The 144179-nt window shown below is 39.7% G+C and overlaps 3 protein-coding genes, 1 non-coding gene and 1 pseudogene across 7 annotated transcripts; 3 read left to right on the top strand and 2 right to left on the bottom strand.

The window, feature by feature from the left end:
* The first annotated feature begins 29878 nt into the window (after positions 1-29878).
* On the top strand, positions 29879-30498 carry LOC100409209 (succinate dehydrogenase [ubiquinone] cytochrome b small subunit, mitochondrial pseudogene; annotated as a pseudogene).
* Positions 30499-38512: 8014 nt separating this feature from the next.
* GZMA (granzyme A) lies at positions 38513-45359 on the top strand. The gene is made up of 5 exons (XM_002744979.6): positions 38513-38616; positions 41002-41146; positions 42911-43052; positions 43242-43511; positions 45131-45359. Exons 1-5 carry the CDS (start codon positions 38550-38552, stop codon positions 45287-45289), a joined length of 783 nt encoding a protein of 260 aa, XP_002745025.1. The 5' UTR covers positions 38513-38549; the 3' UTR covers positions 45290-45359.
* Positions 45360-48377: 3018 nt separating this feature from the next.
* On the bottom strand, positions 48378-120336 carry CDC20B (cell division cycle 20B). 3 transcript variants are annotated; one of them, XM_078365504.1, is made up of 12 exons: positions 119640-120336; positions 115675-115737; positions 84332-84560; positions 81380-81510; positions 77784-77877; positions 74121-74237; positions 66544-66740; positions 65386-65480; positions 62969-63194; positions 58206-58331; positions 57567-57684; positions 48378-49649 (listed from the first exon to the last, which is right to left on the bottom strand). In XM_078365504.1, the coding sequence occupies exons 2-12, from the start codon at positions 115726-115728 to the stop codon at positions 49549-49551; spliced, it is 1488 nt and encodes a 495-aa protein (XP_078221630.1). In that variant the 5' UTR covers positions 115729-115737; positions 119640-120336; the 3' UTR covers positions 48378-49548. The 3 variants fall into 3 exon arrangements, with proteins under 3 accessions (XP_078221630.1, XP_078221629.1, XP_078221631.1); XM_078365503.1 differs by lacking the exon at positions 119640-120336 and adding an exon at positions 116016-119575; XM_078365505.1 differs by lacking the exons at positions 48378-49649; positions 57567-57684; positions 58206-58331; positions 119640-120336 and adding exons at positions 60721-62001; positions 116016-119575.
* On the bottom strand, positions 68622-69454 carry LOC144581667 (18S ribosomal RNA). Its single transcript, XR_013532730.1, has one exon. It is a non-coding gene; the product is annotated as an 18S ribosomal RNA (ribosomal RNA).
* Positions 103111-107757, top strand: GPX8 (glutathione peroxidase 8 (putative)). Of its 2 annotated transcripts, XM_002744975.6 has the most exons (3): positions 103111-103340; positions 103932-104193; positions 106733-107757. In XM_002744975.6, exons 1-3 carry the CDS (start codon positions 103137-103139, stop codon positions 106894-106896), a joined length of 630 nt encoding a protein of 209 aa, XP_002745021.1. In that variant the 5' UTR covers positions 103111-103136; the 3' UTR covers positions 106897-107757. The 2 variants fall into 2 exon arrangements, with proteins under 2 accessions (XP_002745021.1, XP_017825405.1); XM_017969916.4 differs by lacking the exon at positions 103932-104193.
* Positions 120337-144179: the final 23843 nt, after the last annotated feature.

Raw genomic sequence — 144179 nt, 5'->3', positions numbered from 1 at the left:
AATAAGCTCCAAAGATCTGTTGTACAACATGTACCTATAATCAACAATAATATGCTTAACTTAAGACAGTACATCTCAACTTAAGTGTTTTTACCACAATAGGATTTTTAAAATAAAAAAAATTACTCTCCTTATCCAGCCCAAAGCACATTTCAGTCAACAGTTTGTCAGTTCCAGGTTCCCCTAGGCATTGCCACACACATATCCCAAAAAAGAAAGAACTGCTGCATTTCTCTCAACAAATTAGTGGTCCATTTGGGTCTGTCAGCAATTCAAAGTTCCAGAAACAGTTTGCCATTATGTTTATTTATGCTTCTGCTGCTCTGAAAATGAACAAGAAAAAAAGTGAGAAAGTAAGAAGATAAAGATAATAAGGCTGGCAGAAATGCCTTACGCTAAAGCTGCGTACTAAATCTTATCACAAATGGGAGGCCCACATATGAAGGATGTAGGTCTGAAATTGATGGGCTTTGGCCAGAACAGCATGTTCCTCTGACAGGCCACAGAAGCAATAGCTATAATTGTAGGGAAGATTTGGCCCTCCAAAGTCAACCAACATTGCTTTTGGGAATTCTCTTGGACTGGCTGTCCTCCTATTGTGGACAGTTTGAGGACCCTTTGACCCTAAGCAGGACCATAAACTCAGCTCCTATTTGATTTGCTTTACTGCCCATGCTTTAGGGGAGGTAGAAGAGGAAATAACAACAGGACCTAGAGAAAGTTTTCCCAGTGCTATAGGCTATACCTCTAACTTATGATGATAGTCATGTAATATCTGTTGAGTGTCCAAGTCATTTAGAAGATTCAAAAGAAAGAAAAAATCTAGTGTACTTATGCATATTTTGTCTTGGTATGTTCTTTCTTTCTGCTTCATGTTCCAAGATTGCTTCTTTTATCATTTTCTTTCTGTTTAGAGAACCACCTTTAGCCATTCTTTTAGGGTCGGTCTGCTGACAACAAACTCTCTTAGTCCTCCTTCATCTGAAAACGTCTTGATTTCCTCTTTATTCTTGAAAGATAGATTTGCTGGATATAGGATTCTGAGCTGACAGTTTTTTCTTTCAGCACTTGAAAAATATTGCACACTTCCATCTGGCCTCCATGATTTCTGGTGAAAATCATCTGTAATTTGAATTATCTCTCCTCTAAAATTAAAGTGTTATTTCCCTCATATGGCTTTCAAGCTATCCCTTTGCCTTGATTTTAGAAGTTTGACTATGAGGTATCTTAGTGTGCGTTCCTCTGGGTTTATCCTGTTTGGGAATTTCTCAACTTCTTGAATTTGTAGGTTTACATCTCTTGCCAAATTTGGGGAGTTTTCAGCTATTATTTCTTTGAGTACTTCTTCAGCCCACACTCCTCCTTCACTCCTTTTGAAATTCTAATGATATAAATATTAGGTATTTTGGTTTCTGAGGCTCTGTTCATATTTTCCCATCTATTTATCGCTGTTGTTCAGATCATAAAATTTCTGTTCTATTTTCCAGTTCACTCATTCTTCCTCTGTTTCCTCCCTTCTTCTAGTAAGCCCATCTATTGAGATATTTATTTATTTTATTTTCCAGTTTAAATTTTTTCATTTTGGTTTTCTTTATATCATCTATTTATTTGCCAAGACTTTCTACTTATTAATTTGTCTCAAGCATTTTGTAAGTGCTCGAAGAATTTTATGATGGCTGCTTTAAAACTTTTTTCAGATAATTCTAATACCCATCATCTCAGTTTTGACATTTTTGTCTTTTTTCATTCAGTTTGAGCTCTTCCTAGTTTTGGTATAATTCGTTATTTTGGATTGAAACCTGGATATTTTGGGTACAAGTGGTATTTTAGTCCACTCTCATACTGCTATGGAGAAATACCCAAGACTGGGTAATTTATAAAGAAAAAGAGATTTAATGGTCTCAGTTTCATCTGGCTGGGAAGCCTCACAATCATGGTGGAAGGCAAAGGAGGAGCAAAAACATGTCATGCATGGTGGCAGGCAAGAGAGCATGTGCAGCAAAACTATCATTTATTAAACCATCAGATCTTGTGAGACTTATTCACTATCATAAGAACAGTACAGGAAAAACCCATCCCTATGATTCAATTACTTCCCATTGGGTCCCTCCTATGACACATGGGGATAATGGGAACTACAATTCAGGATGAGATTCAGGTGGGGACATAGCCAAACTATATCAGGTGAATATCTCAAGATTTCATTTGGTTCCCACTCATAATTGAGACATGAATACAGGACATATTTCATAATCCTTTTAATTCAACTATAAGGAAAATAACAGTATAAGCACCATAATAGATGGTAAGTAGAGATCTCATTATGGAGGGACAACAGGGAGTGGTGGGGACTGTGGCAACCTGGAAGGTAATTGCTCTGTTTAAAGGTGGCAGCTGCTACTTACTTCCTCCTGGTTGTTGATGAAGGAGATTATAAGTCTAATGTTGTCAGATATTCTCACCTTTTAGGAAAAGGAAGACATCCAGATTTTTATATGCAATTTCTGTATTTTAAAATGGTGAAAACTAATTTAAATTATTTAAAACAACGTATTTGTACATGCCGTGAAGACCAAACTAAACACAATAGTGATCAGAATATACTCTGTGGGTAGCCAGTCAACAACCTCTGCTTTAGAAATATTTTCCTAAGCAAAGATTTAGAGCTTGAAATTCATTTTCTGTTTTGGAGAAAGATACATGGTCTCATGTATCTTTCCTGTGGTTGCTCACAGGAAACCACAAGTCAAGATATGAATCCTCATTATAGCTGGAACTGGAACTGGACCAATCTAGAGAAAGCTTAGTACTTTTGTTTTACTTGTGGAATTATTTAAGAATAAATTATCTAGCTTTGGCAAAATGAATTGATGAAGGGCTCATAAACTAATAGGAGTGCTCTTTGGGGGCCTAAAGGTAAGGCCACCCACAATGGGTAAGGGATGGGGGTTTCCCTGAAAGGAGTTTACATTCCCACTGTCAGCCATCCTGGGAATGAAAGAGCCCATAAAAACAAATGAGACATCGGAGAATGAACCCTAGTTGGAGAATAGGGAAATGTTGCAAACTGACCTAAGCCAATGTGTGCATTTCACATACATCAGGTCCTAATTGGTAAAAATCTGCAGCAGCTAGTTTCGAGATGAGTGCGAGTTGCATGTCTTCTTCCCTAGAACTTCCTACGAGACACAATCCTGCCACATCTTTTTCAGTAAGAAGGAACAAAAATATTCCATGTGTCTGGGAGGCTCAGAAAATCTCTACCTATCGTTTAGAAATTCAAGCAAGCCCACTGCATGAAATATTCCCTCTTAGGCAAACACAATGAAATTTTTGACAGCAGTATTAGGACAAACTCCTGCCATTAAGTAATACAGTGTAAGACCACACAGTTTTAGCCCTGCAGTTCTTTCCTGAAGGTATTAGACTCTCCTGATTCTGATATGCCATTCATTCAAGGGTTACTTAACCTTTCTAACCAGTCATATTACAATCATATGCCACACAGACAATGTTGTCATTAACACCAGACTGCATATAAAACAGTAGTACCATACTTTTACAGTACTTCTCTATGTTTAGATACACAAATACTTATTGCGTTACAATTACCTACAGTAACATGCTGTACAGGTTTGTTGTCTAAAAGCAACAGGATATACAATGTAGCTTTGGGGTGTAGTAGAACATATCATCTTAGTTTGTGTAAGTACACCTGTGATAGTCATACGATAAAATTGCCTAATAATGCATTTCTCAGAATGTATCTTCATGGTTAAGCAATGCATGACTATTTTGACATGACTCATTTTATCAATGAAAATGTATTCCCATTATCCTTTCTGCTACCTAACTAGTGCATAGGCACAGATTTACTTAATGATCTTGAAGCAGCTCTGAGTGGTGAAAACTCTTCATTAGAGTCCTTCAAAATCTAACTCCCTCTTGAGTGTGAATGATCCATAACCAGGATGTGGATGAATGTTAACACAAACATGCATACACACATACATATGCACATGTACACACACATATTCACACACATAAATATACAATATTACACACATACATACATGTACATACATGCATGCATGCACTCACACACACAAAAAAAATACACTCATGCATCACACGGCTTCTAGAGCCTACTTTTGAATCCAGATGCACCCTTTAGTCAATGTTTGGCCTTAAATCAGTTACCTACCCTTTCTGTATTCCAGTTTCATCCTCTGTAAAATTGGTATGATAACAGTACCTATCTCACAGGATTGTTATAAGGCTTAAATGAGTTAATATATGTAATGCTTTATATAGTAAATTCTATAGAAGTATAAACTGTGGTTATTATTAATGTTAATATTATTAGTGATCGATTTTAAAGTAATGAATGATAATATAACAGTAGAGAATTCCTTCCTCTCTGTTGAGGTTGAGTGGGTGGCACAGGTTGCAGAGAACCTGATACTGAGGAGTAGAAATAAGTTTGTTGGGAGGGAGCCATTGGCTCTTCTCCAGAACAGTAGGCTGGGTCTGAGAAGGGGTCAAGGTAGAGGCTCCTGGGCCTGTGGGCCTCAAGGGCAACCACATCCAGTAGCCAGTTGATAGTCACTCTTCATAATATAATTCCCTTTGTTTACCCTTAATTATTCAAAGATACTACACAGGTGAACAGTTCTATAGGTAATTTAGGAGAAAGTATACGTATACTTTCTCCTCTAGTGTATACTCACACTAGAGAAATGAAAGGGGCAGCATTAGCTGAGGAGCTGGCAAGTGGGGAGGGAAAGAAGGGGCATCCAGAGCTGTAGACACAGTGGCCTGTGGCTGAGCAGAGAGAGGCAGTCCACATCTAAGTGACTGCAAAGGCACAGACGCAGTGCGAACTGACGAGGCAACATCTACCAGACCATCCCCAGAACAGCTGGATAGGGGAGAACCTTGAAAAGAGGGAGTGTGGTCCTGCTCTCAATGAGTGGGAACATTCACACAACAGCAGATTTTGAGTTTACCTGCTACTGTAATCCCCTTTATATACTCAAACAAGTGAGACTTAAGGGCTCTTTGGTTCACATCCATTACACAGGCAAGTAATCTCAGCCCATAGGTGATAATAGTAATAACAACCAGTAAACAACAGAGCTGGCATTTGCACCAAGTTGGACTCACCTCAGAATCTATGTTGTATTTACTAAGAGAGAGGGGAGGTTCTGGAAAAAAAATGCATGGGGCCAGGCATGGTGGCTCACACCTGTAATAACAGCACATTGGGAGGTTAAGGCAGACAGATCACCTGAGGTCAAGAATTTGAGTCCAGCCTGACCAACATGGAGAAATCCCAACTCTACTGAAAATACAAAATTAGTCAGGTGTGGTGGCGCATGCCTGCAATCCCAGCTACTTGGGAGGCTGAGGCAAGACAATCATTTGACCCCGGGAAGCAGAGGTTGTGGTGAGCCCAGTTTGCACCATTGCACTCCAACCTGGGCAACAAAAGTGAAACTACGCACACACACACACAAAAATCCATGGTTGACTAGGCAGATTTAGTTAGACTCTGAACAGTATGAGAGGAAACTTTAGAAAGTGGACACTAATGATACTACCTAAAAAGAAAACACTAGAAGCCAGCAATTGGAGACCAGGAAGATTAGGAGAGACAGAAAGACAGAAATGCAGAAATGTTTCTAGCCAGGGAGTGAATGGCCAACCAATCCAGACAGAGCTAAGTCCTATTATCACAGAATGAGGCCATATATGTTGTTTCAAAAACGATGATAGTCTATTAGGCATCATCCATTGAAGGCAGGCAGAGTTTATGAAGTCAGAGGAAAAACAGAGAAAATGAAAAGTACACTGTACAGATTCTGCCAGTGGAGGGTGTCCAGGTTCTTGGCATTTTGAACAAATAATTGGAAAAAACTCACAAAACAATGAAAGAAAAGCACAGATTTCTTGAAATGAAATTATGCTCCACAGAGTTGGAGTGGGCTTCAGTAAGTGGCTCACAAGCACTGGTTACAGAATTTTCTGGGGTTTAAATACCCTCTAAAGGTTACTTGATGTATACCCTATATAAATGAAGTAGTGGCCCACAATCAGTCTGATTGGTTGCAAAAAGTGACCAATCAGAGGCTGAAGCAAAATTACAAAGTTATACTCCTATGCAAATGAAGACTTGACAGTGACCAGCCTGATTGGTTGCAAGAAGGGACCAATCAGAGGTACTTTCAATGTTTCATCTGCACACAGAAAAGGGGCTTCGGGGTTGCGAACGGAGTAGCCTCTGGTCCTTTTGTTACTTGGGCATTGAAAGCTGAGGTTTTCTTTTTTTATATGTACTTTAAGTTCTGGGGTACACGTGCAGAATGTGCAGGTTACATAGATATGCACGTGCCTTGGTGGTTTTCTGCACCCATCACCCCGTCATCTACATTAGGTATTTCTCTAATGTTATCCCTCCCCTAATTACCCACGCCCCCAACAGGCCCTGGTGTGTGATGTTCCTCTTCCTGTGTCCATGTGTTCTCACTGTTCAACTTCCACTTATGAGTGAGAACATGCAGTGTTTGGTTTTCTGTTCTTGTGTTAGTTCCCAGCTTCATCCATGTCCCTGCAAAGGACATGAACTCATCCTTTATTATGGCTGCATAGTATTCCGTGATGTACATGTGCCACATTTTCTTTATCCAGTCTATCATTGATGGACATTTGGGTTGGTTCCAAGTCTTTGCTATTGTAAATAGTGCTGCAATGTTTAGACTGCCAATAACACTAAAAACTCAAAAATCCACATAAATCCACACTGAAGAGATGCAGAGTGTACAACTTATGGTGAGTCCTGTTCTCACATAAACAGAAGTAACTTGAATAGGAGTATTAAACTATCTTCCTTCCAGACTCTAATGAAAGTAACATTTGGGAATAGGAAACTCAAAAGAATGGTCTATCACAAGAAAACTAAAAACATTGCCTGGTCTGAGGGCATAGATTTGATTGGGTGAGATTTCCTGAAATTTTGCAAATGAGATCTATTGGCAGAAAAAGGAAAAGGAAGTAAATATTTGTCTACATTTGTAAAGCTAAAAGAGTAGAAATTCAAACCCTATTTACCTTTTAAAATTAAGCATAGCTGTAAATAATAGTATACCCAGGAGCAAGCAGGAAGCCATCTTTCCACAGTAAGGTGCTGTATGAACCAGAAACATTCCGTGTAATTTGAACCTTCTGGGAAGGACATGGGTTGTACTCTAAGGATAACAGAGACATTATATTTTCAAATGTTGTATATAGCACAATGATCAAAGCCTTGAAATGATCAAGGAAACTTTTTGAAATAGCATCTAGAGCCTGCCAAAATAGCAGTTGCCATTCTAGGGCTCCCTGATGTTCTTGCCATCCTTACTCTAAATTCATTCACACCCAGTCTTCCTCATGCTAGAATAAAGCCAGCATTCAATCCCAAAATACAACAGTTTGACCTGAGCTCTTCCTCCAAGATACAGTTCACTTGCAGTTGTGTGTTTCCAGTGTTGGTGAAGAGGAGCCAGGAGCTTTCAATCTCCAGAAAGAGTTGGCAGCACGGGTTGGCCAGTGGTGTCTGTGATGAGAGCTGGTTCACTTGACCTCTTCAGAATGATTGTCAAAATCTGTTCAGGAAGCCCTCAAGGAAGGCAGATTTCAGCTGATCTATTGCCCACCCCTTCTCCGCCCCAGAGTATGTTAGTTCAGCGTCTTTCTCAGAATAGGAACTCAGTAAATATTTCACGAATGAATGAATAAATAATTAAACCAGTGAATAAGTGAAATTCTACAAGAAAAGCAAGCCTGGAAAAAGCTGTGTCACCATTAGTTAATCAAATACCCCTTCAGAAGCCAGTGATGCTCTGGCCACCCATCACTGAAGGAAATAGATGCTGCACTGGGAGGATATGTCATCATAATCAAACCCTTGACCAGTGAAACACCAGGCAGGCAATAAGCCCCATAGAGCCCTCTCTTTCTGCACTCCCTTCCCTGTGCCTCACAGTGCTTTCCAACATGGGAGCCAGAGGATAGACCACAAACTTCCCAGCTATTCCCTGGAGCTCTATCGTCCAAGAAGAAGGAGCTATGAGGAGGAGGCTGGGATGGCAAGGCTTGGGAGCCCCACACATATGCACACTGAATCAGATCAGCTCTGACTTTCACCTATTTAATATTTTAGTTTTCCACAGAATATTCAAAGAGAGGGGCAAGTTTCCCCTCTAAAAGAAAAGATATGTGAAAAACACTGGCCTAGCCACATGTTACATGACTATAATCTCCCAGAGGGCAAGAGACTGGAAATGTACCACCATCCCCTAATACCTGGTATAATGCCATGAACTTGATTGGGAAGTGTCTTGGGGTATCAGGCAAGAAGTGTCAATTACCTGGGTCCTAGTCCCAGCTCTAACATAAACCAGTTGGGCAAGCTACACGGTAATGTTGTTCCATCTTTACTCTTTAAAATAGTGCTGCTCTGGAGATTTTTCTACGCTAACATCTCCTCATGAACTACCTCACTCATGATTTTATCAGCTTAGTTGAAATGTTTTATTTTAGCTGAAGACATCTGAATTGAGCCTTCACTTCCGCATTTGGTCAGCATTTTGCACACGTGCACCTGTACACACTCTCACCCTCTCCATTCCTCAACACCGCACCTCACATCCCACCGCACCCCACATCCCACCACACCTCACATCCCACCATACCCCACATTTGCCGCACCCCACATCCTATCCTGCTGCCCAGGGCACCCTGGGACTCCACTGCATTCCCTCTCTAGATGCCAATTAAAAAAATAAAGATTTCTCATTATACGTTTACCCTTAAATACTTTCCTTGAAAAGTACTTACATCTTATTTAATAAAGTAGACTGGTGGACAAAGCAAAAACTATAACCCAAATTGCCAAGTACCCCCAGAAATCCCAATAATTAGCTCTATTCTATTCTCCCACAATATAAGATACGGTTTTTATCCTCTGAATATTTATTTATTGTAGTAAGATGTGGCGTATCTAACTCAAACAGCTAGGGAGCCCACTCTGCCCAACAGCTGTGCTTTCAAGTGACTCAGTACATAACCACAAACACTGTGGCTGTATTGCTCTCTGTGAACAACATAAAAAGTCAAATATGGCTATGCTTTTCCGAGTTCACTCGGACCCAAAAAAAATCACCTTTCCCACAGACTATCAATAAAATAGCCCCAAATAGTCCAAATAAATACATAATAAACATTTTAAATACTCTGGGCTGAATTTCTTTTTAAATTGTAATTCACTGTAATTAGTAAAATCCTGTTAGAATATAAATATGGGATATCTGGTGAACTGGTCAAGTTTAATAATCTCTCTACATATGAACGGCAAGAACATATTAATATCTTATAAGGTCACTCTCCTGTCAAAGGTATAATTAATATAGACAGCACAGGTAAGTCACCAAGGACTCAGTTTTTTAACATCCAAAAGTATAGAGAATAATGTAGAAACCTTTCCATATCTATCAGCCCCATCACCAGTTAATTATCAAATTTTGCCAATTCAACTTTTGAAAGTTCAATTTAGAACTGTCTTATAATCTTTTGTATGTGTGTTCACAAAAATCAAACAGGCACGTGGTTGTTTGAGGGCAGAGAAATTAGAAGAGAGTACTATTCCCTCTGATGGAGCAGGGACTGCCTGAAATGTTGCCTTAGGCTAAAGCCCCAGGTCTCCAGGTGCTGAGATAAGCCAGAAGGAAAGATGACAAAGTCTGAATCCCCTGTAATTCCTGAGAAATGAGAGAGGCCCCTATAATACCTGGAAAATGAGACAGGCAGGATAGCTCATCCAGGCTCTGACTCACTTGGAGACCTTCTCCCCATCTCAATCATAACAAAGAAGAAATCAGAGGCCAGGCATGGTGGCTCAAGCCTGTAATCCCAGCACTTTGGGAGGCCGAGGTGTGTGGATCACGAAGTCAAGAGATCGAGACCATCCTAGTCAACATGGTGAAAGCCCGTCTCTACTAAAAATACAAAAAATTAGCTGGGCATGGTGGTGTGTGCCTGTAATCCCAGCTACTCGGGAGGCTGAGGCAGGAGAATTGCCCTAACCCAGGAGGCAGAGGTTGCACTGAGCTGAGATCGCACCATTGCACTCCAGCCTGGGTAATAAGAGTGAAAACTCCATCTCAAAAAAAAAAGAAGAAATCAGCTTTGCCCTCAGAGATGCATCTGGCAACTATTCTGATTTGGGGGTGAGTCCAGGTTGAGTTATGGTATAGGAGGTGGACTGACATTTGCTGAGTGCCAACTATGTGCCAGTCAATACTTTACATTAGTACTTCTCTACCCTGACAACCAGTTCATAATCACCTGGAAAACAGGAAGGAAACCTGGGAAGGCCTGGGACCACTCCAGACCAAGTATTTCACAGTCAGAACCATTACTTTACTGTAATCCTCTCAACAGCCTCAAAAAACTAGGTACTGCTGTGTTCAGATATGACATGGACATTAAATGACAGGGCCAGAATTTTACCCTTTCCCCTGGCCCCAGCGCTAGAGACTAGCTACTCTGGTCTCCATTTAGACCATAAAATCAATTCAGAAAGTAACTCCCAGTTCCAGCCCATTAGTAGGTACTTCATGGGTATTTTAAATGGAATAAATAAACATGTCATGTTCTAGAACTTTAGTTAGGAAGGTAAGTTTGTCCGAATAGTTCAGATTAATGAAACAAAGACTCAGACTGCAAATGTAGGCCTAGGCTAACAAAAAAGAGTACAAAGCCTTTTATTCCTTCACTAGGGATAAAATGCTCACTCTATTCATCATCTCATCAAATAAGCTTCTGTTTCCTTGCCTGTTTTCTAATTGGGATTCTAATTACATGACTATTAATTTGATATTGTCCCATCGCTCATGGATAGTCTGTTCTGGGTTTATTTTTGCTTGTTTTGTCTTGGTTTTCACTTTGTTTTCCTTTGTGTTTCAGTTGGGGCAATTTCTACTGACTTGTCTTCAAATACCCTAGTTCTTCAGCAGAGTCACATCTAGTACTAATAATAACAAAATTATTAGTTTTCACTGTGTTTTTCATCTCCATTATTTCCATTTGATCCCTTTTTATGATCTCCATCTCTGTACCAATACCCTTAATATGTTCATGCATGCTAGCCCCCTTTTCCACTGGATACTTTAACATATTAATCATTACTACTTAAATTTTCTTTCTGATAATTCTAACATCAGAGTCATATCTGAGCCTGATTTTGTTGATGGCTTTGTCTCTTGACTGTATTCTGTTCTTCTGTGTCTCTCTGTGGTCTTATAATTTGCAAGTTAATAGTCACTGAGGTACATAGTTTCATGTCTGGATATGCAAACAACCTTTTCTAGACCTCTACTGTGAGCAGTTCTGTGGAATGATGAAGTGAAGTCCTGATTGACTAAATGTAAGGGAGAACTAGAATAGAGGGATTGGAGTCAGTGAGCACAGACAGCTCTTTTGAAGTATTTTGCTATTTAGTGCACAGACATGGGGAAGTAACTGGAAAGAAAAGGGAGACTAAGGGAGGCTATTTTTAAGGTGAAAGGAATAATAGCATATTTGATGCTAATGATACTGATTATGTAGAAAGGGAAATTTGACTGAGGTATGTTTTAAAAAAGGAAGAATTGCTGGTATAATGTTCTTAAGTAAGTGAGGGGGATGGGTCCTGTGCAAAGTGGAGGAGCAGGTCCTGGATGGGAGTACAGAGAGTCTGTCTACAGTTATAGATGGGAAGTGGAGTTTGCAAGCCCAGACATGGTAGGTGGGTGGATGTGGTGGAGGGAGTCTGAAAAACTCCCATTCTGATTACTTCAATTTCCTCAGTGCATAGGGAGCAAGGTCATCAGCCCAAAGTAAGAATGTGGAGTAGGTATTGCAGGTTTGCAGAGAGATAAGAAAGTATGAAATAGTCATTTAGGAGAACAGGGAAAATGAAAGAACTAAGAAAATGTAATATTGATTGTCAAGAAGCATTCAAGGCCCATTTGAGGTTTGTGGTCATTAATTAAGGCCAATGAGTTGTGTGATTTTTCTTAGGTGCCTATGATGAATTACAGGTGAAGAGTTTGTTTTAACTAGGGTGGCAGTTTTGCCATGCAAACACAACCAAGTGATAAAAGGACACTGGAGTTGAAAGTGTACACACAGCAGTGATTGAAAATAAGTGATTATGTACAAAAATTAGCCAGGCATGGAGGCTGGAGGCAGGTGCCTGTAATCACAGCTACGTGGCTGTGGCAGAAGAGTCACTTGAACACAGGAGGTGGTGGTTGCCGTGAGCCAAGATCATGCCACTGCACTGCAGCCTGGGCAACAGAGCAAGACTTCATCTCAAAATAGATAAATAAGAAAATAAGTGATTATGGAATTCAAGCTTGGTGAGTGGGGGGAAGTTAAAACATGAAAAGATCAAGGAAGTGTGAAAAGGTGGTAGGGTCAAAAACTGGAGTTCCTGTAGAGTTGAAGGATTTGTATTTCAGGGTACTGGAGAGATGGTTGAAATGGAGAGTACGAAGGAGATGCACTTAATGCTCATGACAGGCCTAGGGAATGACCACGCCAGGTGGAGGCAAGTAGGAGGTGAGTTAAGTAGTGTGAAGGACAAACTATTGAGGTGAAAGAAAAGTTTAAGGAATCGAAAGACCAGGATGCTGCAAGGATATTGAAATCACCAATTATTAAGACAAAAATAGTGATAGGAAAAGTAACAATAAGCTAGGGTTTAAATTATCAAGAAATGAGAGGGTTTCTCAAAAAGCTAAGCATAGAATTACCATTATGACCCAGCAATTACACTCTTAGGAACACACCCAAGGAAACCTAAAGCCAGGACTAGAACAGACTCTTGTACAGCATTATTCTCAATAGCCAAAAGGTGGAAACAACCCAAATGCCCATCAACAGATGAGTAGATAAACAATGGAATATTACCCAGTCATAGGAAAGAATGAAGTTTTTATCCATGCAACAATGTGAATAAATTGAAGACATTGTGCTAAGTGAAATAAGCCAGATCGAAGGGCAAATATTGTATGATTCCAGTTACATAAAATACCTAGAATAGGCAAATCCATGGAAACAGAAAGTAGATTAGAAGTTACCAGGGGCTAGAGAGAGAGGGAATAGGGAGTTGTTGCTTAATGATTACAGAGTTTCTGTTTAAGGTGATGAAAAAGTTTTAGAAATACACAGTAGTGATTGTTACACAACACTATGAATATGATTGATGTCACTGAATTATACAATTAAAAATGGTTAAAATGGCAAAGTTGGCCAGGCGCGGTGCCTCACACCTGTAATCCCAGCACTTTGGGAGGCCAAGGAGGGTGGATCACGAGGTCAAGAGATTGAGACCATCCTGGTCAACATGGTGAAACCCCGTCTCTACTAAAAGTGCAAAAAATTAGCTGGGCATGGTGGCGCGTGCCTGTAATCCCAGCTACTCGGGAGGCTGAGGCAGGAGAATTGCCTGAACCCAGGAGGCGGAGGTTGCAGTGGGCCAAGATCACGCCATTGCACTCCAGCCTGGGTAACAAGAGCGAAAACTCCGTCTCAATAAAAAAAAAAGGCAAAATTTGCTATATATATGTACTGCAATTTTTCAAATTAATAAAGTAATATACCCCAAATCATTGAACTATACATTTAAAATGGTAAATTCTATGATATGGAAATTATATCTCAATAAAGTGGTTAATAAAAAAGCAATGAAATGAGGGGACTGTGCAAGTGATCACAAGAGGCACAGAACAGTGAGAGGCAGTGAGTGGCCTAGTGCGGTGACATGAGATGCAGACCTTCCATCAGGCTGGGGAGCAGGGGTGGGCAGGATGGTCTAGCAGTTTCATTACCCAGAAAACTCACCACATAGAAATGTCTGGCCCCTAGACCACATCTAACTAACCAAATTGCAACCAGAAAGATTTGGTGGGAACCCCATACAAGTCTGTTCTCATGACAAAGTTCACTCTAAGTCCACAGGTCAGAAAATACCTTTCTCCCACCAGCCCCACTTCAGGGAAATCCTGTTCCTACATTTTTCCTTCACCAGATGCAGTGGGTAGGGCTACCCCTATCCTGCACCATGAGGCAAGAGAAGTGGAGAAGCCCATTGCCAGCCCCACACTCTAATCCAACCCACTCTTCCCCAGCCCCGCCCCAAAATTCCTCGTCTCTTTGTGGAAACTCATTATCACTGAACAAACTAATTTTAACCCCTCTTATCTGTTCCTTCCCTTCCATCCCCACAGCCTCTGTTAATTCAGACCTGTGCTATAATTTCCTAACTAATCATCCTGCTCTAGCCTCACTTCCTCCTCCATCTCCATCACTAGAAGCTTTCAGCCTCCCCCATTAATATGAGTTTCTGTCATCTCCTCCCATTAAACACTCCCATCCTTAGTAAGCATTCACTCTAGGTTAAAATTGGGTATTGCTATGAAAACACTGCTCCAAGATAATCTCCAAATTACCCCCTTCCAACAGATTGCTGCTCCTTAAACCTCTTAGATACAGACATTCCAGAGCTGCCACTGCCTCCACATTGGTGCCAGAGTGATCTCTCTAATGAATACAGAATCCTGTGCCTGCTTAAAACTCTTCACTGGTTCCCCATTGTCCTGTGAGAGTTTATCTACGTTATTCACCATGGTGCTGAAAGTTCTCCATAATGCTCCTCTCTCTCTAACCTCATCTCTTATTTCTTCCACACTTAGGTTCCTGAAACACTGAGCTAGGTATAGTTCAAAGGTCCTATATATAATCCAGGGCCTGAGGCCTAGATTTATCTATTCATCCAGCATGGTACCAGCACATAGGAAGCACCTGAGCAAACACACGCTGAGTGAATACTTATTGAAATCATATTCTATATCAATCACATATGTTAAGAAAATTATTCTACATCAGCTTTAAGTGCCCAAGAAGTGGCATATTTATCTTATCATTCTGATAAGGCAACATCGAATTTTCATGCCTTTTGCAGTTTCTGGAACACAACAGACCATCATTAAAGCCTGAGTGAGTGGCTAAATGAATGGATAGATGGATGGACAAATGTATAAATAGATGGATAGATGGATGGATGAATGGATGGTTGGATGGATGGATGGATGGATGGATGGATGGATGGATGGATGGATGGATGGGTGGATGCATGGGTGGATGGATGGATAGAGAACTGTGAGAGAAGGTAAGTAACATTAGAATTCCCCCTCTCAATGGTGAGTTCTTTAGTACAGAGAACATGTCTTAGTTCTTTGCATTTTCAATGCTCAAAACACAGTCTAACACAAAAAGTTTTTAACAAATATGGGAAGAATAAATGAATGTGCAATTACATGAATTATATACATATTATTTCTATTGTAAACCTTGGTTTAACAGATACAGTGTTTGATTAACTATCTTATGTGAAATCATGTTTCAGATACAAAAAGTCCAAATATAGAAATTTCTACTAATTAGAAAAGAGTTTTCAGTAAAAGAAATCTTCACATCTGAAACAACATGTAAAAATTGAAACTGCTAATGTCACCTATCTTTAGGGGTACCAATATTTTAAAAATGACAAAATAAAGTATATTGTAGATCATATGTAGGAAAAAATTTCATCATTAACATTTCTTAAAAACAAAGTTCTATTATTTTATTAATAACATTTTTCCTTTAACGTACATTCATTGTAAAATGTTAAAGCTATAGAACTATAATTAAATAAAAGGAAGAAAATAATCACCCATAATCACCAACCAGAGATAACTCTTGTTAACATTTAGTATTGGGCTGGGCACAGTGGCTCACGCCTGTAATCCCAGCACTTTGGGAGGCTGAGGCGGGTGGATCATGAGGTTAAGATATAGAGACTATCCTGGTCAACATGGTGAAACCCCGTCTCTACTGAAAATACAAAAAATTAGCTGGGCACGGTGGCGCGTGCCTGTAATCCCAGCTACTCAGGAGGCTGAGACAAGAGAATTGCCTGAACCCAGGAGGCAGAGGTTGTGGTGAGCCAAGATCACGCCATTTTACTCCAGCCTGGGTAACAAGAGGGAAACTCCGTCTCAAAAAAACAAAACAAAACAAACAAACAAACAAAATTTAGTATTACAATATGTCCTAGCATGGACACAGGGAAGGGAAAAAAAATACACAGGGACCTGTCAGAGGGGGCAAGTGGAGAAAGAGCATCAGGATAAATAGCTAATGCATACTGGGCTTAATACTTAGGTGATGGGTTGATAGGTGCAGCAAACCACTATGTCATACATTTACCTAGGTAACAAACCTGCACCTCCTACACATTGCACATGTATCCTGTAACTTAAAATAATTTTTTAAAAGAAAATAAATATGTTCTAGTATTCTTCTTCTTCCTGTGTGTTTACATGTGCATGTATATAATACAAAGAAAATGAGAATACTGTATAACCTGCTTTTTATTTAGCAATTGTTTCTGAAAAGCAGAGCCTGAAGAAGGGCAAAGGAGGAGAGAGGCAGGGAAGAAGTCTCTAGAGGGTGCACTGCCATGATGGCTGCCTCTGGTGTGAGGTGCAGCAGATCCCTGAACTCATGGAATCACCCTCTGAATTGAACTGCCATGTCTGAGTCTAGTCCACCCAGGCAGGCAAAGGAGAATGTTTACACTAGCTTCTGCGTCTCAATGGCCTGCAGGGCATTTACTGTCTGGTCTCCATTTCTGGATTATGTATAGGCATTAGGAAGACCTTTGGCATCTGACGCTCCAGTGGCCATGAGGAAGCGAAGAGGTGGAATATAAGAGATATATTGTGAGGGCATAAGCTAAGGCAACATTGGGTGGTGTCTGTGTGAAGTTGGTTGTAGCCCATGCCGCCCAGCTGGCTGCTGCAGTAACAGCTGGCAAGGATTACGTGGCCTAAGAACAGAGGAGGCAGAGGTCATCTGATGTATACTTAAAGATGCTGGATAAAGATTCATAAGTGCTCTCCCATTACAACTGGCCTCTATAGTAAATTAGACATTTCCACTTTCATGAGAATAGACCTGTCCTCACTTCTTCCCCATAGAGATTAGGTTGGGGGTGGAGTCAGCATCCCCTCCAGGTTGGTGGCCAGTCGCAATTTCTAAAAGAGCTTCAGACAAGAGAGTTGATGAAAAAAAGCTATAGTTTCTTCTGCCACAGCCATTCTCACATTGAAATGTGTCATCTCCCTTCTCTGCCACCCATTCCAGAATTTTCTCAACTTTGGCCAGCGATTTGACTGTACTTGGTTTCTCTCCTGGTATAGTCACCTACACCTTCATCCCCGGGAAGCCCAAGCCCTTCATTGCCTTGCCTTTGTCAGGCCATGATTGCTGCAACTGCTCATTTACCCTTGTCCTTGGGCACAGAAAGTCCAGGCAATACCCAGTGAATCCCCTGGGTTCCATATACACTCCTCCCTGTTCACTTTGTGTGGCAACACCCCTAGCTCTCTCCTGCTTTCCTCTTGGTAAACAGGGTCAATTGTAATCACGCCATCCCAGTCTGTTCTTTGCTTTCTGGTCCACTGACATGAGGAACCTAAATTGGTCATGTTATTCCCATCTTCCATTTGGATGGAGCTCTTACTGTCTTATTTGTCCTGGGGAGAAGCAGTTCCTCACCCTCCCCCATCCTGAACCAAGACCTCTGTACCCATAAGAACCGAATATTACAGAAATGGAAAGGACAAATTGTACAAAAGGGTCACAGGGATCTTTGTAACAGAGGGACCATTCCTGCTCCTTCACCCCAGCAGATTCACATATTCTGGTTTTGGGAGACACAGCACCATATGTTGGCCATTGCTTCAACATCTCAAACCACCAGAAGTTTTTTCTCAACTGTCACCTTTCCTGAGCCTCTGTTAGGTTATTCTGCCCTTCCATTAGGCTGGCTATTTTCGAATAATGGATTACATGGGACTCAACGGTCACTACCCCTGGTTTCACTTCCTCTGGGATAAAATATGTCCCTTGGTCTAAAGCTATGTTGTGCTAATATCATGTCAATGGGTCAATCAATGTATTGCTAGATGCACGGCTAGCAAGGAAGGTAAACCCACATCTGGAGTGAAAATCAATTATAAGAAATGAGGCCTGGTGTGGTGGCTCACACCTGTAATCCTAGCCCTTTGGGAGGCCAAGGCAGGAGGATCACTGTGGCCAGGAGTTGGAGACCAGACAGGGCAATATAGCAAGGCTCCACCTCTACAAAAAATAAAATATTTAAAAATTAGCTGGGCATAGTGACATGTGCCTGTAGTACAGGCTTACTCGGGAGGCTGAGGTGGGGGGATCACTGGAGCCCAGGAGTTGGAGGCTGCAGTGAGCTATGATCACATCACTGGAGCCCAACCTGAGTTACAGAGCAAGACCCCTTCTCTCTCTCTCTCTCTCTCTCTCTCTCTCTCTATATATATATATATATATATATATATACATACATATATATATATATATACATATATATATATATATACATATACACACACAAAATTTTTAATTTTAGAAAAAAATAATTGTTGCCCTGTTAAGGTGTAATTGAAATGGTGCCATACTAAGAGCTGAGCATGAGTCTCTGCTGCTGGCAAGGGGGCACTCAGCAGTGGTGGTAGCTGGATTGCTTTGGTGACAAGGAGCCCATACCACTAGTCCCCTTGGTCTGAGGTCAGGTTGTATAAATAGCATTTTAACATATCAATCCCTCTCTCGAAGCCTCCAGCCCTGCTACATGGCCACTTTGGTCATGGTTCATTGCATCAGCAAGGAGAGCCTGATTGATACCCACACCGTGAGTTTCTCTGTCCATACATTGGGCAGTGGAGTTTTAAGTTGTGTAAATAGAGAAGAGAGTGAGAAAGAGTGAAAGGGAGGTATGAACAATGCTTTGGAAGTCCTGGTGGGATCAAAGGATCAGTAGTTGAGGGTGCTAAAGAGAGTGAGCTGGAAATAGGGACAGTAACAGAAGGATCCATGAAATTGAGATGAGGGAGGGGGTGCAAATGCTGGAGCTATCAAGGTCTGGGGTATGACCATAGGAGTGAGTGGCTGAGGGAGGCTGGAGCACCTTGGTCTCCAAAGCTAGCACCCTCATGATGGAACTGCACATGTATTCTCTCAGTTTGGGCTGGTACAAACCCGACAGGTCCTGTGATTCCTCTGGCATATAAACTACTTTCCTGCAGAGCAAAAACCATAGTTCTCCGCTCAGGTTATGCTGAGATTTGACTCCAGTTGTCAGTCTGGAGTCAATAAGGGTGGCAAGGGCAGAGACTTTCAAAAAGAAAACTCCTCCTGTGGGGTGGCTTCTGTAGATGTGTTCACTGCATCGTCTCCAAGCCAAGGAATGTGTGCAGCCTCTGGGAGCTGGAAAGGACAAGGAAATGGATTCTCCCCAGAGCTCCAGGAAGGAACACAGCCTTGCCACGACTTTCATTTTAGCCCAGTGACACCCATGTCAGGTTCCTGACCCACTGAACTGCAAAATCATAAATGTGTGTTGTTTTAAGCCACTAAGTTTGTGGCGATTAACAACCACAGCCATAGAAAACTAACACACCTAATTCCTTGTTTGGGGCTTTTTGATTATTTTCAACTTTTTTCTCATTATGAACAACAATACAATGAAACTTCTTATAGCTTAATTCTTTCACATGTTCACAATTTTTCTTAGTTCATAGATATAACTTGTTGGGTCAAAAGCTGTGCAAAATTTTATAGCCCTTTACATGTATGGCCTTCCAGAAAGAGAAGAGCAGTCTGAAATACCATCAGCACATGAAAATTTCCAACAACAGAAAGTATTCTTTTGTTTTCTTTAAAGTTTTAGTAATTTGACAGGCAAAAATAGTACCTAAGTGTTTTAAATTGCATCTTCATTACTGATAAGCCTGTACTATGTGTTTAAGCATTCTTCCATAGAGCAGGAACATAGAAGCCATTTAAATTTCTTCTTTTGCAAATTATTTCAAATCCTCTGTTCATTTTCTCTTCAGGTGTTCATCTTACATAAATGTGACATAAAGATCCATTTATGTCACACATATTGAAAATAGTTGCAATTTGATTTTAATGTTTGATATTTTCAGAAGTTTTAACTTTTTATAATCAAATTTATCAATCCTTTCCTTTATAATTTCTGCTTTTAATATCACATTTCAAAGTACCTTTCTCATTTCTACATTCTTATATTTATCTGTATCTTTATTTATTGCTTTTATGGATGAACGTTGTGACCTAAGAATCTGACTTCAGTTTTTCCTTGATGCTTACAAGTCTCCATAAAGAATGCATCAAATGTCTGCCTTTCGCCACTATAATAGATTTGAAGATATTTCAAAACAAATTGATACAGACTTGAATCCTCAGCTTTTAAATAAATTCCTACTTGAAAGTGAAAAAGTTGTCAAAGAAGAGCAATTTTTTTTAATGTTTTAGATTATCAGTCTCACAACTTCACATTTACCTTGATGTAGCAGACATTCAACCCCTCAGGAAATGATCTCACTTGTGAAACAAGTAACCACACTGTAAACAAAATACGGTCATATTTTCCAGTAATAAAACACCCAAATTTTCAGTAGCACAGCAGAGAAAGAAAAATCCCACATCATTTATGTTTCATTATATATAACTAAGGTCAATACTTGAAACTAAACGGTCTCCAAATGTGGATCACAGAAGCCAGGAAAATTCCTTTACCCTCTTTCCCTACTACCATCCTTCTCCTTCTAATTCGTGGAGATAAGACATGTTTTCATCTGCTCTGCAGTCTTGCTGATGAGAACAGAGTTCTATATTGGCTTAAATAATGTTTTGCATCATGTAAAAAGGATAAAGTAATCATAACTTAATTTCCAATCATTTTTAATGTTACTATTCAACTTTCTAAAAGGAACACTGGCTTTTTAAAAAGAAAATGTGCCCTATGTGTCTACAGCAAAAATAGGAAAGCATCAACTATACCTGGTAGCTCTCATAAATTTAGGCCAGATGTGCAGAGCAAAACCTTTAAGTGAAAAACTGACAAAACCATTAAACCAGGATGGATAAATTACTCACTAACTGGATCTTCCAGTTATACAAATCCAAATGAATGGTCATGGTCCTCTATAAATCTTTAAATTTTTGGTTTCATGGCTGGGCGCAGTGGCTCACGCTTGTAATTCCAGTACTTTGGGAGGCCCTGGAGGGTGGATCACTTGAAGTCAGTAGTTCAAGACCAGAATGGCCAACATGGTAAAACCCCATCTCTACTAAAAATACAAAAATTAGCTGGGCATGGTGGCACACACCTGTAATCCCATCTACTTGGAGGCTGATGCAGGAGAATCACTTGAACCCAGGAGGCGGAGGTTGCAGTGAGACGAGATCACACTACTGCATTCCAGCCTGGGTGACAGAGACTCTGTCTCAAAAAAAAAAAAAAAAAAAACTTTTGGTTTCAGAATTTGTTTTTGTCTGTTTCCACTGGTGGAGATGATAAAGAAAATAACACCAATGTAAAATAATTTAATGAACTATATACCTATGTATATTTGCCAAGACTTAATAAAATTTTAAAATAGAAGTATTGTAAGTATTTCATGGATATTAATTCATTTAATCTTCTTAAGTATCATTGTTATCAGCCCCATTTTACACGTGAGGAAACTAAGACACAGAGAAGTTAAGTAAATTTAACATGGTTTATCAGCCAGTAAGTAGCAGGATTGGGATTTGAGCCCAGAGCTCATATTCTTAACCACACACTGTGATATAATTCAATGATCCCTTCAGAGCTAGGGTTCTTCACATGAGATCCACAAGCTAATTCAAGGCCATGGGTGGGCATCAGGAAGTCTACGAATCTCCCAAAACTGTATGTAAATATCTACATGCATATGTATATCTATACTTTATCAGATTCTCAAATGACTCTGTAATTTTTCAAAAAAGAAAAAGGTAAAGTGCCAGTACTTTAGGAGTCAGTGCTCCATGATAGAAACAGTATGGGTTTGCCCGATATGAAACTGGTTACAACACCACTTGGCCATTTATTAGCTCTGCAAACTTGAACAAGTTAATTGCCCTGTCTAAACTTCATCTTCCTTATCTCTACGTGGAAATAATAACTACCTTGCCTTGTAATAAATATTAGAGCCAGTATCTGACACTAACAGGTGTCTGGTAAAGTCATAGATGCTTTCATTAGTGTTGTTCCTGTAGTCGTTGATTTTTTTCCTTTGATTTTAATATAGCTTACTAAACTATCATCCCACATAGTAGTCTTGCCATGAAATATTATGATTTTTTTTTTGACAGATCTCACTCTGTCACCCAGGCTGGAGTGTAGTGGCACAATCTCAGCTCACTTTAACCTCTGCCTCCTGGTTTCAAGCAATTCTCCTGCCTCAGCCTCCCAAGTAGCTGGGATTACAGGTGCCCACCACCATGCCCTGTCTCTACTGAAAATACAAATATTATGAGATTTTTAAGGTCCATAACCTAGTGTCCAACCGAGACTGAATCAATCCAGTCTAAAGTAGGAAGTGAATGGCAAGGAGTTAAAAGGAGGGGTCTCCACACCCTGCCCTGACTGTGATGGGGGGTCTCTAATCTTTTGCTTTCTTGAGCTTTAAGAAATTTCCTGACATTCCCTCTTTCCCAAGGATAAGAAGGAGATATATATTATGTTAAAGGTGTTTGAACTCTTAGAGAAGAGAAGTACTTTAAATTCAAGACACTATTATCCAGAGAAATCATGGAAAATTGTAGAAACTAGAATAAACTTAACCTGAAAAAATAAAGAATGACAGCATGTCAAGTTGGAACTTGAGAAAATCACTTTGCTCACAGTTAAACTGGCTGTAAAATATATGTCAAGTCTGTACTTCGAAAGCATTTAAACATAATGAATCATTAAACTCAATTTTATATTCCTCTGTGGGTGATTCATTTCATTCTCATCGTCCTTGGCCGTGTTGCCTTTTACTTATACCTAAACTTGAAATCTCCTCTAGCCCCACGTGATGAAATCTTACACACCCTTCAATCTCCTCTAGGAAAAAAGGAAATGCCTTTCTCATGAGACTTTATGACCTGCCAGCAGCATTTTCTCGTGTCTCTGAATTCCTGCAGTTCCCTATTTATACCTCTCAAGGCGCTTAGCACACTGTTGACTATTGTCATCATTTGTGTAACTGCCCACAGCTTCATTCTTTCTATCTTTCTACTGCTAAAGCTCTTCGACAGCACAGACAATGTTTCATCCATCTGTGCATCCCTCTTAGCAGTAGTTACTCAAAAATAGTTGTGAGATAAGTGCATGGAAAAAATTGAATGAACATGTAAGTTTTTTAGGAAAGAGATTCTATAGTAATTTCAGCCTGGGATTAGAAGTGTAAGCAAAAGTGCAGTTAATGAATTTGCTAATTCATTAACATTTGTTCTTTAGCTACAAATGTTAGGGACATTCATCAACATTTGTTCTTTAGCTACAACATATACTTTATAGTCTCACCCTTTTTTACTTTGCCTCACTTTCTGCATAAGTAATTACAAAAAAGGAAACAAGATAGAAATAATTAAAAGCCATTAAATACCTACAACTTTAAGGTATTTGGTGCATATCCAGATAGCTAAGGGAGTTAGACTCGTGGGGTTCATAAAATCAAGACAATGGGTTGGTTTCTTTATAGACTGATTGCCCCAAAGGACTCTTACTCTTTTTCAGATGTTAAGATGCAAAGGTGCCTTTACTTACACAGTACATGTTTTACTAATGGGGCATTTTTTTCACCTGTGACCCAGTCCAAGCAGACTCTCAATGTCCTGTCCTCTGAATCAGAGAGTAGAGAATTTGTCCCAATGCAAAGTGAAGAGCAAAAGGGTTACATTTGGGGATAAGAACCAAGTCATGCATATCCTGCCAAGAATGCTGCAGCCCCCACCCACCTCATTTCACTGCAGCCCTCGAACCTTTCATCACTTTGTCCTCCTGGCTACCTGTCCATACCACCAAATAACTTACCCCTTGTTTGTAATATCTGCACAAAGGAGCCAAAATAGGACAAATCACTGCTTTCCTAGACTTGGTCACGGTCTTACAAATCCCACTGACATTCTAGGGACCACCTGTATAAGAATCACCTGGGGTGCTTATTTCAAATGCAGGTCTCCAGGCTCTGAACCAGACCCTCTGGAGAGGGGTCTAGGGAATCCACATTTTAAGTAAGCACTCTGGGTTATCATTATGACACTAACATTTAAGAACCATTGCTCAAAAAAATGAGCATTTCTACATATTTACTATTGTTTACCATAAAAATTTCAAAGAGAGAGTGGAGAAATTCATTTAGACATGTGGCCAAAAAAAAAAAAAAATCACTCAAAAGTCTAACATAATAGTAATGTTTGCTTAAAACAAAACTTACCCAAAAACTGAGTACTAAACTTATCACGAGAAAACACTGTCAAGCATGTAAGTGTTTTGGGGAACATAATCGTAGATGAGAATGCTGCAGGAGGCACAAACCCTGCACCATCTGGACTGCTTCCAGCTACTCTCCCTTGCACAGATCGCATGCCTATGAACTCATGCTGACTCTTTTCATCATAGCCAAACTTTCTCAGGGTAAAGCGGGACTAGGTAAGACAGGATTTCACTCTGTATCACTCTTAGTTTTTCCAGAATCTCGTGGAGGAAATGAAGTAATACCTCATGCAAGATGCTACAGGCCTCTAATCAAAGGGCTGGAAATCTGTGCAAGGGGATTTGATGAAAGATAATGGGTGTTAATGGCTGCTCACTGTGACCTGTAAGTCATTCTCAGCTCCTCTTATTCTCAAGTTTATTTCAGGGAGGTAAATGACTATTAAGTCCAAAACCAAAATTAGGTAGGCATGGAAAAGAAAGCAAAAAAAGCACATTCCAGGCTATGTTCTATTATACTCACCATATAGATCCTATAGTGTAAGAGTAAAATGCGTGACCATTTTCTCATATAATTTAAAAATCTTTTTCACTATAAATAGCAACATTGTTGACATTTTTAAGAACAGGAAAAGTTAAAAAAAAAAAACACCCATAATCTCATCAACCCCACACAATCACTGACTTCTTTCATCAGCTTATTTTACAGAGTCCATCATTTGAGCATCGTCTGTGATTACCACTGCTTCACTTATTATTTTGTCATCAGTATTATTACATGTTATTGCATATTCAGTTGATCCATAGGAAATTACTACTACTTAACTATTTAACTTTTAAAAATAGCAATCTCTTATGGTTCAAACTAGTGGTTTTCCTAATTATTATCTGAAAGGCAGAATAATGTCTATCACACGGATATGCTGCTGTTTTCTTAATCAGTACCTATTATTAGTAACCAGAACCTATCATTCCCCTATTCACGTTAGCACAGATTGCATGAACAAAACAACAGGCTTAAAAACTAGCTTCTCACAAATACTTGAACATATTTACATTATACTTTTATATGAAGTAAGAATTTGTCAAATAGGAACTTCAGCACAATTCGCAGTGAAAATAAAGCTAGCCACCGGGATGCTTAATTAATGGAAGAGCTCAATGCCATCTGCCCAACAAATCAGAAAATATTCTGCTCTCCTCTCCTGGAATAGCTATTATAAGGTGTATAAACTAGATTCAGGGTTAGCCCTAGTTTGTTTGTTTGCACATACGAGAGAGAGAGAGAGAGAGAGAGAGAGAGAGAGAGAGAGAGAGAGAGAGAGAGAACCGGCTTTAAGATTACACTATAAAACCAAGATTTATTTCTTCATTCCAACTTTTAAAAGCTTGACTCTGGTCAACTTTTCTCATCTTTGGAGACTTCGGCAAGGCACACTGCTTCCCAGAAGCATGGGCAAGTAAACATGCTACTTCTCTAGCTCTCTGGTTTGGTCTTTTCCATTAGGTGTCAACAACCGAGAAGGCCACCAGGGGACGAGCTTCACTCCACAAACCCAAAGCAGGAGGAAACTGGCAGCTCCTTTTCCGCCGCTGAATGTCAGAGCCCAGCTCCCTCTACCCAGGCAGCCCCGCTACCACCTGCCCAAGAAAAGCCCCAATCCCAGGTCCCAAGCAGACTTCTCCAGGCCTTTACAAGTCAGTGCTCTTGCCTCTGCCAAAACATCTGGGACGCCCTTTCTGTTGCTTCTTCCTTGAAAAGATGTGGTTAAGTTGAAGCAATGTATCATAACATACATCTTGGGAATTTTTGATAACAGGCCCTAAAACACCTGAAGGAAAAAAGCTCCCTAAGTTCCTCCTGTCTTGCTGTGCTTGTTTATAAGTCAGAAGCCATTTGAAAACACTGTCCAGACTTGAGTAAATCAAGCCAATGGTTTCATTTCATCCATTCTCTTACATAAGTAGGTGGTGTTTTTTCAGGAGGGGCAAACTTCAAATTATTCTTGGGTCCACTCTACATCCCATAAAAAGAAACTTGACCAGATAGTTTCCATTAAAAAGGCGATTTTCAATCCATGCTATGATCCACAGCCATTCGAATGGGATCTTTAACTCCTTCAGGTAACTATGTGGGGGTTTTCTGATAACTATTTTGAAAGAGTAAAAGGTCAGTGCAACCTGAAACTTTTCCTATGTAATTTTTGTCTATATCTAAGTGACCCTGCAGAAGCAGCAAGTTGGCTTTCCCATGCTCCTGAAAAACAGTGTGCCTTGCTGAAGTCTCCAAAGATGAGAAAAGTTGATCAGGGTCAAGCTTTAAAAAGCCTGTAATCTCAGCACTTTGGAGACAGGGTTTCACCAATGAAGAAATGAACCTTGGTTTTATAGTGTAATCTTAAATCGGTTATACATACACACACACACGCATTTGTGCTAATGCACAGAGAGGGCTAATGCCTGAAGTCTGGGGGTAGGAAGTATAGCCAGGTCCAGCACTGCTGTCACAGATACCCCTTCCTTCTCATGAATTCAGTTCATCAATAGCTGTTCATGGAAGTCCCACTTGGCAATCCACAGTGGTGATGCCCATAAATCCAAGACCACTGGGAACTCACCTGAAGTCAAACAAATTTATGCTCGTTGATTCTGGCTTAGCAAGGGAGACTGTCCACTATGTGAAACCATGGGCTAGTTCAGAAAGAGGGTGTTAGATGGGGCTTTTCATAAGCTTTGAGCTTGTGTCAGGCAATTTGGGGCAGGATTCAAGGAAGTATGAGTTTTCTGTGAACCGGGTGTTGTCAGCAAGTGGAATAATTCTATGATTTTCAGTCCCTTAATAAACCTTAATTATCTAGGAGACAGAAGGAATGGAAAGACTCAGACACAATGGCAGAGAGGACTTGGTTTTTTCCCCCCACTTTATTAGAATCACCTGGTCTGACACTGATGCTCCATGAAAGTGTTAATGAGCAGACAGAAAAATTGAGAACCAGCTCCGATTGCTTAGCTGTTAGAGCAAGCCTGCCAGAAATCAAACAAATCTCCAGCTCTGATCTGATGGTATTTTGTGTATCAGTGACAGAAATAACTAAGAAGAGGGCTCTATCTTGAGTACATGAGGAAGCTTCCTGGAGAAGGACAGAGTCAGCCAGGAGGAAGGGAGGGAGGGTCCTTGCCAGCAGGAAGAAGAGAGTATACTAGAAGTGTGTTTCTGGACAACAAATTTGGAGGAAGAGGGGAGAAAAGGGAGTTAGCACGAGTTTTGAGAAAAAAAGGTAGGCAGGACACAGACCACTAAGCCATGCCTTGCAAACCTTGGTAAGAAGCTTGAACTCGAGACCATCCTGGTCAACAGCTGAAACCCCGTCTCTACTAAAAATACAAAAATTAGCTGGGCATGGTGGCACACGCCTGTAATCCCAGCTACTCGGGAGGCTGAGGCAGGAGAATTGCTTGAACCCAGGAGGCGGAGGCTGCAGTGAGCCAAGATCACGCCATTGCACTCCAGCCTGGACAACAAGAGCGAAACTCGGTCTCAAAAAAAAAAAAGCTTGAACTTTATGGGGAAGGAAATCAGAAAGTGTTTTGAGCAGGATTGCCACAGGATCAGTCTTGTTAAATGATCATTCTGGCTGCCGTGCAGAAGGTGGAATAGGGAACAGCACATCTGGCAGAAAGAATGTAAACAGTTCACACTAGCTCTAAAGGGCTGATGTTGATGGTCACCAGCAGGAATTAGGAGGAAGCCTGGCATCCAGGCATGGTGGCTCATGGCTGTCATCCCAGCACTTTGAGAGGCCAAGGCAGGAGGATCCCTTGAGCCTACGAGTTCAGACCAGCCTGAGCAACATAGCGAGATTCCCATCTCTACAAAAAAATTTAAAAATCAGCCAGGCATGGTGGTGCATGCCTGTAGTCCCAGCTTCTCATGAGGCTGAGGTCGGAGGATTGCTGGAGTCCAGAAATTGGAGGCTGCAGTGAGCTGTGATGGTTCCACTGCACTGCACCTTGATGAGCTCTGATCACACCACAACTCTTCAGCCTAGATGACAGAGTGAGACCCTGATTCTAAAAAAGAGAGAGAGAGAAAGCCCAGGGCTTGGCCCACTCCCATCTTTGGGAGTAAAGAGAGGGCTCTGTGCACTTCTAGCAAAACCTCCATGTTCCTTGCCCCTGCCACTTACACCCTGATCCCACAAGCTAGGAGAATCCCAGGCAGGGCCTCTCCCTCAGGGCACCCTTCCTCCCCATACTGCAATTCCAACAAGGCATCCTGGACCCTGAAGGACACTCTCCTCCATGCCCCTTGGAGGACACTCCCCAGCCTACTCCTCTGCTGCATTTTTCTTCATGGCATCGAATACATCCTGGAATACTTTAGATGGTATGTGCCTGCCTGCCTTCCTCACTGGAACCTAAGCTCCACATGAGAAATATTTTTGTCTACTTACTTCTATGACCTCCAATGCTTAGAATAGCATGTGAAACAGAATTAGGCCTTTGATAAATATTTCTTGAATAATTTTGAATAAGAAATGGAATTAAGCCAGACAGTGGCAAATGTAATCAAAAGCAGAGAGGGGATTCTAGACTCAGGTTTCAAGCAAGTGGAAGAAGTCACATCTCCTTCAGCACCTAAAAATCTTACATTTAGAAGGAAACGGGGTGGGTAAGGGAGGTGAGGGGCACATGCTGTTAGAGCTGGGAAACTCCCTCCCACCTTTGACACTGTGGCCAATAGTGTGACGCTGCAAGAGAATCCACAAAGAGGGTATCAAGACTTCAACAGGGGCAGTTAACCCTCCAAGGCTAAAATTTAATTGTGTGGTCATGGTGGTCCTATGTGGTTGGCCATAAGAGAACTCAGATGGTCTGCTCCTTACAAACATGTTTCCCAGACTCTGATACATTCATTAAGCCCCAAAGTCCCTTTTGAGGTCTCCCTCCTCATTGTCCAACCACCCAGATAGGAAGAATGCAGGCTATGGGGAAGCATGAGTGGGTGAGAAGTTAGAAAGTTGCCTAGATACATATTTCGATCAGGGCTATGGTGTTGTTTTTGTTACTGTCACTCCTGGCTAAAACTCCATTTCCTGTCTGTTTTCTAGCTGGAAGGTAAAGCTATAGGAAACTTCAGCTACCAAAAACAGGACAGGATGTGAAACTTCACACCAAGTGTCATGTGGCAGGATGGGGAAGCATGAAAAGAGACTCATGAAAAGTTCTGAATACACCTTAAGAGAAGTGAACAAACGTCGCTATGATACACCGAAAAATAAGCAATGACACAGAACACTGTAATTCCAAGCTGATTCTTGAAAACTGCACGATCTGTCTGGTGGTAGAAAGGTGAAGATGGGGGTTGGTGGATGATCTTGAGCCCTCAGGAACAAGATGGTGGTTCTCTGGAGACTGAGTGCCCTTTGCGGGGCCCAAGGAGGCCGAGTTCTGTGGCTGTGAACACCAGTGGTCAGACCTGCTCATATCTCAGCTTATCTTCAGGACAAATCTACCCCAGAAGGTGACAAGTGAATGTGCTGCACACCACTTGTCACCGAGCCACTATTCTGGTTCCAAGGCTGTGTCTCTCCACTGGACTAGTGAGAGGGTAGTCAGTGAAAACACTCCTGGGTCTGTTTCCGGCTGCTTACTTGAATCCTTGCTCTGCAATGGACTGTAACCCTCACTCTTCATAGTCACTGGGGCCGTGGACAAGTTGTTACTATGTTCATTGGGGATGCCTCTCAGAAAGCTGCCAAGGCAGGGCTCTTGGCACTTTCAGCTTTAACTTTGCTGGGCTTTGCTATTTCAACTACCACAATGCGAGCTTCTGCAAAGCTGTTGCCTTGCTGTGGAAGCTCTGACCTTTCTGACTTCATACTCTGAAGAGCTGATGTATGCCTCTTTGCCTCTGCTTTGTCATGCCATTCAACTCACAATAAGGAAGAAATAACAGATAAGTCCATTGGCGGACAGCCTTCTTCTCTTAATCACAAGATTATTTTCAGAATTTAATTTTTTTTTTGAGGAGTCTCCCTCTGTCGCCAGGCTGGAGTGCAGTGGCAAGACCTTGACTCACTGAACCTCCGGTTCTCTGGTTCAAACGATTCTCCTGCCCCAGAATTTAATCTTTGAGAAATAGGTTTGAGAGGAATTATGTCTAAGAAACTGAGACTGAGTTCTGTATTCTGGTAAGTTAATGGGGTTGCCTCCCAGCTTCTCATAGGACTCACGGTATAACTAAACATGATATATGATCTTTTGCCTTTTAATTTATCAATCTCTAAAGAGAATCCAGCTTTATTACTATTAATATAGGACCAAACTTCTGCATATGCCCTGGGAATAAATGGACAAAGGGAAATATAGTTAATTCATGATTAAAACCTTCACGGAAAATTAGACAGTGTTTAGTTTTTGAAAACTTCCCTCTCTATTCAGTAGATACCACCTGCTGATGCTTACATATACTGGGGAATTTTAAAATTGGGAAATGCTGATATCTCACATTATGAATTTCTAAATCCTAGGAGGAAAAGCTTGGAGTGCTTCTGAATGTACAGAAGTTCCATTTAAGGGCAAGTTTCCCCTTGTAGACATATCGAGATAATACAAATTCTAAACTGAGACTTAATTTTCAAAGGTATTCTACTTGCTCTAAAACAATCTGTTCACAAATATAAAACTATAAATAATAAAATGTTATTTTTGCACTATAGGAATCTCTAATGTGAAAATGTATTCTATGAAAATAATTTTTTTAATAAATAAAATGTATAATTTTAAGAAGGTGAAGGTGATTCATGGGAATAAGTAAATTAACATATTTTTCTTTTATAATTGAGATTTTATTGGTCAAGGATCAGTACAAACATTTCAATTTGTACACAATTCTTAACGTACATACCAGAAATCTAAAAGGCCATGTATTGTAATTCTTTTTTAAAGTTATTCCAGTGACTTTCCAGCTTAAAATTTGGAAGCAACTTTTTCTTAAGAGGCTATCAAGTACCAGTATCTCCACATGTTGATAAGCTGTTATGTACATCCCACCAATTCACAACTGAATAGCTTATACACTGCATATTCAAGCGTGTGGCACCTCCCCACCACATCGCTCCTGCTCTCACTGTGTGATGTGCCTGCTCCCAATTCACCGTCCACCATGAGTAAAAGCTCCCTGCGGCCTCCCCAGAAGCCTAGCTGATGCTGATGCCATGCTTGTACATCCTGCAGAACTATGTACAATTTCTTTTGTACATAGTTCAAAATTTAGAATTTCTTTGTAAATTTCCCAGTCTCAGGTATCTCTTTATAGCAATGCAAGAATGACCTAATACAGGCTGAAATTGCTTGGTCGTATGGAAACCCTATGCTTAAGCTTCGGAGGAAGTGCACTGTTGTCCACAGTGATTACACCACTTTACATCTCCACCAGCAGTGTATGAGAGTTTAGTTTCTCCACATCCTCTCCAACACTCATTATTGTCTGGTTTTTGATGATAGCCATCCTAGGACGTGTGAAGTGGGAGGATGGAAAATTCTTGACTTCAAATTCTGGGACCATTTCATCTTGGACCCTATGTGCTACTATTCTCAGTTAACAGGTGTGAAAATTGAGGCACAGACTAATTCTCTGCTGGAGATCTTAAACGTTTTAGTGATGGAGCCAGTGTCTGTCTTGTAGACCAATGATCTTTCTACCAGGCTGTTGTGAAGTCTGTGGCCATTCTAATCAGAAATCCAGAATTTGAATAAGTCCGTCTAAATATAGGGCTGATCTCAGGGGCTAATTGTGGTGGCCACTGGAAGTGTGAAATATTATCTATCTTTTCTCCAATTACCTTCTTAATGTGGTATACCCTTATTCTGCTACCTGTTATCAGAATCTGAAGTAGGTGTCTTTTTATCTGTGGTGTTCTTCTCGTCTTCTGCTAGACTTCAAACACGTCAAGGGCAGCAATCATGCCCTGGTTCCCTCAGTATTTATAGTGCTGTGCATGCTGCCTGGCACATGGTGTGCCCTCAGTAATATTTGATGAATTAAATTGGACAAATCAGTCAGACGCACTAGAGAGTGACTTTATTATAATTCAGCTCTTCAGAGAAAAAGATGAGATATAAATGGTAGATGGCAAAAGAAGCCATTTTTCTTTGCTATATATCACAATTTATTAACAATAACAGAACTAAGTTAAGTGCTTGGATGCATAAATTGGCTAGCTAAGGTAAAATTCACATAAACATGCTGGCTGAACTGAGGCTGCTGGCATATGATACTTAAGTCCACTTATAATTAATAAATGATGCAATTGTCCTGAACTGTTCCTAGCCTCGAACTTCAAATTTTCCAAATATCTGAAATACACACTAAATCTTTCTCATTATGTTTATTATTGAATTTTTTGTGAAAAATTAAAATATATAGAAGTATATGGTGAGAAGTAAAAATCCCCCTTCACCTCTCTCCATATTCCTACACTGAATGGAACATTGAGCTCTAAATTCTAAGGGCCACAGATATTTTGGAATTCTGTTTGGCAGAGTAAAGGATATTCTGGCCTTTCCTGGATTGACCTTCTTTTAACAGGAAACACAGAAGTAGCCATCCTCAAATTCTGAACAAAGCAAAGGGTCAGTGAACCAAGAAATTTTTTCTCAAGGGACATCTTTGGCCACGAGTAGATAATAAGTTTTTGATTCAGTCTCAGCTAATCATGTAAGAGTGGAAGCTCTCATTGGTGATTTCTTTTCAGGCAGGCTACCATTTGTACACAAGGTACAAAACCACACACTTGTAAATAACAAGCACACAAACATGCTTTTCTCTTCTCACCTAAAAAGCACTTCTCTCTCCAGGCATTTCCCCATTTCCCTGCTTTTCTTTACATCAGAACTCCTCAGATGAGATGACTTCATTCAGATTTCTCCTGTTCTCTTCAACTCTAATATGGCTTTTGCCCCATGCTCTAGGAAATGACTAAAGACCTCCACCTTGGTACCTTGTTAGCCTTGTGAAATCCAATGGTGCATTCTCGTCCCTTTGCACTTACCTTCTCAGTGGCATGTGACACCAGTGGGCTCTCTTTTTCTCGACAGCACTGGCTTCACTGATTTCCAAAACACAACAGTCTCCTGGCTCTGCTTCCACCTCATAGGTCTCTTCTCCTCAGTGGCCATTGTTGGTTGCGCCTCTTCTCCTCCACTCTCTAGCTGGGGTGGCCCTCCAATAGGTCCTGGGAAACTCTTCTCCATCCACACTCACTCCCTTCCCAGTGGGGGCTAGGCTCTCTGACTCTATAGACAGTGCGCCATCTACATGCTAATAATTCCCAATCCATGTTTGCAGCTAAGGCATTTCCCTAACTCCAGCCAGCCTACCTCACTCTACAGTGCTGTTGGCAGGTCTAGCAGACATCTCAGACACAACCATTCAAGCAGCCCTCTCGATCTTCCCCTCCACACCTGCTTCAGCTCTAGACGTCCCCATTTTACTTTATGGCAACTCCACCTTCCCAGTAGCTCAGAACAAAAATTCTGAAGTCTTCTTTGACTCCTCTCTTGAACACTGCACACCCAATCAACAGGAGATTTCTACCTGCCTTAACTTCAAAACAGATCAGAATTCACCCACTTCGCACTGCCCCGTAGGTCCAAGCTGCCATCCTCTCCAGCCTGAATCACTGCAATTTCCTCCTAATCTTTCGACTTCCACCCTGGCTCCTGTTCATTCTGTTCCCCACACAGTCGCCAAAGTGATCCTATTCAGGCACATCAGATCATGTCACTCCTCCTCTCATGATAAGGAGGCCTAGATGGCTCCTTATCTCACTCAAGGTAAGGGGCAGAGTCCATACAGTGACCCATAGCCCCTCAAAGTTTTGTCCTCCACTATTTTTCTGACCTCATTTCCTTCTGTGCTTCCCTCACTCACTTCTCTCCAGCTACACTGGCCTTCCAGCCTTCTCCAAATATCTTCATGGCTAACACCCTGACCCTCCTTCAAGTCTTTGCTTGAAGTGCCACCTTCTCACAATGCACACATACCCAATTCACACTCCCTACCTCCAACCATCAACTTTTTTATATCATTTTCTAATATATTACATATCTTATTTATTAAAGCTGTAATTATTACTTAAATCTGTCTCCTCTAACTAGAATGTAAGTTCCATAAGGGCAGAGATTTTTGTCTGTTTTGCTCACTGATTTATTCCCAGTATCTAGGTGTTTAATATATATATTTTTAAATGAATGAATAAATTGTAACCTCCATAACTCTACCAGCCCTGAGAGTCTGTGCCTTAAGCAGGCAGTTTCCCTCCCCCTTGCACACATCTTATTTTTCAATGAATTATCACAGTGAACACACCTCCTTAACTACCATCATGTCAAGAAATAGATAGCTACCAGAGTAGTGAGTGATACCCTTTGCTTCTTATCTTTGGCATCTAGCATTACATCAGACATCTAATAGGCATTCAATAAATGTTTGTGTAATTAATTCATAAGATTCTAGCCATTTTTCTCAATAGCTGATTCATTACTCTGCTGCCTTGGAAAGAGCCCAGCAAATTCAAAAACAAATGCACGTAACAGCACACATTGCCCTTTTAGAAACCATGAATTCACTGAATTAGGCAGATTTTCCAAATGTTGACACATTTCATTACATGATATTTTTAAAGTCATATTTATTAATACTATCACCATCAGGAAAATCTTTAAGTATTGGAAAAAGAGCAAGCTTGTGATAGCAGACACGTTTTCCAAAAATTCTTTCACTTGAAAGCTCTAATTGGCCAGGCGCAGTGGCTCATGCCTGTAATCCCAGCACTTTGGGAGGCTGAGGTGGGCGGATCATGAGGTCAAGAGATCAAGACCATCCTGGCCAACATGGTGAAAACCTGTCTCTACTAAAAATACAAAAATTAGCCGGGCATGGTGGCACGTGATTCTGGTCCCAGCTAATAAGGAGGCTGAGGCAGAAGAATCGCTTGAACCAAGGAGGAGGAGGTTGCAGTGAACCGAGATTGCACCACTGCACTCCAGCCTGGTGACAGAGCAAGACTCCATCTCAAAAAAAAAAAAATAGTTTTGACCTCACAACTTAGCTCAGGACACCCTAGGAGTCCAAAGACCATACTTTGAGAACTACTGATTTTTGACATTGCAACGGTTCATTCACATTAGAATAAATTAAAAATTTTCCCAAGAATGTAAAGAAATCACTGCATATATAATTTTTAACATTCTTATTTCACAGCTAAAGCAGTCTTGAAAAAGATTATTAGAACCGATCAAAGTTAGTGGACTCAAACCTTTTTGAAACTTTTCCATTTCAAAAGTTTCTACAAAGCTTCAGTAATCAAGACAGTGTGGTACTGGCATAGACATATTGCATATATATTATAGAACTGAGAGGCCAGAAATAAACTCTAATATTTAATTTTCAACAAAGGGGCCAAGGCAATTCCACAAGGAAAGAATTGTCTTTTCAAAAAAGAATGCTGGACAGCTGAATATTCACATGCAAAAGAATGAAGTTGGACCCTATGTCAGCCATACACAAAAATTAACTCAAACTACATGAAAAATTTAACTAAAACAAGGGGCCTAATGTAGAAAAAAAATAGAACTACAACAATCTTAGAAGAAAATGCAGGAGTAAATCTTTATGATCTTGGGTTAGTTAGTAATTTCTTAGACAAGACACCAAAGGCAAAAGGGATTAAAAAAATTGATAAGTTGTACTTCCTTAAAATTAGAAACTTTTGTGCTTCAAAATAGACAACAAGGAAAAAAAGACAACCCACAGACTTGGAGAAAATATTTCCAAATCATATGTCTTATAACAAATTCATATCCAGAATAAATAAAGAACACTTACACCTCATTAATAAAAAGATAAATAAACCAATTTCAAAATTAGCAAATAATTTGAATATACATTTTGCCAAAGAAGATATATGAATGACAAGTAAACACATGAAAAGAAACTCAATGTCATTTATCATTAGTGTAATGCAAATCAAAACCACAATGAGATATTATTTCACACCCACTAAAATAGTTATTTTTAAAAAATATATTGAAATGATGTAGAGAAATTAGAACCTTTGTACATTGTTGGTGGAAATATAAATTGATATAGTCACTTTGGAAAATAGTTCAGAATTTTCTCAAAATGTTAAATACAGAGTTACCATATGATCGAGCAATTCCACTCTTAGGTATAGACCCAATTGAAATAAGAACATATGTACACATAAAGATTCGTACATAAATGTTCATAGAAACATTATTCATAATAGCTAAAAAGGACAAACAACCCAAATGTCCACCAACCAATGAATGGATAAATAAAATGTGCTATACCCATATGATTATTTGGCAATAAAAAGGAATAAAGTATTGATACATGTTTCAGTGTATCATGTAGATGAAATTCAAAAGCATTGTGCAAAGAGAACGAAGTCAGTCATGAAAGACCACATAATGTATGGTTTTATTAATAAGAAATGTCCAGAATAGGAAAATCCATAGAGACAGAAAGTAGATTACAGGTTGCCTAAAGAGAGTGAATGCTAATGGATACACGGCTTCCTCAGGGATGATGAAATGTTCCAGAATTAGATTATGGAGTTGGCTGCACAACTCTGCAAATATTCTAAAATCCATTGACTCGTACACTCTAAATGGGTGACCTTCATAATGTGTAAATTAGATCTCATAAAGTTGTTAGAAATCAAAATAAATGGAAGAACCATTCCCATAAAAACAAAACTATCAATGTTTCCTTTAAGAATGTTTCAGTAGGTGTAGTTAATTACGATTTGACTTTTTTAAGTTTGCACTAAAATTACTCACCAAAACCAGTAGCAGGGTACCTCACTGCTCTTATTGAAAATGATTAACCTTTAATACACTTGTAATATCTGAGAAAAAGAAACCCAGGGGTCTCAGCAGGACTCCCTTCTAAGGTCATATGATTTCTAAAGAAGTAACCACTAGGTTTGAGGTCATCAGGGTGTTAACTATACTGACAGCACATCTGACCATATGTATTATAATGGAGACCACATCCTCAGCTCAAAAAAAGAGCTGAACTCATTTCTAATAGAAAGCACACTGCATACTGTTCCTCCAGGAACTGAGGTTGATTCTTTTTAGAGTGAGACATAACCCAACATTAGAACAAAAATGATTCCCATTTCTTTTCTCAGCTAAACCTGTTCAGAAGAAAGTAAGGAAGAAAGGCAGGAAGGGAGAGAGACAGGGAAACTCAGAGACACTTTCAGTAAAGTTGTCAAACTAGATAATCAGGAACACACTCTCGGAGGGCTGGAAAGGGCCAAAAGCCCCCACCCCCGCAGCCCATGTCCCCACACCTGCCACAGACCAGGCAGGAGCACAATAAACACTCCCCACAAAGTGGAGAAGAAACATCCAGGCCAGAGCCTCTATGTAAATAAATCTCCCTCCTGTCCTCAGCTTGCACTCAGCCTACTAAGGAGACTAGAAAGAAATTTGACCACATTGCCATGTATGCACCCATGCAACAATCCTACATGTTCTTTACATGTACCCCAGAACCTAAAATACAACAAAATATATATTTTATTGCAAAAAAAAAAAGAAAGAAATTTGATTGGTGACCAGTTTTAAGGACAAAAGCTCTAATTTAAGTCTAAAAGAGTTTCCAGTCATGGATACTGCAGATAATATTGCAGATGATGAAAGCATCATCAAAATCTTAACTAAGACATTTTACAGTCTCCCCTGGTGTCCTGTGATGGCAACAAGGCCCTTACCCTTCTCCCACCCTGTATAATTCCAGTGTCCCATCACCAGTCCTAGCAAAGGAGCGCGTGCCTGTTGGCAGTGAGCTGTCATCCACTGTTCTTACTTGTGTTTGGTTTCCTAATGCTAAACTTTGAAATTTGGGAAAAAAAAAAGAAAGAAAGAAAGGAAACCACATCCTTTTTACACTCAATATAAGGATAGAGGCAGTTAAGAAGTGAAAACAGATTTTCAGGTCGATTGATGTGGGACAGCAGCCACAATGAGGAACTCCTACAGACTTCTGGCATCCTCTCTCTCAGTTGTTTTTCTCCTGCTAATTCCTGGAGGTAAGACTGATTCTTCTCACTTCTCTTATGACTATGAAGCAAAATGGAACAGACTTTCAATGAACTTTTGGTAATATTACCTTCTTATACTGAAAGATGTTTTCCTTAAAATGTTTAGCCAGGCACAGTGGCACATGCCTGTAGTCCCAGCTACTAGAAAGGCTGAGGTAGAAGGATCACTTGAACGCAGGAGTTTGAGTCCCAGGCTGGGCAAGATAGAAAGACCCTGACTCTATTTAAAAACAAAAAAATAGCATTCTTTCTTGTATTTTAAATATTTCTTTATTTTAGAAGAAAAAAATTTTCTTCTTATAATTTTTTGCAAAAGATAGTCGAAGCACCAATGTTTATTGCTGCCAATTTATAACTTGAAAGTTGACAAAAAGGACAATGTAAAAATAAGCAAACAAAACTCTCTTGAGTTAGTAAAACAAATAGTACCTTCCAGGAGAGGAATACTGGCACCTTAGTCAGCTCAGCCTTTTCTGCTGTAGAAAATGCATAGTTTAAAGACAATTAAGACAAAGCCGACCCAGACACCAAAAGTGAATCAGGAATTATTAGAATTTTTACACTTACTTCTCTGGTCTAGAGACTCTTTGGGAATACATTAAGACATCGGGCCAGTTCCCTCGTTAACCCTTTGGGAATGCTATAGTATTTTTTATTAAGCTAATTCCTTTGTCTACCAAATGGGAACCAGTATTTCTGCTTTTGTGTGAGTTGCACATGCATGGGTTAAAATGTTGTACAATTCATGGTATTACCACTGAAAGGGTGATAGCTCTTGGGAAGCTCTAGATTTCCCTTGAAGACCCTACTAGGAAGTGAGGACTACTCTGGAGCTGTGGCAATACAGAGCCAGCCATGGTTTTTCCCAGGATTCATCAGCTTCTGGAGGCAGGGACTTATATAATAACCTGCCTTGCCAGGAATTCCCAAAGAACTCTGATTTATTGTGTACCTAAAAATGAGAAGAAATTTGAAAATAACAAGGCTGCAGGACAAAGGTTGCCTATGTTATAACTATATTCAGGCATGTTAAATCCTCCGTAACAGAGAAAACAGGGCAGATGAATCCAGCCATACCTTTTCTTCAAAGGAAACAACAAAAGCAGCCTGCCATGCTCCTCTCTGTTCCTGTGTTCAGAGAGAGCAGTGTGGGCCCATATGGGGAACAGACACAGCACAGCAAGGCACAGTTGAAATCTATCTGTTCATGAATCACCCTAGGAAAACTGGGATTGGGTGAAGTTCTCTTGTTTCTGAAAGCGCTTTACCCTCTTATTTCTACAGCCCAGAATTTCCTCCTCCCAGCTCCCTTTTTAAAAGCAGAGACGTCTGCTTTTTCAAATCACACTAGCCACCTTTCATGTGGTCACTCTCCTCCTTGCTCTCACCCTCATCAAATCTTACGAAAGGTTTCTATAGCTGTCATTAATACTTATGACATTATGTATGTGAATTTGGCAATGACTTGGTCCCAATTATGGAACAAGAGGCATGGTGCCCTATTCAAGAAACCGTGAGTCTCAGCAAAAGTATTTTGGGAGAATCCAAGAACATCTGGAGCAGGAGGTGGAGAGCTCAGAGTGTATCACTAAGACATAAGGTTCTCTTGATCAGCATATATGGTTTGCCTTGTGTTCAGTTCTCACTGTTCCCTAACAATGGGTCTCTACTTCTAGACCATCATCAAGGCAATGTCACTTAGGCAGAATTCTCTGCATATAGTATCTTCTCTCCTCTCTTCCCTACCTCACTGGGAAAGACCTTAGATTAAACCACATGGTTTTGTCTAGAGACTGAAGGGGAGGTGCAACTGATGTTATTTTCTTAACTTATGAGTGAGAACAGTGCAGTTTAATAACCAGAATTCTCATAGTGAGGGTCACAGCTGAATGATGCTAATATCAGTTCAAAGCTGTGTTTTTGCAATGGCTTAGGGTTAAAAGGGAAGGTATGAGTCTTCTAAAAGTCTTATCTGCTTCCCCCAAATTAACACTTAGCCAAAAGGGGTGGGAGCACCCGAGGTTCTCACTACCACTGGCATCTCCTGCAGCAACTGTTGATGGTAAAGACCAAGGCAGAGCTTTCTGCCCTGGGCCTGAGGTTGCTGGTTTGTGACATCCAGCCTAATGATCCTGGAACAGTCAATGGCCTGGCTTCTGTGGGTGGAAGAGCTCTTCCAGGACCCCAGAGTCCCACAGGCATAGGATTTGCACCAGATGTCTACGGGTCTACATAGAGCAAAAACTGGGGGAAATGCTCTCATCCAGACTTCGTCTCTGAGTGCAAAAAGCATGGCTGGTCTTAGAAACGTGGCTTTGTGTAGAGCTCTTTGAGGGTGGGCACCAATCTCATTTGTCTTTTCCCATTAAACAGATGTCTGTGAAAAAATTGTTGGAGGAAAGGAAGTAACTCCTCATTCAAGACCCTACATGGTCCTACTTCAACTTAACAAAAACAACATCTGTGGTGGGGCTCTGATTGAAAAAGACTGGGTGTTGACTGCAGCTCACTGTAACTTGTAAGTGCCTGAGTTTTTAAAAAAATGTTTGTGAAGATACTCTAATTTGGGGAAGCATTAATAAAAAGAGTAGGCTGGGCGCATTGGCTCACACCTGTAATTCCAACACTTTGGGAGGCCAAGGCAGGTAGATCACACGAGGTCAGGAGTTCAAGACTAGCCTGGCCAACATGGTGAAACCCTGTCTGTACTATATAAAATGAGCTGGGCATGGTGGCACATGCCTATAATCTCAGCTACTTTGGAGGCTGAGGCAGGAGAATTTTTTGAACCTGGGAGGCAGAGATTGCAGTGAGCCAAGTTTGTATCACTGCACTTCAGCCTGGGCAACAAGACTGAGACTCCATCTCAAAATAAAATAAGAGTAGAACCCATTAAAGCCAATGGAGATTCACATGTATTTTCACATCATTTAAGTCTTTGAGCACTTGCTTTAGCCTGAAAGGAAGTTAAGCCCAGACTTGCCACAAAGAATCAGGCTATGAGGTAGCAGCAACCACAAGTTCTTTCTGTGGTCTAGGTCTCCACTGAGCCACTGGGTACAGGTGCTGCAGAGCTTTGCTTCTGTCATGACTGTGACCAGGTAGAATTAGCTTCAGCGTGGAAGGGTGAAACTTTCAGTGCCCCCTCAGAGGGTGCAACCATCAAGTAGAGGAAGCTTGTGTCCAACGCCTTCCTGTATTCCTCTGTGAATTCCTCTCACATCTTCGGTCATCTCTATGCTCCTGTCAACCACGACATTCAAACCTCTTCCCAGCTCTGGTCTTTTCCCACTCTCTAAGACTCTAAACCTGGGCCATTCAATATGATAGCCTCCAGCTACATGTAGCTATGTAAATTCAAATCAATTAAAGTTAAATAAAATCTTAAATTTAGTTCCTCAATCACACTAGTCACATTTCAAGTCCTCAGTAGCCACATGTGGCTAGTGCAGATTCATAGAACATTTAATCATCAAAATATGCTCTACTGGAAAGCACTGTTCTAAGGTCTTTTTCTTTCTTTTATAATTATTTACTTTGTATTGACATATAATAGTTGCACATATGTTGGGGGTACATGTGATAGTTTAAGTGAGACTAATCACAGCTGATGAGGAAAGAAAAGAGGCAGTGTGCACAATCTGGTTAGTGTAGTTTATGTTAGGTTGTGAATGATGATAGCCTTAATCATCAGTACATCAGAAAGCATTTTGATTTTTATAATCAAAATGAACCTTTAAGAGTAAAAAAAAGACTCCTGGACCCTTCTTCCTTCAGACCACCATCCCTTCAACACACTCAACGCCATGCAAATAGGTTCCTCCATGGGACAATCTGTTTTCCTGTTTGAGTTTGTTGTTTTCTTTAAACGATTCCTTCAATGCCTTACTTTACAACCATTGGCTACTTTTTGCTTCTGTCTCTGGACTACTGAGGTCTTTGCTTTCCAGTGATTCTCCATCACAGCTAAATAAGACAGGGGTAGAGGGGCAGACAAGCCCAAGACCTGGCTTTGCTGCCATGGAATTCTCTTATTTGTTTTCCAATGAACCTAGTTTAGCTTTTTATAAATAAGCTGGTGATGATGATGAAGATGAATTCATAAACATTCTTTTATTCATAAACATGATTTTATTCTTTAAAGCATACATTTTCTTTCTAAGCCAGAAAGAGGTCTCCTCACCTCCATATTTACAAATGGGATAGTGAAACTGGTCAGCACATATGCTCAACTGCTAATACAAAGAATAAATCCAGTAAATAATGTTGTATCTGTTTTCAGGAGCAAAAGGTCCCAGGTCATCCTTGGGGCTCACTCAATAGCCAAGAAAGAGCCAGAAAAACAGATAATGCTTGTTAAAAAAGCGGTTTCCTATCCATGCTATGATTCAACCACACATAAAGCTGATCTTCAACTAGTACAGGTATGTACCTTTGACTGTCTTCTCAAAAGTTATAGAACCTCCTACAACCTGGCCACCGATCTGAAAACCTTTTCTTATACCCCTTTTGTAAAAACTTACATAAAGGGATCCTGAAAATTTGGACTAGAATTTAAGTTAAAACATAAATATTTATCTTATCCTATTCACACTTTGTTTTTCTTACAACAGCTGATGAAAAAAGCAACAATTAATAAATATGTGACTACCCTTCATCTGCCTAAAAAGGGGGATGACGTGAAACCAGGAACCATGTGCCAAGTCGCAGGGTGGGGGAAGATCAACGGTATGTCATCTCGGTCCGATACTCTGAGAGAAGTCAATATCACCATCATAGACAGAAAAATCTGCAATGATCCAAAGCACTATAATTCTAACCCTGTAATTGGAAAAAATATGGTTTGTGCCGGAAGCCACCGTGGTGGGAAAGACACATGCCATGTAAGTAAAATAAGATCCCACATTTTAGCTATTGAAGTATAGAAAATGTAATGTCATGCTTTGTCTTGTCATGGCACTGGCTTCTACAGGATCCTAGTGCTTTTTGAAATAAGTTTAATGAAACCCCAGTCAAGTAAATAAATGTGCTCCGCTCAAGTGAGTCATTAATCAAAATTAAGAAGTTCACTGCTAGTGCATGGATTGACCAACTATGTATTTTGGATTTTATACAAAAATTACCAAGAAGCAATGTTTTGTCTAATTCTTCATATTAACATATGTAGATCTAATGTTGAAGATATGCAACACTTAGAAGAGCTGAAGTTAAGGTTTCTCAAGGGCATTCAGTGTTCTTTCCCCATTTCAGTACATTCCCTCTCCTTCCCCACCACATTCCTCTGCCATTTAACTTAGGCACGTCTGACATGTCTGTCATTTATGACCCTGGCTGAAGACCTCGAGCCAGACCCCATAGCTTCCTAGAGCTTAGTTTAATCCCCAGCAAGCAACTTCAAAGCATAACTCACACCAGAGAATGTGTAAGCTTCCATCCTAGAACCCCCCGAGAAGGGGTGGGACAGGGCCATGCTTAAAGACAAGGATAGAAGAAACATTTTACAGATTTTTAAACTGAGTACTAACTTGCACTTCTCATTTGTCCCAAAGACCCTATAGAGTCTTACCTGAACAGGGGTGTGCCGTATGCATGGTTTGGGAGGTACCAGAGATTGAGAAATACAAAGGTCTCTCCTTCCCTAGATCTATGTCTTGCCTTCAGAACCAAAGCTAGCCAAATCCCAGGAAAAGACAACATCTGTCTTTAGTACCTGTCTACTTTCTCTTCTCTGCCCTAGTTCACCCATTCCCTCCCCTGTCCACCACCCTGGCTCCCAGGAACCCAGAACCTTCATGCTTTTGGAACCCACATGCAGCATCCTAAGCCACGGCAGCATCCCAAGACACTAGTCCCCATCTCACCAGCCACCCGCCACCACTAAAGCTTGGCAATCCTTCCCTGTCCTCTCAAAACCCTTGAATTTTGCTATTGATGAATTAAACCTAAAGGACCAGTTCTGCAAATGCCAGTTACTGTAACAGGCAGGGGAAATATTCCTGTTCAGGGAATTTAGTAGAGAGTTATCAGCCCACAGACACTTCTTTATTTTATATATTCATAAGGCCAACTTTTACCTGAAAGGGACTGATTTGGTTTTGTTTCTTTGAGAAGGCAATTATCTACTGGAAGAACCAGAAAACATGGTTTTTATTCTTTGCCTCAATGTACCATCTGCATTTGACTATTTTGCCCCTTGAGTTATTAAGCGTTTTAAGAAAATGACAAATAAACAGGAGACTTTCCTTTCCAAAACCAGAACAGTCTCAAAAATTAGCTGGTAACATATACAAGCTTCATTTCCATTTTCACTGGCTCATAAATAAACCAGGGAGCCAATTCAAAAGCATTCAAATATTTCCAAACATTTTAATTTTTAAGCACTATCTTCAGTTAAGTCAAGGTTAGTCTTACCTCCACATTAAATACTGCAGAATTTCTTCCATTTCACTAGTGGTAATGCTCAACACTGACCCCACTCCCCACCCCTCTTGTTTTCCTCCAGGGAGATTCTGGAAGCCCTTTGTTGTGCGGGGGTGTTTTCCGAGGTGTCACTTCCTTTGGCCCTATGAAATGTGGAGACCCTCAAAGGCCTGGTGTCTATATTCTTCTCTCACAGAAATACCTCAACTGGATAATTAGAACTATCAAGGGGGCAGTTTAAATGACTGTTTCATTTCATTTACTGTGGCTTCTTAATCTTTTCACAAATAAAATCAATTTGCATGACCGTAACTTTCTCTCCTGTGACCTTAGTCGGCAGATCTGCACCAGCAAAGTGAAGCAGAGTTACATGGCAACCTTGTAGATAATGCAAGGGGGAGGGATTAGGTGATCAATGTCACCAGAGTCATTTGTGCGTCAAGTGACATGGGAATGCTTCCTGAATTATTCATCTCACTATCTCAGTGGAATCCTGCAAGAATGACCCTAAGATCAGGTCTAATAACAAATGTAGTAAAGGGCAACAGAAACAGCCAGTCTGGAACATTTGTGTTAAAGGAAATACAGGGCATTGTTCCACATTGGCACCTGCGTTTCATGTTATACACAAGAACCTGAGTCTATGGGACAAACAGCAACAAGCAATGCCTTACAGTATTTTCTAAATTCTAGGGCATACAAATAAAGTGCTTGGGCAGCAAAGAAAATTATGCGATAGAATGTCAGCCTTCTTTCTCAGTGCCTGCGTTTAAGCCTTGGATTACCTAGGTGATTTCTCAGTTCTCTTTCTTCTTGAGACTGGGTAGATCCAATCAACATGGTGGTTACAGTGGCTGCCATCCCATAGTAGAGAGTAAATGTTGACTTGTGTCCGAAAGTTTTCTTTGGAAAAAGCCCTCATAATATCTTTTCAACATAGTGAATTTGGTAGATAGTTATCAGCCTGCAATCACTTCAAGATGTGATAATGTGAATAAATTCCTTCAATTTCTATAGTCCCTTTAGTAATATAAATTTTATATATGTATATTATTTATTATGTAATACAAATTTCAATATATACATATATTACATATGTATATATATGCATGCACGCACACACATATATATATATACACACATATACACACACATATATACATGCATAATACATATTCAAACCAATAACATACAGCAACACTAAGAGACAGGTTCTTAAAACAAAGTAAGGAGCATAGCTTAAAGACTGGCTAAAATAATAGTACATGGGTTTTCAACCATGCTAGTTCATTAGGCTCACCAAGCTCTTTAAAATTATCAATGCCCAGGTCCCACCTCTAGAGATCCTGATCTAATTGGCATTTGGTGGGACCCAAGTTGTAGTATTCATGAGTTCCCCCAGTGATTTAATATGCAGCCAGGGATAAGAACCCTTATTCTAGAAAAGGAGACCTGGTGCAACTACATAAAAAGAGGCTCTGAGAGAGTAACTACCATGATATTTTAAATCCCTCATTGTTAGTTAAGATTTTAACTGCAAAAAGGATGGACTATTCCCTACCGTCAATATGTATTACAGATTTTCAACTCTGTTTAAAAAGTGGTTGTATGGAACCCTCACTGATTGCTGGTAGAAGTGTAAACTAGTACAACTTCAGGGGAAAACTGGCAGTGTCTACTAAAACTCAACATGTATATCAACCTATGACCCAGCAATTCCACTCCTGGGTAGATCCCAAACAGATACGAGCACTTTTATCCGTCAAAGATGTGTTCGGAAATGTACATAGCAGTTTCATTTTTGGAAGTCAAAACTAGAAATAACTCAAATATCCACACACAATAAAATGGATGAACAACTGTTATGTAGTCATACAATAAAATATTACACAGCATTGAAAAAAGAACAACTTCAGTTACATGTGACACAAATTTAATGTTGAGGAAAAATGAGATAAAAAAGAATATACATGACGTGATTCCATTTATCTGAAAGTTAGCATATGGAAAAACTAATCCATGGAGATAGCAGTCAGAGAAATGTAGATCTGAGCAGGGCACGGTGGCTCACGCCTGTAATCCCAGCACTTTGGGAGGCTGAGGCAGGTGGATCACGAGGTCAGGAGTTTGAGACCAGCCTAACCAATAAGGTGAAACCCTATCTCTACTAAAACTACAAAAATTAGCTGGGCATGGTGGCATGCCTGTAATCCCAGCTACTCAGGAGGCTGAGGCAGGAGAATTAGGATAATTCCTTGAACCTGGGAGGCAGAGGTTGCAGTGAGCCGAGATCATGCCACTGCACTTTAGCCTGGGTGATAAAGCAAGACTCCGTCTCAAAAAAAAACAACAACAAAAAAGAAAAATGTAGGCCTGCTAAGTAGAAGTAGGCACAAGGAATCCCTTTAGGGTACTAGAGATGTTCATATCTTGATCTAGATGATGGTTATACAGTTATTTATTCATAAATTTAAAACTCATCAAGCTATAAACTTAAGACTATTGCTTTACTATATGTGAATTATTACACCACAAAAAATTTTTAATTACAAAATTTAAAAATAGGTTGTAGCCCAGGATTTTGTTTTGTATGTTATCTGAAAGCTTACCATTTTCTTTATGAAAACCATATTCCAAACTTTCCAACAAATCTAATCGTAGTAACAGATATATTAATATTTTTCTTAAATGAGAGCCTCTTGTTCACGTGCCAGTATTGATTGAGAGAAGCAGCCTTTGGTCATGACACAGTGTCATGAGAGTATTAAAACAGAAGTATCCAGAACAGAATGACATGGGACACTGGAAATGGTCTAATCATTTCGCTCATTTTCTTCTAAATATTTTCTTATAGTTTATGCCTGGCTTATTAAGAAGATCAAATTAAAACCATTAAAGAAGAGTGTGCATTGAAGAAAAGTATCACATCTGTGGCTTTCAGTGGCCTAAAATTTTCTTTGGCAAGAATTACTAACATCACCAAACAGATCTAAAGGTTAAAAACAGGGAAAATTTAAAAATACATTGACAAAATAACACCAATTTAACAGAAGAGTCCTAAACTGCCCTAGTACATACTAGTCTATGTTTGAATTCTCAAAATTTTTGTTTCGTTGTATCAATTTTGGGGGCATAGGGAGTGGGTATGTATTAATTGAAAAAAAATCATGTCAAAGCACAAAAAATAATCAACCAATATTTGTTACCCGGCATATGCAGAATATTCTAGAGAGCACCAAAAAGTACAAACATGCTCCCTCAAGTCCTCAATTTTAACTCCTCAGGATGTTAAAACCAAAATAACCAAAGATTCAAATAGTAATAAAAGATGTTTTTAAACAACTATAATAGTTTAATAATACTAAATAGATGACATAGACAAATGCCAAGAACTCAAACCCAGGTAACATCATTTTGAAACACTTCCCGGAGAGATTAGGACTTGTGCAGGTGTGTAAAGGAAAAGGAGAGAGAAGCAAGGATTCAGATGAGAAGAAAAGCTCCAATGAGGCAAGAAATCACAAGACTGAGCCAAAGTCTTCATAAAGTGATCAGTTCGAAGGAACCTTAGCAGTGATCAGATCCAAATTCCTATCCTTGCAGATGTTGCAACACATCTAAGGTTACAGGGTGTATTTATGGCAGAGCCAAGGCAAGAACAGATCTCCTAACTTCAGGTCCTGGGCTCCAGACTCCAGAAGCCAAAGGTGTTTGGTAACAGGGTGTCATTGAGAGCTTATGAGCAGGGGACTAAGAGGATCAGCGCAGGACTTTAAGATGTTTAATCTAGCAGTGGTGTGAAATCAGGAGGAGACTCAAGAGCATCAGTTCTAAGCAGACTGGCTGTTAGGCACTCAGGATGTGACTAAGTGAAGCAAAAGAAGAAAGAGCAAAGGGTGAACCGAGGAAGCACAGAGCAGAATAATCAGGAGGATCCCTGAGTGGGGGACCAGGACAAGGGTGAGACCATAAGGAGGGGAAAGGAATTCCTACAGAACTGATTTTTAGAGAAAGTAATATGCATGCTTAACATACCACCTAACATACAGTGAGATTTTAATAAATGTTTTCTTAAGGGAACAAGTTGTGTTTTCAATGTGTTGAGATTAAGCTAAAGAGAGAAAAGAATCTCAAAAGGGAACTATCTCGAGGCAATCAGAAATATGAGGTTTGGAGCTGGGAAGAAAAGTTAGATGGGAAAGAAGTAGAAATCGTTGCTGTAGATGTTATTTTCAATAAAGCAGTGACAATGAATCTCTAGAAAGGAGTAAGAAGGGGAGGAAGGGGGCAGAAAGAGGAAAGCAGAGAAGAAAAGAAGTCAATCTCTGCAAAGCAGAGTGAATAAAGCAATCTAAGAAAGAATAACAGGAGAATAGGCATTTACATCAAGAAGAGTATTTCAACTTGTTTGATACTCATAAAAACCCCATGGAGAAGGCATGGCCAACATCATCATCTTCATTTAGAAATGAGGAAACTGAAATCTAGAGGGGCTGGGTGCTAGTAGCAACTCCATATGGAGGCCGTCCCATCAGCTGCAGCAGAAAACACCTGGGTCTGGTCTGGACTCAAAGCCAGGTGCAGCACTCTGCCCCTGTGGCCTGGGGGAAAAAGGAAAGACAGTTCATACTCCATGTTACATGGGCTGCTGCTCAGGACTTTAGGCAATGTAAGGTGGGACCATGAGTCCCATTTCAGGCTAAAGGACTTTCCTATACCCATCAGGTTCAGAGCTGGCACCAACTGAGCCGTGCTGGGAGACAGCAGTCAGGGCTGACTGGGACAGTTTTCTCCCTCAGTGCTCTTGCCCCTGTATCAGTGTCCTGTGACTGCCATAACAAGTTACCACCAATGGGATGGCTTAAAACAACAGAAATTGATTCTCACAATTCTGGAGATGGGAATTCTAAAACCATGGGGTCAGAGTGGCTGTGCTCCCTAGGGATGCTCTCTGGGGGATTCTGTGCCTTGCAGCTATTGGCAGTCCTTGATTTGTGGCCACATCACTCCAGACTCTGTCTCTGTGGCCATGTCACCTCCTCTTCTGTGTGTCTCTTCTCCTCTGTGTGTCTCTCACAAGGATACTTGTCATTGGATTTAGGGCCACTGGATAATCCAGGATGATTTTATGACAAGATACTTAATGACATCTCCAAATGCAATTTTTCCAAAGAGGTCCCATTCTGAGGTTCCAGAGAGTTAGCATGGATGTTCTTTAGGAGACCACTTATCAACCTACCACACCCTTTGTACTCTATACTGTTGTTAGTTCTGTCTTCTCTAATCCACCCATTCCTAAGAATGCCAGTACTATGCTCCTGCCACATACCCCAGCCCTACCCCAAAAGTACCCCATTGGGGCCCAGGTTACAATAAACGAATCAGACAAACCGAAGTAGCTTAATGAAAAAGGACCCAAAAAGCTCTCCCACAGAGCATGCATGAGTCGCACTTAGGAAATTCTGGAGACAATGCACCTTCTTCTGTTAAATGATTATTTACCAAAGAACATTCTATGGCACAGTAGTCCTGTAGGAAGTTGGGAGGTTAATAAGCATTAAAAATGAAAAGACTGTTTTAATGTTCATACTAATTTGGAAGCTTCAAGTTGAGAAAGTTTAACATTTCCTTATTTCAGGATTTATTTATTTTAGGACTACTATAAGCATTATAAATGTTCTGGAAATGATGCTGTAATAGGCAGCACTTCTCAGACTTATCTGACCACGGAGTTCTTTTAATCTGAGCATCTCAAGGGACTAGTGCCCCTTAGAAAATGCTTTGCAAAATCTGGCCCAATCCAACAGTGATTTTAACGATCAAAACTTTAGGCCAAAATAGGTGAAGCTGACTCTATGAAAGGAGCCTGGGGCTAGGAAAATGAGGGAGAGAAGGAGGTCAGATATGGTCTTCAGTGGGTAGGTATTTGAGGGTGCAACTGAAATAAAACTAGATGGGTGGTCACTGTTCAAAGGACCAGTGCTACCTACAACTCAATTGAGAGCTGGAATTTCAGAGATGATTATGTATTCTGATACAAGCAGAAAGGAGTGTAAAAATACTATTCCACTCCCAAAAGAGACATATTTGACATTTATTTCAACTACACACATCACTTCCAACACTCTCCTATGTGCCTGTGCATGTGCATGCCTGCGTGCACGCACATGTGTGCACATACACACATGCACATACCAGTAAGGGGTGTCACTAAGGGAACATGGGATTGGCCTTAGATGTGTTGGGACATAAAGAAGTTTTGATTTATAAAGACAATGCAAGCCCCTTGTTTTATAGGTGAAGGAAAATATATGGGGATACCAAATGCGTTGCCCAAGCTCACACAGCTAATTAATGACAGAACCAAAAGTAGGATCCAATTCAATGCTCTGACAATTCAGACCACACTCCAAACCCTGACTAAGGAATCTCTTTTTGGCCGGGTGTGGTGGCTCAAGCCTGTAATCCCAGCACTTTGGGAGGCCGAGGCGGGTGGATCACGAGGTCAATTGATCGAGACCATCCTAGTCAACATGGTGAAACCCTGTCTCTACTAAAAATACAAAAAATTAGCTGGGCATGGTGGTGCGTGCCTGTAATCCCAGCTATTCAGGAGGCTGAGGCAGGAGAATTGCCTGAACCCAGGAGGCAGAGGTTGCGGTGAGCCGAGATCGCGCCATTGCACTCCAGCCTGGGTAACAAGAGCGAAACTCCATCTCAAAAAAAAAAAAAAAAAGAGAATCTCTTTTTTTTATGGAAGACCATTGTCTATTATTTAAAAAATAATAATAATAAAACCATATAAATGAAAAGCAACTTGATTTAGTTGTTTTAAAATGATCAATATAGGAGATGGACTTGGTGGCACATGCCTGCAGTCCCAGCTACTCAGGAGGGTCGCTTAAAGCAAGGTGTTAAGGCTGCAGTGCACTATGATCAAGCCTGTGAATAGCCACTGCACTCCCGCCTGGGAAACATAGCAAGATCCAGCCTCTTAAAAATAAGAGCATAAATACATAATAGAATCCTAATACTTTTTAAAATTTATTTATTTTGAGACAGGGTCTCATTCTGTCACCCAGACTGGAGTGCAGTGGTGCAAACACAGCTCATTGAAGCCTCAACCTTCTGGATTCAAGTGATCCTCCCACCTCAGCCTCTCAAATAGCTGGGACTACAGGAGTGTGACACCACGTCTGGCTGATTTTTGTATTTTTTATAGAAATGGATTCTCACTATGTTGCCCAGGCTGCACTAATGCATTTAAATTAATAAGAAATAAAATCTATTCAATAAATATAATAGGTAATAAATATGCCTTCATTATTTTGTATTATGATGAAGAAGAAAAAAAGGGAAAGGAATGACAGAAGGGGGGGAAATCCCAACTCTTTTCCAAGGCATGTACTGAAACTATCTTGACTTAAAAATTAGAAAGCAACTTCTCAAATTTGTTAGAAAAATGGCATTTGGATGGGATGCAAAGGTATTCTTGAAGCTTTTTCTCTCACATCAATGACAATCTTAATTTACCAGATAGTGGGAAATGCCACCTTTACATCTGACAAAAGTCCTTTTTAGGGTTTATTTTCCCAAATTCTAAGAATACAGACTCTGAACGCATGAAAATGTTGTCTTCTTTCTGCAGCTGTAGTCATGAGACCACAGATTGATACATGGAATGATGAAACCAAGCCAAAGGCCAGAGCTCACCCTACAAGCTATAAAAACTGCCTCCTCCTATTTTAAAGCTTAAACATTACAACACTTTAGTAGGTGGGAATAATTATAGGTTATCTTTCTTCTGTGGTCAGGTGGGTGAGGCCTCTTTAACTAAAATATGCCCCCCCAAAAAAATCATGACTATGGTTAACAGGATGAGGCTTAGCAAAGGTGTGACCAGAATCTAGAATAGTTTTGTCCCAAACTTTGTGACCACAACCCACAGCTAAAACTACATTTTATGTAGCAACCCCATACATAGGCACATATAGGTACTACATAACTACAACAAAAGTTTCACAAAATACTACCTAGTTTTCCATTTTCCCATCCTATACTATTCTAGTTCACTTTTTATTGCTGATTTTGACTCACTATGTTCATATTCCAATGATCACAACTCCCAGTTTGAAGAGCCTAATCCAGATCTCAATCACCAGGTTTATGTTGAGAGCACTGTCCTTGACCCACAATGGAAAGATAGTCTCACAACAAAAGCCATAACTATTAAATACCTAAACAGTGGCAGGGGACACAGCAGTGCTCCCTGAGTGTGTTCATGGAACAAGTACTTCAAGATGCCCCTGACAACAGATTTCCCAAATGTGTTTGGGAAACAATGAACGCTATCACCTTCTCTTGGTGATGCACAATACACTAATCTATCTAAGCCTTTGGAAGGTCCTTAAGAAACAAAACACTGGCTGAGCCCAGTGGCTCATGCCTGTAATCCCCGCACTTTGGGAGGCCGAGGTGGGTGGATCACCTAAGGTCAGGAGTTCAAGACCAGCCTGGCCAACATGCGGAAACCATGTCTCTACTAAAAATACACAAAAATTAGCTGGGAATCATGGTTGGTGCCTGTAGTCCTAGCTCCTAGGGAGGCTGAGGCAGGAGAATTGCTTGAACCTGGGAGACAGAGGTTGCAGTGAGCCAAGATTGTGCCACTGAACTTCAGCCTGGGCGACAGAGTGAGACTCTGTTTCAAAAAAGAAAGAAAGAAAGAGAAAAAGAAAAAAAAAACAGTTCTAGTTTAACCCCAAATTTTCAAACTTACTGACCGACATGTTTTTGTATGACAACTTTTTGTATACATGTTTTTTATAACTGTTAAACATTTTTGAGATATACTGTATGTAGAAGAAACTACTGAGTTAGAGATGAAAGTAAGTGTCTAAGAGCTCAAAGGTAACTTCATCTCCAACTATATTTTAAAAGAAAAGGTTAAATGCACTCTTTGAAATTCTGTCTAATATTAATGAAAAAAAATCACAAGGAGTTAAAAGTAAAGTACTTAGAGCTCGTAAAGCCAGAAAAACAAGGAAATACACCTGATAAGTACTTTCTTTATTCCAAGCATCAGCAAATTGATTTGAATATCCTATCACAAGCCCCAACCTAACTGAAGCCCCAATCTGCTGGAATTAACTTTGTAAAGAACCAGGTTTTAAGGCTTGATTTAAAATACTTCTGTAATCTGAAAAGGTCCAGGGAATTGCATGTCTTTTGATTAAAAATATGAGAATTGATTCATGCTCTTCCTACACTTGTATCTGAACCAAAATGGCTCTGTTAAGAGTTGCCTGTATTCTGATTTACCAGGCCACAGAGTGTGACAGCTGACTAGGTTATTCTGAGGCTGAGCAAAGGTCCAGTCAGGCTCACCATCAGAGACAGGAAGTCTATCTGATAAGGTTGTTTCACTGTTGCCAATTAACATTCTCAGAATCTCCAGAGTCATGTATTATCACCACCTAACATTGCATATATTTGTTTTCTGTTTGTCTCCTCTCACAGAAGTGTAGGTTCCCTGAGGGCAAGGACATTGTCTCTCTTGTTCATCTGTATATCCCCAGCACCCCAAAAAAGTGCCAGCACATAATAGACGCTTCATAAATAAATAATAAATAAGTAAATCCCAGAGATTGACCAGGAGGCCAGGTTGAGTGGAGAGAGGAAAAAGACAGGATATATAATCAAAGTTCTACAAGAGATTGGATGCCAGTGCCCTGTTCTTGCATTAACCATGAGTTTTGTCTACCTGTTTCCCTGGGCTGGGTAGAGGAGAGATTCTACTCACCCTTGAGCACCCTTGAACATTCTAGATTGCATAAAAGAAGATTTAAGGCCCAGAGGACAGGGCTTGGTTCTTGCTCCTTGTCATGGGTACTCTCAGGAAGTACCCAGTAAAATTCTGTAGAACTAAGCTGAGAAGAACAGCGGTCCACCTTGAAAGGGCAGATGTTCACAGAGGAAGCCTCATGGTCATTAGTGGACTCCTGACACATAATAATGTCTTGCCCCAAACTGGAAGCATTCCCTTTGAAATCTGGCACTAGACAAGGATGCCCTCTTTCACCACTCCTATTCAATATAGTTCTGGAAGTTCTAGCCAGAGCAATCAGGCAAGAAAAAGAAATAAAGGGTATTCAAATAGGAAAGGTGGAAGCCAAATTGTCTCTATTTGCAGACGACATGATAGTATACCTAGAAGACCCCATCACCTCAGCCCAAAAACTCCTGAAACTGATAAGCAACTTCAGCAAAGTCTCAGGATATAAAATCAATGTGCAAAAATCACAAGCATTCGTCTACACCAATAACAGACTTAAAGAAAGCCAAATCAAGAACAAACTACCATTCACAATTGCTACAAAAAGAATAAAATACCTTGGAATACAACTCACAAGGAACGTAAGAGACCTCTTCAAGGAGAACTACAAACCACTGCTCAACGAAATCAGAGAGGACACAAACAGATGGAGAAACATTCCATGTTCATGGTTAGGAAGAATTAACATCATGAAAATAGCTATACTGCCCAAAGTAATTTACAGAATCAACGCTATCCCCATCAAGCTACCATTGACTTTCTTCACAGAACTGGAAAAAACCACCATGAACTTCATATGGAACCAAAAGAGAGCCCGCATAGCCAAGTCAATTCTAAGCAAAAAGAACACAGCGGGGGGCATCACACTACCAGATTTCAAACTATACTACAAGGCTACAGTAATCAAAATAGCATGGTACTGGTACCAAAACAGAGATATAGACCAATGGAACAAAACAGAGGCACCGGAGGCAACACAACATATCTACAACTATACAATCTTTGATAAACCTGACAAAAACAAGCAAGGGGGAAAGGATTCCCTGTTTAACAAATGGTGTTGGGAAAACTGGCTAGCCATGTGCAGAAAGCAGAAACTGGACCCCTTCCTGACACCTTACACTAAAATTAACTCCAGATGGATTAAAGACTTAAACATAAGACCTGGCACCATAAAAACCCTAGAAGGAAATCTAGGCAAAACTATCCAGGACATAGGAATAGGCAAGGACTTTATGAACAAAACACCAAAAGCATTGGCAACAAAAGCCAAAATAGACAAATGGGACCTAATGAAACTCCACAGCTTCTGCACGGCAAAAGAAACAGTCACTAGAGTGGATCGGCAACCAACAGAATGGGAAAAAATTTTTGCAGTTTACCCATCTGACAAAGGGCTGATATCCAGAATTTACAAAGAACTCAAACGGATTTACAGGAAAAAAACAAACAAGCCCATTCAAAAGTGGGCAAAGGATATGAACAGACACTTTATGAAAGAAGACATATATGAGGCCAACAATCATATGAAAAAATGCTCATCGTCACTGGTCATCAGAGAGATGCAAATCAAAACCACATTGAGATACCATCTCACGCCAGTTAGAATGGCGATCATTAAAAAATCTGGAGACAACAGATGCTGGAGAGGATGTGGAGAAAAAGGAACACTTTTACACTGTTGGTGGGAGTGTAAATTAGTTCAACCATTGTGGAAGACAGTGTGGCGATTCCTCAAGGCCTTAGAAATAGAAATTCCATTTGACCCAGCAATCCCATTACTGGGTATATATCCAAAAGACTATAAATCGTTCTACTATAAGGACACATGTACACGAATGTTCATTGCAGCACTGTTTACAATAGCAAAGACCTGGAATCAACCCAAATGCCCATTGATAATAGACTGGATTGGAAAAATGTGGCACATATACACCATGGAATATTATGCAGCAATCAGAAATGATGAGTTTGTGTCGTTTGTAGGGACATGGATGAATCTGGAGAACGTCATCCTCAGCAAACTGACACAAGAACAGAAAATGAAACACCACATATTCTCACTCATAGGTGGGTGATGAAAAATGAGAACACATGGACACAGAAAGGGGAGTACTAAACACTGGGGTCTATTGGGGGGGAAAAGGGGAGGGCCAGTGGGAGGGGGAGGTGGGGAGAGATAGCCTGGGGAGAAATGCCAAATGTGGGTGAAGGGGAGAAGGAAAGAAAAGCACACTGCCATGTGTGTTCCTATGCAACTGTCTTACATGCTCTGCTCATGTACCCCAAAACCTAAAATCCAATAAAAAATTTAAAAAATAATAATAATAATGTCTTGCCCTTTCAGATTGCCTTGTCTTCCACCCATTCTAGCACCGCTGGTTTTTCTTCAAAATAAGATAATTTGTGATGCTAACTCAAATTCAAAAACTGCCCAAGATCACCACTGCATCATTCATATACATATGACTTAATTTAAACATGTACATACGACTTCAAGTGATGAACAATCTTAGTTAAATTCAGAAACACTCAACTAGCTCTCTGAGGTTGGGTAGGTGTAGGACTTTTCCCTCTGATGAAGTATGTGCTTAGAAAAACCAAAAGAAACTCTTTCATTTGGGGCTTTTTCCCCCAACAGCTCACTTTGCTATAGTGGCATTTTACTCACCCATTTGCTTACCAAAAAACCCACCTGACCTGGACAGAGTGGGACAGGTCCATACAGTTACATCATTCTTGGGAGCACCTTGGCCAGTTGTAATCTCCTTTGTCTTAGGTAGCCAGATTAAGGAACAAATCTGTAATAATGATCACAAATAGAGAATTCTTGCAATTTCTGATTCCTTATGAATATACTTAAACTGATTAGTCAGTATGAACTGACCATGACCCAACCTCCAGTACAGCTGGGGTAGGTGCTACAGAAATTTCATCCGTTCTAGGAAAGATTATTCCAAGGCAACAAAGGACCAAGTATACAAACAGGCTTAGGTGCAATAAATTGAAGAATTTAAGTGAATCGTTATCATTGGCCAGGAAGAGCCAGACTACTCTCAAAGTTCATGGTCAAAGCAGTGATGAGGAAGAAAGGAAATGTGGGGAAAAACACACACACACACACACAAATTAAATTAACTTTGAACTCACAAATGAAGAGGAGAGGTTTTTAGAAAAAAAGAAAAAGAAACTTGAGAATTCAAATTCCTTAGGGTCTCAATAGAGAAAAAGAGCTTGTTAGGGGCCTAGGCTCTGTCATAAATTATTTTCACAAGATTCCAAAAGATCAAAAATGAAGATGAAGCCCAGAGGAGACATTAACCTGTGAGTTTGTGCTTGGAGTCTGGATGCTCTTCCCAGCATTTATATCCAAGATGTGTAAGCGTCCATCCTTCATTCCTCCTCCAATGGCAAGGACCCCAGACTGCCAGGGACACCAATCCATGGCCTTTAAAGTTTCACATAATAGCACAGACAGGTCAGCTTCAAAAAAGGTGCACTCATGAATGTGATGCACTCAGGTAAGCATCAAGTCCCCCAGGTCTGCACCTGTCTCAGCTCGCCTGGGCCTGCTATCCAAAGGCAGGAGAAACTGCACCCTTCAGAGATGACTCTCGGGGACTAGCAGTCACTTCTGGAAGGGAAGATATCTAATAGGACTCAAGTTATGATAACAATTGTAGATTTTTTAACATAGACTATGCAATAACAGTTGAAAAACCATATGCAATACATTCTATGGGGCAAAAATCTGCCGCTGGAGTAGTTCATGTGTGCCTTTGGAAATTGGCTCTGAAATGCAGCCTTTCTCTAATTTGTCTACCTGTGTCCAACCTGTGTCCTTACATTCAAGGTAAGAGAAGAGAGAACTATATGTGATTGCTCACAACTCAAAAGTCTCGAGCATTTCAAATCTTAAGGCAGTTCAGAAAATAAAATTGCCTTTTATTTATTTATAATTATAGTTCATGCTAAAAAGTAGCATGAACTATATATGATTTAGTATCACGAATTTATACTGATAATTAAAATTACTAAAAACAATCATTTTAGAGGACATTTTAACAAATACTTCAGTTACATGTATCTGTGTATCCTTATCAATCATCTTGGTAACTATTTTCATTTTTGTATATTCTCCTATGCATGTAAAAGTATCTTACAAAGTAGCAAAGGTAGTGTTTATACTATTTGATTTTTCTGTTGTTTTCATCTATCATATTAACAGTTTTCCACATTTTAATATACTTTTCGCAATTATATTTTTAACAATTCCATAATATTCCATGATGTTGTATCCCAATTGATTTTTGTTCCACTAATGCTGGACCTGTGTTGGTTTTCGTTGTATTGTGGTTTGGTTTGCATTGGGTTGGGTTGAGTTTTTGGAAAGGAGTGGATTTGGAAAGTGGTGGAATTTTTTGTTTTAGTGTGTGTGTTTTATTTGTTGCTTGCTTTCATAAAGCACACTGTAATGAATAGATCCTACACGTCTTTTGTTTCTGACAAATTTTTTAAGTAAATTCCAAGGTTGAGAAGAGTTGACATAAAGTTTTCCAAACAGTTATAACTTTTTACAGCACCAGCATTCAATGAGTATACTAATTTCACCCTGGCTAAAGGTTACATGAAGCTAAAAATGTTATTTTACATCTAGTGAAATCGTAATTATAAAACAGATTATAAGGGTAATTTATTTTCTTATTAGCAAGAACAAACTTTTTTCTGTGTATTTATGCTCCTCAAGCACTTCCCACCATGGAAAGTTTTTTGCCATTAAGCACCAACATCTTAATGCTTTTTTTACAGGTTTGAGTCCATTTTTTAAAAAGACACTTCTGAATGTACAATAGTTGCTTTCATTCTTCATTTAACCAACTTGCTAAATTTATCAAAGTTCACTCCTTCTGTAAAACATATTACTCCTACCCATAGCATGCTAGTCTTCTGTTCTCTAGAATGCTCCACACTTCTGTTCCCACTAAATAAGATGGAGTTTTATAGAGGTCACTGTGTTTTACCAAACCTGTTTATGACAAGTAACTTGTTATTATAACTGTGATTTCATTAAATTACATGTAAATACTTAATTAAATCACCTACTTTATTTGGACTGAAGATGTGTGTTACTTCCATGAACTAAGTTAAACAATTTGGAAGCTTTTTTTTTTTTTTTTTAGTTTATTGAGACACAGTCTCACTCATCTGCCCAGGCTGAAGTGCAATGTTACCTACCACAAGGGGTCACTGAAGCCTCGACCTCCCTGAAACTCAAGTGATCCACCTGCCTCAGTCTCCCAAAGTGCTGGGATTACAGGCATGAGTCACTGCACCTGGCCTCACTCTATTTTAAAGATTCTGTGGCAGACTGTATTTTCCAAAGATAGCTACAACACTATCTTTTATCCAACAAGTCCTTCTAAACCTTGCCCATTCTCTCCATCGATAGGTACAATCTAATTCCTCTATCTTTGAATTTGGGAGGACTTGAGACTAACCTGGAACCAATAAATGTGACAAAAGTGACACTGCATGACTTGTGAAATTGGGCTGTATTAATAAAAAGTGTTACTGCTTTCACCTGCTCTTTGAAGCACTGGACCTATTGCCCTGAAGCACAAACTCTAATTGGCTTGAGGCAACCAAGTTGTGAGAAAGCCCAGAGCAGCCCACACAACAGGACGCTCTGGAATTACAAGAAGGAGCATGCCCAGCCAGCCGGTAAACAACTGGTCCAGTCCCCAGCACTTTTAGCTTCCATTGCTGTCTGACTGCAACCTCATAGGCGATCCTGAGCCAGAACTACTCAGATGATATTTTCCCAGAATCCTGTCCAGAGAAACCATAAAAGATAATGAAATGATTATAGTTTTAAGCCACTAAGTTTTGGAGTAATTTGCTGAACAGCAATAGATAACCAAACAGAAACTGTAAGTAGAAACCTTGAACAGTGAAACATGATTATGGTTCATACAAGAAAGACAATGAGGAATTCTCATCAGCCTACCTACACTCAAAGTAAAGGCCTTGGTCTCATATGGTGAATGAATGTACAGTTTTGTTGTTGTTGTTGTTTGCTTTCGTTTTTTGTTTTTTGTTTTTTGTTTTTTTTTTTTTGAGACAGAGTCTCATTCTGTCACCAGGCTGGAGTGCAGTGGCACAATCTCAGCTCACTACAACCTCCACCTCCTGGGTTCAAGTGATTCCCTTGCCTCAGCCTCCCGAGTAGCTGGAACTACAGGCACATGCCATCACACCCAGCTAATTTTTTTTGTTTGTATTTTAGTAGAGATAGGGTTTCACCATGTTGGCCAGGACAGTCTCAATCTCCTGACCTCATGATCCGCCTGCCTCAGCCTCCCAAAGTGCTGGGATTACAGGCGTGAGCCACCACGACTGGGTGAACTGTACAGTTTAATAAATCTGGTGAATATGTTTTCAGTCAATAAATACTCAATAAAATATCTACAATATATATCATCCTTAAAAGTTACTTGTTTTAATTTTTTTTTCAAATAACCATTCACCACCTCTGATTAGGCTGGAGAAGAGGGCTATTTCACAGAACACAAAATTTTGCAATTGCAAGAGGCTCAGAAATTCCCCTGAACCCATGAACTCCAGTTTTACCATATGATGAATAATAATAAGGTTTTTTATGTTTATTAATAATCATTTTCTTAAATACCCTACACTTCCAAACAGCTTTTAAATAAATATTTTGGCAAAACTAGAAGCTATACCATGAGGGGAATTACGCAGACGTCAACATACAAAGTCGACTCCTGCTCCACCAGTTGTTAGCTGGTGACTGTGAAGAGACATGACTGGTGACTGTTGCAGTGACTCCCAGGTGCTGGCTGCCAGGAAACTTGGCTTGCTCCAGTTTCCAGAGACTCTCTCTTAGTGAAGAGGACTCTTATTTAGCAGTTCAATGCATCAGATTTTTTACAAGGCATTTAAAAAGGTAACTTGTCTTGCTTGCTTGGCTTGGGTTTTCAACTATTTTGTTTTATTTTTACATGTTGTTTTCAGGCAGAATGTTTTACATACATTTTGCTTACTTCTTTTCAAGTCATGCATAGTGGGAATTTGGACCGATCATCATTCTCAATATCCTGTAGACATGAAAAACCATAAGCCAGGAATATTGGGCCAGCACAATGTAGTATAGTAGTAGCAGTCACTACATATTTCATCCTATATTCAGAAGCCCTGCAGTAACTTTTAAATCCTCATGTGATAAATGTTTTATCGTTAATAAGGTAGAACAGTTTCTTTGCTTTGTGAGTGACACGTATTCCAGGACTATGTTGAGGTCAAGACCTACATCTGTGACACCAAGTCCTCAAGAAGGTAAGTATGGATTTTTTTTACTAGGAATAAGAATTTAAAAGTCAGAGAAATAAGAAAACGTTATGCAGAACATGGTGAAGCACTGATCTAACTCCGCAGCACCTTGCCTTCTTCTGACAGTAGTCTCCTTTCTTAAGTGTGAGCTTATGACCCAGACCCATCACTCTGCCCATCTCTCTGGCCACAATTATGAATTGAGAGATGAAAATGTGACCAAAGGCAGACTATAGTCCTCCCTGGCACATTTCCACCAGAGTTATAAGGAAAGATGGCTTCTTATCCAGCACCCATCTGAAAGAATCTGAATCTGAAGCTGCCAAGAGCCATCTTGCCCACAAAGTGAAGTCTGAAGGAAGAATGAAACCAGAAGCAAGCAGAGCCTAGAGCTAAAAAGATGGGCCCAAATGACATTAGTCAAAGCCTTAGATCCAGCTAATATTTAAAACCAGCTGTAGGTACCCAGGACTCCACAGTTACATGAAAAAGATAGACTTACTTTTTTGCTTAAGCCTAAGTTTGACTTTGGTTTCCGTCACCTACAACCAAAATATCTGACCGTGGGAAGAATAAATAGGGTTATCTTTCAGGAGACTGATGACAAACTCCAAAGCAAATTCTAAAGAAATAAAAATCTCAAAAATATAGGCTTAATGGTTTTCTTTTTATATGTGAAGGATAACCCGTGGCCTCGGAGTAACAGGAAACCTAGAAAGCTATTGGGTTTCTTACCTTGACAGCTGTAGATTGAGTTATGACTTTCAGCGGTTGGCCATGTGCACTGGCACCTGGATCATGGGGCCATATTGTCAGCAGTCCATCACTGCAGCCACTGGAAAGCAGCCTGCCATCCGGTGACCACTTCAGAGCACACACAGCTTGCTTGTGGTGAAGTGTTCCAACATGATGCTGGGCCACCCGAACATCATGATGATAGACATGCCCCAGTCTTGACCCACTGCAAGTTTACGTAACAAAAAAATTAAGCCCTGTTGCTGCATAAACATTTGAAAATATGAGGGAAGGATAGTTCAAAGTAAAACTTCTGAAGGACCCCTAGGACAGATTCAAAACACAGGTGGAGATTCCTTGGGTTAATAAGGATGGCGTGTTCTGCCTAGAGGATTCTTTTCACAAGTGAAATCAATTTGGCTGGCAGAATTTGAAGTCTGGAATTAAAAAGTATCCTTTGGTAGATGTTTCTAATTACTTTAATCTGATGTAGGCAGCCATGGAAAAATAAGCTGAGATTACTAGATTTTCCCAAGTAGTAGTTTATATACTGGACCTAGGAAATATTAATAATACTTTTCTGCAACTTTGACTATTTCAGATTATCTTGATGAAATGGTTTCAGTATATATTTATAGTAAAATGTTAGACACAGAAAAGGAAATAAATTTCTAATAGGTAGATTCCTATTAACCTATAGATCCACTCTTAGTTTTGCTAGAGGTACTAATACGTGAAAGACATTTAAAACCAACGGAATAGCCATGCACGGTGACTCACACCTGTAATCCCAGTACTGTGGGAGGCCGAGGTGGGCAGACCATGAGGTCAGGAAATAGAGACTATCCTGGCCAACATGGTGAAACCCCATCTCTACTAAAATACGAAAAGTTATCTGATCGTGGTGATGTGTGCCTGTAATCCCAGCTACTCAGGAGGCTGAGGAAGGGGAATCACTTGAACCTGGGAGGCAGAGGTTGCAGTAAGCCAAGAGCACACCACTGCACTCCAGCCTGGGGACAGAGCAAGACTCCGTCTCAAAAAAAAAAAATAGAATGTCACAGCAAACTGCAATATGATTCCTAATCAGTGGATAATGTCTCTATCCACACTCACTGAATTTGAATCTAAACAACAAAGGATCACATCACTTTTTCAAAGATAATGAACTCTTTCTGGACTATTTTAATTTTCTCTAAGGAATAAGTAAATGACGTTCCACAATTATATTAGATATTTCTCAAAGTCCAGTGTCACACTGTTTAAAACTATGCAGGCTCAATGCTGAACAGCATTCCAATTAACAATATGGACTGGAGCCAGACCAGCTGGGTTATTCCAACTCTTTCCCTTACTAACCATGTGACTTCAGGCTAGTGTCTCAGTTTACTCATTTGAAAAAATAAAATTGAGGATAAGAGATCACCTTATCACATTACTGCAGTGATTAAAATGAAATTACACACATAAAAAGTATAGCACAGTTCATGGCACGGAGTAGTTTGAAAATGTCAGCTGCTATTATAAGAAAGGATCTCTTCATTGTCCTCGTGGATAATAAAACTAACCTTTAACAATGCAGACTGGAAAAGGAACTTGAGTACATAATTAGCTGCAACAACTAAGTTGTTTTAACTCTGGCCAAAATTGCAAGGTATTCAAATCTCAGGTTTACATCAGATTACTTAAATACATTGTAAAATTCTTTGGGATTTATCTACCTTAAGTCTACCTTAAAGAACTACAATACGAAAATGAATAAAAATTTATTCATTCATTAAAAATTCATTTTTAATGAATATGATTAAAAGCAATATATACTTAGACCAAGTATGTAGGCTCATAGGAACATGTCAATTTTTCTGGTTAAAAAGAAGCAGTTAAACTAAATCATTAGTTCTCAAAGTGATGCATCGTCAGCAACACTTCGGAAATGAGAAATGCAAATTATCAGCCCCTTGAGACCTAATGAATCTGAAGTCCTTCAAGTGAAGCCAGCAGTCTGCATTTTAAGGAGCCCTCCCGGTGATTCTCATGCATGTTCAAGTTTGAGAACTACTGAACAGGATGATCTACGAGGTTCCTTCCGCTCTAATTTCTGTGGGTCTGTGTATTGGAAATGTGCTCCAGAGAGCTTAACATATTCCATAGTATAGATACTGACAGCAATAAATACTTGATTTCAGAAAAAATCCATTTAGTACATATTACTTGGTGCAAAAAAAAAAAAACGTTTTACTTGAAGGGAGTTTTACATTTTATCTGAGCAATTTAGTGAATCCCATGCAGAAGGTACACATTGTGCATGTGGCCACTAAGACACTTACATCACCAACAGATCTAAACACCTGAGGGGTGGGATCATGACTGATACTAAGTTTAATGGCCTATTTTGTCTCCAACAAGATACGTCTTACCTGCTAAGGATAAAGTGATTCCAGCTCAGACTCCCAACTACTGACAAATGACCAAGCATATTTCTCAGCTGCTTTTTAGTTACCGCATCCCATAACTGAAAAAATAAACAAGGAGTTATGTAGCATCGGCGTTTTCACAGCCCTCTGTCTTCACAAAAGCCTGAGAGCCAATCACTGTGGATATTGTTAGTTTTTGTACTAAGTGATAAACCCAGCACCTCTAGCCAGCAGTTCTCAATTCTGACTGTGTATTAGGATCAGCTGGGGAGTCTGTAACACACTACGAATGCTGATTTAGTTGGTGGAGTAGAGCCTCGAGATATGGCAGATATTTTAAAGCTCCCCAGGTGAATTCAGTGTGCAGCCAATTACCACATTTCTAGCACCTTCTAAATTGTGAGAATTTCAAATCTGGAAATCTATCTACAGTTACCAATAAATGTATTAATAAAATGTGGGTGCCTGGACACTTCCTAGAATCAGAAAGTCCACTTACTGCTAAGAGACTCCTTTCCTGCCAGCTACAGATAATAGTCTGATCCACATGGGAAATGACAACTTTGGTGTAAGAAGAAATCATGACAGAGACTTCACAGGACTCATCATCATTGGAGAGATGAGAAAGCAGTGAGAGAGCCACCTATGGCCCTCCTAAATCATCTAGCACATGAGTGATATTGTTTATTCTACTGGTAATAAAAATAATAATAATGATACATGAGAAATTAGATAAATCAATGGAAACTTGGTAAATCCTCATCTCAAAGAGTCTATCAGAAAAAAAAAATCAAACATTTTCTATAACTGTACTCTGAATCATGGCTTCAGGTGAAAAGGGAGAACTGAAAAGTATCTTCCTCTCTCCAAAGCTCCAAAACTGGAGATTCTACAAGCCCAACTTTAGTTTCAGAGAAAATATATTTTTAAAAGAAGGAAATATGACAGAAAGATTGTGATAGAAACTAACCAGAGTATCCTTAAGTCTTCATTAAAAACCATTCAGAAAAAAAAAAAAGCAGAATGTCATCTCCTCTTACTCCCCATTGCTCAAGTGCCACACTTAGTTTCTCTATTTTACATTAAATTGGTATTAAAAGTCAATTATAGTCTAGTAATACACAGAGAACATGATGAGAGAAAAAAAAAACTGGCCAGTACTTGTACTTCTCCCTCACTGGTGCCAACTGCCAGGCAAGTTCCATCTTTTATCCAGGACACAGAAGAGATATAGTTACAAGTGAGACTTAAGTCTATGTTTTCAATCACATTGCGGTTCTCCCCATTCCAGATGTATACAGCAGATCCCAGGGCTATGGCAACAAGATTCTGATAATTCCAGTCTAGGAGATTCAGGTCTATAAGAAAAGCATTTCAAGTTAGGATAATTATACAGCCAAATGAAAATACATTCAAATAAACAACTTTATAGGTAGGGAGAAAAGACTAATACCATCCCCACGGTTAGCTGGAAAACAGAAACATGGAACAAAGAAAATCCTTAAAAGTTCAAAAATGAAAACTGGAATATAATCTGGTGTCAACACTCACAGTCTAACAAGCAATAATGCTTATTATTTACACTGAAATATACTTATTTAGAGGCATTTAAAGAACTTGGCAGATTACCATTATTAGTACATGTAGACTTCATTTAACAGATCACTAAAAATTAAAAGCATATAATTCTCATGGAGACCCTTGGACCTAGGATGTCTATAAGAGATGCCACTATCATTTCTAACCAAAAACACCACCCAGCTAGAAGTGGTGGTGGTTCATGTATGATACCTAGTCATTCTCAACAGTATTCTATAGCTTATACTAATAAGAACCCTTTGACTGCTAAGAGAAAACGTGTTTGTATGACCATTTATTAAAATATACCCTATCTTATTTCTTATCAGAAACTCCTGACTGACACGTATCAATATAAAACTATACAGCACACCAGTTTCACTACAGTAGTTTAAACACCTACAATACATTCCGTCCCCCTGATAAATATAAACTCTGAATGAAATATAAAAAACAAACACCTGGAGACCCTGGAAAGTAAGAAAAAGGAGTAAACTAAGTAAGGGAGTCAAGAAGCAACCTGCCAGAGGTCAGTTTCCTACTTTTCTTCTTTCACACCTTTGCCCTAAGGAGAGGCCCCAGACATGGAGCAGCCCCTCCAGCTAAGACTCTGTTGGAAAAGCCACCATCTTTCTGATCAGAGAAACCAGGGAAAGGAGCATGAGGCATAGAACTGATGTCAGTATGAGGGGAAGGTCCTAGACACAAGAAGGCCAAAAGAAAGAAACCCTCAGATTGTGAGCATATTAATTCACACACATCTCAGCCTTACCCTTAAATCATTTACATGCAGAAAAGACTCAAATTAGATTAGCAAAGGCTTTAAGAAATGAACTGAGATTTGAAACACCCATACAAGTCTCAGCCTAGGCTCTGATCCACATATATGAGATACAGATCCAAACCAGCATAGTCATTTTAAGAAAGTGATCTAAGATTTGAAACACCACCCCCAAATGGCAAGACAAAACTTAAAATGTGAACCTAACTAGAACAAAAACAATATTCTCCTCAGGACCCAGTGACGATAACATAACATCTACAATATCCAGACACAGTTCAAAATTACTGGGTAAATATAAAGGTAAAACATAATCAATAGATGAAAACTCCAAGGTGACCTAGGTACAGAAATAATGACATGAAGACTTTAAAGCAGCCAATATATTCTCCACGAAGTGAAGAAAAACACACATGAAGTGAATGAAAATTCATATGAAGCTTTAGCAGATAAATAGAAAAATCGAAAGTATTTTCTAAATAAATAGAAACCATAAAATGAAACTATAAAATGGAAATCAAATACACAAAAACCACAAAACATAAACTTTAAAATTGAAAAAAATATATGAAAAATTCCTTGGATAAGTTCAATAGCAGGATAGCAGTGACAGAGGAAAGAGTAAACTTGAATATAAATTTTTAAAATTAATCAATCTGAAGAATATGGAGAAAAAAATGTTAAAGAATGAAGTCTCAGGGACTCGTGGAATAATATGCAAAAATCTAACACATGTGTAAGTAGAATCAGGTCTTAGAGGCAGGATAACAAGATTTCCGATGACCATGGGGTTCCCACAGACACCATGGAGGCCAGAGTCAGATTTAAAAGATGTTTAAAATCCGGTGTAAGCTGGATGCTTTAGTTTAAGCTACACTTTGATTCGTCCAAGTGCACTTTCCAGTATGCTTACCATGTTATGACTTATCCCCTCTATATCAGCGTGTAGTGGCTTATTGTTAATGTACTTTTATGTGATGTTTGAGGAGGGTGACGGGCGGTGTGTGCATGCTTAATGGCCTTGTTTCAATCAAGCTCTCTATTCTTGATTTACTGCTAAATCCACCTTAGACCCTTAGATTTCATAAAGGCTATTTTGTAGTTTTTCTAACTTAGAAAATGTAGCCCATATCTTCCCACTTCATTGGCTGCACCTTGACCTAACGTTTTTATGATGATACTTCTGCTTACTTTACGATCTTAAAGGAGTTTGCTGAAGATGGTAGTATACAGGCTGAGGGCAAGAGGTGGTAAGGTTGATCGGGGTATATCAATTATAGAACAGGCTCCTCTAGACGGATGTAAAGCACTGCCAGGTCCTTTGAGTTTCAAGCTATAGCTTGTAGTGTTCTGGCGAATAATTTTGTTGATTAAGTTATTGAGGTTTAGGGCTAAGCATAGTGGGGTATCTAATCCCAGATTGTACCTTAGCTATAGTGTATTCAGGGTACTAAAGCCACTTTCGTAGGATATTTTACCATAACTGGGGTTTTCTACGACTTAGTTATATGTTAGCTTTATTGGGAATAAAATCTTAAACACTCTTTATGCTGGGCTCTATTAACTCAAGTCAATCGTATGGCTGCAGTGGCTGGCACGAAATTGACCAACTCTAATGGTCAGTGTAACTTAAACTTTCATTCATTGCTAAAAGTTTGTCACTGCTGTTTCCTGTGGAGGCATGGCTAAGCAAAGTGTTTTGAGCTGCAGGTGCATGTGCTTGATACTCGCTCCTCATGTTCTGATAATCTAGAGGGCATTTTCACAGGGCTGTGGATGCTTGCATGTGTAATCTCACTGAGAGCTAATAAAAAGGCTAGGACCAAACCTATATGTTTATGGGGTGATGATTACCCATCTAGACATATTCAGGTGTCTTGCTTTAAATATTAAGCTACATTAACTTGATAAATACTTAAATAAATATATAGTGGTGGGCTCATGTAGGTTTAAAATCTAACTTACTACTATATTAGTATAAGTATGTTTCCTAAAGGGCATGGTTTGAGGTATGTGGGGAGTAACCACACGCAGTATTATCTATTGGTATATAGGGTAATTGTAGGGCGTATATGTTTTCCAGGTAGTAGGACTTGTATTAGTAAATAATGTTAGTAGTGAGATGCCTCTTTATGGTATCTGCCTCAGAAAATACGGATTGTGCTTAAGGTTTTGGGTATATATATATATATATATATATATATATATTTGGTTGTTGTGGTGGTGTTGGGTTTAATTGGGTACAAATACTAGTTAATTATTTAATATGTCCTGTAACCATTGACTGAATAACACCTTAGTGGTCGGGATGGGGGCCAAAACATTCAATATAGATGCGATTATAGCATAAAGTCTGGCAAAGCACATTCAGGTACCACAGGAAGGTGGTTGGGATACTTCCAGAGCCTCCCAGCAATGCTGATGATTACACCTCCTTAAACTACCAAAGGCCCATCGTGCACCCATGATTGAGTTAAGAGGGTGATAGCACCACACCATCGTGATGTCTTATTTAAGTGGAACATATGTGCGATCTTAATGGGATGATGGCCCTGAGGTAGCAACCAAATGCCAGATAGAGTTTCAGTATAACCAAGCCCTGTCTATATGGGCCCGGAGCGAGAAGAGCGGCACATGTGGGTGGGTTGCTGGTTTCACGGAGGATGGTAGATTAAGAGACCAAATATAATGATGGATATCCATGGTTAGAAGGACTGTCGAAGCATGATGTGCTATATCCAGTTAATGACTTAATGTACGGATGTACAGTCAATGATATTATGTACTAGATAATATCTGTGTGCTTTCTATACTTTTATGTGCTTCCTGGATTCGAATGTACTATGGTCCAATGTAGAATTATAGTTCTTGCTTATAAGCAAGCCTTGTGATGTTTTAATGCACGTTTTGGTCTGATGTACTATGTATAGTTAAGCATTTGTAGTACTAAGTGTTATTTATTGGGGCAAGCAATAATGTACTAATTACATAATAAGAGTGATGATATTATATTATATGTACTTACAAAGTACTTCATGGCTAAGCCTTCAATGATATAAAAATTAATCAGTTATTCAGGGAATAGTTTAAGATTAGAATTTCAGCTTTGGGTGTTGATGACAGAATTAGATATTCTTTCCCTGATTGTCCTGGGGAGTAGATGCTCTCCATTTCTGGTTTATAAGACCGGGGTATTAAATTATACTACAAGGACGTTTATCATTTAAGTAGTTTGTTTTCAATTAAAGCGGAGAGGGGAATTAGGGTAATGATAATAAGGAAGTAAATAATGGATGCAGTTTGGCCAATAGTTACAAAGGGGTATTCGATTGGTTGACCCCTGATTCATGTGAGTGTAAGTAGTTTGGCTACTAGGGTTCAGAACAGGATTTGTGTGATTGGTCGGAATGCTATGCTTTGTTGTTTGGATAAATGTGTTACAGGGATAATTATTAGAATTAGGATAGAGAGTATCCTTTAAAAGATGTAAAACATCTTTTAAATGCTGGGGCTAGAGGGTAGTGGTGGATCTTTCAACCTAGAATTTAATATCCAGCAAAAATCTCATAAACTGGAAGATGGAAAATCTAACAGAAGTCTGTGCCAACAGACCTGATCTGCAAGAAATGCTTAAGGAAGCTCTTCAGGCTAAAGGGACATTACATGAAAGAAACTTGGATCTTCAGATATGAAGGAGAACACTGAAATTGGTAAATAGTTGGGTAAACATAAGGAGCCATTTTTCCCTCTTAAGCTATTTAAATACTTTTTAAATTTTAAAACATTTACACCTGGACAGTTTTCAGTATATGTAAATATAAAATGCATGATAGGCCAGACGCAGTGGCTCACACCTGTAATCCCAGTACTTTGGGAGTCCAAGGCGGGAGGATCGCTTGAGCCCAAGGAGTTCAAGATCAGCCTGGGCAACAAAGTAAGACCAAAAAAATCAAAAGATTGCCTGGGCATGATGGTATGTGCCTGTGGTCCCAGCAACTTGGGAGGCTAAGGTAGAAGGATCACTTGAGCCCAGGAAGTAGAGGCTGCAGTAAGCCTCTGCAGCCTCCAGTCTGAACCAGTACACTCCAGGCTGGGTGACAGAGTAAGAAGACCTTGCCTCAAAGAACAATAACAAGCAAACAAACACATGACAACTACAGTAATCTAAAAAGCAGTTTGGGAGTTGGAGAGACCTATGTGATTGCAAGGTTTTTATATATTGTGTTAAGTGTACAATAGTAACTCTATGTAGACAAAGAAAGTTTAAATTACATTGTAATTCCTAGAGCAATGATGACAAAATACAATACAAATAGATATAGCCAAAAAACTAAGAGATCAATTAAAATAGAACAGAAGAAAAAAAAGAAAAGATGTCCAAAGAATAAGCCTTGGGTCCTCCAACATTTAGAGGTCAGGGAAATGGAAGAGAAACACAAATCAGCAAAAAAGGATGAGAAAGAGTGAACAAAAAGACACTCTTGGACAAATCCCTAAAGATTGGGAAAGCAAGAAGGAGGGATTGATCAGCTGTCTCAAATATAGTTGATAGGGTTCAGTATGAGGTCTAAGAAGTAACTGTTGGATTTATCAATGAGGAGTTCTTTGGTAATGTTTGGAAAAGTAGTTTCAATTGAATGATGAGACTTAAAACTTGACTATCGTGGAGTTGAGACAATGTGAGGAGAGAAATAGAAAATTATGAGTATAAAGATATTTTGAAAGTTTTACTGTCAAAGAGAGGAAAGAAAGAGGGCTGTGCAGCCAGGTGTGGTGGTTCACGCCTATAATCCAAGCACTTTGGGAGGCCAAGACAGAAGGATCACTTGAGGTCAGGAGTTTGAGACCAGCCTGGCCAACATGGTGAAACCCTGTCTCTATTAAAAATACAAAAATTAGCGGGGCATGGTGGCGCACGCCTGTAGCTACATGCCCAGCTACTTGAGATGCTAAAGCACAAGAATCACTTGAACCCAGGAGACAGAGGCTGCAGTGAGCTACTGCATTCCAGCCTGGATGACAGAGCAAGACCCTGTTTCAAAAAAAAAGAAAAGAAAAGAAGGAAGGAAGGAAGGAAAGAAGAAGGCTGTGGCTTAAAGGAAAAATGGGAATGAAAGTGGTTTCTTTTTAATATGAGTGCAATGGTTTTTTAGTATATGTTTAAAATGCATTTCCCTTAGTTGGTCATGACAATAAATTCTCTTGGAGAATGAGCTGAAGTAATAGGAATTTGCCTTTTCCAGATCATGCCTCTTTATAGATATTCCACAGAGCCCAGGCCTCTTCCCTCTGCTCCTCTCTCCCTCACCTAGGGAGCTCACACTGGCTCCTGGCTTCAATCATCACTAGTCCAACCTCTTTTCAACTACCAGCATCATTTCAAATATTCTGCCAAGCTTCTTCTATGTCTTATTGACTCCTTTAATGTAATATTCAAGCATAGTCTTTCCTCTCCAAATCACCTCCTTTGCCGATCTGTCTTCTCAGTGACACCACCCTTCTCCTGCTTCAAAAACTTGGAATAATCATAAATTCATTTCTTATCGCATTTCTTTTCTACATGGAAGAAAAATAAGCCTTTACTCTTTGGCAGCTCTTTCCTACTAAGTGCATTCTGCATACTCTGTCATGAATTTTCCTTTGATGTTTCTCTTAGTAAACAACTCCCAAAACAAATCTAAATTTCTAAATTTGAATTTTTCTCCATAACCTGTACCCACCAGTACCTACTTATTCACCAGTCCCCAATGTGTCTTCTTCATTGCAATTAAATATCATTGATTACCAACATCCTACCTTCATCATGCTGTTAACAATACCAAAAATGGTCCTTCTCCTCTATACCCTTCTGAGTCTAACAACCTTTCAAGACCCAGCTTAAGTATAAATATCTCCACAAAGCCCTTCTGAACACCAAAGCTCACTGAGCTCCTCGAGTCTTTATAGCTCCTTATATCCCATAATTTATTATTTATAATCTACATTGGCATACTGGTATCAGTTCATGTCAGTTAGTCCTGTCCTCCAAACTAGATTACAAACTAGGCACATAACAAGCAGACCCAGTGCAGTTGTTTGCCTAATTCAATTTACCCATATTTAAAATACATACATAAGAATAGATCATTAGTACAGGTCTTTCTAATACAGTAACATAAAATGCATATTTCCCACACCATGCCATCATTAACAATACCCGCTCCTGAATATGAAAGTTGCACTAGGAAAAGTCTAGTATATTAGCCATAGTTGGATGTTACACTATTTGGGTATGAGTCATAAAGACCATCTGGTTTAATTAAATTTCAACTTTATGCCAGAGCACAGGATGCATTTTGTCATTTCAACTTTTCAATTCCCAATCTAAATGATAACTTACAGTAGTCATTTCGGAGACCAGTAAGATGAATCTTTACCTCTGGTTGGAGTATGGAATAGTTTATATCACTGGACCTTTTAAGATGAAAGGATTCATCTCTGACTCCATCTTTGCAGCCTATAAGAAACAAACACTTCTGCATAGCTCTATGATCCTGCAAATATAATATTTATTCTCATGGGTATTAAGAAACATCATTAAGTGGAAAAGGTTAATTAAGTGGAAAATAAGTAGTCATCATGATAAAACTACAGGACAAAGAGCCAGGGAAGGAAGGAAATGAAGAGCACGTCAGTATTAATTTAAACAAGAATATTAAAATTTCTTCCAGTGACACTTTCTAATAAAAAGCACATGCATACAGACCTGAATATAGATTGCAGATCTTGCAGGGAGTACACAGAGATACTACATCATGCTTTGAATACTTATTCTGTTATTTGGTATTTTAAAACCAAATTGAATTTTGCTTGTCCACATGACTATGACACCAAGACTTACCTGATATACCAAAGCCCTACTCTGAGACTTTATCAATAAATATTTATTGATTCATTGATTTTAATTTAGCTCTTTCTCTCAGTATTTCAGTACCAGAGCATATGGGGTTACTACTTTCGGTTAATTTTACTCATGACTATCTGAGGTCTATCGTTTGTTCAGTTCTCATCAAAAGACCATACTAAATTCAAACCACAGGGCACTGCCTTTTCATCTCCAACCACTCAGCTTGTGATCAAACTGAGAATGATAAAATCAGAAGAAACCAAGACCACTCAGGTGACTTGTAGTGTCTGACCAGATGGCTTCTAATAAAAGCATGAGAACTTCACAATGCTATACCAAGAAACCAAATTGTTACTCATAAATTCCTGCTTCTGTGTTAGCTATGAAAACCTGCAGTTGAGGGCGGAACTGCAAGGTTACTAAAAACACTTAGGCTTGCTGATAAAGTATCACTAAGGTTAAAAAAAAAATCAATATCCAAAGAATGAACAAAAATCTCCTGGGGCTGGGCACAGTGGCTCACACCTGTAATCCCAGCACTTTGGGAGGGTGAGGCAGGCAGATTGCCTGAGCCCAGGAGTTTCGAGACCCACCTGGGCAACATGGTGAAATCCTGTCTCTACAAAAAATACAGAAATTGGCCGGGTGCAGTGGCTCATGCCTGTAATCCCAGCACTTTCAGAGGCCGAGGTGGGCGGATCAAAAGGTCAGGAGTTCGAGACCAGCCTGGCCAATATGGTGACGTCTCTACTAAAAAAATACAAAAATTAGCTGGACATGGTGGCAGATGCCTGTAGTCCCAGCTACTTGGGAGGCTTAGGTGGGAGGACTGCTTGAGCCAGGAGCTCAATGTTACCATAGTTGCACCACTGCACACCAGCCTGGATGACAGAGTGAGGCTCTGTCTCTTAAAAAATAATAAAAATAAATAAAGAAACCTTAAATGTATATCACTAAGTGAAAGAAGACAATCTGAAAAAAACTATATACTGTATGATTCCAACTATACAACATTCTGTAAAAGGAAAAACTATAGATACAGTAAAAAAGTTTCTATAGGAAGGAGAGAGATAGATGAGTAAAAAAAGCAGTGAAGATTTTTAGGGAAATGAAACTCTTCTGTATATTATCATAGTGATACATGTCATTATACATTAGTCAAACCCATTGAATATATAACATCAAGAATTAACTGTCATGTAAACTAAGGACTTTGAGTGATAATGATGTGTCAATGTAAGTTCATTGATTGTAACAAATGTACCACTCTGGTGCGAGATGTTAACAGAGGCTGTACGTGTGTGGCGACAGGCGATAAAAGGGAACTCTGTACCTTCTGCCTAATTTTGCTGTGAACGTAAAACAACTCTAAAAAATAAAGCGTGGGCTGGATGCGATGGCTCACACCTGTAATCCCAGCACTTTGGGAGGCCAAGGCAGGTAGATCACCTGAGGTCACGAGTTCGGGACCAGCCTGGACAACATAGTGAAACCCTGTCTCTACGAAAAATACAGAAATTAGCTGGATGTGGTGGTGGGCACCTGTAATCCCTGCTACTCATGAGGCTGAGGCAGGAGAATCACTTGAACCTGGGAGGCGGAGGTTGTGGTAAGCTGAGATCACACCAGTGCACTTCAGCCTGGGTAACAAAGCGAGACTCCATCTCAAAAATAAAATAAAATAAATAAAGAGTGTGTGTGTGTGTGTGTGTGTGTGTGTATACATATATGTGTGCATATACATATATGTGTGTGTGTGTATATAATATAGAGAGAGAGAGTCTCCTAGGATATCAGAATAATGTAGGTACATTATCTCTGGCTTCATAGAAGATATATTTTTTAATCTAAGTCAAATATTTAGCACCTTACAGAAACAAAAACTTGTTGCTTACAAGATGAGAGAGCTGAGGAAACACATATCCCAATATATTTTATTTTGCTTTTAAGAAAATATTCTAAGGTTCATGCCCTCATCCCCACCATACATTCCCAACCCCTCAAAAGAACATTTAGAAGGCCTAAAATTTTGTGCCTATTTTTATGCATCTAACTCAATTTTTTCCCCCTTTTTACTGCTGGGAAACAGATGCTTGAGGAATAAACATGCACAAAGTTCTAGATAGAAGTTTGTCCAACCTGAAGCCTGCGGGGCACATGTAGCCCAAGAGGGCTTTGAATGCAGCCCAACAAAAATCCATAAACTTTCTTCAAACATTATGAGATTTTATTGTGATTTTTTTTTATAGCTCATCATCTATTGTTAGTGTATTCTATGTGTGGCCCAAGACAGTCCTTCTTCCTCCAATGTGGCTCACAGAAGCCAAAAGATTAGAAACCCCTATATCTAGAACTTAAAAGTGTGTATCTATGTATTGTCTACATAATTTTTAAAAGAAATTTTCCAAAAACATTTTAAATAAAAAATTAGGACACGCTGTGAACAGTGACTCATACCTGTAATCCCAACACTTTGGGAGACCAAGTCAAGTGGATCACTTGTGGTCAGAGTTCGAGACCAGCTTGGGCAACATGGTGAAACCCTGTCTCTACTAAAAGTACAAAAATTAGACAGGCATGGTGGCACAGGTCTATAATTCTTACTACTTGGGAGGCTGAGACCGGAGAATTGCTTGAACCCAGAAGGTGGAGGTTGCCGTGAGCCATGATCACAGCACTGCACTCCAGCCTGGGTGACAGAGCAAGACTTCATCTCAAAAAAAGAAAAATAAGACAAGCTGAGGCATGACAATCCTTTGTACCCAGGAGGAAAAGGCTGCAATGAGCCAAGATCACACCACTGCACTGCAGCCTGAGCAATATAAAAAAAAAAAAAGTAAACTGCTAATATTGGTAAACTGCTATTTCTTGCCGTCAAGTCTAAAATCACAAGAAATAGCAGTTTACCAATATTATTTGGAAAATAGATATAAATACCCCGGGGGACAGCTGGAAGAGCTAAAGGTAGTCATCCCTAGAGAATGGGAACTTGGGGGCTGGGGGTAGTTAGAACGGAGGATTATGAGAATTATCCAAATTTTACAATTATGTTGATTTAGTCTAGTAAATATTTAAAATAGTGTATTTTAAAATTAGGAAGAAATGAGGGAGGCAGAGAGAAGGGTAGAAAAGAAGGGCAATGTCTTGAGCCTGTACCTTTCCAAACACACTGGGATTGCTCACAGAGCTGCATTTTTCCATTAGCCTGCTGAACCACCTTCTGGGTTACAAAAAGTTGTTTTAAGCATTTCTGAAAATAAACATACATAAGGAGAATACTTCTTTAGAAACCTATATGTACAACTTAGATGTGATGTATAATATAGATTTACAACTGATAATTCACTAGGAGTTCAAAGATTCCACATTGTCAAAGGCAACACCACAATAATCACTATTATTTATTAACTAAACACTATCTAACGAACAGTGCTGAGCATTTTACATATATTATTTCTAATCTCCTCAACAACTCCAAAAAGCAGATAGTTTTCAGCTAGAATAAAATCTTTTTTTATTCTTCTAGCCTAAAAATCCATTTAGCCTATACAGCATAGGTCAGTGACATCACCAAAGCCTGCCACAACTGAACTGCCATGACATTTCTAGTACTCTCTGAAATTAAAAGGCCTCCATGAAATAATAAAGTTGAGCATTCATAAGATAACATTTTGCAAAAAGGGTTTGTTTGAGGGAATGGCTGTCAGTACGCAATCCAAAGACCTTCCCACAGCTTGTTACTGAGATTGTCTCTGGGCCTCAATTTTTCTCACCTGTAATGTTTGAATTGAACTCATCATCTTAAAAGTCTTTTTCTGCTAACACCTTCACAGAGATTTTAGTAAGTTTACTAAGATTCCACGTGCACAAAAATCTGGGTGCTATCTCTTTGGGCCAATATATAAAGAGCACTCCTGACAACCTTACATCCAACTTCAATCAAAAACATCTAGGAAAATTAGTAATAAGTGGAAAGAAAAATGCTTGTTAAAAAAACAGTAATGAATGGTTAAAGCAGAGAAGATTCTGTTTTACTTCTTCACAACAAAATATGTGCATGTATGACAAACCCTGTGTCAGGTTCATGACTACGCCAAAGGTCATGTTGAGGTCTGGAGGGAGTGGGTGGATGAGCAGAAAGAACACTTGGGGGCCATAGGCAGGTGAATGATTTTATTCAGCAGCAGCTCTCATCAACAGCTTTCTTACACTAACTCTCTTCACTTTTCACCTTTAGCTCGGCTGCTTAGTTCGGCAGCCCCCACACACAGCCGCTAGGCTAACTCTCCCTTGCCTTCAGGGAGCTTAACACTCTCTCTCTGGGCAGAAGCGAGCCCAGCTGTGTCCTGGCTCCCCCAATTCATCTGTAAAGACGGACAGCTCTGGCTTTCTCTCTTTTTCTCCAGGTGCCAGCTCCTGCAGTGTCAACAGGGCAATTACACCTTTTGCAGACAATGAGGGCTTAGAGCCAAGTGATGGCCTTCCCTATGTTATGCGGTGGTGATGAGCTTCTCTATGTTATGTCTGCATGGCTATGACAACAAGTGGAGTTATGCACCTGTGCTCTAGACTCACTGAGTCATGCAGAATGTAAACATCCTACCTCGGCCTATCCTTGACCAAAGCACAGCCATGTTCCTTACACACTGTGTCCCCACAGTTCAGAGAGAAGTCTCTCTGACAGACTACATTTTGGTATTTTTTTTTCTTCCTTGATGTTATGTCACATAATAGGCAATGCTGTCAATGAATCATGGTTTTTAATTATTCAAGGTAGAACAACTAACTATAAAGCAGGGTTTCCCAATCTTGGCTCTATGGGCATTTGGCAGCAGATAATTCATTGCTGTGGGAGCTGTTCTGTGCATTGTAGGATGTTTAGCAGTAACCTAGGCCTTCACCCACAAGATGGTCTTCCCCAGAGTTGTGACAATCAAATGTCTTTCAGATATTGCCAAATGCCCCTTGATGAGCAAAATCACCCAGAGTTGAGAACCATTAGTAGAAAATAACATTCCTAAAATGGCCTGCTCATCAGTAGTTCAATGAACTCTTCACACACTCACTTCTTCAGAATCCCACAGTCACCACAAAGCTGATTACAGCAAGGTTTAGCATGCACTTCTGCTCTGTGGGTGCAGGGGTGCTCTTTCCTAGATGAGATCTCCTTCTACTTTAATCAGCAACTTAATATGGAGCTCCTGGAAGATGAATTCTGAAAGTCTCCACGGCTATGCAGGCCTCGTGGTGGAAACACCCTCCAGATGATCAGTGAGGACCACATGAAGATATACATTTACTCTGCAGGAGAAAGACCTCGCTTTGTGTCTTCACCACTCTTGATGCTATCTGACTGCTAACTAATCATGACCAAAAAAAACTGCTCAGCTTAAGATCATAGAACAGCTTCTATTATCCCCTGACCAGGTTCTTCAGTGATGCTGGGGTGACATTCTAACTGGTATAACAATTGCCAAGGAGTATCTTGCCAACGCCATCATGAGCCCACAGACAGAGCCACCAACCTTGCTGCCACCAATTACCTGAAAGGAGAAGGGGAAGGAAAAGGGAAGTACTAAGGGATAAAGAATCAAAAACTCTAATCAGCAGTAAAACATGGAGAAGACAGGAGTGTTAAGAATCTGGCCCAGGTTTGAGACCACCAGTGCCCCCTAATTATCTCAGTAGGACTTCCTGGCCACTCCCTATCCCCCAAACCCATACCCACCTATGAAGCATGGATCTTCTTAAACATAAGAACTCACACCATGAAAACCCTAGAAGAAAACCTAGGCAAAACCATTCAGGACATAGGCACAGGCAAGGACTTCATGACTAAAATACCAAAAGCATTGGCAACAAAAGCCAAAATAATCAAATGGGATTCAATTAAACTTAAGAGCTTCTGCAAAAAAAAAAAAAAAGAAGAAGAAGAAGCATGGATCAAAATACCTGCTCTAAAACATTCATTTCCAATTGCATGTGAGTTCAGGTAACTAAAATTTATATTTACAATATTTTATTATTCTTCTAGCAAAATAGTCAAGCACGGTAAGAGGTATACACTGAATAAGTAATTTTGCCTAAATTGAGAATTTATGACTTTTCTAGTTCAAAGCTTTTGAACTGAAACATTGGTTCCTTCAAAGACTCCCCATTGGATTTGATAAACTCAAAAACATGCTATTGATATTTAATGTGCCCAAATGATTTATATCAGCTTCCTAAGATCTTAAAACTATAATAAGCAAGAGATACCTAAATGTAATAAATGTACTTAACCAAGAAAAAACAAACAACAAGAAAGGCTTAAGGGAAATATTTAAAAGACCATCATATAGAGCAGTAATTTAACTTTTCCTAAAAGACCCCAAAGGACAGATCACATCATCAAATAGTTGGAAATGATGACAGCAAGAGCTCCTTGAGCTAACGGGAAGCATACCATCATAAGTATAATGTCATAATATTTTTAATCTTTACCTGTTTGTAAAGATAAAATGGTTATTCTCATTTTCACTTTTTTAATTGATCCCAACTCAGCATTTTCTCACGTATTTGGGGGATATCATCTTTCTTTTACAACATGGTTTTATTCATATTCTTCAATCATTCTTTTTTTTTTTTAATCAGGAATGCATCATTTTCTTGTTGATTGGTAAGAGCAGCTAAGGAACTCTTTCCTTACATTTGCGACTCAGTCGTCTGAGCTTCTCCAGATGTGGAATCTTCAGTTTTTTCTCTTTACCTACCTGCCCTTTTGGGGCAACGTTTTCCTTCCAGTGTCTGTCCATTGCATGAGGTGCCTTGCAAAAATGGAGGGCAGAGTTATTTGTTTCAGAACTTCCTTTGATGGGGGTCTTTGGTGGTTCTTTGCCGGATCCTACAAAAAAGACATTTAGCTCTGAATTTGGTTTTTAAAACAAAATAATCACTTTAATTTTAGGTCTGGCTGTGGCATCTTTCCCAATAGGACAGAGTGGGAAAGCCCAGGCTCTCGTCTCTCCAAAGTCCATTACAAGGAGTGGGACAGAATCTTATCCAGACTGCTGACTTCATAAGGTTGTCACTCAATGGGAAAGCTGCCTCAGTGGCCTCTAGAGTGGGGAAGAGGTGCCAAGATTAAAGACCTGACTTTATCTGCAGTAGCAGCAGTGTAAGTGCTTCATCTCTGTAGGGAAAAAACCAGATTTGCACATTTGAAAAACCAATAGAAACAGTTCCATAGTTTTAAATGATAGTGTAGAGTATCTGGTTTGCCCAAACTACGGCCATCCTGCCAGGAAAGCATTATGGGATGCTTGCTTTGACAGCATTGACATTCACCACACAATCATGAGCCAATTATTTTGCCTCTTTCCCCCTTTCTACTACAGAAAGATGTTTTAAACACAGGTCAACATGGCATCAATGAAATGCTTTCTAAGTTAAAGAAATAGAAGAGTAAATGTTGTTTGCATCAATATTATTCCTATCTAGTTTCTTCTCAACATTGAGAAAGCCCTTTACTAGACTTTCAACTGTGCCAGAAACCTGTCAAGGTTTCTAAAGCGAAATATCTGCGATATCACTTGTTCATCAGAGAAGCCAAGGGAACACTGGAAAACCTTGGCCTTTTGCCATGTGACAATCTCTTCTTCATTCAGACAACCATGGGCTTGAAAAGTTGTCACTGATGTCCCAAGAGCCTGGTACCTCAAGTACTGGGACATTCAAATTTTAAGTGACGTATATTACATTTAGGGAGAAGAAGGATGAAAATATGAAATGTTTCTCAAAGTTTTAGATCTTGCTCTTTGACCTGAGAAATTATGCATGCTTGCTTCCTTGTGCTATTTGTAGAAGAGTACAGGGGAGAAAAAGCCAGCTCTCAGAACTTCAAATGAGGAAGAAAAAGTTGCAGTCAGAGGCTGCTACTGACAATCATTCCCAGTTATAAACAAAGAGGTCAGGTCCACCAGCCTAAGAAAGAAGGGACCTCGCAAAGCATGACTGAAAATGAACCTCTCTGTAAATGTCCCTTTGGAATGCAAGAATCTTCACTAACTGCTCTTCTAAAACAAAAAGAAAGAAACCCCACTAGCAAAACCAATAGATCTGATTAATGCCTCGTGTTAAGTAGAAAATAAAATGGCCTTTCTTGTAAAATTATTTTGGCTAATATCTGTCTCTTGGATTTCTGAATGTCACACAATGTCATACATTTTTTTAAAAATCAATAAATTAAGTTCCTAGAAAGAAAAAGGGAGCCCCTAATTTTACCCAGAAAATCTTCCAAAAACAATCAGCATCAAAACTGTCCCTCAATTACAATGAGACACAAAAGATTTCTTTCAGAAGATAGTCATAACAATGACCTTTTTTACAATCCTTTATCTCCTACTGCTTCCTTTCTCAGTTACTAAATACTTTCAGTATTAACACCTGTCCTTACATGGGGATTTCATTGGTTTGATAAAATCTGGGCTCCCTTTCAATCTGCAGAACTGCAATGTATCATCGTGTCTAATGTCATTGAAAAGAGTTGCACTTCTATTAATATTTGTCTTAATAAATATACTGATAGTCAAATAATTATGTTGCCTAGGATTCTCAAAGGAAAGAATGGGAATTGCATCCACAGATGATAGGTGACAAATTTTGCTTCTGAAGGATGGGAATGAAAATGGCTGTGCCCAAATGAGAATTACATATTTCAGAAAGAGAGTTGTGTTCAGGCCCTGACAGGTTGATCGTGGATCCTGCCCATTACACTGGTGGTTTGGAGCCTACTCCCCCATCGCTGCCCCATCATAGCCATCAGACTGTCTCTCACTCTCCTTTCCTTCCCTTTTCTTCTCTTTCCCTTCTACTCTTGGTGGTTCTTCTTTCTTCCTCCTCTTCCTCCTCCTACTCTTCTGTCTCCTTCTCCTCTCTTCTCTCTTTCTCTCTTTGCCTCTCCCCCTCCATTGGTCCTCCCTGCCTCTCTCTTGCTTCCTTTCTCTTCCTCTCATCCTCTCCTGATTCTTTTTCTTCAATTTCACATCTGACTACTCCATTATTGACGTATAATTTTTTTCTGACTCTGTATACCAGGAACCTTACCAGTCATTAAAATTCTATACTTTGCAAACAAAAATGCATATATGTGTGTGTATACATATACATATATACATATACTTTACATACAATCTTTACAAAAGTAATTAACCAATGCAAGTCTCAAAAACATTAAAATTCAACTAAATGTGGCCTGAGAACTGCAACCTAACTTGGGATGTAAACTAACTGAAAGTCTAACTTCTCTTCCAATCACAGAAGGTGAGCTTCATTCAATCACAGGCAGTAAACTGATCAGACCACGTGCAAATAAGGCTAACTGAGCTGTAGCAAATCAGGCCAGCTCCTACCGCACTTCCGATCCTGGTCCATCAATGCTTCCCACCCCAACATGGCAGTGTGGTTATCTGGTTGCCTATTGGCCAATGGTTCCTTGCACAATTAACTCTTAAATTTAATTTGTGTAAACTTTTTTTTTTGTTTAACACATACAGTACTTTCTTTCGTTTTTGTGTCATTTCTCCCCACCTTGGAAATTTCTTACTCAAAGGTAGAAAAAGAAGATTTGACTAGATGTGGCACTCCTTAGTTCTACAAGACAAAGGTTCTCTCAGGAATATATCCTTTATTCACATTGTAAAACTGGGCTGTGGCATTTTATTCACCTGGAGTCAAGGTATCTTTCTCAGGCGTTGTCTTCAGCACTGATCCAGAAGCTTCTGGGAGGTAGGTGATTGACTCCTCTTCCCCAAAGGAATCAGCGGACAGAGCCCTAGTTTGACTTTGCCGCCACCTTGTGGTAATGGGACTACTCGCAACAGGAACCTCCGCGGAGAGCCTCTTCGCAAAGTTGCTCTTAAAGTCAAAATATGTAGCACTAACTGAATCAAATACCTGTTTAACAATAAAAACAGCTGTAACTCCAGTGCCCTCAGTGATGCAAGGGTAAAAATTCCTTAGAAGAGAATTACAAATAACTCATCTAGTACACCACCAATAAAATATACATAATGAGATTTTTTAATTTTTGTAACCTCGATGTTATTTTTTATATTTATATATTTTTGTATATAGTTATACATAAATATATTTTATAGTTATATATTATTTAAACATAAAAAGTTATATTTTATATATTTACATTTATATATAAAACATGTTTTTATGTTCATAAAACATTATATTTTATATGTATTTATAAAATGTTACATTTTTATATATTTATGTGTAAAATGTTACATTTTTCTACATTTATGTGCAAAATATGTTGTATTTTTATGTGAAATATATTATTTTATATGTAAAATAAATATATATTTTTTTCTATCTAAAAAACACTAAAATGCCACTACATACTTAAAGCCTCTGCTCAAGGGTCAATAGGTATACCAAAGTAGTTTAGGAAGTAATTATATTTAGAAATATTACCATTACATATCAGTATAAAATATGATATATGAAATAACACTATGTACTGAACATGCAAGATGTTTGTATGAAATTATAAAATTTCAAATCTGGATATAAACAGCAATTTTCTAGTCCAACCCCTTTATTTCATAGTTGGGGAAGCTGAGGCCTAAAGAAAGTAAATGATTTGTTCAATAGCTGTTCATCCCCTCTAAGAAACGCCAGGAGTTTGATATTTATAGAGCCTGTAGTAGTGAACCATGCCATGTAGCCAAGTGAAATTAACAAACTGGAAATGAATTATCTTTTCACAAAATGACAGATAAGTTAGGTTAAAATCCTAGACATAAAGAGCTCTTATAGAAATTGACAAGTTTACCAACCCAATAGAAAAACTAGGGCATAGAACATAATAAGGCAATTCATAAGAGAGATATATAAATGTCCAAAAGATATTTAACCTCACTTGCAATCAAAGAAATGCATATTCAAAACAGCAATGAGATGTTAGCAATAATTTTTTATGACAATCCCAGGCGTTGAAGGTGCCAAAAATAAACACTGGTATACACTCCTTGTGGGGGTTAAATTACTATCTGGAAAGAACTTTTGGACAATGTGCATCAAAAGCCTTCAAATATGTGCATAACTTCTACTGACCCAGCATTGTCACCTCTAAGAACTTAAAAAAGAAATCAGCCAGCCGTGGTGGCTCATGCCTGTATTCATAGCTCTTTGGGAGGCTGAGGCAGGCAGATTGCTTGAGCCCAGGTGTTCCAGACCAGCCTGGGCAATAAGGCGAAACCCTGTCTCTACAAAAAATATAAGAATGCACGTGGTGGTGTGCAACTGTAGTCCCAGCTACTTGATGGGGCTGAGGCAGGTGGATTGCTTGCTGCAGTAAGCCACGTTGGCTCCACTGTACTTCAGCCTGGGTGACAAAGTCAGACCAAAAAAAAAAAAAAAAGGAAGGAAGGAAGGGAGGGAGGGAGAGATCTAAGATATGAGCCAAGATGGAGAAAACACCTGGCATTTACTGAGTGTGTACTATATATGAGCCCATATGTAAAGGGCTTTACACATGTTCGTATTTAATACTAAGAAACATCTGTGAAGCAGATGTTATTTATGCCCATTTTATCAATGAAGAAACTGAGGCTTAGAGATCAAGTGAATTGCCCAAGACTACACAGTAAGTGAAGATACCACACCCAAGGCTCACCTGTCTGACCCGAGTCCAGGCTCTTAACTGAGAACATAAAGGTGCATACTACATTTCACATGTTTGTAAGGACAAAAACATGTGAGACAGAGACTAAATGTTTACCAATGGAGAACTGACTAGGCAAACTAACTGGACATCTCTAAGAGGCACTGCTCTGCTGCCATCAGAAATGACATACATTAGGGAAATGTAAACTAAACCACACCAAAGCACCACTTCACCCCCAAAGGATGGCTAGATTTTTTAAATGGAAACTATAAAGTACTGGTAAGGATGCAAAGAAACTGGAAGCTCTGTACATTGCAAGTGTAGAGAATGTGAAAAGATGCAGTCACTGTGGAAGATTAGTTTGGCGCTCCCTCAAAAAGGTAAATCTATAACCCAGCAAGTCCATTCGTAGGTATATGTACTCAAACTCAAATTCATGTGCACATACGTTCATGGTAGTACTACTCACAATAAGAAGGTGCAGACAGCCCAAATGCCCATCAACTGATAAATGGTAAACAAATTGTGGAACGGATGTACATATGTAAGGGAATGTCACTCCCAAGAGGAATGAGTTGCTGATACACGTCATAATGTGCATAAACCTTGAAAGCATTATGCTAAGTGAAAGAAGCCAGACAGGCAAGGTCACGTATTATATGATTCCATCTATATGAAATAGCCACAGGAAATTCCATAGAGAGAGAACACAGATTGGTCATTGTCAGGGATTAGGGGAGGAGGAAATGAGGAGCAATTACTTAATGGCTATGGAGTTTTCCTTTGAGGTGAAAATATTTTGTAACAAGAGAGAAGTGGTAGTTCTGTAACAATGGGAATGCTCTAAAGACTACTAAATTGGCGACTTCAAAGGTTATTTTTAATATATGAATTTCACTTCAATAAATCTTTTTTAAAATGGTAACATAGGATAATAGTGAATAAAACATGCAAATGCTTACAATATATTGCCAGCTGTAAAACAGTGACTATAAAACCGTATTCCAATACAGTCCCACCTCCTAGATATAAATGAAAAATAGGAAGGGAATATGCTATCATGTTGAAGCAGTAAGCATTGGTTCAGTTTGGGTTTCTTACTAAGCATGTGCGAGGGTGCTGGCCCATCCTGTCTGCAGCCCTCAGGGGGCAAGGCCAGCTCTCCCTCCACTGCTGCTCTGTGCTCTCCCCACCCACTGACCAAAGAGAACGTCTTTCCCAGGAGACAAGAGTCAAGAGGTTGAGGCCACAGCTGTTGTAAAGAGTGCTGTTGGGGGTCAGTTTCTCTGCCTTGTAGTTGTTCTTGGTTTTTTAGTAGGAATGGGAAAGACTAAAAGAGCCTGCCCATGTCGATTGGGCATCTCAATCTCAGAAGCCTATACTAGGGGACAGCAGGTAAGGTGATGAGTGATGCCAGCAGGGATGAGAAGTGTGGCCCACTCCAGCCTTCTTTTTTGTTTTGCTTTGTTATTTTTTTTTTTTTTAATTTTTTATTGGATTATAGGTTTTGGGGTACATGAGCAGAGCATGCAAGACAGTTGCGTAGGTACACACATGGCAGTGTGCTTTGCTTTTCTTCTCCCCTTCACCTACATTTGGCATTTCTCCCCAGGCTATCCCTCCCCACCACCCCTCCCACTGGCCCTCCCCTTTTCCCCCCAATAGACCCCAGTGTTTAGTACTCCCCTTTCTGTGTCCATGTGTTCTCATTTTTCATCACCCACCTATGAGTGAGAATATGAGGTGTTTCATTTTCTGTTCTTGTGTCAGTTTGCTGAGGATGATGTTCTCCAGATTCATCCATGTCCCTACAAACGACACGAACTCATCATTTCTGATTGCTGCATAATATTCCATGGTGTATATGTGCCACATTTTTCCAATCCAGTCTATTATCAATGGGCATTTGGGTTGATTCCAGGTCTTTGCTATTGTAAACAGTGCTGCAATGAACATTCGTGTACATGTGTCCTTATAGTAGAACGATTTATAGTCTTTTGGATATATACCCAGTAATGGGATTGCTGGGTCAAATGGAATTTCTATTTCTAAGGCCTTGAGGAATCGCCACACTGTCTTCCACAATGGTTGAACTAATTTACACTCCCACCAACAGTGTAAAAGTGTTCCTTTTTCTCCACATCCTCTCCAGCATCTGTTGTCTCCAGATTTTTTAATGATCGCCATTCTAACTGGCGTGAGATGGTATCTCAATGTGGTTTTGATTTGCATCTCTCTGATGACCAGTGACGATGAGCATTTTTTCATGATTGTTGGCCTCATATATTCTTCTTTCGTAAAGTATCTGTTCATATCCTTTGCCCACTTTTGAATGGGCTTGTTTGTTTTTTTCCTGTAAATCTGCTTGAGTTGTTTGTAAATTCTGGATATCAGCCCTTTGTCAGATGGGTAGACTGCGAAAATTTTTTCCCATTCTGTTGGTTGCCGATCCACTCTAGTGACTGTTTCTTTTGCCGTGCAGAAGCTGTGGAGTTTCATTAGGTCCCATTTGTCTATTTTGGCTTTTGTTGCCAATGCTCTTGGTGTTTTGTTCATGAAGTCCTTGCCTACTCCTATGTCCTGGATAGTTTTGCCTAGATTTCCTTCTAGGGTTTTTATGGTGCCAGGTCTTATGTTTAAGTCTTTAATCCATCTGGAGTTAATTTTAGTGTAAGGTGTCAGGAAGGGGTCCAGTTTCTGCTTTCTGCACATGGCTAGCCAGTTTTCCCAACACCATTTGTTAAACATGGAATCCTTGCCCCATTGCTTGTTTTTGTCAGGTTTATCAAAGATTGTATAGTTGTATGTATGTTGTGGTGCCTCCGGTGCCTCCGTTTTGTTCCATTGGTCTATATCTCTGTTTTGGTACCAGTACCATGCTGTTTTGATTACTGTAGCCTTGTAGTATAGTTTGAAATCTGGTAGTGTGATGCCCCCCGCTGTGTTCTTTTTGCTTAGAATTGACTTGGCTATGCGGGCTCTCTTTTGGTTCCATATGAAGTTCATGGTGGTTTTTTCCAGTTCTGTGAAGAAAGTCAGTGGTAGCTTGATGGGGATAGCGTTGATTCTGTAAATTACTTTGGGCAGTATAGCCATTTTCACGATATTAATTCTTCCTAACCATGAACATGGAATGTTTCTCCATCTGTTTGTGTCCTCTCTGATTTCGTTGAGCAGTGGTTTGTAGTTCTCCTTGAAGAGGTCCCTTACGTTCCTTGTGAGTTGTATTCCAAGGTATTTTATTCTTTTTGTAGCAATTGCGAATGGCAGTTCGCTCTTGATTTGGCTTTCTTTAAGTCTGTTATTGGTGTAGACGAATGCTTGTGATTTTTGCACATTGATTTTATATCCTGAGACTTTGCTGAAGTTGTTTATCAGTTTCAGGAGTTTTTGGGCTGAGGCGATGGGGTCTTCTAGGTATACTATCATGTCGTCTGCAAATAGAGACAATTTGGCTTCCACCTTTCCTATTTGAATACCCTTTATTTCTTTTTCTTGCCTGATTGCTCTGGCTAGAACTTCCAGTACTATATTGAATAGGAGTGGTGAGAGAGGGCATCCTTGTCTAGTACCAGATTTCAAAGGGAATGCTTCCAGTTTTTGCCCATTCAGTATGATATTGGCTGTTGGTTTGTCATAAATAGCTTTTATTACTTTGAGATACGTTCCATCGATACCGAGTTTATTGAGGGTTTTTAGCATAAAGGGCTGTTGAATTTTGTCAAATGCCTTCTCTGCGTCAATTGAGATAATCATGTGGTTTTTGTTTTTGGTTCTGTTTATGTGGTGAATTACGTTGATAGACTTGCGTATGTTGAATCAGCCTTGCATCCCTGGGATGAATCCTACTTGATCATGATGAATAAGTTTTTTGATTTGCTGTTGCAATCGGCTTGCCAATATTTTATTGAAGATTTTTGCATCTATGTTCATCATGGATATTGGCCTGAAGTTTTCTTTTCTCGTTGGGTCTCTGCCGGGTTTTGGTATCAGGATGATGTTGGTCTCATAAAATGATTTGGGAAGGATTCCCTCTTTTTGGATTGTTTGAAATAGTTTTAGAAGGAATGGTACCAGCTCCTCCTTGTGTGTCTGGTAGAATTCGGCTGTGAACCCATCTGGACCTGGGCTTTTTTTGTGAGGTAGGCTCTTAATTGCTGCCTCAACTTCAGACCTTGTTATTGGTCTATTCATAGTTTCAGCTTCCTCCTGGTTTAGGCTTGGGAGGACACAGGAGTCCAGGAATTTATCCATTTCTTCCAGGTTTACTAGTTTATGTGCATAGAGTTGTTTGTAATATTCTCTAATGATGGTTTGAATTTCTGTGGAATCTGTGGTGATTTCCCCTTTATCATTTTTTATTGCATCTATTTGGTTGTTCTCTCTTTTATTTTTAATCAATCTGGCTAGTGGTCTATTTTGTTGATCTTTTCAAAAAACCAGCTCTTGGATTTATTGATTTTTTGAAGGGTTTTTCGTGTCTCAATCTCCTTCAGCTCAGCTCTGATCTTGGTAATTTCTTGTCTTCTGCTGGGTTTTGAGTTTTTTTGATCTTGCTCCTCTAGCTCTTTCAATTTTGACGATAGGGTGTCAATTTTGGATCTCTCCATTCTCCTCATATGGGCACTTATTGCTATATACTTTCCTCTAGAGACTGCTTTAAATGTGTCCCAGAGGTTCTGGCACGTTGTGTCTTCATTCTCATTGGTTTCGAAGAACTTCTTTATTTCTGCCTTCATTTCGTTGTTTACCCAGTCAACATTCAAGAGCCAGTTGTTCAGTTTCCATGAAGCTGTGCGGTTCTGGGTCGGTTTCTGAATTCTGAGTTCTAACTTGATTGCACTATGGTCTGAGAGGCTGTTTGTTATGATTTCAGTTGTTTTGCATTTGTTGAGCAGTGCTTTACTTCCAATTATGTGGTCAATTTTAGAGTAGGTGTGATGTGGTGCTGAGAAGAATGTGTATTCTGTGGATTTGGGGTGGAGAGTTCTGTAAATGTCCACCAGGTTTGCTTGCTCCAGGTCTGAGTTCAAGCCCTGGGTATCCTTGTTGATTTTCTGTCTGGTTGATCTGTCTAGTATTGACAGTGGAGTGTTAAAGTCTCCCACTATTATTGTGTGGGAGTCTAAGTCCTTCTGTAAGTCATTAAGAACTTGCCTTATGTATCTGGGTGCTCCTGTGTTGGGTCCATATATGTTTAGGATCGTTAGCTCTTCTTGTTGTATCGATCCTTTTACCATTATGTAATGGCCTTCTTTGTCTCTTTTGATCTTTGTTGCTTTAAAGTCTATTTTATCAGAGATGAGAATTGCAACTCCTGCTTTTTTTTGCTTTCCATTAGCTTGGTAAATCTTCCTCCATCCCTTTATTTTAAGCCTTTGTGTATCCTTGCATGTGAGATGGGTTTCCTGGATACAGCACACTGATGGGTTTTGGATTTTTATCCAATTTGCCAGTCTGTGTCTTTTGATTGGTGCATTTAGTCCATTTACATTTAGGGTTAATATTGTTATGTGTGAATTTGATACTGCCATTTTGATTCTAAGTGGCTGTTTTGCCTGTTAGTTGTTGTAGATTCTTCATTATGTTGAAGCTGTTTAGCATTCAGTGTGATTTTGGAATGGCTGGTACTGATTGATCCTTTCTATGTGTAGTGCCTCTTTTAGGAGCTCTTGTAAAGCAGGCCTGGTGGTGACAAAATCTCTGAGTACTTGCTTGTTCGCAAAGGATTTTATTCTTCCTTCACTTCTGAAGCTCAGTTTGGCTGGATATGAAATTCTGGGTTGAAAGTTCTTTTCTTTAAGAATGTTGAATATTGGCCCCCACTCTCTTCTGGCTTGTAGTGTTTCTGCCGAGAGATCTGCTGTGAGTCTGATGGGCTTCCCTTTGTGGGTGACCCGACCTTTCTCTCTGGCTGCCCTTAGTATTCTCTCCTTTATTTCAACCCTGTTGAATCTGACGATTATGTGCCTTGGGGTTGCTCTTCTTGCGGAATATCTTTGTGGTGTTTCTCTGTATTTCCTGCAATTGAGTGTTGGCCTGTCCTGCTAGGTGGGGGAAATTTTCCTGGATGATGTCCTGAAGAGTATTTTCCAGCTTGGATTCATTCTCTTCGTCCCCTTCTGGTACACCTATCAAACGTAGGTTAGGTCTTTTCACATAGTCCCACATTTCTTGGAGACTTTGTTCATTCCTTTTTGCGCTTTTTTCTCTGATCTTGGTTTCTCGTTTTATTTCATTGAGTTGGTCTTCGACTTCAGATATTCTTTCTTCTGCTTGGTCAATTCGGCTATTGAAACTTGCGTTTGCTTCGCGAAGTTCTCGTATTGTGTTTTTCAGCTCCTTTAATTCATTCATATTCCTCTCTAAGGTATCCATTCTTGTTATCATTTCCTCGAATCTTTTTTCAAATCTTTTTTCAAGGTTCTTAGTTTCTTTGCATTGATTTAATACATGATCTTTTAGCTCACAAAAGTTTCTCATTATCCATCTTCTGAAGTCTAATTCCGTCATTTTGTCACAGTCATTCTCCATCCAGCTTTGTTCCCTTGCTGGTGAGGAGTCTTGGTCCTTTCTAGGAGGCGATGTGTTCTGGTTTCGGGTGTTTTCCTCCTTTTTGCGCTGGTTTCTTCCCATCTTTGTGGATTTGTCCGCTGGTCGTCTGCGTAGTTGCTGACTTTTCGTTTGGGTCTCTGAGTGGACACCCAGAATGTTGATGATGAAGTATTTCTGTTGCTTGGTTTTCCTTCTACCAGTCTAGCCCCTTCGCTGTACGACTGTTGAGGTCCGCTCCAGACCCTGCTTGTCTGGGGTGCACCTCTAGTAGCCGTGGCACAGCGAGGGATGCTACCAGTTTCTTTTTCTGCTCTCTTTGTCCCAGGATGATGCCTGCCTAATGACAGTCTTTTGGATATAGAGGGGTCAGGGAGCTGCTTGAGGAGACAGTTTGTACTTTATAGGGGTTTAATTGCTGCGCTGTGCACTCTGTTGTTCATTCAGGGCTGTTAGGCTGCTATGTTTGATTCTGCTGCAACACAGCTCATTAAACAACCCTTTTTTTTTTCTCAAATGCTCTGTGTTGAGGGGTTTGGGCTTTATTTTTGGATGTCCGATCAGGTGTCCTGCCCAGCTCAAAGGCAGACTAGCCACTGTTTGGCTGCCGAGGCTCCGCCCTGCTGTTGTGTGATTCGCGCTGTTCCTGCCTGCTCTGCTGTGGTCTCCGCCACGCCCTGCGGCGGAGTCTCTTCGTTGTAGCGTGTTGCCTCAGCAACGGCAGGCTGCGTCAGCAGTGGGCGTGTATCTCAGTTGGGGCGGGTTGCCTCGGCAACAGCTGGCTGCCTCAGCAGTGGGCGTGTATATCAGTTGGGGCAGGTTGCCTCCGTAGTGGTGGACGCCCCTCCCCCACAGAGCGTCTCGGACCGTCTGCCCGGGATAGTTTGAAATCGCGGTTTTGTTCGTCCCACTGGGTATCCCAAACGATCTGTCCCTGCAATCCCCTGGGCTGGGCTACTGTGCAAGTCTCGTTCAGTCTCAAGTCCAGCCCTCTCAAGTCTCAGGTTGCCGGTTCAACAAGGCACCCGGACAAGCGCGCCCTGTGGGGATTGCTGGGTAGGGCCGGCCGCCGCCGCCCCGGCTGCCGGCTTCGCTAGGCAGACCTACTGCCTGGCGTCCCGTGTCTTTTTATACTTGGGAGTTTCCCCGTTCTGTGGGCAACAAAGATCAGTCTGGAAATGCAGCACTGACTCACTGTTTGCGAATTCAACGCGGGCTCCAATCCTGGGTTGTTCTCACAGCGCCATCTTGAGTCCCCTTCCAAATCCTGCTTTGTTATTTTAAGACTGTCTCATTCTGTCACCCAGGCTGGAGTTCAGTGGCACGATCATGGCTCACCGCAGCCTCGACCTCCCAGAGCTCAAGCAATTCTCCTACCTCAGGCTCGTCACTAGCTGGGACTACAGGTATGCACCACCATGACTGGCTAATTTTTGTATTTTTTCGAGAGGCAGGGTTTCACCATGTTGCCTAGGCTGGTCTTTAACTCCTGGGCTCAAGTAATCCTCCTACCTAACCCCCTCAAAGTGCTGGGATTCCAAGCATGAGACTCCTCACAGGGCCACTCAGACTTTCATTTCCCCACTTTGTTTATTTCTCTCTGCTAAGAAAAAAACCACAGTACCAACTCAGAGGCTATGGGGTCTTGGCCCCAGAAACTGAGGGAATCTCTCAAACTTTAATGCTTGTATTTTAGCCCCAGCAAGAACACATTGACACACATTGTCTCATTCCATAAAAGATGTTAGAAACTTTGACTTGTCATGAATTTTCCCACTTTTTAAAGTGTTTAACTGATTCTAAGTTTAAAAAAAATACTGTAGGACTGAACAGAGCATGTCTGTGGGCCACATTCAGGTGGGCTACATTTGCAACCACTGCAGTATGTCAGTTACCCCTTACCTCACAGGCACCAAGAAACGCAGAAGACACCGTATTGGAAGATAGACTCAGTTTGCAAAAACCATGGCAGAGGACAGAGACACTTGCTCGAAGGTTTCCTTGGAGCAAAATTCCAAGGAAATTCTAAAATTTAAATATACATTTTTAAAAATCTGTGTTTAAAAGAAATTAAAGAATAATAATTTGATGCTATGTCAGCTAAAACAATTGAGAAATTGCACATTGACAGTATCCTACTGCCTTAGCAGGTCTGAGTTTCTGTGGCTTGTCTACTGTCACTCTGGCTACCCTGAATGTTTCCCACTTGGGTTGCTCATCCCCAGTTCTCTGCCAGGGTAACTCCCAACCGCCTTCACTTCTGGGTTCAGCCATCAACTCCTTCAGGAAGGTGTCACTGACATTCCCTTCCTCCTGATTCCAGACTAGGTTAGGCAGCCTATGGTAGCTAAATAATGGTTCCAGAGATATCCAGATCCTAATCCCTGGAACCTGTAAATGTTACTTCATATGGCAAAGGGCTATGTAGATGTTAAGTTCAGGATGAAGTTAAGTTGAGGTGGGGAGACTATTGTGAATTTTCCAGATGCGCCCTAAATGCAGTCATATACATCCTTGCAAAAGGAAGGCAGAGGGAGATGTGACTGCACACAGAAGAGGAGAAGCAATGTGACCACAGAGGCAGAGATAGGAGTAATAGGGCAACAAGCCAAGAAATCCTGGCAGTCACCAGAAACCAGAAGGGGCAAGGAATGGATTCTCCCCTAGAGCCTTTGGAGGAGGCCAGGTCCTGCTGACACCCTGGCATCTCCCCAGTGAAACTGAGTTTGGGCCTCTGGCCTCTGTAACTGGAAGAGAACATGTGGGTTAAAGCCGCCAAATTTGTGCTAATTTGTTGCAGCAGCCCTAGGAAACAAATACTCAGCCCTCCCTGTGCTTCCACATTCGCCACGCTTCCACATTCGCCACACGCCACACATGTCCAGCATGACCACCTATGTTAATAACATTTACCAAACACTTAATCCATCCCAAGCACTGCGATATATGAATTAGATGGAGTATTTTCGTTTCATCACATTCCTGTGAAATGGGTACTATTATTATTTCCCCCATTCTACAGAGTTGGAAGACAAATCTTAATGGGGTTAAGTAATTTAAGCAAGGATCCAGAGCTAATAGGCAGTGGATTCAAGATTCAGTCCACTGCGTACAGCTGTATAGATCATTGTCTCTATGAATTGCACCCTCTGGAATATGCAGTGCACAACCTTCACAACCAACCAGAGCAACCCTGCCACAGTTTGAACTCTGGCAAATCAATCTAATTCCTGTGCTAAAAAGCAGGTCTGTTCATATTCCACTCATCTGTTTTACTTTCTCTCCTGCTATATCATATATTCCTCAAGACCAGGGACTTTGTCTTTTACCTTACTATCCTCGGGGCATTGGTATCTAGGAACCCCATAATAAATAAATGGATGAATCTCTTTCCCTAAAGACAATAAGTACTAAAAAAGACACAAGGGATTTGAGAAAGAATCCAAAGGCAAGGAAATACGTTGTTTTCCTTCTTCTCCATTTAGGAGAACAATTCTCAGGCTGGCACCGTGGCTCATGCCTATAATCCCAGCACTTTGGGAGGCCAAGGTGGGGGGATCACTTGAGCTCAGGAGTTCAAGACAAGCCTAGACAACAGGGCAAAACCCCGTCTGCACAAAAAACACAAAAAAATTAGCCAGGCATGGTGGTGCATGCCTGTAGTCCCAGCTGCTCAGGAGGCTGAGATGGGAGGATGGCTTTAGCCCAGGAGGTAGAGGTTGAAGTGAGCCAAGATCATGCCATTGTACCCCAGCCTGGGCGATAGAGCCAGACTTTGTCTCCAAAAAAAAAAAAAATTCTCAAATGATCCAGAGTAAAATAAACATTTCTGCAGAAACTAGAGAATGCAATAAATAAAAGTGCATCTGGGCTTTTAAAACAAGTTCAAGTTTATAGGGCCAGATAAATAAAACCCAGAGTAATGACAGCACTTTCAGAACTGATACTTGTTAGTGATCTATTAGCAAAACATGACAAATAAGAAAAATACCTGCCCTCCGATGGATAAATGTATTCTTTTTCTCAGTTTTCCAATAGGAGTAGGAAGTAACTAGTAATTAGTTTGCTGCCAGTCCTAGATGGTACAAGTCAGTGGATCCATGCTAGCCTGAATGAATCTCCCATGGTGGACTGAGGCATTTAGTCTCTGGCCTTCTGCTATTCAACTTGTTGTCAGAAGCTTGAGTGGAGATTTATCTATCAAAATTGTTGATGCTCTAAGCTGAAAATATAGTTAAAATATTAAAGGACAGAATAGAATTCAGAATAAAGTCTGGGACAAGGACCAAAGCAGTAAGATTTAATTCAATAAGGATGCATGAGCAATATTTCCATTTAGATGTTTTTTTCATTGCACAGGCATAAGATGGAAGAGAACAGACACGCAGTGGAAAAGACTGGCAGTGTTAGGCAGCCACCACTAGAGTCTGAGTGAACAGTATGGTGAAATTGCTGTAAAATAATCAGTACAATTTTAGGCCCCATTAATAGAAAAATAGTGTCCAGAACAGGAGCAATCAAAACTCTGTCTCTGCACCACTCAGAATGCATCTGAAGAACTACGTCCAGTCCCAGAACTGTTTTTCAGGAAGGGAGGTGAACAAGTCAGGATTCGAACCCTGAGTTCATTTGGAGGAAAGAGACCACAGTGACAGGGGTCAGGGTAAACACAGTAATGGGGCAACACCCCAGCACATGCAAGGGTGGAAACCTGGGATGTTTAGTCTAGGAAAAAGAAGACCTAAAAGGGTCCAGCACAGTGGCTCACATCTGTAATCCAAGCACTTTGTGGGAGCCAATGCAGGGGGATCATTTGAGTCTGCAGAGCACAGGGTCTATAGAGCATCTTGAGCACCCCCCCACTTCCTTCCATTGCGCTAGCCAAGGCTACCTTCACTAAGACTCTTCATCTATCATCTGGACCTGCCGCCCTGCAGACCTCCTATGGCCCCCTCCAGGTATCTTTAGCACACATGGACAAGCTTTTTGATGGTGGTGTTCTCCAGGCCCTCTCCTTTTTGGGTGCTTATACAGTGGTTTCTTATAAAACAAAGTGTCTCCTGATGAATGAAACCAATGTATTAGTAATCCAAGCACTTTGCGGGGTGGGGGGGGGGCAATGCAGGCGGATCACTTGAGGCCAGGAGTTCTAGACCAGACTGGGTAACATAGTGAGACCCTGTCTCTACACACAAAAAAAAAAAATCAAAAAATTAGCTGGGCATGGTAGCATGCACCTGTGGTTGGTCCCAGCTACTTGGGAGGCGAAGCGGGAGGGATCGCTTGATCCACGAGGTCGAGGCTGCAGTGAGCTACGATCACACCACTGCACTCCAACCCGAGTGAAAGAGTGAGATCCTGTCTCAAATGACAAAAAAAAAAAAAAAAAAAGAAGAAGAAGAAGAAGAAGATCCAAAGGAATTGTCTTCAAATATACAAAGGGATGCATTTATGAATAAAAGAAAAACTTACTTTATATTGCTCCCTATGATATAACCAGGACTCATGAAGGGGTAGATTCAATTCAGAGAACTTTGAAAGATAGCACAGTTTGAATATAAAGTATAAATCTGTCAGTCCCTGCACTAGGGACATATGATTCACAGTGGTATAGATTAACATTAATAATTATGTATTTAATGATATTTTAAATTTTTTCAGTTTTAATGTAAAGTTTTCCTTATAAAAAATTAATTTGAGAAAAACAACTTGTATTTAAATACTCATTTGTTAGTATGAGTATTAAAATGTTGAACAAATAAATGATATACAGATATGGCAAAATCACAGAGGTGGTATTCCTTCAATGGCCAGTGAAGAAAATACTGCTGTAGATTGTGCTATTTCATCTTCAGTATTTTTAAACTTCTGTTCCAGGATCTATCTCCTGCTGAGGAAATGCCTGTCGCATAGTTTTGAATGACTCAAGTATTTATTAATAGAAAGGAAGAGGAAGATAAGAAAAGTAAGACAAAGAAGGGAAAAGGTATGAATGACTCAGTACTCCAAGCACATCAGGTCAGCTTGTTTACCTGTACAGCTCATAACTTAGTGACACTAAACCAGGAGGAATTCAGAGCACCAGAGCCAAAAATAAATAGAAAATAACCCAGAGGGGTTAAAAATAAGGTCAGGAAGTAGCAGAATGAAACAACTGAGAAAATAGAAACAAATATATCTAGTGACAATTTGACACACAAATATCCAGGGGGTGGGAAAAATCTAGACATGCCAGAAAAAACCTGCTGGTGATGCCAGTCTTGCTAGAACCTTAAGACAAAGATAAAAGTAGCAAAGGCAGCCCAGGTAACCATACCCCAATCCCGTTCCCTAACCTCTGAGTGTGTGCCCCTCCCACCTACCACAAACCCAACACCCCAGCATTCTGTCCACAAGACCTCTCAAATTTAGGGTCTCAGTACTGTTTCAAATTAGTCATGAAGACCAAAATGTTCATCTTCTCATGTTTGAACCTTCAGTGCCCTCCCACCCTAGTGGGCAATATGACCCACACACTGTCAAGGTCATTTTCAGGTAAACATCATACTTTATCTTCATTACCAGCAGCTGCCTGCAGGGTCTACAGAGCATCTTTAGCACCCACCCACTTCCTTCCATCATGCTGGCCAATGCTACCTTCACTAAGACTCTTCATCCATCATCTGCTGCTCTGCAGACTTCCTGTAGCCTCTTCCAGATAACTTCAGTACACATGGACAAGCTTTTTGTTGGTGTTCCCCATGCCCTCTCCTTTCTGGGCACTTATACAGTGGTTTCTTATAAAATAAAATGTCTCCTGATGAATGAAACCCCTTGAATTAGTCTGTTCTCACACTGCTAATAAAGCATACCCAAGACAGGGTAATTTATAAAGGAAAGCAGTTTAATGGACTCACAGTTCCACATGGCTAGGGAGTTCTCACAATCATGGCGGAAGGTGAATAAGGAGCAAAGTCATGTCTTACATGGCAGCAGGCAAAAGCTTGTGCAGAAGAAGTCTCATTTACAAAACCATCAGCTCTCATGAGACTTATTCACTACCACGAGAACAGTATAGGGGAAACTGCCCCTATGATTTAGTTATCTCCACCTGGTCCCACTCTTCACACCTGGGGATTATTACAATTCAAGGTGTGATTTGGGAGGGGACACGGAGCCAAACCAGATTACCAGTCCACCAGAGTGCTACAGCCATCTCACCTACCATGTTTTCTTCTACATAAATGTATTTACCTATTACACAGAAACAGTTTCATGAAGTTGAAATAATTTTGGTTATGAACTTGAAAGTTCAAAATTCTATTCTTCATTGCTCCATTCACTAGTTCTGTGATCTTGGCTGAGTTAACTCCTTCCATTTCAAAGAATTATTGTGAAGAAAATAATGTGTATACTAAAGAAGACTGTGTGCAGTATAAACTCTCTAAAAATGTAAGTCATTTATGTAGCACTCAGTGATTTGCTGCCTTATAATTCTTCCCCGTCTCATGTGTGTTCTCATATTTCCAAAGTTGATTTTACATTTGTGTGAGATTGGCTCCTTCCCTTGCACCCTCTTTGTATCCTTTCCAGGGCCTGAGTTGGTTGATAACTGAGTCAACTGCTTTATCCCATTCTTGACCTAGTAGCTTCTCCTGCCTTCGCCAAGAACTCATCAATCTCTTCCCCTCCTATAGGAAGCCTTCCTTCATCTACTGAAAGAGTGCAGGTGGTTTTTCTAACATACTACCCCTTTCACAGAGAAATGTGCCATTTTGATATATCTGTAGTCTGAGAATAGTGTTAGCATAGACAGAACATGGAAACAATGATGGCAGATCCCCAGAAGGCTGAGAGATGATGATATCAAAATGTGTGCAGAGAAAGACTGCCAAAACAAAGAAGAGACATGCCAGGGGGTGGGCCAGGGCCAAATCTGTGTTCATCAATGCCGTCCAGTGCACAAGTTCTCCAAAGTGCTGTTTGAATGTTTGGTTAATGGGCTGGTATGACAATTTATATATCGTACCTTCATTATTTGAAGCTCTTAAGCCTTAGGAACATTAAATTAACAAACTGGTTCTGATTTCATCCTTGACAAGAGACATACACATAAGTTTTCAAAGTTGTATTCATATGATATGGAATTTTGTGGTCAAATCAACCTCCACATCAGGGCTGCATAAATTGTTTCTGGTTGTAAAAACTGGCTTATTCAGCAATCACATGCAAGTTTGTAACAGCATAATGTTGGCCTTTTCGAATACATTCATCTATGGATCACTTGAGAAGGGTTTCTATACTTACAAAACAATGGACTAGAAACTATCACCATGATTTTATCAAAATAATATCACCCATTGGGCCCTGCCTAAGCAATGGTTAGTCAGCAACCCTGCCAGAGATAACCACTCTGTCTTTCCACCTCAAAACACAGATAGAATGGGTTGTGTTTACACAGCTCAAATAACAGCAGGTATTCCATGAATTAACTTTTAAAATGCATGTTCCTGAGCTATTTACTTGTATAGCCTGAGGAGTTAAAATATCTAGTGTTTTCATAGAGACATGAAATACATCCACTATGGAAAACAAAGAGAAACCATAGATTCTTGTTGCTCTAAAACCAAAAATAGGTTGAGGTCTAAAGTTTATCAAACTGAAACATGCGTGTGTGTCATGAGAGGATCTTGTAAAAATACAGATTCTGACTCAGGAGGTCTGGGGGGGCCCAAGATGTTGTGTTTCTAACAAATGCCCAGGCCGTAGTCATGTCAAAGGTCCTGGATCCCACTTAGAGAGCAAGGCCAGAGAGCTTCAGTAACATAGCAGTGTTCATGTCATATAAACACAAGGAGTTCGGCTTTTTAAATGATTCAGCCAGAGAACACAGAAGTAAAATTATCAGGAAGTGATACAACACATTTGATGTACATTTTTGTTCTTTACTAGGAATGATGTTTAAAAGGGAATACTGTCTGCATAATCATTCCTTTTTCTATTGTTTCCATTCTTACTGGGCCCTGAGAGTGGGAGTCAAGTGGCTTCTCTCACAGGTTTGACACAGTAGGCTATGGGCTTTGCTCAGCCACCCAAAAACACACACGCCACAGAGCGGGCACCAGAAGAGCAGGCAGTACCCTGAGCACCCCCTAAAGCTCCGCAAGCTAACAGCGACAGGAAGGGCACTCCACAAGCAGCTCAGCTCATTCCCTGCACTTTCTGGAAACACATCGTGATCAAGGGGAACAATGCACCTTCACCCAGAACCTGCTGTCTTACACAGAGCAGAATTTAAAGTGAATGGCTTTTAGGATATGCAGCCCTCAATTTCCTCCCTATACCTACTCCTAAAATTCATGACCATTAGCAACAGCAAAGTTAGGCCCCCTATACAAGGCAACAGCCAATGGGGGAAAATAAAGACAAAAACCAAAGCAATTAGCCTGGGTACAGTGGCTCATACCTGTAATCCCAGCCCTTTGGGAGACCTATCATTTTGATATGTCAGAAGTGGGTTGTTTAAAAATGCAACAGGTGTGGGTGCATCACAGTTCCAAGGACAAGTATTGTTTCTCAGTTGTGTGTGTTTGTACTCAGTTATGTTGCAAAGTGCACTGTTGACTGGGGGTCATGATCAGAAATTTGAAAAACATTGGATTATAGTTTGCTTTTTGATAGAGAGGGGTTTTTTTTAACACCTTTACAATTTTTAATACATTTATTTTGACTCTATTCACCTAGTATTTGATTGCCTTAGCTAGATGATGTCAGGGCAAATAGCCTTTTCAGATATTTCTTTCCACTACAAATTTCCTGATATCATATAGCATGTTTAACCCATACATGTAATACTAACGTCCTTCAAGCTGTACATCATATGAGTAGGTCACATTTCATCTACATTCTAAACTATTCCTGGGCATTGTACTCCATCTGCTGCATCCAAACTGTTGCTCAATAAATACACAGGATGCTTAACATGGGGATGAGCCCTCCATAGCTTTCAAGTTAGAAGAGCACCATCTTCTGGAGAAATATTTTCTTTGTAGGGAAAGTGTCAAAGACCTACCAAAATGTCCTGATTTTTCTAACAAAAATTATAATTACACTACAAATATTTTGAAATTCCGTAGAGCTCCTTGCTTCATTTGGGAGTTTCGCTTCATGCCCCCCTGAGAAGGGGTCTTTCTGTTCCTTAGTAGTGAAAGCAGTAAGTCTGCCCTTCCTGGTTTTCTGTTAAACTAAGCCGGTTTCAAGTTTCAGCTCCTCCTTGAATTCCAGGCTGCTGAGACTTCCCTCTAGAATCCTCCAACATGGAGCCTCTTGCAGCTTACCCGCTAAAATGTTCCGGGCCCAGAGGAAAGGTATTTGCAGTTTTGCTGTCTATGGTTCTATGCACAGTAACACTATTTCTTCTACAACTAAAATTCCTCAAACCTAAAATCAACAGCTTTTATGCCTTTGAAGTGAAGGATGCAAAAGGAAGACCTGTTTCTCTGGAAAAGTATAAAGGCAAAGTAAGTTGCACTATCTGATTTTTATTTTTATTGTTTTTCCTTGTCTCTGTTTATTCCTCTTAATAAAACCATTTTTTGCTGTTACATGGTCATAAGTTGGAATTTAGTCTTCAGAGTAATGGTATTAGTACATCACTTTAGTTATTCAAACTCTGATAGTTTACTGCTAAATAATAGATTCCGATTATCTCGTTTCTTTAAAATGCTTTAATTTTGTGCTGTATTGATACTTAAACTTGTTTGGAAAATGCTTATAGTTAGTAATGTGAACATCATGACATTTTTTAAATAAAAGTATTGGTTCTACAATCTAATAAGTTTAAAAGGTACTTATCAAGGATCATAGTTTTATCTTTTATTTAAAAACAAATTTTCATGAGTACCTAATGCTTTTTTAATGGAAGTACTAATTCAGGGCCTTAATTCAGGCATCCAGGTTACAGTTTTCAATAAAACTGTGTATGTCCAAATATATGAAAAAAATCAATCAGAGGTTATATTTCCCCAAAATTGTTTAGGATTTTAACTACTTGCAGAATTTTTTAAATATTTTGCTTCACTTTCCGGTTGGATTTTTTCTTTTTCCGGGAGGTTTCACTAGTTGTAAACGTGGCTAGTGACTGCCAACTCACAGACAGAAATTACTTAGCACTGAAGGAACTGCACAAAGAGTTCGGACCATCCCATTTCAGCGTGTTGGCTTTCCCGTGCAATCAGTTTGGAGAATCGGAGCCCCGCCCAAGCAAGGAAGTAGAATCTTTTGCAAGAAAAAACTACGGAGTAACATTCCCCATCTTCCACAAGATTAAGATTCTAGGATCTGAAGGAGAACCTGCATTTAGATTTCTTGTTGGTAAATATCTGCCTTGCCTCACTAGTATGATGTTTTAAATTGCTTTTCACTTTTAAACAATTATACCAGGACTATACTTTCCGATTTCATTTGAAACATTGTATTGGGAAAGCTTCATAAAACCACCAAAAAGCCAGAATCTCATCCTTTGTAACTTCTAGAAGTTATGCTCCCCTGAAATAAATGTTTTAGCTTCTTAGATGGCAAACAAATTCTATTCCAATGTATTTTACTCCTTAAGACCATCTTCCTGAAGAATTTACTTAAAGTGTGCCCATGGCAATTTTCACAAAATATCTTAATTCTCCTCTCATGTAACTAGCATCTGGGGAAATGTCCCTTCCCATCATTAAAGCCACTCAGCTCTCATGAATACCGCTGAGCATTATTAGTTAACATATGTTTGTGGCTAATTTCATCTTGCATTTCTTACCTGAAACAATATTCTCAAGGACAAATATGTCAGCTTACCAGATTTTTGCAAAAATCTAAAAACCATATAACTTGATTTTTTCAGAGGGCAGTAGTATTAGGCTCTCTCTCCAATTAAGCTAGCTACAGAAATCTGTTTAAAGACTTGCCAAGGTCAGATAGCACAAAGGTCACAAGGCATAGTGACAGCATAGGCCTTGGCCTCAGGCTACCTGGGTTCAAACCCCTGCTCTGTTATTTTTGCTGTGTGGCTTCTTAACTTCTCTGTGCCTGTTTCTCATTTGTAAAATAAGGCTATCAATAGTACTGACTTCCTAAGATTGTTCGGAATTAAGTGTGTTAATAGTAAAAATAAAGTACTTATATTATACACTGCTTGCTCTGTGCCAGACATTGTTCTAAAGGACATTAGTCAAAAAAAAAAAAAAAAAAAAAAAAAAAAAAAAAAGCCAGGCACCGTGACTAACACCTGTAATCCCAGCACTTTGAGAGGCCAAGGTGGGCAGGTCACTGGAGGTTAGGAGTTTGAGACCAGCCTGGCCAACATGGTGAAACCCCATATCTATGAATAATACAAAAATTAGCCAGGCATGGTGGTAGATGCCTGTAATCCCAGCTACTCAGGAGGCTGAGGCAAGAGAATTGCTTGAACCTGGGAGATGGAGGTTGCAGTGAGCCAAGATCATGCCAATGCACTCCAGCCTGGGCAACAGAGCAAGCCTCCATCTCAAAAATAAAGAAAGAAAGAAATAAAGAACATTCGCTAAAATTCTCTCATCTAACTTATTCTGATGACATCTTCAATCCTATCTTCACTATAGATAAGTTGACTTTTGATAAAACTATGAACTGAGAGTCAGGCAATCAAGCTTCTAATCCAACAAACCAAATAGTGATCTATAATATTTCACATAAGTGTGAAGTCAGAATCTTCTAGAAAGATTATATTTCATTTCTAGGGAAAGTTGATATAATGCCTAACACCATAAATGGCAACTACAGTGAGGTCTTTATTCCTTTTATTTTGAGGGTACACCGAGGAAAGAAAAGCCCAAGCACATGCCATTGATTCCTCAGTTATAGCAGCCAGATACGTGGCTAAGCCTTCTGAAGCCCCTATTAGCCTGTGTAATCAAAAAGGTTACAGTGATTTAAGTTTTCATTCAACTTAGATAGGGAGGATCATAGGGCGCAAAGGTTAAGAGCATGAGCTCTGGAGTAAAAAGGCCTAGATATCACTCCTGGCTCTACCACTCACTAGCCACGTAACCATGTGTCTAGGCCTCCATTTATATCTCATCTGCAAAATGGGGATAATAGTAATACCCACCTCACAGGGTCCCTGTAAGATTAAATGAGAGGATAAATTTGAAGCATGGAGCATACATTACTAGACACATAGTAAGCACTTCATAAATTTTAGTTATAATTGCTATATTTTTTCATATGTTAGTCAATAATATGAACATAAGTCTTGAGGGGTATAAATAGAAAAAATATCTACATTTCTTGCATAAATTAAGATTTATCAAAAGGATGTCATGACTGGGCATGGTGGCTCATGCCTGTAATCCCAGCACTTTGGGAGGCCAAGGCAGGAGGATCACTTGAGTGCCCAGGAGTTCAAGACCAGCCTGGGCAACACAGCAAGACTCTGTCACCCAGGCTGGAGTGCAGTGGTATGATCTCAGCTCACTGCAACCTCTGCCTCCTAAAAAAGAAAATAAAATTATTGCTTTGATTGCTTTTCAAAATACAATGATTATTCACTTTGGGATGCCAAAACTCCATCTCTACTAAAAATACAAAAATTTGCCTGATGTGGCGGCCCATACCTATCATCCCAGGAACTCGGGATTACAACTTTGCTTCATTTCATGATACTAGATCAGATACTAGGTGAGCAGACTCACAGGTGAAGTCATCAAGTATATTAAAATCTGGTTACTCTAACCTTGAGTTTCACTCTGTTTGAGTGTTTTGTTTTTGATATTATGACAGTCCTAGAACTTGATACTAAAGCTGTCATTTGTGCAGATACTAATAGAAGTAAAAACCTTGACAAAGAATAAATTATGCTCATGAAAATATGTTCTGGATATTTTAGATTCTTCAAAGAAGGAACCAAGGTGGAATTTTTGGAAGTATCTGGTCAACCCTGAGGGTCAAGTTGTGAAGTTCTGGAGGCCAGAGGAACCCATTGAAGTCATCAGGCCTGACATAGCAGCTCTGGTTAGACAACTCATCATAAAAAAGAAAGAGGATCTATGAGGATGCCATTGCATTTCTAATAGTCAGAACAGAGAAATGTCTCCAAGAGTGTTTGATCTCATTTTAAACACATTTTTGGAGGCAGTATCTTGCTGTCACCCAGGCTGGAGTGCAGTGGTGCGATCTCAGCTTACTACAACCTCTGCTTCCTTAAACTATCTATTAAATGTGGCAATGAAGGATGATTTTTTTTTTAATGTTATCTTGCTATTAAGTGGTAAGGAATGCTCCCAGGATAAAGATGTTACCCAAAGCAAAAATCAAGAGTAGCAAAGAATCAACAGGAAATATATTAAATATGTCCTCTGACCATACTAAAGAATTCAGAAGGCCAGGCACAGTGACTCATGCCTGTAATCCTAGCACTTTGGGAGGCCAAGGCAGGAGGTCATGAGGTCAAGAGTTCGACACCATTCTGGCCAACATGGTAAAACCTCATCTATACTAAGAATACAAAAGTTGGTTGGGCGTGGTGGCAGGCACCTGTAATCCCAGCTACTGGGGATGCTGAGGCAGGAGAATCACTTGAACCCAGGAGGCAGAGGTTGCAGTGAGCTGAGACTGTACCACTGCATTCCAGCCTGGGCAACAGAGCAAGACTCTGTCTCAAAAAAAGAAACAGAAACAAAAAAAAATTCAGAATACACAGTGACCAATGTGCCTCAATATCTTATTGTTCAACTTGACATTTTCTAGGACTGTGCTTGATGAAAATGCCAACCCACTAGACCACTGTTTGGATTCAAGAGCACTGTATATGACTGAGATTTCTGGAATAACTAACTGTAAATGGTTATGTTAATGTAATGAAACACAAATGTTGAAAAATGTAAAATATATACACATGGATTCAAGTCCTTACATATGTTTGCTTTTTTTGTGTACAGGATTTTGTTTGTTTTTTTCTTTTTAAGTACAGTTTCCTAGTGTTTTACTATAATTGGCCAAATCATTTATAAATGCAGTATTATAACATTTGAAAAGTCTTCATAATTTTCAGTATTTCTCTCCTCATTATTTTTTAGAAGGAACTCAAATTCTGTAATTATAATATTACCAGGTGAGTCAGTCCTTATTTTTGAGTGAAAATCCCGAGTGTAGAAAAAAGGACATGAGTATAAGATCATTTAGCCTGATTCTGTATAGGGTGATTTGGGTTGCTAACATATTCCAACTAGATTAGCCACTTGGAAAGAATTCAGTGCTGCATCATTCTGATGGCTGAAATAGTAAAAATCAACTCCAAAACAGCCTAAACTCTAATGTAAAAAGGAATGATTGTACAAGTCCTGAAGTGTAGATCAGCAGTAGCTGAACCTTAGTAGAGTCACGGGACGCTTTTTCTCCCAGAGTCATGACCTTTATATTTTGTTAGCCTTATAACTGACTAACAAAGCAACCTGCCAAGTTGGTGAGGATTAATTACTGCCTCGTGAAATATATATTCATTGCATAAAAGAATTAAATAGAAAGATGGCCAAAAATGTAAAAATAGTGATATAAATTAGTGTAAAAAGAAAAAGGGCAGGGTGCAGTGGTTCATGTCTGTAATCCCAGCACTTTGGGAGGCCAAGGTGGGTGGATCACCTGAAGTCAGGAGTTCAAGACCAGGCTGGCCAACATGACGAAACCTTGTCTCTACTAAAAATACAAAAATCATCCAGGAATGGTGGTGAGCATCTGTAATCCCAGCTACTGGGGAGGCTGAGGCAGGAGAATTGCTTGAATGCAGGTTGGAGGCAGAGGTTGCAGTGAGCCGAGATTGTGCCATTGCACTCCAGCCTAGGCAACAGAGCAAGACTCTATCTCAAAAAAAAAAAAAGAAAGAAAGAAAAAGACCCAATTTAAGTAGTCTGTGACATGACTCCCAAATTCTGACCTAATGGATGAAAGTGAAGATGTTTCTTATGGTAACTTTAGTAATGCTACCTCAGTATATAGTTCTGTATATGTATTTGGACCCAAGTTCTTAGATAAACCAAACATATTTTATGAAGTATATTCTGCTTCAAAGTACTTATCAAGCCATGCAGCTATGAACGTACTTAGAATGATACTTGGTGGAGGCAGAGGTGGAGTTTCTACCAGAGGTCAAGAAGATTTGTAGGGACAGCCTCAAGAATGCCAGATGAGTATGTCAGCAAGCCTGCTCCTACCTTTTGCCAGCTGCACAACTTTGGGCAAGTCACTTAAGTACCTTATTTCAGTTTCCTCACCTGTAAATTGAACATGGGTCAAATGGAATAAAAAGCCCTTTGCCACTCTGAAAGTCAAGGAACATGCTTACCAAGGTGTTTTGAGTGACCAGGGAGGAAATCAGAACTAACCTGGATTGTTGGAGAAGAAAACAGAAGTCACCCAACAAGTCTATCTGTCCTTTGCAATTTTGCCCCTAGAGCCTACTACCAATTTGAATTCTGAGCATCTAAGAAAACATGTGTTCAGGTGGCCCCTCCAAGGGTCGCTGCCAGAGCACACCTACCCTGTATCCCCACACTGTGGCACTGCAGGGGTGCTTTTTGTGTTCCTGTTAGGGGCATGAGCAGAACTGCAAATGCCAGAGGCAGCGGAGACTCCCCACTGCTAGATGAATGATAATGGAGCTGCACTGGGAACAAACAGGACTGTCCCAGGGAACATGATACAGATGAACATCCTCCCTTAAGTCACTAGTTCTCTCCAAAGCCAGATAAAGTGGGTTTCTTCACTTATATCTCTCTAATCTCAGTTGCCTTATTCAACCTACAGATTCTATGTCAGTGCTGGATTTTTCTCCCCTTGCCCTTTAGGTAAGCAGAGCAGGCACATGGGGATTTGAAAGCCTGTCATACGTATTGCCTTGAAAGAGAGGACATTCATATGTCCCTTTGGGGTTCCATAACAATGAGGCTATATGTCCTGAGAGAGGGAGTGGAGTCATCTGCTGATGTGCTGCTACCATATACAGACAAACATACACTGAGGAAAAGTTGAATCTTTCCTGCATTGGACAATCTTCCTTCAGTCTTGTTTCTGCATCAAAAAGTCTAGGACACAGAGTGCTACAGGATGCCTGGACTAAGGACTATAACAGAAAAATAGCACTCGGGCCAGGCATGATGGCTTACTCCTGTAATCCCAGCACTTTGGGAGGCTAAGGTGGGCAGATCACCTGAGGTCAGGAGTTCGAGACTATTCTGGCCAGCATGGTGAAATCTCATCCCTACTAAAATACAAAAATTAGCCAGGCATAGTGGTACATGCCTGTAATCCCAGCTATTTGGGAGGCTGAGACAAAAGAATCACTTGAACCAGCCGGGCGTGGTAGCTCTCGCCTGTAATCCCAGCACTTTGGGAGGCCAAGGCAGGCAGATCACCAGGTCAGGAGTTCACGACCAGCCTGGCCCACATTGTGAAATTCCGTCTCTTAAAAAAAAAAAAAAAAAAAAAAAATCACTTGAACCTGGGAGACAGAGGTTGCAGTGAGCCAAGATCACACCACAGTACTCCAGCCTGGGTGACAGAGCGAGACCCTGTCTCAAAGACTCCGTCTAAAAAAAAAAAAAGAAAAATATCAGACATCACATAAAAGAGTATTCAACTGTTGTCCTTGTGAAAAGGAAAAGGACAAAATCAAATGCATTTTAACTGTGGTAACTAATTCACTGACTTGAAGTTTGCCTTGTTTGTGTTCTTTGGTGTCTGGAGAGGAATCCTTCTACTTCATACTACTCTTGATCATCTTACAGCAGATGTAACAACAGTGGTCGGCATTGGAATAAATATGAATTTGCCTGAAATGCCCTGAAAGCTGTATTTCATTTTTTAATTTTTAATAATTACACTGTATCAATAATATGTATACATGTACATACATAATTCTTAATAACTGCAGTGTATCTAGCACATATATAATGGTGGCTGATAAATGTTTAATAGCAGACTCTGAAGGAGGAATCCTGACATACAGCATTTGCCAGTTTAAATGTAAATGTTCACCTTCCTCACAGCCAATTTCAATCTACCAATGGTTTATTAACTAGGATGTAAAATTTCTAAAAATTTGACAATTGGGGATGGGCATGGTGGCTCAGGCCTGTAATCCCAGCACTTCAAGCAGCTGAGGTGGGAGGATCACTTGAGCCCAGGAGTTCGAGACCAGCCTGGGATAACATGGCAAAACCCTGTCTCTACAAAATATCAAAAAATTAGCTGGGTGTGGTGGCACATGCCTGAGGTCCCAGCTACATAGGAGGCTGAGGTGGGAGGATCACTTGAGCACAAAGAGATCAACGCTGCAGTGAGCCGAGATGGCTCCACTAAACTCCAGCCTGGGCAACACAGTGAGACCCTGTGTCTACAAAACAATTTAAAAATTAGCCAGGTGTGGTAGCACACACCTGCGGTTCCAGCTTCTCAGGATGCTGAAGTGAGAGAATTGTTTAAGCCCAGAAGGTAGAGGCTGCAGGTAGCCATGAATGCACCACATTGATTTGTGGTGTTCCTTTGAAAGAAAAATTACATGTTTGGATGGAGCTGATATGAGGACACTCTGTCCATATTTAGTACCCTGCTTCATTTCATCTTTCCCATAGAACAAAATTCTAGTAATTGTTATGCCCAGAGACTAATCCATCACATTCCTTCCCACTCTCCCTTCCCCTCATCCAGCTGTCCCTTGCAGAGTGGCACAGTGTCTTTGCAGAGGAATAAAAAGCAGCAAAGGGAGAGAAGTTAGGAAGCTATCACTATAATAGTGACAGGTTCAGAGGGCAGCGATGGGAAGTAGTGACATTCCCAGCACCAGTGAACAGCCAAGAGACTGCCCCAAAAGAAAACACCTGGGAGAAAATACTTTGCCATCAACAGAGCCTCCCTTCTTTTTCCAATCCCTTTTCCTTCTGCTTGCCCCTGACATCCCAGCGTGTAGCACTTTCTTTCCCTCTCCCTCCTATGGAAACATTTTCTCTTTTAATTTGTATCTTCACTTTCCTCCTAACCCATTCATCTCTTTAACATTTTTTATCGCTTTAACGTATTTTTTATTTCATTCCATTCCTTGCCTCCTTTCTCATCATCTCAATAATATGGGACTAAACCACAGCTTTAAATGTCTTCTGTTTATTAAATATGAGGTTGGTTTCCCTACGGAATCAACAGTTCTAAAAAAGAAAAAGTTTTGAAATTTTTTAAGTTGGCATTTTCAGAAACAGAAAATCAAATACTGTATGTTCTCACTTCTAAGTGGGAGCTAAATAATGGATGTACATGGACATGATGGAAACAGCAGACACTGGAGACTCCAGAAGGGGAAGGGAGGAGGGAACACAAGGACCGAAAAACTATCTGTTGGGTACAATGTTCACTATTTGGGTAATGAGTTCACTAGAAGCCCAAACCCCAGCATCACCCAATATATTCATGTCACAAACCTGCATATGTGCCCCCAGATCTAAAATAAAATAAAGTTGGCATTTTATGTCTTGCTCTTTAATTTAAAAAAACTAAAACACAAAGGCCAAGCCTTCTAAACTTAGTAGGTTTTATTTTTATCACCAGGTCAATGATTCTCTGTAGAAAATAACATGTTGAAATTTAACCTTAAAAAATGACAAGATGAAAACAATACTTACATGAAAGATATACTTAAACATAAATCTCCTGAAAGTGAAATAACAAAAAGAGGATGCAATCTGAAAGTAGTAAAATGCGTAAGAATCAAACTATACGTATCTATTCAACCCATGTTCTAGAAATACATTTAAACTTAAATAAGGAAAGCATAAAAGTTATTTTACCATTAACTTAGAATCCAGCACAATAAAGATTGGGAAATATTTCTCATATCTCATCTATGGCATAACTAACTGATGGCACCACCAAAGTCAGTTCCACTAACTGGCTGTAAATGTCCGCATAAGAATACTGCTTGTCTGGAAGCCAGCACATATCAGATGCTGCTTCATGAGTCAAAATGCCTCCAAGGGAATGAGAAAATATTTAAAGTTATTTTGTATGGTTAGTTCTTCCCACTTCACCAGTTAGATCTCGTGCTCTCTTCCAGGTATTTCATGAACCTGTGATTTTACAGAAAATGAAGTGAAAGGATTGAGGCAAATCTTCCAAAAAAATTAAACCGTCGCCCACCCAGAAAATAATCCTCAATATTCTTGATATTTCAAGTGAAAATGTTTTAGTTGACTGACTCATCTGGAAAATTACCTCAGCTTTCCCTTCAGCTGACACACACAGTCACAGTTAGAGAAATTGACTCTAATGCCATATTCAGAAACTGATGATGCAGAAAGAAAGCGACTCTAATGCCATAGCAGAAACTGATGATGCGGAAAGAATCCCAAAGACATCACTGAAAATTTGGGGACACACTGTACATCTATTCCACATTGTTATTGCACTCTAAACCTTATAGTTAAAAATACATAGTTTCACAAATACTTTAACACTGTCTGCTCCAAAAGACTCCAAAAATATTTCTTAAAATTTTTTAGTGATGGTAAAGCAAACATAAGTCAATTGCTCTTTAAAGGAAAAAAATCTTAAGTAATTAATTGTAGTACTTTCCTTACCATTATAAAGCTGTCCATTGTATTATAACTGTATTATAAGTTATGGTAATAATATATTATGGTAAAAAGTGCCTTGCTCAATAGCAGAAAGTACACATAAACACATACTAATTACAGATTCAGTTACACGCTGATGTTCATAGTATATGCAATAAGACAGCAGTTGCATGTTAGCTGATGCCATTCACATATTCAACCAGCTAACAATACACTGCCAGCTCATCACACACAGGTAGCCACTGCATTTCACTGACAAGAGGAATTTATCCAGATGCAAGTGGCAGGGTAGTTGTGGCTGCTGACTTGACCTAAGCAGCCAGCTAACAACACACTGCCTACCTGATTCAGGTCATTGTGGATTCTCGTGGCCCAGGAAGTTTGTGAGGCTAAGTGCATAACATGAAACACAGTGGCAGAACTCTAATCTTAATAGTCACATTAAAGAAAACTCATAGACAAAACATGTTACTTCAAGGCTATAAGAAATAACATCAATATTTGCATGAATTTAGTCAAAAAAAAAAGTGAAACGAACAAAAACTTTAAAACTTTCAAAACACTTACACTTAGGTTTTCCAAATTAAATGTTTGGATAATGAAGATATGTTACTGCAGTACAAATGTTAAAAGTTACCTAACTGTAGGCCAGGCACAGCAGCTCACACCTGTAATCCCAGTACTTTAGGAGGCGAAGGGAGGCTGATCCTCAGAGGTTACAAGTTCAAGACCAGCCTGAGCAACATGGTGAAACCCCATCTTTAGTAAAAATACAAAAATTATCCGGGTGTGGTGGTGCTGCCTATAATTACAGCTACTCAGGAGGCTGAGTCACAAGAATTGCTTGAATATGGGAGGCAGAGGTTGCAGTGAACTGAGATTGCACCACTGCACTGCAGCCTGGGCAACAGAGCAAGACTCTGTCTCAAAAAAAAAAATAAAGAGTTACTTAACTATAGCTTTTCAAATCACTTCTATTTACTGATCAAAAGATTAGTTGTTTCAATTAAGCAGTAAAATAGGAGTTGAGATAATACATAAGCTGGGCATGACACAAAACTGTAGCAGTGTTTAGGGGGAAAATTAACATTAAAGTATTTAAGAAATGTAAGGGTTTAAATGTAATTAGTTTTCTCCTACTAGAAATGACATTAGTGATTGAGTTCTGAAAATGCAATTATGTATTCAATTTATGTTACCACTTGAGTACAGATTTTTTTTTTTTAAGGGACAGGGTCTGGCTCTGTCCTCCAGACTGGAGTGCAGTCATGCAATCATAGCTCATTGCAGCTTTGAACTCCTGGGATCAAGCGATCCTCCTGCCTCAGCCTCCCAAGTAGCTGGGACTATAGGCACATGCCATCATGCCTAGCTAATTTTTGTAGTTTTTTTGTAAAGACAAGTTCTCTCTATGTTGCCCAGGCTGATCTAGAAGTCCTGGCCTCAAGTGATCCTCCTGCCTCAGCCTCCCAAAGTGCTGGAATTACAGGCATGAGCCATGATGCCCAGTTGAAACATGTATATAAGAGCTAGAAAAATCTGTTCAAATGGTGATGGATTTGAAACTAGAATCTGTGAGTACAGGTCAAGGGAGGAGGAACTATTGAGCCTAGAGAGAAGTATGGTATATGGTGCCAGAGATTTAAAGAAGATGAAAGTTGTTTATGAGAAACGTTTTCAAAACCATTTAAATTTGTTTCCTTTTACACTGATTACAAGAGACAATAAAGACCTTTGGGTTTGGTCTTTCAAGGAGAACAGGTACAACATCGGATCAACTTCAAATTGCTCACGTTAAAAACCGTGGTTTATGCCACTTCTCCACACGTCCACAAGATGGCACCATTTCCATTTCTTTGGGGGGCGTGCTTCTCTGAATGCAACAGAAGGGAGTGCAACCAGCAACTGTTAAAATTATTAACAGCCGCTAGCAATACACTGCCTACCTGACACATCCCAGCTTTATCCTTTGCTGTGGAGGCAAAAACTAGAAAGAACGATTCAGATGCAAATGATTACCATTATTTGTCCGGGATCTTGATTTTCATAAAGAATGTTTTTAAGTATGTAATAAGATACCGTACTTAAGAGATTGTTTATAATTCTCATATTTTCAGACCAGCTCATACTTCCTACAAATATATTCTTTAGCAAGAATTAGTTTGTTCAAGATCAGAATTAAAACAGAGAACAAGAACAATCTCTAGACACTCACCTTGGCGGAGCCCTGACTTCTCTTCTGCTTCAAGTCTTTGGCGAGCACACGCATGATACTTTCCTTTTAAAACACAGATAACATATTAAGAGAGAAACTATTTAGGAAAATCATAATTTAAGGCGTGGAATTTTTCTAGATCCTGTGCTTGTCAAATTACACTCACTTTTTTTTTTAAGCAACTAGGCACCTTCAGAATAATAAATTACACCACTCAATTTTACTACCAGGATTTAGAGTTTCGTACCATCTCTTGGTCCTAAACAGATATTACGAACGGAGCCTTCGGCAAGAAGCCGCGTTAGAGAGTTAGGGCGAACGCAGAAAAGGACGTTACTCACCCACAGCACCTCCTCTTCGGTGCGGACCCTCCGAGGCGCGGTGCGCTCCAGCTTCCACTCCATTTCCGGCTGACTTCCCCCTGCCTGGCGTTTGGCCTCTCCTCGACCGCCTCTGGTTTTCTTCCCAGGTCTAAGCTAGTCTTGACGTCCTATTGTCAAAGCCCTGGAGTCTCGTCCCTCAGGACTATTCTATTTCACTACCTCCTCCATGTTCCCCACTCCTGTCACCGCTGCTGCTCGGTGTTCCCCACAATACCATTTAAAAAGGCAGCAGGGCGGCAGCTGACGCGGGAATCCCCCCTCCGGCTTCTTATTGGCCGGCGCCGCGGTGACGTCAGGGCCCGGGAGGGATTTCCCCGGCGCGCGCCGCGGCCCCGCCCCTGCCGGCCCGCTCAGGGGCCCGCCCCACAGCCGCCTCCGGCGGAGGCGCGCTAGGGGGCGCCAAGCTTTGCCGCGAGCCTTGGCGGGCCTGCGGCTGGGCCTGGCGCCCGGGACTGCCGCCGCGGCAGGAGGCTGAGAGGTTGGCGGGCGAAGAAGCGGGTTCTGGGAGTTCACGATCTTTCCATTTTCAGAAACAAGAGTATTTCCTCATAACAGCCCTGATCCCCGTTCCTTGGCTCCCACTTTTCTTTCTCTAACCCCACCCTGCCTTTGCAGGATCGAAGGGTGCACAGCTCTCTGGCTTCTGTCCGTTGGTAATCGCTGTGTCAGCTATTGATTTGAGGCGTCTTCATCAGTTCTTCGTTTTCAAACAGGCAAGGAAAAGTGGCAAGATTTCTATGCCGCTCGAAAAAGCGTTAACATATTTATGCAATAAATTATTCCCTGCTCTATACATTGGGAAGTGGTCAGGTCCTCTCACTCGGGCTTCTGAGCTCTGTTCCTAAGCAGGAGGTCGGTGAGAGAGGTGAAGAGGTAGTGAAAGAACCAATGACAGGCAGGACCTCAAAAGGCGTGAAGAAGGGGCCAGAAAGCTGAGCACACTGGGGACTCCGTGATAAAGGGGGAGAGGAAGATATTGAGGGTTGAGAAAGAGGTCGGGCGGGAAATGACAGGGAGCCAGATGAGCTGTGCAGCCTTAGCTGCCCATCTGAGCTGCCAAGAGAGCCGAGCTGTGCCATATGGCAGGAGGGGAAACTGCGTCTGAGAAGTGTCTAACAGCCTGGCAGCCAGTTTGTCCCTCCCTTTCTAATCCCCCAACCATTTTTAACATTGGATTGCATTTTACTCTGAGGCAATATGTGAGCTTGTGTATTTTTCTGGGGAAACAGTTCATAGATATCAGATACTCAAAAGGGTAGGTAATAAAAAAATTTAAAAAAACAAAACTCACTCCCCTGTTTTCCTTCATACTGAAAGCAGGAAAAATGGCGATAAAACCCAATCTTAGACCAGTTTTCTATGTACAATAATAATGCCGGTAGGGGTAATTTAATCTTCAAATGACGTTTATGAAAATGTGTGACAGTCAAATAACTAGGGGATTAAAAGATCTCTAAGTTTCACCCAGAAGAAGTCTACTTTCCTTGCAGTGGAGAACTCATTCCGAATTCCAGTAAATCCTTTCAGCAAACATTAAGAGAAATAAAAGTAAACTATTATTGGATGAGAGTCAGATGTATTGTTAATTTAAGTATCGGTCTTGCAAATGCCGACTAAAACTCGAAGTATTTTGGAAATAATAGGAAGGACATTTTATCTTTGTTCTATTTTTAAATACAGTTTACATTTGCTTATTTTGTATAAACACAGAATAAAAGCAATTCGATTAATGAGCTCATAAATCCATGTAAATTGGGATTTTTAGAATCCAATTTTTTACAAGTATAAGAATAGTGAATTATTCATTTATAATGCAGTTATCTATTAAAAAATACATTTATAAATTCCATTCTGGCCACTAATTCCACAGTATACCTATACACAACCTCTAACTGCCTTTTGTTCACTAGTGTAATGTAGAAAAGTATTAGTCAAATCTCTTTAGGAAGTTATTATGCAGTCGAATATTCAGATTAAAATTTAACCTCAGAAACTTGCCATTTAGCAAATACTACAGTAATAACTGTCAAGAATACTAAAATCATCTTGCATATAATGAGAACATTTCCCCCTATAATTAAACACAAAAATTAAAATCACAAGTTTTCATTGACCAAAACTGGCAGAGACCACCTTAACCAAGTGATCAAAGTTAGCATTCCCATTAATGAGACATGTTGACATACTGTGCTTCCTGATACGGTGCACCAAGAAGGGCACATCACTTTTGTGATATTCTTGACCCACAAAATGGATAACCCTAACAGTGAGAAAATACTAGACACACACAAATTAAAAGACAATCCACAAAACTGGCCAGTACTCTTCAAAAGTATCATGGTCATGAATAAAGAAAGACTAAGAAACTGTCACAGATTTAAAGAAACACGACGTGCCAACTAAATGCATTGTGAGGTTCTGGATTGAATCCTGGACCAGAAGAAAGAAAATTTCGGTTAGATAATTGTAGAAATGTGAATTTATCCATATCTGCAGATTAGTTTAATAGAGTAGCAATGCTGATTTCCTAGTTATGATTATTGTATTGTGGTTGTGTAAAATGTTAAGATTTGTGAAAGCTGAGTGAAGGATATAATGGAATTATCTGTACAATTTTTGTAACTTTTTTCTAAGTCTGGAATTATTTCAAAATGAAAAAATATTTAACATCATGTGGTCATTCTAATAAAAGCACTTTGGTACAACCGTTTAGGGGAAAACTGAAATATCCTGTAAACACTTTAATTTGTATAAAAAATGGTTTAGGAACAATATCTAATTCCAATATTTATGTGCCTGCGAGTAGCTTTACTATCTTTACAATGTTTCCTCTTTGAGCATGGGTTTTGCAGGGACGATGTGACAATGAGAAGGGCTGTGAGGAAGACTCCTCGAAAAAGGCCAATTCGAAGGATTTTGAAGAAAGCCGACGGGAGCGGAGGTGAAGCAGTGAAGGAAGGGAGAGAAAGAATTTGGAAAACCTTCCCTTAACTCTCAAAATCGCCGGTGCTCTGAGAATCTGAGCAGGTCCCTATGAATGGGAAGCAAGAGGATATTCAAGCTTCCCAGATGCGATCTCTTTTTTTTTTTTTTTTTCTTTCCAATTACACTTGATTCTAAACATCAAGAATGTTAAATTTCTCACAAATATGCCGTGTACATGTGCTCGCTTCAGCGGCACATGCACTGAATGTGTAATATACTAAGTACACTCCCTTCAATCCGCTCTCCCAACCGCCTCCTACCCTCCTCCCCAGCTTCGTCAGACCCTTTTCAACGCATTTGCACGTGCACACACAGAGTCCGGCCCTTTGGATCTTCCCCCATAAATAAGATCTCATTATACTTATCATTCTGCAACTTGCTTTTTCTAATTCACTGTATTCAACACGAGCAATGCAAACCTGAGAGCTCCCCATCCCCAGCTCCAAAGGCAGGTTTGCGCGCCCTTCCGGCCCGCGGTTCCTCCCGCCCGGCTCCGTGCTGGTCCCGCGCCTGCCGCCCACTGGCGCCCCTCTACGCCCTCTCCCGCCTCCGCCCCCAGCTTCCGCGCGCCTCCCGGCCGCCCCTGCGCGCGCTTACCGAGCCGGAGGGACCGTTGGCGTTAGTTCCAACGGTCCCAGGGACACCCGTTCCCCGCCCAGCAGGGGTTGGCGAGCGGGAACTGGGAATGTGAGGGCTGATACAGCTCCAGCCTGTGCGGGACAGGCGTTAAACGACTGCAGAAGCGGACAAGTTAGGATAACTGCACTCTGGTGGCGCGAGGAAATCATTCACGAAGAAAAGGAAAAGAAAGGGAAAACATCATCTCAGACTGATAAACTTTCTGCCTCAGGATGTAACGTGGCTCAGAATAGCGCAGGGATGGACGAATGAAGGCCGTATAGTGCACACTATCAGTAGGGCTCCAAAAATTTCAATTGCAAAAGTTCCAGCAGTGTAAAAGCCTCAATCAGAAGAGTGCTCAATAAAGTGGTACATCACCTCTCGTTACAGGGCTTATTGCTTATTTTTTCGATTACAAGTAGTTCCTGTATATGCATATTTTTCTATTACTGCCTGATTTCTAAGTAGGGTACAGGGACGGTCCTTTAAAATTGTTTCTCCATCCATACTCCGATTAACTGGGTTGGAAAGGTTTGCCCAGCTTCACTGCATGAAAATCTTAAGATCACCTCCAACCACTTATTTCCTTTAAGGCACTTTTCCTTTCACTTCCTCCTTAGAGTCGTTCTTGCATAAGGTAACCTCCCAAATAAGGCAGTTCCCTACCATTTTAAGGCAATGCAAGGAAAATATTAAAATGAAATTAACTCAAATCTGTATAAAACAATGGATGAAATTAGGCATATGACAATGATCCTTTCTCAAAGAAAAGCTGGTTCATGAATGCTCTAGAGCTGAAAATCTGTTTTCACTATTCTTCCAGAACTTCAAATGCGACATAATCCAAAACAGAACTGAGCATCTTATTTCCATTCTGCCCAGACCATCTATCTATTCTGCCCTCTGGGCGCCTGTTGCCAATATCACCACCTTCCTCATGGATCAGAGGCAAAGTCAGCCTTCCTTCTTTTCCAGATGTCCAAATCCAACTATCAAAGACATTTCCCCTCTGCTGTGTTGATTACATCTGCCTTCTTCTTAAACAATAATGATAACCTGATAACCCCCATCTATTCCTTTTTCAGTCCATTCATTTAACTTATGTCTTCGCACCCAGCAAGTGTCATGCACTATGCAAAGAAGTAGAGATTCAATGATAAAGCCATAAAAGGCAATAAGCATTATCTTAAGACGATCGTATTTCTCCCCTGCCCCAAGTCCCTTGAAAGACCTTCTTAACACATAGCATTAAGTTCTGAGTTCTCTAATTCACATAAAACCCCTTTAGGATTTAAATTCTCTCTGCCTTTCTCTCATAATTTCCCACAACATCACCAGTACCTCCTATCTTCAGATGTACTTGATACCAGCACTCTCTTGCCTTCAGGTCTTTGCTGAGGCTGCCTTACTTTTGAATTCTTTTTGCTTATCTCTTCCTGGCAAAATCTTACCCTCAAATTTCAACTACGTTTTTCAAAGAGCCTTCCCAAATCAAATCATGCTATCTAGAATTTCTTTCTCTTCCCTCTGTTCCCATAGCATACTGTTTGTACTTCTAGTCACACACACAATACTTCCAGATTGTGTGTGTGTGTGTGTGTGAGAGAGAGAGAGAGAGAGAGATACATTCTCCACAAGTTTGTAAGCTCCAAGAATACAAGGATCTTATCTTTTTCATCTTTGTTTCCTCTTCAGAGACTGGCTCAGTGCTTTGCATGTAGTAAGCTTTGCACTTGGTTGGTGCTCAATAATTTGTTCACTGAACAGATTTGTAGATGAGATTAGACCCTTTTCCAAATCGTAGAAGTGGCAATATAGAATCACAAAAGAAAGACCTTCACATGCCACATTTGGCATGTGGTAAACTCAGTTTTAAGAAATATGTGAGTTAAAAGGCATACTGGGGCTGGGCGCGGTGGCTCACGCCTGTAATCCCAGCATTTTGGGAGGCCGAGGCGGGTGGATCATGAGGTCAAGAGATCGAGACCATCCTGGTCAACATGGTGAAACCCCGTCTCTACTATAAATACAAAACTTAGCTGGGCATGGTGGCGCATGCCTGTAATCCCAGCTACTCGGGAGGCTGAGGCAGGAGAATTGCCTGAACCCAGGAGGCGGAGGTTGCGGTGAGCCGAGATTGCACCATTGCACTCCAGCCTGGGTCACAAGAGCGAAACTCCGTCTCAAAAAAAAAAAAAGGCATACTGGAAAGCAAAGTTACTTGAGCAAGGTAGGTACTAGGCCTGACACCTGTTAATTGTGTAGCTTAATATATGCTATTCTACCCCTTTAAGTCTCAAGTTCTTCAACTATAAAATAGGATAATTATTTATTATCTACTGTACAGATTTATGATGAGGATAAAGAGAGAAAATATAAAGCTCCTAAAAGTATACATTTCTTTCTTTGAGAATGAAGTGGTGGTACTTAGATGACTAAGTAAAATAAGTATTTGGATAATAAATATGTCTTTATAAAGCACTTGTCCAGAAGACACTATCCTCAGGTCCAGAACCATTAGGTACGTGGCACAAAGTAGGGGGTCAAGAAATATGAGTGAATTCTAAACCTCCAACTCAGTTTCTTAACTAGTAAACTAAATCCATATGGCTAATCTAGTTTGATGGTTGTGTGACTAGATAATAAACATTTACATTTAAATGTATTCCAATTCTGTGTCCACCAAGCAACCGCTTGATTTATGACTTAAGCTTAAGTCTGGGAAGACTTGCTCCTGAAAAGACCTGACACCTGACTTTAGCTATCCTGACTTTAGATAGCTATCCACCTCCCATTGTAGGTGAATTGGATTCTGGCTTACCTACTGGACTTGAGCTTGGTTAATGTAAGTCAGTATCCCATGATTGCTGTGTCTTGATAATAGTTCTGGACAAGTAGATTTGAACCAGAGTGGTGAAGTAGACAATGGGGTTCTGCTCCAGGCCAGATATTCTTGCTCTGCCATTTTGGTCAAGTTACTCTTCGCCAGAAGTCTGGTTACTTATATAATAAAGACATTAAACAGAGGAAGCTCTAATACTCTTTCCACTTCTGTATTGTTATAGTTCATGAATTACCAAGCAGAGTGACCTCAGCATGGAACTACCCGATTGGGAAGCTCTGTCTGGAATCACAGCAAACCAGGCTCTCAACATGTCTGATCACGGCAACACTAAAGTCCAATGAAATGGTATCCACCAACACATGAGAAGTTAGTTTTCTAGAATTTAACATGCAGTGAAGCAGAGCAACACCAAGGGGCAGTTTGGAGTTTTAAACCCTAAAACCAGGGCTTCTTTCCAGAACTAAAGAGTTGAAGAAACAGTTTAGACAAACACATACAAAAAAAAAAAGTTAACTAATTTAAAGATCAATATGTGTCCTTTTTTTCTTCTTCTTATTTTATGATTGCTCTTACACCTTCCTTTTCCAAGTTTTCCAGGGACTACTGAAACTTTAGATACAAACTTTTGGATCTGAGATGTCATTTGATTCTATCTACCATCTAATAAGTTAGCCTATTACTGTTTTATGGATGCTATTAATAGCAGAATACAGAAGACTCCTGGATCAAACAAAGGACTTTATTACAACACAGCAACCTGAATGAGCATATTTACATCAATTCACCTTGCCCCCAGATCTCATGGAGTGACAGAAAGATCCCAGATTGATGCCTGCACCTGTAATGGGTTGCGTTAGAGAGGAAGGCTTAGCTTGAAGACTCTGCTTTTTTTTTTTTTTTTTTTTTTATTTGTAGACAGAGTTTCACTCTTGTTGCATAGGCTGGGGTGCAATGGTGCAATCTTGGCTCACCGCAACCTCCGCCTCCTGTGTTCAAGCAATTCTCCTGCTTCAGCCTCCTGAGTAGCTGGGATTACTAAGCCCAGCTAATTTTTTGTATTTTTAGTAGAGACAGAGTTTCATCATCTTGGCCAGGTTGGTCTCAAACTCCTGACCTCCGGTGATTCACCTGCCTCGGCCTCCCAAAGTGCTAGGATTACAGGCATGAGCCATCACGCACGGCAGAACCTTCTGCTTTTATAGTAAGCAAAAGCAAGGTTGCTGTTTGTCCCAGATTACCTCAACCCATAAAATGGCTGGCTACAAATCAATTCTGAGCCCAGATAAAGAGTCATCAAGATCTCACATTCTTAGCATGTCCAGCAAGACATATAGGAACATGAGAGACCATGGAGGAGTGTCTTCCAAAAAAAGTGTTAGGACTGCTGTCCCTAGTGAATTTTACTTTTAGTGACTTTTATCTCCTCTAAATTCAGAATGACACAAAATATGCACCCTCTTGCCCCTTTGTTTCTTTGTAGCATCAAGTTGTGGGAAGAACATGGGCTTTGGAGTCCGAGAAACTGTTGGAATCCTAGCTTTTCCATTTACTAGCTGTGAACTTGGCCAAGTCACTAACACTCCCTTCCAGAGCCTCAGCTTCCTCATCTGCACAATAGTAAATATCTATTTCATATGTTGCTGTGAAGACCAGATGAAAAAAAAATGAGGCTCAGCACAGTGGCTCACACCTGTTACCCCAGCACTTTGGGAGGCCAAGGCCAGTGGATCACCTGAGGTCAGGAGTTCGAAACCAGCCTAGCCAATCTGGCAAAACTCCTTCTCTACTGAAAATACAAAAATTAGCTAGGTGTGGTGGTATGCATCTATAATCCCAGCTACTCAGGAGGCTAAGGCACAAGAATCACTTGAACCTAGGAGACGGAGGTTGTAGTAAGCCAAGATTGTGCCACTACATTCCAGCCTAGGCAAGATCGAGACTCCATCTCAAAAAAAAAAAAAAAAAAAAGTAAAAGAAATTGAAAGAAAACTTTGTAAAAGGCAAATGGCAATGACTAAAAACTGAAAACAACTTGAATCCACCAAAATGCTTTTCATCTGGTGAATAAATAAGCAAACTATAGTAAATCCACACAATGAATTTAACAAAGCAAAGGAATGAACTATTCATACAGTCAACTTCATGGATGTATTGTGAATGCAGTATGTTCATTGAAAGAACCAGACTCAAAAGGCTACATAATAGTGGTTCAATTTATAGGACAATCTGGAATAGACAAAGCTGTGGGGACAGTTATTGCCAGGGAGGAGCGAACTACAAAGGAGAGTAGGGAATTTTTTGAAATGACGGAACTGTTCTGTATCTTGATTGTGGTGTGGTTATAGGACTGTAGGCCTTAATCTACATTCGTAAAACTATTCACTAAAAAGGAGTAAATTTTACTCTATGTAATTTATACCATTATTTTTAAATGACTTTTTAAAATGAAGGACTATACCAAAACTTGTTATGTTTCTGCAACTTCTAAACACTCTACACACATGTTTTGTGTTATGTTTTTTTTTTCAGTATTTAAGACCAATGAATGAAATATTTGAGTCAAGATAGAAGAAAATCGCAGCTGAATTGCTATAAGAATGCCTGTGGTAACTTTGCCATCAACACTGCTTACTGGTGCCATATTCCAGAACTATGTTGTAAAGCCCCAAGACATACAGACTACTTACAGAGTTCTATATGCAATCACAGAGGGCCATTGCTCCAAGTGAGGGCATCGGTGGATGATGTTCCCTCCATGTTTCAGGAGACTATTCTCTATTTAATTCTCTTCTTTTACTACATCAACACCCAAATTACACATTGTAGGGAGAAAATTCAATTCAACATACCATGATATAGTCAGTTCTCACTTATCTGCTAATAGAGGAAAATTGCTTTACATATTATATAGAAATAATCCTGAAATCTCATTTAAGCAATAGTTCCAGCCATGTCATCATTCCACATCATTGGTCAGAATTCCAAATGCAGTTGATATCTTTCGTCTAATTTTTCCTTTACCTCCTCCCTTGTTCATCTTGTTCATGATTTTTTTGGATGCACCAAGGAGCAATAAAACACTAGACAGGAGAAGTAGATCCACATATAACCCACAAGAGATAAACCCACAGGTACTTCAGAATTTACACTGGTAAGTAGACTTATGAGTTTCAGCACTGCCCTGGACAGATGCCTTCATTTCCTCATGAATCTACAATTTCCCCTCAAGTCGAGAAAGTCAGTGCATGATGTTCTTTTAGTTACCTTTAAATGCTTACTGTTTAAAGAAAAACATACTCTAGAGATTCTCACAAGCCTGGAATTTTTAAATTTAGTAACCAAGGATGAATTTTCTCTCTTTAACCCTTCATATTGTCTTCATATTCTGTGATTGGATATTTGCTAAATGACCACAATGTACTTAGTAATGTACCAAACATTAAAGCTTTATCATCTAACTTCTGACTTATCAGCTCAGTGCAATTTATTATTGATTTTTATTTTTATTTTTTTGCCTTTTATATTTATTTTCATTTAGACCCATCAGCAGGAAGCAGCTCAGTGCAATTTAATGGAGCGAGTCTAGGCCAACTTAAGCCCTCACTTTTCCTGTATGACTTTAGGCAAGTTTCCTCATCTGGAAGGATTCAACGACCCATGTAGTTCTGAAGTTCTGAAACTAACTCTGTCATATGGGGGGTTCATAAAAGAGGAATAGCCAAGGATTCCAACATAAATCTCAACAGTTAAAATAAGTCAGAATTGAATAGTGTTCTTCAGATTTTCTAAGTACAAAAGAGGAGACTATTACTTCATTATATTTTAGTCTTTTTATTTAATTTCGTCCTTTCTCAATCTTTTTCAAATTGAATCTTTAAAGAAAAGATGCTAGACTATTTAGGGTTCCCATAGACCAGTATACAATAATAGTGGCAGCTTCTAAAAGAAAGTGGTGTCATTTCTTGCAAATAATGTAGAAAGTATTTGTGTCAGTATATCACTAATACAAACAAATACAGTTTTGTAGGCAAACTGGAAATACTGTATTATTCATATCTAGAGGGAAAATATTTTGCTTTTTTGTTGATCCAGGTTTTTAACTCTGTTAAAAAATGATATAAGTAAACATATAGAGAGGTATATATGCCATATATATACACACACACATATGTATATACATCTGTTGCTGGTGTTAATATTACAACAAAAAGGGTGACTTTCAAAATAGCTTAGGAATTAGCTGATTTTAAGACATGACAGCTAATTTATTGTTTAAATAAATTGGGCAATGCCTATAAATATAAATTTAAACTAAAAATCTGCTTCTTTTGGTGCTTCTTAATCATTTCTGCATCCATAAGTAAAATACCAAAATAAGAGTGAAGAGATTCATAAGGGTCAAAATGGCTTATTGCAGTTTAATACTAATATTTATTTTGCCTTCAAAGAATATTTTCCTAATTAGTCTCTTTATGATTCTATAACAAAATCCCATGAACGGGGTAGTTTATGAACAACAGAAATTTCTTTCTCACAGATTTAGTGTCTGGTGAGGGCATTTCCTGGTCTTAGATGATGCCTTCTTACTGCATCCTCCCATGGTGGAAGTAACAAGGGGCCCCTTTTATAAGGGCACTAATCTAATTCATGAGAGCCCCACCCTCATGACCTAATCATCTCTCAGCGGTCCCACCTCCCAATACCATCACCTTGAGGGTTAGGATTTCAACATGTGAATTTTGGGAGAATTTAAACATTCAGAACATAGCACTAATGTAACTTTTATTTCAATGCTACTAGAAATATAGTACAGTTAAGAATTTTTTACTTATGTGAACTATTCTCTTCCTACACTCCAGTTTGTTAAAAGGAAAACTGAGACACAATGAAAATTTAAAGAGTTTATTTGAACAAATAGCAATTATTGATTGGGATAATCAATATATCAAATTTTACCTTTGAAAAAGTAAAAGCAGTATTATTATAGAGTCCACTTATTAAAGTCTTCCTTCACTAACCCATTAACTATTATGAGCTTATCATTTGTATTTTGTAGCTGTGTTAGTTATTTTTATGATATCTTTGCATCATCCAAAATACTCAAAAGACTTGAAAAAGAGTCAACATGTCTGTGGACATGTATCATGTCTGTAATTCCATGGTATCAAAATCCAAAATTACCTCTAGAGGCTATACCAATGCATCAATTACCAAAACAATACTTCATTAGACTACATGTAAAATCCATATATATTCTAAAAGCAAAAGCTCACAAACTAACAAAAATTGTATCTTCCAAGTAAAGAATGTTTATGGTGGAGGGGGAAAAGTAATGATTGAAAAGGACCCCCATATAATAAAGAATTGGGGGTTTTAATTTACTGCAAGTTAGTGTGAGTCAATAGGATGATGTTGGTAAAGCCACCATGCAAATTTTAGGTTTTATTAATGGAAATGTAATGTCCCAAAAAGATAAATTATTTTTCTTCCTTTGTACTAGACAGACCCTATCTGTAGATATTGCACTTGCATATCATACTTTATAATGGATATTGAGAATCATCTCCAGAGAAACCTCACAAGTATATTAAAGTCTCTAAAGGTCATGTCAGAAAAAAAAGAATCATACTAACTAGAACGCAAATCTCCCAGCCAAGTACTAACCAGGCCCGACCCTGCTTAGCTTCCAAGATCAGATGAAATCAGGCACATTCAATGTGGTATGGCTGTAGACTAGAAAGCAATTCTGAAGAAAAGAAATTCAAGTATGATTTCTGGGCAACCAAAAACCTGTAACACCATATTTCTGCACTTCCTCCTCTGCAAAAGAGAAGATACCCCTCTTTCTAAGTTTAATTTCTCTAAGAATTTTACCAGTTTCTCAGGGTCCATGCTGTAGTAGTTTCCTCCATCTCTCCTTGTCTACAAGCTCTCCCTCTTTATTGGATTCTTCTGATAAGCATTTAACTGTCTTCAGATCTCCAACTATTGTTCCAGGCTATCCTTTCCACAGCTAAGATTCTCAAAAGATTTGTCTACATGCACAATCTCAATTTCCTAACTTCAGCTCACTCCTCAATCTAGTCACCATCACTTCCCCATTGTTACCTCCAAAATGTCTCATTTTTCATATTGGTGAAAAAGAAATATTGCTCAGGAGAAAAATAATTTTTCTTCCTTCGTATTAGACAGACCCTATCTGTAGATATCACACTTGAGTATCATACTTTATAATGGATATCAAGAATCTCATCCAGAGAAACATCACAAGTATATTAAAGGAATTCATCTTACTTGATGAAAAATAAGATGATGAATTCCTTTAATGTACTTCCTCCTTGGAGGAAGCAATATTAGCAATTGTTCACCACTCCTTCCTGCTTAAATTTTTTTCCATTTTTTAGATCAACACTACACATTCCTGGTTTTCCTCCTTCTCAGTAATCATTACTGGTTTATCCTTCTTGCTAGGCTTTGGAAATGTTTAAGTTTTAAGTGATATGCTGGTAAATCAGCTTTGGGGCACCAGACTAGGTGAAAAGAGGAAGACCTGATTTGAAGCAAATGCCAATTACTGTGGTGTAAATACTCCTACCATAGCTGATTTCAAACTACCAACATGATATCACCAAACAGAGTTGGGAATAGAAGAGCCAAATTGGCTCATGGAATGGTGCAAACCAACTCCAGCTCACCACTAGAGAGCTCTTCTAACACTGCACTCCATAAGTAATCTCAACCTTGTCCATAGTGTCTGTGATCCATACCTAATCCAGACCAGTAGGCTTCCCAGGCACCTCAACCTTCTATCCACACTGAACCTTCCTCCCAAATCTTGGCCTCTAATTTCTTAAGAGATGGGGTTTCACTGACTGTCACCCAGACTGGAGAACAGTGGTGCAATCATAACTAACTACAGTCTCAACCTCTTAGGCTCAAGCAATTCTCCAAATTCTCTAGACTCTACCTCCCAAAGTGCCGGAATTACAGGCTTGAGACACTGCATCTGGCCATAGTGCTTTCTTATGAGCACTTAGTACAATGCCAGACACGTGGTATGTGCTTAGTAAATCTATCTTTATTATAGGGGCTGCTTCCATTATAATTTGCATGCCCTAAAGCATAACTGTCCAATTATAACCCAGAAGTATAGCGCAAGCCACATAAGTAATCTTTTCAACTTTCTAGTAGCCACAGCAAGAAAATTAAAAATCAATAGGTAAAATTAATTAAAATAGTATATTTCATTTAACATAATATATACAAAATATTATCATTTCCACATATAATCAGTATAAAAATATTGAGATACTTTATGATTTTTTTGGCATTAGGTCTTCAAAATCCTACATGTGTTCTACATTTATGGCAAATCCCAATTTGTACCATCTGCATCTCAAGTGCTCAGTAGCCACATGCAACTATTGGCTACCATATTATAGGATAATACAGTCCTAGAAAGTTCTAGTAGCTCTTCCACTCCTCTTCCCCAGGTTGTCTAATCTGACCCACACTGACTTCCTATACCTATTGTTCATCCATTGGGTACTATTTCAAGTATTGGAAGTAACTGTTTAGTCCCATTTTTTATTCAATATAGTGGATAATTTCTTTATAAGATTAGTTAAAAGAACAAATTATCAAGGGAGATTGTTAAACCTCTTGGAAATATATAAAAATTCCATAATCTATATATAATGATCTAAGTATGGTGTTCCAAAACAGAATAAATAGGAAATTAAATGTATTTCCTTTCTTTCTTTTCCTTTATCTTTCTCTTCTTTCCTTCCTTTCCTTCTTCCTTTCTTTCTTCTTTTCTTTCTTTTTCTTTCTTTCTTTTGAGATGGAGTTTCACTCTTGTTGCCCAGGCAGGAGTGCAATGAGGTGATCTCTGCTCACCGCAACTCTACCTCTTGAGTTCAAGCTATTCTCCTGCCTCAACCTCCTAGGTAGCTGGGATTACAGGCACACACCGTCATGCCCCGCTAATTTAGTATTTTTAGTAAAGTAGGGTTTTCTCCATGTTGGTCAGGTTGGTCTCGAACTCCCAACCTCAGGTGATCTGCCCACCTCGGCCTCCCAAAGTGCTGGGATTACAGGTGTGAACCACTGCACCTGGCCAATGCATTTCATTGCTAATGAAATTTTTAATTCCCCATTTTGAAATTTAAAGGCTAGCAGATTGTCTTCTGCTTTGAACACAACCAGGCATAAATCAGAGTAAACATGTTGATGACAATCAGTTAAACAACACCATCATGATTACACCTGATCTTTAGGTACTTGGCCTAACCTTCTCCAATAAGGATGCATTTGCACTAAATTAAAACAAACTCTTTCTTTCCTGAAGGTGGCACTATGAATGTGGAAAGTAATTCACTCTGTTCACTTACTTTATCCAGGATTATGGAACTATTTTATTTGATTTTAAAAAATGCAAATAGGCCAAGCACAGTGGCTCACATCTGTAATCCCAGCACTTTGGGAGACCAAGGCAGGAGGATGGCTTGAGGCCAGTTCAAGAAGAGCCTGGGCAACAGAGTGGAACATCGCCTCTCTGAAAAATTAAAAGGAAAAAATTAGCCAGGTGCAGTGACACATGCCTGTAGTCCCAGCTACTCGGGAGGCTGAGGTGAGAGGATCACAACCTTGTCTCAAAAAAAAGAAAAAACCCACATTGTGTACATATCAGTTATTCTGATGCCCTTGATGATTTATGTTGCTAGTTTCCTTTGATTTTTATTCTTCTCCCTTCCTTTTTGAGATAAAATTTACTGTCTATACTAACAGTGCCCATTGACTTTTTGAATGAGTTTTTATATTAAGATATTGTTTTCTTTAAAAAAAACTAATAGCTAAAATTTGTTGAATGCTGTTTTCAACCACAATACTAGGCACTTTAAATACTTTATCGCATTTTTGTACTTCAGTGGCAGAATAAAAACAGGAACTGTTTTAAAAGAGTAGTTGAGTCTCACAACTCCAACTGACATGATTTTTGCTAGGAAAATTTGGTTTATAAACTTGTTTCTCTGCTTTTCTTCTGGGACAGCATATAGGGAGACAAGATATGATGTTTGTCTTTATTAACAGAGTCTTGACTAAGAGCTTTATTTTGTTACCTGCAAGAAGGAGGAGGAGGGGAAGGAGGGGGAGAGGAGGAGGAAGAGGAGTGAGGGGAGGCCAGGCTCAGTGGCTCTACAAGGCCAAACTGGATGGATGACCTGAGGTCAGGAGTTCGAGACCAGCCTGGCCAACATGGTGAAACACCGATCACTTAAAAAACAAAAAGAAGAAAAGGAAAAGAAAGAAATGAAGATCTAATTTGGATATTTTCTGTTTTTGGTTAACAAACACATACCACCAACCCTCACCAGAATCAGACCTAGTTTAGGAAGGCACAAGCCAAGTAAAAGATTTTGTCATCAACTGTGGGAAGTTATGATTCAAACAATCTAAAGTTTGCAGTGATCGTACCGATCCACAGGCTAAATCTTACAACATCCCTCCAAAGTAGAGACCGCATAATTTGAATACGTGAATTTGGTGTGTGCCAAAAGTGTGTTATCATTGTCAACTTTCCTATAGAGATTCTACAACTTTATCACCTAAATGTTGAGTAAAGAGCAACACAAAACAAAATAGAAAACTTGAATTGCATCACTATTATGGAAAACTTACTCAGCAGCTGCACCGCCAAATTGTCAGCTCATCATATTTAAATGAAACACTTCCAACTGTGCTTACCCAGTAAGCAAACATACCTGTGTAAATACAGAAGCATTTAGCTAACATTTCATACAGTTCAACTTAGCGAGTGGGATGTAATTTCAACATAATTATGTTGACATTTTAGTAATACGATACACAGGGACCTGATTTACTAGAGTAAGACAGTAAGGAAAAGCCCTTAAATTCTTCTTTATGAGAAGAAGAAACAAACAGTAGCATACTAGTTTGATAGAGTCACGTGACTCGCAATTCCTTTAGAAGTTTATAAAAATAGTATGTGACTACAGGCAGGACTAAACTATCCTGGTCTGCCCTCTCCTCCTTTGAAATGTCATGATTATGTTCAACTTTAGTTCAGAAAACATTTATTCCTTAAACAGCACACAAGACAGGGGAAATTAGATAACTTCCTTTGGGAGCTCTCAGGCTAGATGGGAAGAGGAGACATACACAATAATGACTCTAATACTGACAGACTGAGAGTGATGTCATGAAAACACAAGGTCCTATAGGATATTCTTTCTCTGTAAATAAATAGAAATGTAGCCATTTGTAAGCTTTCTCTTCTTAAGGTTAAATAATTTCAATTCCTATTTCCCAATGCTTTGTTTACTGTGCTTCTCTGAATCCTCAGTTTCAATATTTATCTTAGATTATAGAACTCAAAACTGTACCACCATTACAAAGGCCCAAAGGCTGAGTTTGGGAAGAAGTGCCTTACTTCCTTTAGTCCTAGCATTTTCTTCACCTTCAAAATAACTGTAGGAAAAGTTAATGAGAAAGTCCATATTTGTTCAATATCCAATCATGAGGCACAAACCTAAATTATTCCACATCTATACAATGAAATCAAGTCATTAAAATATTTCCAAAATAAAAATCCTAAAATAATTATGTAAACTATTAATGAGAAGAAAAAGGAGGCACATAGCAGGTTACAATTCTTATTAAGTGTATATTTGTCTGAATACATATATATACATACACACACACAGACACACACACACACACACACATATGCAGAAGAGTCTGGATATTCCCATCAAAGTGGGAGGAATATGGGTGTTTTATGTACACTTTTGCTTGCAGTTATTGATTTTGTAACAAGGAAAAAAATTAATAAAATACTTCACTTTGTAACATTATCAAAATTAAAGCAAATTTTAGAATCTGGGTTTATTAGCATAAGAGATTTCATCTAATAAATGAAGTATAAATTGGATGTATGAGAGTATTCTTACATTTTTAGGACTTTTTTTTTTTTTGAGAGGAAGTCTCGTTCTGTCACCCAAGCTGGAGTACAGTAGTATGATCTTGGCTCACTGCAACCTCCACCTCCCAGGTTCAAGAGATTCTCCTACCTCAGCCTCCCGAGTAGCTGGGACTACAGGCAAGTACAGGTGCACACCACCATGTCCACCCAATTTTTGTATTTTTAGTAGATACTGGGTTTCACTTTGTTGGCCAGGCTGGTTTTGAACTCTTCACCCATGAGTCATCCAACTTGGCCTCCCAAAGTCCTGGTATTGCAGGCATGAGCCACCGCACCAGACCTATTTTTAGGACTTTTAAGCTAATTTTAGAAAAAACAACATGTACATGCAAAATCATAGGTTAATCATCACAAAACTCAGAACCTAGTCTATGGAGTAAGAAGGATGGGCTGTCTCCTGCATTATGTGATTGGAGATTTGCCAGTCCTTTGGATTCTACAGACCCTTTTGGTTTTTAAGATTTCTCTTTTAACATGGAAATTTCCTTGGCTGGGTCCCTTTTTAAAGTGTTATTTATTGACAACTTAGCAGAAATTAGGTAAAAGCAAGAATCAAATCATGATAAACCCTGGGTATTATGGAATGGAGGAGAGGTAGACTACAGTAACAAATATGAGGAGGGTTTTAAGGGCCAAAAACAAGCTGCTCAAAACTTTACGGAGGCAAAAGGAATGAAAATTTCCTAGGTACTTGTGTTATCAAGTAAGAAAATGGTGTAAGAGTACTTTAAAAATGTTAGAGCACTCTACAAATAATAGCTAACATTTATTAAACTCTGCCCATGAATGCTGTACATGGACTCATTCACAAATGCAGTTATGCATAAAGCCTATGTATATGTGCCTATGAGTGAAGTAGGTTCTGCCAGTATCTTCATTTTCCAAAGAGGAGACTGAGGCACAGAGAGACAAAATAACATACTCAAATCCCACAGCTAGTAGATGGCGGACTTAGCATGAGCACCTCTTTGGTTTTTTTTTGTTTTGTTTTTTTGAGACGGAGTTTCTCTCTTGTTACCCAGGCTGGAGTGCAATGGCATGATCTCGGCTCACCACAACCTCCACCTCCTGGGTTCAGGCAATTCTCCTGGCTCAGCCTTCTGAGTAGCTGGGATTACAGGCACGCACCACCATGCCCAGCTAATTTTTTGTACTTTTAGTAGAGACGGGGTTTCACCATGTTGACCAGGATGGTCTCGATCTCTTGATCCACCCGCCTCGGCCTCCCAAAGTGAGCATGAGCACCTCTTAACCACTTGGATATTTTTTACTGAATGCTGTTGTTATCTAGGTTTTCTTATCGCTTTCTTCAAAGGCACTAAGTTTTTTAAACAGCTTTATTGATATGTAATTTACAAAACATAAAATTCACACTTCAATGATTTGTACATTCACACTTCAATGAAATGTACATTGAAGTGTACATTTCAATGATTTTTAGTATATTCATAGGTATGCAACCACCACCACAATCAATTTTAGAATATTTTGATCACCGCAAAAGGAAACCTCTTACCCTTTCACAGTCACTCTACGTCCTTCCCTCTCCCTATCCCTAGGTAACCACTAATTTATTATCTGTCTCTAAAAGTTTGTCTATTTTACAATAGTTCACATAAATAGAATTATGCAATATGTGGTATTTTGTGACTGACTTCTTTCATTTAGCATAATGTTTCCAAAGTCTATTCATGCTGCAGCCAGTACTTCATTCCTTTTTATTGCTGAGTAACATTCTACTGTATGGGTATACCACATTTTATTTATCCAACAGCTGATGACAATTTTAGTTGTTTCCACCTTTTGGTTAGTATGAATAATGCTCCTGTGAATATTGTGCAAAAGCTTTTTTGTGGACATGTGTTTTTATTTCTCTCAGCTAGATAAATAGGAGTAAAATGGCTGGTGCCTGTGGTGATTCTGTTCAACCTGTTAAGGAACTGCCAAGCTGTTTTCCAGAGTAGCTGCATCATTTTATCTTCCCACCAGCAGTGTCTGAGTATTCTAATTCCCCATATCTTGCCAACACTTGTAATTATCTCTTTATTGTAGCCATTCCAGTGGGTATGAAGTGGTATCTTGTTGTGGTTTTGATTTGCATTTTCCTGATATCTAATGATATTGAGCATTTCCCGTGGTTTAAACATGTCCCCAAAATTCACGTGCTGGATACTCAATCCTCAATCAACATTATGGGGAGGTGGGGTCTTTTGGGAGTTGTTTAGGGCATGAGGGCTCCACCCTCATGAACAGATTAATGCTGCTTTAAAAAGGGGTTATGGAGGTGGGGGGTGAGCTCTCTCTCTCTCTCTCTTTTCTCTTCTGCCATGTGAGGACACAATGTTCTTGCTCTCTGAAGGGCAGAGAAACAAAGTGGCACCTGTGAGCCAGAGACCGAACCTGCTAGCACCTTGATCTTGAACTTCCCCGGCCTCAGTACTGTGAGAGAATAAATTTCTGCTCTTTATAAATTACCCAGTTTATATCCTGTTAACACATGATAAAATGAATGAAAACAGTATCTTTTTCAAAGACACTACGTTTTGGTTATTTCCAAAACATGGCAAACAAGACTTGAACTGATAATAATATGGGAAAGGGCCAGGCGTGGTGGCTCTTTAATCCTGTAATCCCAGCATTTTGGGGGGCCAAGGTGGGCAGATCATGAGGTCAGGAATTCAAGACCAGGCTGAACAACATGGTAAAACACCCGTCTCTGCTAAAAATACAAAAATTAGCCAGTTGCAGTGGTGCACGCCTATAATCCCAGCTACTCAGGAATCTGAGACAGCAGAATCACTTGAAGCTGGGAGGCGGAGGTTGCAGTAAGTCAAGATTGCGCCACTGCACTCCAGCTTGGGTGACAGAGTGAGACTTTGTCTCAAAATAATAATAATAATAATATGGGAAAGACCCTAACCAAGGAAAGATCAAGTTCCTGACACTAGGATCCTGGTCTCATTCATCTTAGAGACATTCTCAGCGCAAAGCATCATTTGTACACAGTAGTTAGTTATTCCATGTTTGCTGAATTACACCCCTGTTGTTCTTTTGTAAGTCAACTGAACTTTCCGACACGGTTCATTTTAAGTAGTACTTAACTTCTGAAATTAGCCACAAAAGCCTTTTTAACCTATAATATAGCAGAGCCATGGTATTCTTAACACAAGTCTGAGTTTTAAGTCCTATTAGCAGAGCAGTGCAGCCCAGGAAGAGTGTAGAAGCAGAACTTTTCCAAACATCTCCTACTTTGGGCAAAGGGCCAACCATAGAGGGAAATACTTTAACTTTTTTACTGATGCATAAAATACATAAAGTGCACTAATCTTAAGTGTATAGCCTGGTGAATTTTTCATATGAATACACCTGTGTAATCATCAACCAAATAAAGACATAGAACATTTCCACCACCCCAGAGGGTTTCCTCATTCCCTTTCCCCAGTCACTACCTCTCACCATAGGTCACACCCGGCGAAAACTTTTTATTTATTATTTATCTTTGCACCCACCCACCTCTGCTTCTGGACCCCTTTCTCTGGTTGTCTTAGGGGATGGCATTGTCATGTTTTTCACAGCTCTGTCCTGACTTGTCCTGTCTCTCTCCCTTCCCTTTAGTCAAAACTCTCATCCTTTTTGGTGATACAGTTTTTTCCAAACAGACTATGAGCTTCTCAGAGCCAGGGGCTCTACTTTCCCTGCCCTTAGTCGCAAACTTGTTTAATGCGCCTATCAAATAAATAAACAAATGCATATGACACTGAATCCTGAATGCTACACTGTCCTGTATTCATCCCAGAAATCATCAAAGAAGCTGCTTATTCATGGGGAGGGCGTTCATGTTGAGTAAGTGGGACAAAGGAGTCAAATACTGTGGACCAGATGATTATAACTATGAGAAAAAGTAAACCAATGGTTATAAAAAAAACAGAATAAATCCACCAAAACAGAACAATGGAATCTTTGGACAGTAAAACTATAGGTAATTTCTCATTATTTTCTAAAACTGTACGAATTAACGAACACTTACAACTGGTATAATAGGAAAAAAATCATATTGTAAATTAGGCTACTTATTAACCCAAATTATTCTTTAATTGGAGGAAGGTCAGACCACACCATGTATCCAGGTGAAATCAAAACATTTGAGGGAAGGCATAGGAATCGGGCAGGAGACTTCCCTGGCTTGCATCAGCTCTCCTAATCTAATCCTGTTTTTTACAGTTGTTTGTCCAATTCCATTTTTGAATCCGAAAATGACCAAAACGGCCACCTGTTTCTGCACATGAATTCATTTTACAAGTTGAAGGTGTCCTGAGCTATAGTAATAATATAGATGTCCTATATTTTTACTTAAAAGATAAAATTGGGACCAGGTATAGTGGCTCACACCTGTAATCCCTACACTTTGGGAGGTCGAGGCGGGTGGATCACATGAGGTCAGGAGTTCAAGACCAGCCTGGCCTACATGGTGAAACCTTATCTCTATTAAAAATACAAAAATTAGCTGGGTATGGTGGTGCACGCCTGTAATCCCAGCTACTAGGGAGGCTGAGGCAGGAGAATTGCTTGAACCCGGGAGGAGGAAGTTGTAGTGAACTGAGATCACTCCGCTGCACTCCAGGCTGGGAGACACAAGACTCTGTCTAAAAAAAAAAAAAGAGGACAGGCATCAGGCGCAGTGGCTCAAGCCTGTAATCCCAACACTTTGGGAGGCTGAGGCGGGTGGATCACGAGGTCAAGAGATCGAGACCATCCTGGTCAACATGGTGAAACCCCGTCTCTACTAAAAATACAAAAAATTAGCTGGGCCTGGTGGCGCGTGCCTGTAATCCCAGCTACTGAGGAGGCTGAGGCAGGAGAATTGCCTGAACCCAGGAGGTGGAGGTTTCGGTGAGCCGAGATCGCGCCATTGCACTCCAGCCTGGGTAACAAGAGCGAAACTCCGTCTCAAAAACAAAAACAAAATAAAATTAGAATAAATACGTTAAAATCAATTTTTAAATACCTTAGATGTTCTCTTTGTATAAAAAGTTAGAGGGATCATTAAAGCAATTTTCAGAATTTTGTACATCAAAAATTGCTTTTACTGAAAACATCCGGAAAACAAATTGCCTCAATTCTCAATTTCACTTTGCATGCAAAGAATTAGCAGTAGTCTGTTCGATTTTACATTTAACTTTTTATTTCTTAGACATGGTCTTGCTGTGTTGCCCAGGTTAGAGTGCAGGATGCAATCTCCGCTCATTGAAGCCTCGGCCTCGCAGGCTCAAGTGACCCTCCCACCTCACTTGCTTCTATCAGGTGTTGTAGCACACAAAAATAAAATCGCCTATTTTGAAAAAATAATAAAGTCTTAAAACCAAGATAACCACATATTTTCAAATGTCTTTCTATTTACTTACAGTGATCATTAGTTTGCTTTGAAAGAAAAAGAAAATGTTTTGTTTTCCAATGACCCTACCCTCTTTTAAATTCATAAGGATTTTCTATGAATTTATCTATGATCATAGAAGATGTAAGCCTACAAGGGTCCAGCCTCTTTTTATCTGTTCAGAGGAAACAAACCCAAAGAAGGAGTTTCCTAAAGTACAGGATCTCGTAAATAATAAAAAAAATATTTCAGGTAATGTTGAGCCTGAAAGATCTTGTTTTTCGACACTAAAGCCAAAGCAATTTATAAAACTTCTTGTCATGCAGCAGCAATAATATACTAGGGACTGTGTTATAGAAGATATGAATAAATATCAATAATCACTTCCAGGTAGAATATAATTAAAGGATTGGGAGGCTGAGGTGGGAGGATCGCCTGAGCCCAGGAGTTCAAGGCTGAAGTGAGTTGATTGCACCACTGCACTCCAGCCCAGGTGACAGAGCAAGATCCTGCCTCCAAAAAAAAAATTTACTAATTAATTAAAGGAGGATAACATCACCTAAATGTCCTATGTACAATTTACATAATAGAAAGTGAGAACAGAAACAGCCTGCACCATAGATTGTAACTAATGGAGTCTCCCTAGTTGAGATGGAAAGTCTGTATTTGAAAGACTGAACCATAGAGCAACTGTCCACAGACCAAAAATCCAGCAATTAGCATATCAGTTCAGTCACAGATAACTAGTCAATTTCAAATAGTCCATCAGAGAATATGGAAATAGGCCAGGGAATGATACTAACTAATGTTTTAAAGAAGAGGATTGATCAAGAGCGGGTGATATCCAGGAAATCTGGTCCAGGGCTTTGTCATCACCCTCACTGGAAATAACTGGTTAAATAACTGCAAACACACACTGAGGCTATTTGTCCTTCTTCATCTGCTGGATTCATGCATCTACTTGTTTGTAATTTTTATATGATTTATTTTATAGTGTTATTTTCCAGTCAATCAGCCTTCTTTATAATCTGTCAAGGTAAAAGAACCTCTCCAGATGTTTTTAAGGAGAAGCATTTGAAATGAGTTGACTCAACATACATTCATAGATACCATCCTGGGCAAGACCTTATGTTCAGCCAAAATCTTCCCACTGTAACTGTACCTCCAAAAATTCATTAACCTAAGCTGAGAGACTGTTAGACCTCTTAATAAACCACTAGTTACCTGATTAATTAAAAAAATCACCTGACAATATTACATAATACAGTAGATTTCATAAACTGGTTGATAAAAATGTGACACCAGTAAATATGATACCTTTTGTTTGTTTGTTTTTTGAGACAGGGTTGCTCTCAGTTGCCAAGGCTGGAGTGCAGTGGCACGATCACGGCTTACTGCAGCTTTGACCTCCTGGACTCAAGCTATCCTCCCACCTCAGGATCCCAAGTAGCTGGGACCACAGGTGCGTGCCACTACACCCGGCTAATTTTAGTATTTTTTGTAGAGATGGGGCCTCACTGTGTTGCCCAGGCTGGTCTGAAATTCTTGGGCTCAAGCAATCCTCCAACCTTGGCCTCTCAAAGTGCTGGGATTATAGGCATGGGTCATTGCACTCAGCAAATGTAATACATTTATTACTAGGATAAGGATGTTATCGTTTATATAACAAAAACTAGTTCACATTTTTACATTTTGACAGTGTGATACTGATGTTTTATTTTGACATTCTCTTTGATCTAGTTCCATTTAGTTGATGGTTTTTCAATCTAGCTGTAAGATTTTTTCCTAATAAATCTTTCTGGGTGGGGCATGCTGGTTCACACCTGGAATTCCAGTACTTTGGGAGGCCAAGGCGGACAGATCACAAGATCAGGAGTCAAGACGAGACTGCCCAACATGGCAAAACCCCATCTCTACTAAAAATACAAAAATTAGCCAGGCGTGGTGGCACTGGCCTGTAATCCCAGCTACTTGGGAGGCTGAGGCAGGAGAATTGCTTGAACCCAGGAGAGGATGTGTCAGTGAGCCAAGATCATGCCACTGCACTCCAGCCGGGGCACAAAGCAAGACTCCATCTCAAAATATATCCATATATATTTCTGTGCCTTCACAGATCTAGCTTTAGGGTACTTTAAATTATTTGTTCAAGAAGATAAAATGCTTCTTGAGTAAATAATTTTCTACATAAACTCAGATGGAAATGCCATTCTCCTCCTGTTATACATGTGGATTTAGATGTTTAAATTTCTTCATATCACCATTATATAAAACACTTTTTAAAAATCTAGGCCAGGCTCAGTGGCTTATGACTGTAATCTCGGAACTTTGGGAAGCCGAGGCGGGCGGATCACTTGAGGTCAGGAGTTTGAGACCAGCCTGGTGGATCATTTGAGGTCCAGAGTTGGAGACCAGCCTGGCAGGTCACTTGAGGTCAGGAGTTCAAGACCAGCCTGGTCAACATGGGGAACCCTGTCTCTACTAAAAATACAAAAATTGGCCGGGTGTGGTGGCACATGCCTGTAATCCCAGCTCCTCAGGAGGCTGAGACTGAAGAATCACTTGAACCCGGGAGGCAGAGGTTGCAGTGAGCCAAGATCAAGATTGTGCCATTGCACTCTAGCCTGAGTGACAGAGCAAGACTCCATATGAAAAAAAAAAAAGCTATTTTCAGCATTCATTTAACAACTTTGAATTCATTTTAAAAATTCCCATAGTAGTAAATTTAACACATAGCTCCATTTCTTCAACCTTCCTTTTTATACCAAGCTCCTCTGCCACTTGCACTTTTTTCTCCCTTCTCTCCACAAGCAGAGTAGATACTCCATTCCTGGTGTTACACCCATTATGGTTAAGCCACTTACTGTGGAGTGTTTACTTTTAAGGCTAGGTATCAGCAAAACTTTCCAAATTTAAATGCAAACGTGTCTTGCTTTCAGTCCAGAGAGAAAAGAACTTAAAGCTAAAGGTTCTCTAAGTAGTAACACCTGGAAGTTCTTTATTTGTCAGATTTGTAGTTTCCATTTGCTTTGTGCAATACGGGTGTTCATCTTGCTTCCCAAGTAACATTCTGATTTTACTTTGTAGTTTTGCTCTTCAGTGGTTTCCTAAGCATTGCAGAAAACCCTAGCTGTAATTTCTTCCCTTCAGTCTAAAGTATGTATAATGCTTATTATTCAAAGACAGGGGAAAGTTTAAACCAGATTTCAAAACCAAGAAACAACTGGAGGGAATATTTTTTCTTAAAAATCTTACAATTTACAAAGAGATAATTAAATGTAAGAAGCCCCAGTGAAGTGGGATCAAAGCTAAGAATCAACTGCAGAGGCAGTTCATCCACTGATGTGCTTTAAGAACTTAGCAAGGGTTCTTAACCACTTTGTTTCTTCATCTGTAAAACAAGGCTAATGGCTAAACTACTTCTTTATGACTAATAAAAAAAAGTATAGAGAATTTTGACATTTTAAGTAAAAGCCAAGTATTAGTCAAACTGAAAGCAAACAAAATGAACATCATTCTGTTTACTTAACTGTGACATGAAGAAAAAACATATCACTTTAGATTTAGAAATAATATTGAACCTTACAGAGCAAGATAATTTTTACTGCTTTAGTTAATCTAAAAAGAAAAGAGTAGATATAGAAAGATGACAAGTACATAGTTGGAAAGCATTAAAATATAAATGTTAAGGGGGATGACACAAATTTCCCTTGCAGAATTCCAAATAATTTATGTGGATGTTTTGTTCCCCACAAATTCAGGGAGCACATAGTGACTTTCTTCCAAAGAGTACAGGATGGGGCGCAGGGAGGAATATTTTTACAGTGGAAAATCTGATCAATATCAGCCAAGTGATCAATGTCAGCATCAATAGTCACAAATCATGTTGATAGAATGTACCCTTGATATGACTATTTTTGAAAAATACATAAAATCTCAGTCTAATCATAAGAAAACACATCAGATGAATTTTAACAGGAGGGAATTGCTGCAATATATGTGATCAGTACGTTTCAAACAGTCAAGGATGAAAACAACAAAAAAGTGTTAAAAACTGTCACAGCTGAGAGGGTCTAAGGAGACATGAAAACTGAATGTCATTGGTGTCTTGGGTGAAAACCCAGAATACAAAAGGACATTAGCTTAAAGCTGAGGAAATCTGAATAAAGCATGGGCTTCTGTAAATAATGTATTAATACTGTTTCATTAAGTATACCATACTAATGTAAGATATGTACTTAGTACATTACTAATATTAACAATATGGGAAACAGTGTGCAGGGGTATATGTGAGAACTCTCTGTGCTTTTTGCCAATTGTTTCATAAATCTAAAACTGCTCTGAAAAATAAACTCTGTTTAAACATATATATAAATTTTATATATGTCAAACCAAAATAAATTACATCAAAATGTCATAGTCCAAATTCTACAGATAATGTCTATCTCTTCAGCACATTTATGTCTGCAGGTAGTTGATACCAAAGTAAAAGAAAATTAAGAAAAGCAAAAGTTTATCAAGTTAACCATCTCAGTCAGATGCAGGATGGGCACTAAACATCTATATGACCAGCTCCTTTTAAAAGTTTTTGGCCGGGTATGGTAGCTTATGCCTGTAATCCCAGAACTTTGGGAGGGTGAGGCAGTTGGATCACAAAGTCAGGAGATTGAGACCATCCTGGCTAACATGGTAAAACCCTATCTCCAGTAAAAATAGTGCCTATAGTCCCAGCTACTTGGGAGGGTGAGGCAGGAGAATTGCTTGAACCCAGGAGGCAGAGGTTGCAGTGAGCCGAGATTGCACCACTGCACTCCAACCTGGGAAATAGAGTGAGACTCTGTCTCAAAAGAAAAAAAATTAAAATTTCTCTCTGTTAAAGATATTGTCTACAGAATAAAAATACAAGTCACAGATTTGAAGAAAATGTTTACAAAAGACATATCTGATAAAAAATTATTAACCAAAATATAGAAAGAACTCTTAAAACTGAATAAGAAAACAACCCAATTTAAAAATTAGCAGAAGACTTTAACAGACATCTCAGCAAAAAGAAAAAACAAGCAAACAAAAAAACACAGATGGCAAGAAGCCTAAAAGAAGATGCTCCACATCATATGTCATCAGGGAAACACAAATTGAAATAATAATGTGATAAACCTGCATACCTAGTAGATTGGCTAAAACCAGAACACTGACAGTACCAAATGCTGGAGAGGATGTGGAGCAACAGGAACAACGGGAACACTCATCCATTGTTAGTACAAGTGCAAAATTGTAGAGCCATTGTGGAAGACAGCT

Source organism: Callithrix jacchus, chromosome 2 (assembly GCF_049354715.1).
Source record: "Callithrix jacchus isolate 240 chromosome 2, calJac240_pri, whole genome shotgun sequence".
Classification (NCBI taxonomy): domain Eukaryota; kingdom Metazoa; phylum Chordata; class Mammalia; order Primates; family Cebidae; genus Callithrix; species Callithrix jacchus.
Note: the sequence above shows the minus strand (reverse complement) of the source record. Positions and strands in the feature narration are given on the sequence as shown.

Coding starts and splice junctions, on each gene's coding strand:
- GZMA (XM_002744979.6), top strand. CDS start 38,550: ATGAGGAACTCCTACAGACTTCTGGCATCCTCTCTCTCAGTTGTTTTT. Junction 38,617..41,001: donor TCTCCTGCTAATTCCTGGAG/GTAAGACTGATT, acceptor CCCATTAAACAG/ATGTCTGTGAAAAAATTGTT. Junction 43,512..45,130: donor GTGGGAAAGACACATGCCAT/GTAAGTAAAATA, acceptor GTTTTCCTCCAG/GGAGATTCTGGAAGCCCTTT.
- CDC20B (XM_078365503.1), bottom strand. CDS start 116,078: ATGGAGTGGAAGCTGGAGCGCACCGCGCCTCGGAGGGTCCGCACCGAA. Junction 84,561..115,674: donor GAAGTCAGGGCTCCGCCAAG/GTGAGTGTCTAG, acceptor ATTGTTAAACAG/GTATTTGATTCAGTTAGTGC. Junction 66,741..74,120: donor TGGTCTCCGAAATGACTACT/GTAAGTTATCAT, acceptor CTTTTCTTATAG/ACCTGAATCTCCTAGACTGG.
- GPX8 (XM_002744975.6), top strand. CDS start 103,137: ATGGAGCCTCTTGCAGCTTACCCGCTAAAATGTTCCGGGCCCAGAGGA. Junction 103,341..103,931: donor TGGAAAAGTATAAAGGCAAA/GTAAGTTGCACT, acceptor TTTTTCCGGGAG/GTTTCACTAGTTGTAAACGT. Junction 104,194..106,732: donor TGCATTTAGATTTCTTGTTG/GTAAATATCTGC, acceptor TGGATATTTTAG/ATTCTTCAAAGAAGGAACCA.